Here is a 124,049-nt window from a genome sequence, read left to right on the forward strand (position 1 = left end):
AAAATAGCCACCTTTTGCCTTGATGACAACTTTGCACACTCTTGACATTCTCAACCAGCTTCATGTGGTAGTCACCTGGAATGCATTTCAATTTACAGGTGTGCCTTGTTATAAGTTAATTTGTGGAATTTCTTTCCTTAATGCGTTTGAGACAATCAGTTCTGTTGTGACAAGGTAGGGGTGGTATACAGAAGATAGCCCTATTTGGTAAAAGACCAAGTCCATATTATGGCAAGAACAGCTCAAATAAGCAAAGAGAAATGACAGTCCATCATTGCTTTAACCTCTCTGGCGCATGTGGGACGAACTCGTCCCACCTACGTAACAGCCACTGGATATCCAGTGGCGCGATTTTTGAATCGTTAGAAATACTATTACTTTAATTTCTCAAACATATGACTATTTTACAGCTATTTAAAGACAAGAATCTCGTTAATCTAACCACACTGTCCGATTTCAAAAAGGCTTTACAACGAAAGCAAGACATTAGATTATGTCAGCAGAGTGCCCAGCCAGAAATAATCAGACACCCATTTTTCAAACTAGCATATCATGTCACATAAACCCAAACCACAGCTAAATGCAGCACTAACCTTTTATGATCTTCATCAGATGACACACCTAGGACATTGTGTTATACAATACATGCATGTCTGTTCAATCAAGTTCATATTTATATCAAAAAACAGCTTTTCACATTAGCATGTGACGTTCAGAAAAAGCATAACCCCCGCAAACTTCCGGGGAATTTACTAACAGTTTGCTAAATTACTCACGATAAACGTTCACAAAAAGCATAACAATTATTTTAAGAATTATAGATACATTACTCCTCTATGCACTCGATATGTCCGATTTTAAAATAGCTTTTCGGATGAAGCACATTTTGCAATAATCTAAGTACATAGCCCGGCATCACAGGGCTAGTTATTTAGACACCCACCCAGGTCAGCCTCCACCAAAATCACATTTCCTATAAGAAAAATGTTCTTACCTTGCTTGTTCTTCGTCAGAATACACTGCCAGGACTTCTACTTCAATAACAAATGTTGGTTTGGTCCCAAATAATCCATCGTTATATCCAAACAGCGACGTTTTGTTCGTGAGTTCTAGACACTATCAGAATGCTACATCACGGTCTCGAGCATGGCGCATTGGCGTGACAAAAAATGTCTAAATATTCCATTACCGTACTTCGAAGCATGTCAACCGCTGTTTAAAACCAATTTTTATGCCATTTATCTCGTAGAAAAGTGATAATATTCCGACCGGGAATATGCATTGAGCCTAAACAGCCGAATAAAATTTCTCCTCAGGAGCGAATCTTGCACGCGCCTCATTCAAAGGTCCTCTGAGCCGCCACTTGCCAAAGGCGATAATGTGTTTCAGCCTGAGGCTGCCTCGTAAACCTTCAGGTATTTCCTGGGTTCTGAGAGCCTATCGGAGCCCTGGGAATTGTCACGTTACAGCTAAGATCCTTACTTTTCAATAAACAGATGCAAGACGCACGACTCCTTGTCAGACAGGGTACTTCCTGCTTGAAACCTTGTCAGGTTTTTGCCTGCCATAGGAGTTCTGTTATACTCACAGACACCATTCAAACAGTTTTAGAAAATTCAGAGTGTTTTCTATCCAAACCTGAACAATAATATGCATATTCTAGCTTCTGAGTTGGTGTAGGAGGCAGTTAAAAATGGGCACATATTTTTTCCAAAATTCTCAATACTGCCCCCTAGGCCAAACAGGTTAAGACATGAAGGTCAGTTAATGCGGGAAATGTCAAGAACTTTGAACGTTTCTTCAAGTGCAGTCTCAAAAACCATCAAGCGCTATGATGAAACTGGCTCTCATGAGGACCACCACAGGAAAGGAAGACCCAGAGTTACCTCTGCTGCAGAGGATAAGTTCATTAGAGTTACCAGCCTCAGAAATTGCAGCCCAAATAAATGCTTCAAGTAACAGACATCTCTCAACATCACTGTTCAGAGGAGACTGCGTGAATTAGGCCTTCATGGTTGAATTGCTGCAAAGAAACCACCACTAAAGGACACCAATAAGAAGAGGAGACTTGCTTGGGCCAAGAAACACGAGCAATGGACATTAGACTGGAGGAAATCTGTCCTTTGGTCTGATGAGTCCAAATTTGAGATTTTTGGTTGCAATTGTCGTGTCTTTGTGATACGCAGCGTAGGTGAACGGATGATCTTCGCATGTGTGATTCCCACCGTGAAGCATGGAGGAGGTGTGATGGTGTGGGGGTGCTTTACTGGTGACACTGTCAGTGATTTATTTAGAATTCAAGGCACACTTAACCAGCATGGCTACCACAGCATTCTGCAGCGATACTGACCCAACCCAACCTGATTGTGGACTTGACCTCCACAACCTCACCCAACCTCAACCAAATTGAGATGGTTTGGGATGAGTTGAACAGCAGAGTGAAGAAAAAGCAGCCAACAAGTCCTCATCTTATGTGGAAACTCCTTCAAGACTGTTGGAAAAGCATTCCAGTTGAAGCTGGTTGAGCGATTGCCAAGAGTGTGCAAATCTGTTGTCAGGGGTTCACCTTGGGGTCATGATAGGGGTTGTACCAAATGTTTGATGTATTATAATAATTGATTATGCTTATGTTGTATTAATAGAAGGGGAGGGGTTATAAGACCCCTCCCTCCTTACATTTATAGGGTCCTAAACTACAGAGTAACAACATATATATTCATTATAAAGGTTTAATATTGTTCCACAGTCTTTTCTAATCTCTGCCTCTTATAAAGAAGCTGTCTTAGAAATGTGTGACTGTGAGACAGAAGTCTGCAGGGAGTGTAAGAGATAAGAGGTTAGTCAGACATTCCACTATAAATCAACTTGGGGAGTGGACATTTACTCCTAAGATTTTAGATAACACAAAAACTCTGTGTCGGCATGGTTTTGGTCTCATGAGTAGAAGGTAATGACGTAGGCAGTGACATCACTAAGATATATGACTGTAGGAATAATAAAACAACTCGGACCCTTTTCTATTTTGCAGAACTTACTCGGAAACATGCGTGCTATGTTCCTGTTGTCAACTTCTGTCTGCAATTGCATTAATAAATGAATGATTGATTTCCTTAAAGATATTATATCTGCAATATTAAAGCTGATATACCCCTCCCCCAAAAATAAGGCCAAAAATAAATAACAATTCCATATGTCAGCTTAGAAGCCCCCTCCTCCCAACAGCTTAGACTTTTAATAATTAAATTAAATAATTAAGTTGAGAGATGGAGCATTAAGAGTGTGGAGCATTTGGCTCGGATGGTTGACTGTATTACACTCTTGAGGAGTGGCATAAGAGGACATCAGAAGTTACCTCTTTGTTAGGCAAGTTGCGTCTGGCTGTCCATCAGCCTTATTTACTGGATTAATTTCCATTGGTCTGCAGCAGACATGTTCCAGTAGGAACAGATCTCTGTGCACTCACTACACAACAACCTCGGTGCTAGAGGTTTGTCTGTAGCAGAAGATTTCCACAAAGGGGACACTGTCCTCCCATGACAGTCTCTGGATCTGTTTAGGCATCAGACATGGAACAGGCCCTGAGGTCATGCAAATTTTATTGATGTAATGTAGCAATATCCCACTAGGAAGTACAGCTACTGTACTATATATCCCACCAATATCTGGTATTTAAACTTTATGGGTAGTTTGCATTTACTAATATATTTTGAGTCATAGCTATTTAGTTCTGGTACGTACTTCATTCAGATCTGATATTTATATGGGGACTTTCCATAGAAATTGCCTTAATACTGATACATCCTTGAGTCCCAGCTGTTTCATCTGGATAACACAGATGTCTTCACATTCACTGGATAAATAGGTCTGTCATAAACCAGGAAGGAATAGGAGGATGTTACAGTTTCCTGTTTACATCAAGTTGAGTGCTTCTGGCTGCTGGCTCTTGTCCTCTAGGAAAACAGGATGTTTAGAGGGCATAAGACATGGATAGGCCCATTATTATAATGTAGTCCCTACAGGATTCAGTTGGTTGAAGAACTTCAGTCTGCTACAACGGAGTGCTTCAGTATGCTAAGAAGAAGATGAAATGATTACACTATTTCTCTGTGTTTACATTATTGAAAAGGCTAAACAATTAAATGTCTCTTGCAAATAAACATAAACCCTCTCACCTAATCCATGAAACATTCCAAAGTACAGGCGCACTCCGTTCATGCTTAGCACAGTATAATCTTCTAACACTGGGCCCTGCTCATATCCTTTCTTTGAAAGAGGTGAAGGAGTGCATTTGGCACAGCCTGCTGGTATGCTGCCATAACACATTAAAATCGTGACTAGCTCCGGTGCAGATATGAGGAGATAAACTGAGTCAGAGGAATGGGGAGGCAGGCTATATCAGATCAGTGGAAATGTATGTTAACAGTGAGAGAAAGTCATACCATAGGCTACATCTCAGACCATAGAAGGAGGAAAGGCAGGAAATGTATGGATGGAAGAATGCTGGCAGAATAGTTGTATTGTTTCTACACTGAGTGTGCAAAACACAAGGAACACCTGCTCTTTCCATGACATCCAGGTGAATGCTGTGATCACTTATTGATGTCACTTGTTAAATCCACTTCAATAAGTGTAGATGAAGGGGAGGAGACAGGTTAAAGAAGGATTTTTAAGCCTTGGTAGTAGGTGCCAGGCGCACCGCTTTGAGTGTGTCAAGAAGTGCAAAAAGGCTGGGTTTTTCACACAACGGTTTTCCGTGTGTGTCAAGAATGGTCCACCACCCAAAGAATATCCAGCCAACTTGACACAACTGTGGGGTGTTTTGGAGTCAGCATGGGCCAGAATCCCCGTGGAACGCTTTCAACACCTTGTAGAGTCCACGCCCCGATTAATTGAGGCTGTTCTGAGGGCTAAAGGGGGTGCAACTCAATTGTAGGAAGGTGTTCCTAATGTTTTGCACACTCAGTGTATATCATATTTTACATTTGTGTGACTATTCTTGTCTATCAGTGTTTTGTTACTTGTTGTGTTTTATGTTTTTGTGTGGACCCCAGAAAGAATAGTTGCTGCTTCTGCTAAAGTTAATGGGGATCCGAATAAACCAATAATCATATCAGGCTTCCTAAAACAAAGTCTGAGTCATTCAGTTGAGTTGAAGTCAGGACACAACCTGAGATCAACTGCCTTGCCATTCATCATGCAGTAGTCAACACACACTCAGTGCCAACTCAAATGGCTGAGCAGTTTGTTTGCTATAACAGTGAGTCATCGTTGATGCTGTTGGGATACTTCACATGGGTGTATATAGAATAATTGTCAGCATTCATTATTAATTGGCCATCCTAAAATATGTTCCTAATAGTTATCCCTTTCATTTCTCCATTTGTCTCATTCACCCACTAAAAAGTTGCATACATGGATTTTACAAGGATTGTAGATTAGATTAGGGACTGTTGTGTTACTACATTCAATGTTAGTAGTTTAGTTGGTGTCCCTGTATGAATATATTGTAGCAGCTGCTGAACTATTTCTTCCATTTCTGACTTTCTTGTCTTATCATTCCAGCAAGGCAGAGTGAGTCATCACAGACACCATCACCATTACATAGACATTACGTTTTGTCTTGGTTTTGTCCATCAGTGCTTCCACACTGATTCTCCAAAAAGAACAGGATCAAAATAAGTAAGAATTTAATGATTTTAGACCAAATAAAAACCCTGAATAAATTAAATCCATTGGTATGTTATTACACATAGTCAACTTGTCCTTGAGTTTTACACTCTTCAGGTACAGTGCAGCCAGCCAGTGTCCTCTTGTCTTACAACGAGCAACCAATAGAGAGCAAACCCTGGCCATCTGACTCCACTTGGTGGTGACAAGTGTTACTACAGAAACAATATATAATCAATATCATGAAACCCACTAACATTGACAACATTTTAGACATATTGAATGTATTTATTGACAAGGATGAATTTCCAGTTCAACTACTGTACAGTGTGGGCTACTCATTATTCATTATTCTAATTGATGACGACCCCCCCCCCCCCCCCCCCCCGAAATATTCAGTATTAATGTGCAAAAAAATGTTGGGGTCCAGCAGCAAAGTTTCCAACAGTACAGAAGTGCTTACAGTAAACACACCTGACCTGACAATACAGTAACATAATAACCCAGGCTGCGTCACAAATGACACTCTATCCCCAGTGTAATACTTTTCACCAGGGTCCATAAGGGTCTGTTTAAAAGTAGTGCACTATGCAGGGAATAGGGTGCCATTTCAGATGCAAACTTCCTGTCCACATGGGAGCTCAAGATGTATGAGTGAAACACTATGTTTTAATACTGCATATTGTATAATAATAACGCAAGTCAAATCAATTTGGAGGCAAATGCATAGTAAAACATGATTGATCTAAGACCTCACTGTGCAGTGATCGCTACACAATCCGGTCTCATCCGGATTACAATAATTGAGTACAATTGTACTCAGTAGCTACAGTATATCTCGCCCACTCAGGAGTACTGTGGGCCCAGATCTGTTTGTGCTGTATAGCCTATGGTCGTTGTGGAGTTGGCTATACAGAACAAATATATCTGGGACCAGGCTTACTCAAAAGCGCCTAAAGCTTAAATGCTCTTGTTTAAATGAAGATACTGTACAGGATTACTGGTGTCGGTGTGGTCCAAAAGACAGCAGAGAACACTGGCACAAAAACTTTGAAAAGTGTCCTTTTTGTCCTCTTAAAGGGGTTTCCATGCATTATCTAACACATACTGTACATACACAGAGCAGTACTCCAATGTGGGGTTGGTTACTGGTGTAGAGAACAGCCAGTGTATTCTACACAGCCCTCGCTGTTGTATTTCACAAGTTCATTTTTTTTCTTTACAGAAATCAGGCTTTTCTTTACATGTTTTCTGTTGGTGAGAGATTGTGGCATTGTTTCTGCGGTGGTGGTTGCGTTTCTGTCAGGTCACGTCTCGACCTTGGTCCGGGGAGTATGGATCGTCTTCACCACCTTGGCGCTGCTCCTTACGTCATGCTCTATGATCTCTGACAGCAGCATGTCTTTAGATCCGTGCTTCTTCTAGAAAACAATACATCGTTTGAATATCAATTAATTAACCAGAGTTTGTGGTAATAAAAGCTGGTATTGTATTTAATACGTGTAGCACTGCCATTCAAATGAAATAATCACCCTACTATGCACTTGCAAAGTATCACTTTTATTAATCGCGAACATTTCTGCCTCACAGCTTTTGGCACAGCTTGTACGTGTGGCATTGATCAATAAGTGGCAGGAAAAAGGTTTGTGACTGACCTGAGAGGGGGTGGAGCTGGAACCTGGGATGTCTGCTGTGCGTGTCACAGGTAAGGGGGGAACAAGGTCTGTCCGGGTGCTTCCATTATCATGTCTCAAGGTGCTGAACAATACAGGAACGAACCATCAGCATCAAGCAACCGTACAATAACTAGCCTAGAGCCGGGATTTAATTTGACAGACGTTGCAGCGCCCTTGGCATTTAAAGGTAATATGCGATTGGGCAGACATTTGCTGAGTTTACCGTGAATGTGATCTCTGCGAACATCAGGATCATTGCCTTTACACATCTACAACGCGCCTCAGATTGTATCCCGGTCTAGAGACATTAATAAGAGCTCCACCACACTACTGTCACCATTTAAATGTGAAGTTTCGGGTGAGACTCTGAAGAGTGAAAAACCATAAGATCTGTCCTGAGACCAGTTTACACTCACTTGACCTCAGAGAGCACGGACCTCTCCCCTTCGGAACACTGGGAGCGTCGGTACTGATGGAAACTCCGTGGGGAATGAGAGTGCCGGATTTTGATTGGGTCTCCTTGGGTTCTGGAAGGAAGGATGAACATAGAATCCTTCACTTTATCTCATGTGTAGGAGAGTAGGCCTACCTCTCATTTAGCCCAGTGGGATATAAGCCCACGCCATACTGAATCCATCAGCTTCAGAGGCGGTAAGATAGAATTAAATAGAGAATAATGTATCTCTACAGGGAGCAGTATGAAAAGGCCAGACTCAATCATTCAAGTTATGTGAGGGAAACACTTCAGTCTGGTGGGGAATCTGTTATCTTCTTATCCAAGTGCAGGTCAACAGACCCTACCCCAATGTGCTGACTGAGCACGCTCCATTCATTATAGACCTGTCTGATTATCACATAGACCTGTCTGATTATTATATTGACCTGTCTGATTATCATATTATCATACCTGTCTGGTTATCATATTATCATACCTACAGTTGAAGTCGGAAGTTTACATACACATTAAAACTCGTTTTCGCTCCACAAATTTCTTGTTAACAAACTATAGTTTTGGCAAGACCGTTAGGACATCTACTTTATGCTTGACACAAGTAATCTTTCCAAAAATTGTTTACAGACAGATTATTTCACTTATAATTCACTGTGTCACAATTCCAGTGGGTCAGAAGTTTACATACACTAAGTTGACTGTGCCTTTAAACAGCTTGGAAAATTCCAGAAAATTATGTAATGGCTTTAGAAGCTTCTGATAGGCTAATTGACATCATTTCAGTCAATTGGAGGTGTACCTGTGGATGTATTTCAAGGCCTACCTTCAAACTCAGTGCCTCTTTGCTTGACATCAGTGGAGAATCAAAAGGAATCAGCCAAGACCTCAGAAAAAAATTGTAGACCTCCACAAGTCTGGTTCATCCTTGGGAGCAATTTCCAAACGCCTGAAAAAACCTAGTTCATCTGTACAAACAATAATACCCAAGTATAAACACCATGGGACCACGCAGCCGTCATATCGCTCAGGAAGGTGACGCGTTCTGTCTCCTAGAGATGAACGTACTTTGTTGCGAAAAGTGCAAATCAATCCCAGAACAACAGCAAAGGACCTTGTGAAGATGCTGGAGGAAACAGGTACAAAAGTATCTATATCCACAGTAAAACGAGTCCAATATCGACATAACCTGAAAGGCCGCTCAGCAAGGAAGAAGCCACTGCTCCAAAACCGCCATAAAAAAGCCAGACTACGGTTTGCAACTGCACATGGGGACAAAGATCATACTTTTTGGAGAAATGTCCTCTGGTCTGATGAAACAAAAATAGAACTGTTTGGCCTTAAATAGAACTGTTTGGCCCTCATGTTTGGAGGAAAAAGGGGGAGGCTTGCAAGCCGAAGAACACCATCCCAACCGTGAAGCACGGAGGTGGCAGCATCATGTTGTGGGGGTGGTTTTCTGCAGGAGGGACTGGTGCACTTCACAAAATAGATGGCATCCTGAAGAAGGAAAATTATGTGGATATATTAAAGCAACATTTCAAGACATCAGTCAGGAAGTTAAAGCTTGGTCGCAAATGGGTCTTCCAAATGGACAATGACACCAAGCATACTTCCAAAGTTGTGGCAAAATGGCTTAAGGACAACAAAGTCAAGGTATTGGAGTGGCCATCACAAAGCCCTGACCTCAATCCTATAGAAAATCTGTGGGCAGAACTGAAAAAGCGTGTGCGAGCAAGGAGGCCTACAAACCTGACTCAGTTACACCAGCTCTGTCAGGAGGAATGGGCCAAAATTCACCCAACTTATTGTGGGAAGCTTGTGGAAGGCTTCCCGAACCGTTTGACCCAAGTTAAACATTTCAAGGCAATGCTACCAAATACTAATTTAGTGTATGTAATCTTCTGACCCACTGGGAATGTGATGAAAGAAATAAAAGCTGAAAGAAATAATTCTCTCTACTATTATTCTGACATTTCACATTCTTAAAATAAAGTGGTGATCCTAACTGACCCAAGACAGGGAAGTTTTACTAGGATTAAATGTCAGGAATTGTGAAAAACTGAGTTGAAATGTATTTGGCTAAGGTGCATGTAAACTTCCGACTTCAACTGTATCTGATTGTCACATTATCATACCTGTCTGATTATCATATTATCATTGTCTGATTGTCATATAGACCTGTCTGATTATTATATTGACCTGCCTGATTATCATAACTGTCTGATTACCATATATACCTGTCTGATTATCATATTGACCTGTCTGATTGTCATATAGTCCTGTCTGATTATCATATCATAACTGTCTGATTATCATATTGACCTGTCTGATTGTCATATCGACCTGTCTGATTATCACATAGACCTGTCTGATTATCATATTGACCGGTGTGATTAGCATATATACCTGTCTGATTAGCATATATACCTGTCTGATTACCATATAGACCTGTCTGATAATCATATATACCTGTCTGATTATCATAACTGTCTGATTATGGGGCCCGCGGTTCGATCCCAGGCTGTGTTGCAGCCGACCGGGAGACCCATGAGGCAGTGCACAATTGTCCCAGCGCTGTCTGGGTTAGGGGAGGGTTTGGTCGGCCGGGATGTCCTTGTCCCATCGCGCTCTAGCGACTCTTTGTGGCGGTTCGGGCGCATGCACGCTGACTTTGGTCACCAACTGTACGGTGTTTCCTCCGACAGATTGGTGCGGCTGGCTTCCGGGTTATGCAAGCAGTGCGGCTTCGTAGGGTCATGTTTCGGAGGACACATGGCTCTCAACCTTCGCCTATCCTGAGTCCGTACGGGAGTTGCAGCAATGGCACAAGACTGTAACTACCAATTGGATATCACAAAATTGTGGAGAAAAAGGCGTAAAAATACAACAAAAACCTGTCTGGTTATCATATTGACCTGTCCGATTATCATATCGACAAGTTTTCATCCTAAAAAATTTACAGACTATCTAATCTAATGAGGAAGGGAGGAGCAGTCACACACTCCACTTTCTTGTAGGGGATCTCCTTCAGCTGATCCTCTGTTAGATCAGGAGCAGGGTCCACCAGCTCCTTCCTGTAGGAACACAACCACCAGGGTATGTTACCATTCATGTTACCATTCACTGGAGAAAAGGCTGTGCACACTGGTTTCAATAACCTCTGAAGGCTGTGTTAGTACATACTGTTCAATAGTATACACTCTTTATGAATAGTTATCAACTATTAGTCATAGTTAGTCAAGTCATTATAGTGCTACACCTTTAACTTTTCATAATACAGGAAAAAAGGCCTATTGGTCATACTTTATTTGGATAGTCCATCTGTAGGTCACACTATCAACTACCTATCTGTTGATAAGCAACTGCTTGCTAGGGTTAGGGTAAAGTTTAGAATAAGGTTTAGTTAGGTTAAGGGTTAGGGCTAGGTTAAGGATTAAGTTTAGGGTTATGATTAACCATATTACATCTACATAAAAGACCTGGAAGTCTGGAACATACAGTCCAACCATGGAGCGGGTCGAGAACTTCAAGTTCCTCGGTGTCCACAACACTAAGGATTTAAAATGGTCCACAGACACACACACAGTCATGAAGAAGGCCCGACAGTGCCTCTTCCCCCTTAGGAGGTTGAAAAGGTTTGGCATGTGCCCTCAAATCCTCAAAAAGTTCAACAGCTGTACCAGTGAGAGCATCTTGACTCGCTGCATCACTGCTTGGCATGGCAATAGCACCGCCCTCAATCGCATGGCGCTACAGAGGGTGGTGAGGACAGCCCAGTACATCACTGGGGCCAAGCTCCCTGCTATCCAGGACCTCTATATCAGGCAGTTTGAAAGGAAGGCCTGAAAAAAAATCACCCAAGCCATAGACTACTCTCTCCTCTTCCGCACAGCAGCCAGTGTCGGAGCATCAAGTCTGACACCAACAGACTCCTGAACAGCTTCTATCCCCAAACCATAAGACTGATAAATAGCTAACTAAATGGCTACATGGATTATCTGATTATTGTCTCTATGCGGATTATTGTCGCTATGCACACTCACAGGGCCATACACACTCACGCACACTGACACGCCAACACACACACAAACACTCACTCCATGATTTGCTCACACACACATAATATGCACATACAGTGCATTCGGAAAGTATTTTGACCCCTTGACTTTTTACACATTTTGTTAGGTTATAGCCTTATTCTAAAATGGATTAAAAGTGGGGGTTTTTTCTCATCAATCTACACACAATACCTCAAATGACAAAGCAAAAACAGGTTTATAGAAATTTTTACGAATGTATATATATATGAAAAAAAATGAAATATCAAATTTACATAAGTATTCAGACCCTTTACTCAGTACTTTGTTGAAGCACCTTTGGCAGCGATTACAGCCTCGAGTCTTCTTGGGTATGACGCTACAAGCTTGGCATACCTGTATTTGTGGAGCTTCTCCCATTCTTCTCTGAAGAGCCTCTCAAGCTCTGTCAGGTTTGGACGGGGAGCGTCGCTGCACAGCTATTTTCAGGTCTCTCCAGATGTTTGATCAAGCCCAAGCTCTGGCTGGACCCCTCAAGGACAGTAAGAGTCTTGTCCCGAAGCCACTCCTGCGTTGTCTTGGCTGTGTGCTTAAGGTCGTTGTCCTGTTGGAAGGTGAACCTTTGCCCCAGTCTGAGGTCCTGAGCGCTCTGGTTTTCATCAAGGATCTCTCTGTACTTTGCTCTGTTCATCTTTCCCTCGATGCTGACTGGTCTCCCAGTCCCTACTGCTGAAAAACATCCCCACAGCATGATGCTGCCACCACCATGCTTCACCATAAGGATGGTGCCAGGTTTCCTCCAGACGTGACGCTTGGCAAAGATTTCAATCTTGGTTTCATCAGACCAGAGACTCTTGTTTCTCATGGTCTGAGAGTCCTTTAGGTGCCTTTTGGCAAACTCTAAGCGGGCTGTCATGTGCCTTTTACTGAGGAGTGGCTTCCCTCTGGCCACTTTACCATAAAAGACTGATTGCTGGAGTGCTGCAGAGATAGTTGTCCTTCTGGAAGGTTCTCCCATCTCCACAGAAAAACTCTGGAGCTCTGTCAGAGTGACCATCGGGTTCTTGGTCACCTCCCTGACCAAGGCCCTTCTCCCCCGATTGATCAGTATGTCCGGGCGGCCAGCTCTAGGAAGAGTATTGGTGGTTCCAAACTTCTTCCATTTAAGAATGATGGAGGCCTCTGTGTTCTCCGGGACCTTGAAAGCTGCAGACATTTTTTGGTACCCTTCCCCAGATCTGTGCCTCGATCCAATCCTGTCTCGGAGCTCTGCGGAAAATTCCTTCGACCTCATGGCTTGGTTTTTGTTCTAACATGCCCTTGTCAACTGTGGGACCTTATATAGACAGGTGTGTGCCTTTCCAAATCATGTCCAATCAATTGAATTTACCACAGGATGACTCCAATCAAGTTGTAAAAACATCTCAAGGATGATCAATGGAAACAGAGCTCAATTTGAAGTCTCATAGCAAAGAGTCTGAATACTTATGTAAATAAGGTATTTCTGTTTTTTATTTTTAATACATTTGCAAACATTTCTAAAAACCTGTTTTCACTTTGTCATTATGGGGTATTGTGTGTAGATTGATGAGGAAAACATGTAATTGAAACTATTTTAGAATAAGGCTGTAATGTAACACAATTATGAAAAAGTCAAGGGGTCTAAAAAACTTTCTGAATGCAGTGTACATTTATACTGACTCTACACACCCACGCACCCACTCACATACAATTATCATATACGCTGCTGCTACTCTGTTTATCATATATCCTGATGCCAAGTTACCTTTCCCAAATAAAGTGGTACCTGCTTATTTCTAAAAGAGCAGTTGAACCTGTTGAACCTCATAAATAGAGTCATTACTTACTGGATGTGCTTCCACAGCTGCTCTTTAGCCTGCACATCTGGACTCCGCCTGGAACACATCACAGAATTACAGGGGTTAATAGTTAAAGGGTTATTTATAAAACGGACCATCTGATGTGGAGAGTTATTGTAATGAATGGACATTTTTCCCTCTGTGTATCTGGAAATTGAGGAGATGAAATTGACCGTAGCTTAAGGCCTTGTTCCAGGTCAGGTCAGAGGTGGGGGTCTTTAGCACAGGGAGGAGAGGGAAGAAGGGTGTGTGTGGTTGTGGTTGTCTTACGATCGTGAACGGTGCCGTGAGCGGCGATGGTTTGGGTCGTTCTGAGACCTCTCTTTTTGACGGCAGAGCACAGCTTCCCACTGAGGACCAGAGTCCACCATCTCATTCTCCTGACGAGACCTGGAATATAATATTATTTTAGTATTGTAATATAATATAGGAGTACTATACGCCAGTATGTTATAAATATACAGCATAAGCATATTACTTCTACATAAAAGACCTGGAAGGCTGGAACATACAATCCAACCATGTTACATCTACACAGACATGTACAGAGATGACAGTATGGTTGCAACTTGCAACTAACTGACACATGATACATCCACATTCAAAGGACCTTGCGTTCTCAGAACATGCACAGAACAGCTGGCAGGCATATTCACTGTAATTTTCAATCTCTCCTTGTCCCAGTCTGTAATCGCCACATGTTTTAAGATAACCACCATCATTCCTGTTCCCAAGAACTCTAAGGCTTCATGCTACAATGACTACCACCCTGTAGCACTCACATCTGTAATCATGAAGTGCTTTGAGAGGCTGGTTATGGCACACATCAACTCCATCATCCCAGACACCCTAGACACACTCCGATTTACATACCGCCCCAAAAGATCCATAGACGACACAATTTCAATTGCACTCCACACTGCTAGATAAGAGGAACACCTATGTGAGAATGCTTTTAATTGACTGCAGATCAGCGTTCAACAGCATGTTGCCTTCCAAGCTCATCACTAAGCTTAGGTTCTTGGGACTGAACACCTCCCTCTGCAACTGGATCCTGGACTTCCTGACGGGCCGACCCCAGGTGATGAGGGTCGGCAACATCCCCTCCGCCACGTAGACCCTCAACACGGGGGCCCTCCCTGTAATCCCTGCTCACCCACAACTGCGTGGCCACGTACGACTCCAACACCATCACCAAGTTTGCTGACGACAACAGTTTTAGGCCTGATCACCAGTGACGATGAAACTCTTCACAAAAAGTTCTACAGCTGTACCATTGAGAGCATCTTGACTGGCTGCATCACTGCTTGGTATGACAGTAGCACCAGTACATCACTGGGGCCGAGCTCCCTGCCATTCAGGACCTCTATATCAGGCGATATGAAAGGTAGGCCTGAAAAATCGCTAAGACTATTCTCTCCTCTTCTGCACGGCAGGTAGTATCGGTGCATCAAGTCTGACAGCAACAGTCTCCTGAACAGCTTCTATCCCCAAACCATAAGACTGATAAATAGCTAACTAAATGGCTACACGGATTATCTGATTATTGTCTCTATGCAGATTATTGTTTCTATGCACACTCACAGGGCCATACACACACACGCAAACTGTAACTCCAACACACACACAAACAGTCACTCCATCATTTGCTCACACACACATAATATCCACATACAATTATACTGACTCTACACACCCACTCACATACAATCATCATATACGGTACACTGCTGCTACTCTGTTTATCATATATCCTGATGCCTATTCACCTTACCTCTATACATATCTACCTCTATGACTCCAGTATCCCTGCACATTGTAAATATAGTACTAGAACTGACTGACCCTGTACACTGAGTATACAAAACATTAAGACACCTGCTTTTTCCATGACATAGACTGACCAGGTGAATACAGGTGAAAGCTATGATCCCTTATTGATGTCACCTGTTAAATCCACTTCAATCAGTGTAGATGAAGGGGAGGAGACAGGTTAAAGAAGGCTTTTTAAGCCTTGAGACAAGTGAGACATGGATTGTGTATGTGTGCCATTGAGGGTGAATGGGAAAGACAAAAACTGTAAGTGCCTTTGAACGGGGTATGGCAACATGTGCCAGGCGCACTGGTTTATGTCAAGAACTGCAACGCTGCTGGGTTTTTCACACTTAACAGTTTCCCATGTGTATCAAGAATGGTCCACCACACATAGGACATCCAGCCAACTTGACACAACTGTGGGAAGCCTTGGAGTCCACATGTGCCAGCATCCTTGTGGAACACTTTCAAAACCTGGTACAGTCCATGCCCTGATGAATTGAGACTGTTCTGAAGGAAAAAAGGGTTCCTAATGTTTGGTATACTCAGTGTATATAGTATGCTTACTTACTTTCTCATGTTCTTATTTTTATTTATTTAGTTTTTTTCTACCTTGTGTTATTTTTTGTAATACATTTTGATTACTGCAGTGTTGGGTTTAGAGCTGTCAAGAAAGGCATTTCACTGTACTTGTGCATGTCATATTAAAACTAGAAACTTGAAAAAACAATATTATACATACAGTACATCACTATTTTTCACAACAGATAGCAACACAATTTCCATGAAATATACTCTCTCGTTTCCTCCCTAATTACTTTCGCTCCATCATGAGATATTCAGACACTTGAGGCTGTCTATAGTGTATCGTATGACACAGCTTGGGAACCATTGTGGGTCCCAATAACATATAGTATCATTCAGAGGACAATAGCAGCCTGATGATATGCTGTATTTCTTCAATACATACTTCCCTTACAGATACTGGCTTAGAGAAATAGTAGTCTTGGGAGCTATACCCCCATATGAAACAGTTGTAGTTTACTATGGAATGGCTGTCACCTTTGAGAAATATTACTATGTACTTTTAGTGGTACTACTATGTACAAAATAGGAGGTAGTAGTAGTGGTTTACAATATATATTTATTCTGTATATTTAATGGCTATATCTACAGATATGTCTCCTTGTAGGGAAAGCAGAGTGACATCACTCACCGGTTCCTCTTTTTACGATGCTCCCGGGTGGAGTTCTCGGACTCGCTGCCACTACTGGTGTTGCCACGGGAGCGTGACCTGCGGGTGGGCAGCGGTGAATAAAACGAGGTTAAAAGTTGACGAGGGGAAAATAAATGAGATGGAATGTTGTTTGTGTATGACCTGTCAGAGAGAGAGGACAAATGTTAACTTTGACTTTTAGAGAAATGACTCCAGAACTTGGCTAATGTAACTACTGAAAAACAGAACCCCACTCTGAGTAGATCGTTATCCCTGTAGAGCTCCAACGGTGGACTGGTGCTGCTGCCACATTACAACACAGCACATCAATGACAATCTTGGCAAGTCACTGGGTTTATCCGACTTGTCTAAGTCTGTGTGGAACGTAGGGATGTAAAGATGTGACCCTTTAGTTGCAGAGAGGACAGAGGTTCCGAATTGAAGAATTTAGCATGCAGTACTGTAAGCTAACTGTACCTTCTTTGTTGATCGTTCTGGTTCGGGGGATCTGTTGGATCACTGGCCTGGCCTTTCCTGAGGGATCATATCACAGAAGTCATTACTGTCATGTTATTATCAGAGACTGTCACTGTCATGTTGTTACTATTAGACATCAGAGGAATGCCACTGTCATGTTACAACTACTCTTACACAGAGAGGGTTGATGAGTTTGACATGTTTTAATCATCAACATAAACATTCATGACTGACTGAAAAGTGAGAGCATCTGTCCAACCATGATTTATGATAATTGGTATCTATTCAAAGAGAGTGCTTCATTGGCCACAAACCCTAGGGGTAATCTGATTCACGGTTTCTACCCAGAAATTCTGCATCTCTGCCCCACAACAGACACAGCCCAGACTAACCTTTATGACTCATTCATATAAAAATAACATGAAGTACAAATCTTGTATTTGATTACTAGAATTGTCTACTTCATACAAACATACTGCAAACATGTTACCTTTGCAGTAGCTTCAGTACAGTATAGACACATTTATAAGGCAATTTAAGGGGGGTGTCTTCACCATACATTTTTGGTAAAAAACTGCTTGTATAGGAACAATTACCAGCTATTATAAGGTAAACATGTTTTGTTATACATGTACCCACAATATTGTGCTTAATGCTAATGGAGGAGCAAGAACTGGACAGGCTCTACAGTTAGTTCCACATGACACCACTAGAAGGCAACATTATCCCATATATGTACTTTCAAAGGGGAAATTACTGAAGGAGCAACAGCAGTAGATGTATTCTCCTGTCCTCTCCTCTTCTGCCGCCTCCTGAGTCCTGTCCCCTCCTCTCCTCTTCTGCCACTACCCGAGTCATGTCCCCTCCTCTCCTCTTCTTCCACTACCCGAGTCCTGTCCCCTTCTCACCTATTCTGCCACTACCCGAGTCCTGCCCCCTCCTCTTCTGCCACTACCCGAGTCCTGCCCCCTCCTCTTCTGCCACTACCCGAGTCCTGCCCCCTCCTCTGTCACTTTTGTCACTACCTAAGTCCTGTCCCCTCCTCTCTACTTCTGCCACTACCTGAGTCCTGTCCCCTCCTCTTCTGCCACTACCCGAGTCCTGTCCCCTCCTCTGTCTCTTTGTCACTACCTGAGTCCTGTCCCCTCCTCTCTACTTCTGCCACTACCTGAGTCCTGTCCCCTCCTCTCCTCTTCTGCCACTACCTGAGTCCTGTCCCCTCCTCTCCACTTCTGCCACTACCTGAGTCCTGTCCCCTCCTCTCCTCTTCTGCCACTACCCGAGTCCTGTCCCCTCCTCTGTCTCTTTTGTCACTACCTGAGTCCTGTCCCCTCCTCTCTACTTCTGCCACTACCTGAGTCCTGTCCCCTCCTCTCCTCTTCTGCCACTACCCGAGTCCTGTCCCCTCCTCTGTCTCTTTTGCCACTACCTGAGTCCTGTCCCCTCCTCTCCACTTCTGCCACTACCTGAGTCCTGTCCCCTCCTCTCCTCTTCTGCCACTACCCGAGTCCTGTCCCCTCCTCTCCTCTTCTGCCACTACCTGAGTCCTGTCCCCTCCTCTCCTCTTCTGCCACTACCTGAGTCCTGTCCCCTCCTCCCCTCTTCTGCCACTACCTGAGTCCTGTCCCCTCCTCTCCTCTTCTGCCACTACCTGAGTCCTGTCCCCTCCTCTCCACTTCTGCCACTACATGAGTCCTGTCCCCTCCTCTCCTCTTCTGCCACTACATGAGTCCTGTCCCCTCCTCTCCACTTCTGCCACTACCTGAGTCCTGTCCCCTCCTCTCCTCTTCTGCCACTACCCGAGTCCTGTCCCCTCCTCTCCTCTTCTGCCACTACTTGAGTCCTGTCCCCTCCTCTTCTGCCACTACCTGAGCTCTGTCCCCTCTTCTCCTCTTCCGCCACTACCTGAGTCCTGTTCCCTCTTCTCCACTTCTGCCACTACCTGAGTCCTGTCCCCTCCTCTCCTCTTCTGCCACTACCCGAGTCCTGTCCCCTCCTCTCCTCTTCTCCCACTACTCGAGTCCTGTCCCCTCCTCTTTTGCAACTACTCGAGTCCTGTCCCCTCCTCTTTTGCAACTACTCGAGTCCTGTCCCCTTCTCTCCCACGACCCGAGTCCTGTCCCCTCCTCTCCACTTCTGCCACTACCCGAGTCCTGTCCCCTCCTCTCCTCTTCTGCCACTACTTGAGTCCTGTCCCCTCCTCTTCTGCCACAACCTGAGCTCTGTCCCCTCCTCTCCTCTTCCGCCACTACCTGAGTAGTGTTCTCTCCTCTCCTCTTCCGCCAATACCCGAGTCCTGTCCCCTCCTCTCCTCTTCTGCCACTACTTGAGTCCTGTCCCCGCCTCTCCTCTTCTGCCACTACCTGAGTCATGTCCCCTCCTCTCCTCTTCTGCCACTACCTGAGTCCTGTCCCCTCCTCTCCTCTTCTGCCACTACCTGAGTCCTGTCCCCTCCTCTCCTCTTCTGCCACTACCTGAGTCCTGTCCCCTCCTCTCCTCTTCTGCCACTACCTGAGTCCTGTCACCTCCTCTCCTCTTCTGCCACTACCTGAGTCCTGTCCCCTCCTCTCCTCTTCTGCCACTACCCGAGGTTCACTTTCTACCTGCACAAGAAGCACAGCTGGTCAGGCTATGAACAGTCCATATAACTGTAAATTATTGGCAGCACAGGTGAAACGTCATAGGTTAGCTAGGTGAAGGGGACACATCTCTACCAGCACAGGCGTCATGCCTATAGAGGGCACATGGGCACGTGCCCCCTCAGATTTGTCCTGTTGGTGTTTCTCTGTAATATTACTATTCACCTAGCAATTTTATGAAGTTGGCTTTAGCTAACCTAGATAGGTTACCAATCTCCCAACCTGATAACTAGCTACCAAGAAGCCATTTCAGGCTATCAATCAAGTTAGAGTAGCTAGCTTGTCTAACTATCTAACTAGCTGGCATGCCTGCTGGCAAGGTTGGTAGACATTAGAAAAGCAAGTAATTACAAAATGTGCTGAATAAGACTCACATTCCTTTCAATATTTTACCCAAATTTTAGCAGCAATGCAGAGAAGCATATTTAGTTTCTTTAAAAAAATTACCACCAGAAAATAAACATATTTTTTACATAGAATTAAGCATAATGATTATGGCTCTAGATTACAGGAAAAAGTTGTTTCAGGTGTTTTGAAATGCAAAAATCTCCAACTTCTGAAAGGGGGGCTACCATCCAGACCAGCCCCCCAGGCATCCTCACGTACTTTGGGCTCCCTCTGATTTTTGGGATGCATGACATCCCTGAGCACAGGGTACACCTGGACAGTTGATGGACAGTACATACTAGTGTCAGCTGAGCTATTGGGAGGAGAGGTGAGGTGGGTTGACATGTCATAGGTGAAAGATCATAGGAGAAGGCTACACACCAGCGTGGGTTCTGGGACGTTTCCTTCACGTTGCCTCCTGAAGGGGTGCGACCACGTGCCTTGGGGAATTTGGGCGACTTGGTTCGCTGGTTGGCCGTGTTGTACAGTCCACTGGGGATGAAAACAAGGAAACTTGATCAGAATTACCATCAGGACAGGCAGCTAGCTGTCAATAATACATACATTGATCTATATAGTGAATGATCTGTTGGCAAAAAAAAACCTCCTAAGTATAGTCCTTAGTCATCATGCTGATACAAATGACAACATTCCTCTTCACCTAGTCATAACCACATTGACACAGATACGTCAGTAAATGGCAGGATGATGACATCATAGTCTCAGAGGATACATCTAAATGCCAAGGCAACAGGTCATACCAATGGCTGCTGGTTAGTGATCCCAGGCCTCACACACATCCTGTCGCTCTGCATTCATTGGCTTCAGATAAGGCCCCTCTGACACACACACACGCACACACGTACACACACACACAAACACACGTACACTCACGTACACGCACTCACAGCCCCCGGAGAGGGAAAGAGGGAGCACATCGCAGCCCCAAGATAACACAAATCAGTATGGAGATGAAATAACGTTGAAACCAGCTCATTGATATGCAAATAGCCTCGGATAATACTAAATTATCATCAGAAGACAGTGGCTGTGTCTGAAATGGCAACCTATTCCCTATGTAGTGCACTACTTTTCACCGGGGCTTTGGTCAAAAGTACTGCACCATGTAGGGAGTAGGGTGCAATTTCGTACGAAGACCGGCTCTGCAGGTTAACAAGATGAATGGGCAGTTCTGTTACATTTTTGTCATTTAGCAGAAGCTCTTATCCAGAGCAACTTCCAGGCGTATTTCTAAGTAGTGGTCGCCCGTGAGAATCAAACCCACAACCCTGCGTTGGAAATGCCACGCTCTACCAACTGAGCCACACAGTCCCATCTCTAGATAGTTTGTGTGTATGCATTGATATGTAGGCTACGTGTGCCTTTTCATTTTTTTTATGTAGTTCTGTCCTTGAGCTGTTCATGTCTATTGATGTTCTGTATTATGTCATTCTGTATTATTGTTTCATGTTTTGTGTGGACCGCAGGAAGAGTAGCTGCTGCTTTGCAACAGCTAATGGGGATCCTAATAAAATACCAAATACCAATACCAATCTCTTTGTGTCTGTCTCCATGCTACTGTGCAAACACTATGAACTTAGCCTGGTCCCAGATCTGTTTGTAATGTGTTGCCAACTCCTTTGGTCATTGTTTGGCATGACTGTATTAACAGATCTGGGACCAGGCTACTGTGAACGAGGGAGACGTATAGACACAAACTGTCTGTCACTGTGCTCTCACACATACAGCTTCCAGCAGTGTATTTGATGAAGCCGCTGGGAGGGTTTTCTATGTTCAGCCTCCTACATTGATGGAGGGCTTTGCTCTGTTCCTCAGCTGTTGTCGTGAGTAAGGTCAACAAGGAAACCTACTTAACCCTAGCTGCAATCCCTCTCCTGCCTGTCTCACTATTTTCTCCAGATGTGCGTGTGTGTGTGCTGACGTTTAATCCACCAAATATTAATGATATAACCAATGCAAATGTAACCGATGTGAAATGGCCAGCTAGTTAGCGGTGGTGTGCGCTAATAGCGTTTCAATCGGTGACGTCACTCGCTCTGAGACCTGAAGTGGTTGTTCCCCTTGCTCTGCAAGGGCCGTGGCTTTTGTGGCACGATGCTTCGTGGGTGTCAGTTGTTGATGTGTGCAGAGGGTCCCTGGTTCAAGCCCAGGTTGGGGCGAGGAGTGGGACAGAAGCTATACTGTTACACAAACACATACCAGGAGCTATTGTAATGGTTACATGTCAGACATGACCAATACCCTCCATCCTAGAGCAAAGACAGCACTGTACCATTGTGGGGCGTTCTCATCCCATGGTGCACTGGGCTTCCCTCGCTGTTCCTCTGGATCACCATTCTCTGTCTTGGTTACTATGGGGCTAAAGGTCAACAAACAAATAAACAACAGGTAAACAAATACAACCATGGCTGTATTTGGTCTGGGCTAAGCAGTTGTACGAAGAGCTGTCAAGGATATTATCTGATGTTGGAAAAGCATTCTCTCAATCCATCTCAATTTATCCTTCTTTCCTTCTTTTATTCTTTCCTTCTGTCTTTGTCCCCTTTTACATTTGTTTCAAACTGAACACCTCTCTAATTCGTACACTATTTTCTACATTTTCCTCTCACATCACTTGCCCATGTCTGATACCTCTTCACAGGTGACTGTGCTGTAATCTTAGTCGTTCCCTCTTTCTCTGCATTCTCCGTCTTTGTGTTGGATCGATTCACATTGTTCAGTCCTATAAGGAAAAATATATTCTGTAAGGTTGAATGCTGAACCAACCTCCCTCTTTCTTTCCATTGTTTCAAATCCAATTTTATTTGTCACATGCGCCGAATACAACAAGTGTAGACTTTACCGTGAAATGCCTACTTAACCCTTTTAACCAACAGTGCAGTTCAAGACGAAGATAATATTTACCATGTAGACTAAAATAAAAAGTAAAAATAAAAGTAACACAATAACAATAACGAGGCTATATACAGGGGGCACCGGTACCGAGTCAGTGTGCGGGGGTACAGGCTAGTTGAAGTAATCTGTACAGGTGAGGGCGAAGTGACTATGCATAGGTAACAAACAAACAGCGAGTGTACAAAAAGGGGGGTCAATGTAAATTGTCCAGTGGCGATTTTATGAATTGTTCAGCAGTCTTATGGCTTGGGGGTAGAAGCTGTTGAGGAACCTTTTGGTCCTAGACTTGGCGCACCGGTACCGCTTGCCGTGTGGTAGCAGAGAAAACAGTCTATAGCTTGGGTGACTGGAGTCTCTGACAATTTTATGGGCTTTCCTCTGACACCGCCTATTATATACAGTGCCTTGCGAAAGTATTCGGCCCCCTTGAACTTTTCGACCTTTTGCCACATTTCAGGCTTCAAACATAAAGATATAAAACTGTAATTTTTTGTGAAGAATCAACAACAAGTGGGACACAATCATGAAGTGGAACGAAATTTAGTGGATATTTCAAACTTTTTTAACAAATAAAAAACTGAAAAATTGGGCGTGCAAAATTATTCAGCCCCCTTAAGTTAATACTTTGTAGCGCCACCTTTTGCTGCGATTACAGCTGTAAGTCGCTTGGGGTATGTCTCTATCAGTTTTGCACATCGAAAGACTGACATTTTTGCCCATTCCTCCTTGCAAAACAGCTCGAGGTCAGTGAGGTTGGATGGAGAGCATTTGTGAACAGCAGTTTTCAGTTCTTTCCACAGATTCTAACACCTGGATATGTTTATTTGTGAACCATTCCATTGTAGATTTTGCTTTATGTTTTGGATCATTGTCTTGTTGGAAGACAAATCTCCGTCCCAGTCTCAGGTCTTTTGCAGACTCCATCAGGTTTTCTTCCAGAATGGTCCTGTATTTGGCTCCATCCATCTTCCCATCAATTTTAACCATCTTCCCTGCCCCTGCTGAAGAAAAGCAGGCCCAAACCATGATGCTGCCACCACCATGTTTGACAGTGGGGATGGTGTGTTCAGGGTGATGAGCTGTGTTGCTTTTACGCCAAACATAACGTTTTGCATTGTTGCCAAAAAGTTCGATTTTGGTTTCATCTGACCAGAGCACCTTCTTCCACATGTTTGGTGTGTCTCCCAGGTGGCTAGTAGCAAACTTTAAACGACACTTTTTATGGATATCTTTAAGAAATGGCTTTCTTCTTGCCACTCTTCCATAAAGGTCAGATTTGTGCAGTATACGACTGATTGTTGTCCTATGGACAGAGTCTCCCACCTCAGCTGTAGATCTCTGCAGTTCATCCAGAGTGATCATGGGCCTCTTGGCTGCATCTCTGATCAGTCTTCTCCTTGTATGAGCTGAAAGTTTAGAGGGACGGCCGGGTCTTCGTAGATTTGCAGTGGTCTGATACTCCTTCCATTTCAATATTATCGCTTGCACAGTGCTCCTTGGGATGTTTAAAGCTTGGGAAATCTTTTTGTATCCAAATCCGGCTTTAAACTTCTCCACAACAGTATCTCGGACCTGCCTGGTGTGTTCCTTGTTCTTCATGATGCTCTCTGCGCTTTAAACGGACCTCTGAGACTATCACAGAGCAGGTGCATTTATACGGAGACTTGATTACACACAGGTGGATTCTATTTATCATCATTAGTCATTTAGGTCAACATTGGATCATTCAGAGATCCTCACTGAATTTCTGGAGAGAGTTTGCTGCACTGAAAGTAAAGGGGCTGAATAATTTTTCACGGCCAATTTTTCAGTTTTTTATTTGTTAAAAAAGTTTGAAATATCCAATAAATTTCATTCCACTTCATAATTGTGTCCCACTTGTTGTTGATTCTTCACAAAAAAATTACAGTTTTATATCTTTATGTCTGAAGCGTGAAATGTGGCAAAAGGTCGAAAAGTTCAAGGGGGCCGAATACTTTCGCAAGGCACTGTAGGTCCTGGATGGCAGGAAGCTTGGCCCTAGTGATGTATTGGGCCGTTCACACAACCCTCTGTAGCGCCTTACGGTCAGATGCCGAGCAGCTGCCATGCCAGGCGGTGATGCAACCGGTGAGGATGCTCTCAATGGTGCAGCTGTAGAAACTTTTGAGGATCTGGGGAACCATGCCGAATCTTTTCAGTCTCCTGAAGGGGAAAAGGTTTTGTTGTGCCCTCTTCACGACTGTCTTGTTATGTTTGGACCATGATAGTTTGTTGGTGATGTGGACACCAAGGAACTTGAAACTCTCGACCCGCTCCACTACAGCCCCGCCGATGTTAATGGGGGCCTGTTTGTCCCGCCTTTTCCTGTAGTCCATGATCAGCTCCTTAGTCTTGCTCACATTGAGGAAGAGATTGTTGTCCTGGCATCACACTGCCAGTTCTCTGATATCTCTATAGGCCGCCTCATCGCTGTCGATGATCAGGCCTACCACTGATGTGTCGTCAGCAAACTTAATGATGATGTTGGAGTCGTGCCTAGCCATGCAGTCATGAGTGAACAGGGAGTACAGGAGGGGACTAAGTACACACCCCTGGATCAGCGTGGCAGACGTGTTGTTGCCTACTCTTACCACCTGGGGGCGGCCCGTCAGGAAGTCCAGGATCCAGTTGCAGAGGGAGGTGTTTAGTCCCAGAGTCCTTAGCTTAGTGATGAGCTTCGTGGGCACTATGGTGTTGAACTCTGAACTATAGTCAATCAACAGTATTCTCACATAGGTGTTAATTTTGTCCAGATGAGAAAGGGCAGTGTGGAGTGAGATTGAGATTGCGTCATCTGTGGATCTGTTGGGCGGTATGTGAATTGGAGTGGGTCTAGGGTGTCCGGGAGGATGCTGTTGATGTGAGCCATGACCAGCCTGTCAAAGCACTTCATGGCTACCGACGTGAGTGCCACGGGGCGGTAATCATTTAGGCAGGTTACCTTCGCTTCCTTGGGCACAGGGACTATGTTGGTCTGCTTGAAACATGAAGGTATTACAGACTCAGTCAGGGAAAGGTTGAAAATGTCAGCGAAGACACTTGACAGTTGGTCCGCGCATGCTGGTAATCCATCTGGCCCAGCGGCTTTGTGAATGTTGACCTGTTTAAAGGTTTTGTTCACATCGGCTACCGAGAGCATTATCACACAGTCATCCAGAACAGCTGGTGCTCTCGTGCATGCTTCAGTGTTGCTTGCCTCGAAGCGAGCATAAAAGGCATTTAGCTCGTCTGGTAGACTCGCGTCACTGGGCAGCTCGCGTCTGGGTTTCCCTTTCTAGTCTGTAATAGTTTTCAAGCCCTGCCACATCCGACGAGCGTCATCGATGCACTTATTGATAAAGCCGATGACTGAGGTGGTGTATTCCTGAATGCCATTGTATGAATCCCGGAATATATTCCAGTCTGTGCTAGCAAAACAGTCCTGTAGTGTAGCATCCGCGTCATCTGACCACTTCCATATTGAGCGAGTCCCTGGTACTTCCTGTTTTAGTTTTTGCTTGTAAGCAGCAATGAGGAGGATATAATTATGGTCAGATTTGCCAAATGGAGGGCGGGGGAGAGCTTTGTGTGCATCTCTGTGTGTGGAATAAAGGTGGTCTAGGATTTTTTTCCCCCTGGTTGCATATGTGACATGCTGGTAAAAATTGGGTAAAAATGATTTAAGTTTGCCTGCATTAAAGCCCCTGGCCACTAGGAGCGCCGCTTCTGGGTGAGCGTTTTCTTCTTTGCTTATGACCTTATAGAGTTGGTTGACAGCGGTCTTAGTTCCAGCTTTGTTTTGTGGTGGTAAATAAACGGCTATGAATAATACAGATGAGAACTCTCTTGGTAGATAGTGCGGTCTACATCTTATTATAAGGTACTCTACCTCAGGCGAGCAATACCTCGAGACTTCTTTAAAATTAGACATCGCGCACCAGCTGTTATTGACAAAAAGACACAAACCCCCGCCCCTCGTCTTACCAGAGGTAGCGTCTCTGTTCTTCGGTGCATGGAAAATCCCGCTAGCTCTATGCTGTCCGTATCTTCGTTCAGCCACGTCTCGGTGAAAAATAAGATGTTACAGTTCTTAATGTCCCCTTGGTAGGATAATCTTAATCGTAGGTCATCCATTTTATTGTCCAATGATTGCACGTTAGTGAGAAGAATGGGAGGCAGTGGGAGTTTACTCGCTCGCCTCTGGATTTTCAGAAGGATGCCCGATCTGCAGCCCCTTTTCCGGCGTCTTTTCTTCACGTGAAAGGCGTTGATCTGGGCCTGTTCCAGTGAAAGCAGGATATCCTTTTCGTCAGACTCGTTAAAGGAAAAGGTTTCTTCCAGTCCGCGGTGAGTAATCGCTGTTCTGATGTCCAGAAGTTCTTTTTGGTCATAAAAAATATGCTACACAAAATGCAAAAAAAATAACAAAATAGCACAATTGGTTGGGAGAATGTAAAACGTCAGCCATGTTCTTCGGCGCCATCTTCAAATAATCAGTTGACAGTTTCAATGGTAGAACAGTCTCTGCCAGTAACTAGGTGAGGAAATGTTAAGTATAATGGTGGCATTTAGAACCTAAAAGGGTTCTTCAGCTGTCCATAGGAGAAACCTTTGAAAAAACTTTCTTGGCTCCAGGTAGAACTGTCCCGGATTGTGAACCAATCCAGCTAAACATGGAGAGGACAGTTGCTTCTGACTAAGAGCTACAAAAGTAAGTAAATAGCCTTATTAGACTGAAAGATAGGTGGTTTCATCAAACTTGTGAGGCTCTCCATGCTCATTAAACATGTGTGCTGCTACTTCCCACCGGGCAAAAACCGATTGAATCAACATTGTTTCCACATTATTTCAACCCAAAAAATCAATGTGAAGACTTTGTAAAACGTGAAAACTGATTGGATTTGAAAAAAGTAATCAATGTAAGGGCATTTCATCTTTTTTTCACCCAACTTTTAACCTAAATCCAATGACATGGTGAACTTATTTGTTGATTTTACGTTGAATTTAGTTTAAAACTCAACCAAATGTAAAAACTAGACGTTGAACAGGCGTCTGTGCCCAGTGGGTTCACTCAATCTGGTTTTAAAAGTCTCCCTTCCTAACTGGTTTACATTCCCTGAGACAAACCAGAAATGTTTCCTTGGCCAAATATTCTCAGATTTTCATAAAACAGCACATTTGGTCTTGTTTCTGCATCAACAAATTTAGCGCGAGGCAAAAGAGTAGCCCATAGGCGCGCTTCAATTAGCTTGTTCTGTACAGCAGGAGGCCACATTTGCAGGCTACACTGTCCCGTGAATGTCCTGCAAAATCCTCCCTTTGTCCCACATTTTAGTATTTTAAATGTGGTCGCCCTAGGTAGAACCCTTCTGGTTTCAGGTAAAACCCTTTTGGGTTCCATGTAGAACCCTTTCCACAGAGGGTTCTACATGGAATCCAAAAGGCTTACCTGAAACCAAAAAGGGTTCTACCTGGAACCAAAAAGGGTTCTCCTATGGGAACAGCCAGAGAACCCTTTCGGAACCCTTTTTTTTAAAGAGTGTACTGTATGTTTGTCGGTGTGAACTGTCGAAGTGAATATAATATGATTAGATAATTGAAGCCCTGTGTTGTTCCTGATGGGGGAACAGGAGGAGGAAGTGAATACTAAACTTACTGAGACTCAACTAAGGTGCTTTTCACCTGACAGTGTTGTCAATAGCAACGTGAGAGGTTCTACTGGGAAACGGTAGAGGTGAAAGGTGAGAATATGTTTTTGGGTATGCATTAGGTACCATTGATACGTTACCCTTAGTGACATTGTGTTTGTCACGTGTTGTGTAGTGCGTCTGTGGATGTTATGTAGGTCTTAGGTAGGCTTTAAGTATGCTGTATGTCCATCTGACCTGTGGTCTGTGATGGTCTCTTGGGGTAGGTCTTGCTGCGGGTCCTGACCACCTGCAGGTCTGGTCGAGGCAGGCTGACAGATGGATCCCTGCCCATCTGCATAGCAGTCTTTCCACTGTAGGGAAAGAGAGACACATTCATGCACACACACACACTGTTTAATCATCTATCTTTTCAGGGTGTCCTGTCTGTCTAGGTACATTTCAGGTACATTTCTAAGTATGCAACAGGTCAAACATGTATTATAAGTGTGAGATACTGTAAGCAGACAGAGAGTAAAATTCCACTAGAAGGGTTTCAGAGGGCAGATGTTTCTGGTCTGTCAGGTTCTTATGAGATACAGAGATGATCTGCTCTTAACCTTTCATATGTCAAAACCTTTTGTCACGCACACAGTGACAGTGATACACAGTGACAGTGATACACAGTGATAGTGACATGCATTGACAATGACATACATATGAAATACAGTACACATACATTGATGTGCATCAGCGGGAAGCTAGTCTGATGGATCAACGAGGTGTTGAAGAGCAACATAAACATGGAAAACACAGCCACAGTTGTGACTGCAGTGACCCTACAACTAGCAGAGGTCGCTAATGTATAAATAAATATTGCAGAAGAAAACTGCAACTATTCTTCTCAGAATAGATACAGGAAGTAGACAACAGAATGAAGACAAAGGAGAGACGGATGTTGTGTGAACCCTGAATTATTCAGGTCTTCCTCTTCTCTGTGGTGACCCACACACGTACACGCGCTCTAACACTCACAGAAACACACACACACACACACACACACACACACACACACACACACACGGTGTGTTTGTCTAACACTGAACCCCCCTTTTAGCTCCTTTGTAAAACAGACTGCATTATTCACAAGGTTGTAGATTTCAGCATGAATACATGCTGGGAGACTTCCTCATGGATTGACCTTCTTTATCTCAGGACATGTTATAGTGTTAAGTTTCTACCTCAGGGGATGACAGAGAAGGGGATAAGATAATAGGCAGAGAATAATGCTATACTATTTCTATGTATTATGTATGAGGAGTTCCATCTTACACACCATAGAAATGCATTATATTCTAAATATTCAACACAGTTTCTACAATATTGTTTCATACACATAACGACATTTAAAGCAAGAATACTTAGTTGCTACACTTTTGGAGTTATAAATTAATTATATATATACATTGATTCTTGAATAATATAACTTATAAATGCCTCATGAGCTTAGTTTAACTCTTGTACCCCATCAGTACCTTAAATATAAGCTTATTTTACTCCAATGTTTGTAAACAATGTAAATGTAAACAAACGCTGTATAGCCTCAAAATGTATATCATGGATGGTTACTCTTTGCATCCATGGCTCTCTATATGAATTTGAGACTGGTTAAATTTCTCCAGGCCCATCCCTCAGCTTTTTACCAAAGTAGAGGCGGGCTGATTGTTTTGTTATTGTTTCAATTAAGGATGCTAGCTTTGAAGCGGATATAGAATGGAGGTTTGCTCACCTGTACCGATGCTTAGATCCCAGGGAACCAAATTTGGATAGTTTTCTTGTCAGTGTGTTGCCATCATTTTCTGGCATTCTAAGAAAAAGCAACAACCATGGAGAAAAGGCCTAGATGAAGAATGTGAAAATACTGTACTTCCATTAAAGTCTCCTAGAATATTGTGGGGAAGTTTCTACAGTACATTATTACACAAGTAGTAAATGCATTATTTTTCTCTTCATGAATTTCCAAAGTGACTAACCCATGTTAAGGAGGATTAAACACTTAGGCTGAAATGAAAATGTTGCATCTTTCACAAAGGTAACCGGCGATGCATGTTTGAATGCTGAATCCACTTTGTAGTTTTTATTCTTTTATAGGGAGAGAAGAGAACTGAATTGCTGCCCTATTTCACTTTCTCTCCCGGCTACAGAGCAGCAGGTCTCTTGTTCTGATCTCTGCTTTAATGACAGAATTACTGCTGGAACACCACTAGGAGCTTCATTAAAATTCTAAGCTCTGAGTCTGAGAGAGTGCGTGTGTGTCTGTGTGTGTGAACAATAGAGAGAGAGAGAGTTATTATTTATTTCACTTTTGTTTATCCATTTCTCTTGCTTTGACAATGTAAACATATGTTTCCCATGCCAATAAAGCCCATTGAATTTAACTGAGAGAGAGAGAGACAGAGAGAGCAACTGTAAGTGTGTGAGTGTGAATGATAGAGCAAGACACAGATAATTATTATTTGTAATTTTATTTAACCTTTATTAAACGAGGCAAGTCAGTTAAGAACAAATTGTTATTTACAATGACGGCCTACCCCGGCCAAACCCGGACGACGCTGGGCCAATTTTGCGCCGCCCTATGGGACTCCCAATCATGGCCGGATGTGATATAGCCTGGATTCGAACCAGGGACTGTAGTGATGCCTCTTGCACTGAGATGCAGTGCCTTAGACCGCTGCGCCACTCAGGAGCAAGAGAAAAAGAGAAAGAGAGAGAGATAGATATATAGAGAGAGTGTGAGTACTGAGTGTGTGTACTGATGGTACTAGCGGTACATTAGTCCATTACTGTACAGAAGTGAAGTAGAAGCTCTGGCTGTTGCTCATTATAAAAGCCTCTAGCAGTCTCTCACCCAGCCATGTTTTATTAACACAACCAACACCACTACAGCGTTGAGCTAAGGCCTCTCTCAAAACCAACACCACTACCGCTAGGGCCTATCCCACAGGGCTCAGACACTGCAGAGAACTCAAATCACTGTTGAAAAACACCCAGATGGAAAGATAGATGGGGAAAAGGTAGTGTAGGTAAATGGATGTAGTCAGTACACACAACGAGGCTAAAACTGCCTCTTCTCCTTCTTTCTCCCGTTGTCTGTAAGGACTTGTATAGTAGATCCACTCACCTAATATTTCTATATTTCTTAATTCCATTATTTACTCTTAGATGTGTGTGTATTGTTAGATATTACTGCACTGTTGGAGCTAGGAACACAAGCATTTCGCTACACCCGCAATAACATCTGATAAATATGTGTATGTGACCAATAACATTTGATTAGATTAAAGCTGCAGCATATACCTGCCTATTTTCATCCAATGGATTATGCCCACTTCACCCACCTCCATTCCATAGTCTCGTCACAGCATAAGACTCTCTCATTCTCTCACCCAAACCACCACCACACCCCACCCTTCCACCCCTCTCCCTCCCAGATGCACACACACACACAGAGACCGCACTGCACTGTGCTGCCAGACAGAGGCCTTGTTCACTTTAATTAAGGACTGCGGGACTCTAGGGGCTTTGACTTGTAAGGAATTGAGCTTTTCTGGGATCTTTATGTTAAGAGGTATGTGATAGTGTTACTACCTGAGGGGATGACAGAGGAGGGGATGACAGAGGAGGGGATGACAGAGGAGGGGATGACAGAGGAGAGGATGACAGAGGAGAGGATGACAGAGGAGAGGATGACAGAGGAGGGGATTGACAGAGGGGGGGATTGACAGAGGAGAGGATGACAGAGGAGAGGATGACAGAGGGGGGATTGACAGAGGGGGGGATTGACAGAGTAGGGGATTGACAGAGTAGGGGATTGACAGAGGAGGGGATGACAGAGGAGGGGATGACAGAGGAGGGGATGACAGAGTAAGGGATGACACAGGAGAGGGTTGACAGAGGGGGGTTTACATAGGGGGGTTGACAGAGTAGGGGATTGACAGAGGAGGGGATGACAGAGTAAGGGATGACACAGGAGAGGGTTGACAGAGGGGGTTTACATAGGGGGGTTGACAGAGGAGGGGATCACAGAGGGGGGTGACAGAGAAGGGCTTTGGTTGGAATAGTGTGGGTAATGGTGTTGTAGATAGAAGGAGGGAGGATAATTTTTCACTGAACGTGAGATAGTTTAGGTTCTTACCTGTGGAAGGTGGTAGAGATTCTAACTGAGAAGCTATAATAGTGTTGGTATAGTAGTATTTACCTATGACAGTTTGTGTGTGTGTGTGTGTGTGTGTGTGTGTGTGTGTGTGTGTGTGTGGGTGTGTGTGTGTGCGTAAGTATGTCGTTTTGTTACCTGAAGAAAGTGTGGTGTTCTATGCAGCACTTCCACAGATGTTTACAGGCTGTCTTATTGGGTGCCTTGAAGAAGAACGACGTCTCTGTGCACTGTAAATAAACAACAACAATCTCTTATACCAAAAACAAACACACAAACAAACAAATAATGCAAATCACATTCAGCAGCTAAATCAATAAGATACAGTGGCAAGAAAAAGTATGTGAACCCTTTGGAAATACCTGGATTTCTGCATAAATTGGTCAAATTGATCTGATCTTCATCTAGGTCAAAACAATAGACAAACACAGTCTGCTTAAACTAATAACACACAAACAATTATATGTTTTCATATCTTTATTGAACACACTGTGTAAACATTCACAGTGCAGGGTGGAAAAAGTATGTGATCCCTTGGTTTTAATAACTGGTTGACCCTCCTTTGGCAGCAATAACCTCAACCAAACGTTTTCTGTAGTTGCGGATCAGACCTGCACAACGGTCAGGAGGAATGTTGGACCATTCCTCTTTACAAAACTGTTTCAGTTCAGTAACATTATTGGGATGTCTGGAGTGAACTGCTCTCTTGAGGTCATGGCACAGCATCTCAATCGGGTTGAGGTCAGGACTCTGACTGGGCCACTCCAGAAGGCATATTTTCTTCTGTTGAAGACATTCCGTTGTTAATTTACTTCTGTGTTTTGGGTTGTTGTCCTGTTGCATCACACAACTTCTGTTGAGCTTCAATTGGTGGACAGATAGCCTTACATTCTCCTGCAAAATGTCCTGATAAACTTGGGAATTCCTTTTTCCGTCGATGATATCAAGCTGTCCAGGCCCTGAGGCAGCAATGGAGCCCCAAACCATGATGCTCCCTCCAACATACTTTACAGTTGGGATGAGGTTTTGATGTTGGTGTGCTGTGCCTTTTTTTCTCCAAAATAGTGTTGTGTGTTCCTTCCAAACAACTCAACTGTAGTTTCATCTGTCCACAGAATATTTTGCCAGTAGCGCTGTGGAACATCCAGGTGCACTTTTGCAAACTTCAGATGTGCAGCAATGTTTTTTTTTGGACAGCTGTGGCTTCTTCCGTGAAGTCCTCCCATGAACACCGTTCTTTGTTTAGTGTTTTACGTATTGTAGACTCGTCAACAGAGACGTTAGCATGTTCCAGAGATTTCTGTAAGTCTTTAGCACTCCTATCTTGTCTCATTGGTTGGACTCAAGGTTAGCTGACTCCTGACTCCAATTAGCATTTGGAGAAGTCATTAGCCTAGGTGTTCAAATACTTTTCCCAACCTATACTGTGAATGTTTAAATTATGTATTCAATATAGACAAGAAAAATACAATAATTTGTGTGTTATTAGTTTAAGCACACGATGTTTGTCTGTTGTTGTGACTTAGATGAAGGTCAGATCAAATTTGATGACCAATTTATGCTGAAATCCAGGAAATTCCAAAGGGTTCACATACTTTTTCTTGCCATTGTATATTAAAGCAATAAGGCCGAGGGGGTGTGGCATATGGCCAATATACCACAGCTAAAGGGTGTTCTTATGCACAACCCAACGTGGAGTGCCTGGATACAGCCCTTAGCCATGGTATATTGGCCATATACCACAAACCCCTGAGATGCCTTACTGCTATTATAAACCGGTTAGCAACATAAATATATAAAATATATACATAATTATAGACTGGTGGTTTGAGCCCTGAATTCTGATTGGCTGAAAGCCATGGTACAGTGCCATCGTAAAAGTATTCAGACCCCTTTACTTTTTCCACATTTTGTTAAGTTACAGGCTTATTCTAAAATTGATTAACTAACTGTTTTTCCTCATCAATCTACACACAATACCCCATAATGACAAAGCGAAAACAGGTTTTTGAAATTTTGGCAAATTAGTGAAAAATAAAAAACATAAATACTTTATTTACGTAAGTATTCAGACCCTTTGCTACGAGACTCGAAATTGAGCTCAGGTGCATCCTGTTTCTATTGATCATCCTTGATATGTTTCTACAACTTGACTGGAGTCCACTTGTGGTATATTCAATTGATTGGACATGATTTGGAAAGGCACACGCCATGAGGTCAAAGGAATTGTCCATAGACCTCCGGGACAGGATTGTCAAGGCACAGATCTGGGGAAGGGTACCAAAAAAATTCTGCCCAATTGAAGGTCCTCAAGAACACAGTGGCCTCCATCATTCTTAAATGGAAGAAGTTTGGAACCACCAAGACTCTTCTTAGAGCTGGCCGTCCGGCCAAACTGAGCAATCCAGGGAGAAGGGCCTTGGTCAGGAAGGTGACCAAGAACCCGATGGTCACTCTGACAGAGCTCCAGAGTTCCTCTGTGGAGATGGGAGAAATTTCCAGAAGGACAACCATCTCTGCACCACTCCACCAATCAGGCCTTTATGGTAGAGTGGCCAAACAGAAGCCACTCCTCAGTAAAAGGCACATGACAGCCTGCTTGGAGTTTGCCAAAAGGCACCTAAAGACTCTCAGACCATGAGAAACAAGATTCTTTGGTCTGATGAAACCAAGATTGAACTCTTTGGCCTGAATGCCAAACATCACATCTGGTGGAAACCTGGCACCATCCCTACGATGAGGCATGGTGGTGGCAGAATCATGCTGTAGGGATGTTTTTCAGCGGCAGGGAATGGGAGACTAGTCAGGATCGAGGGAAAGATGAATGGAGAAAAGTACAGCGATATACCTGATGAAAACCTGCTCCAGAGCGCTCAGGACCTTAGACTGGGACAAAGGTTCACCTTCCAACAGGACAACAACCCTAAGCACACAGCCAAGACAACGCAAGAGTGGCTTCCGGACAAGTCTCTGAATGTCCTTAAGTGGCCCAGCCAGACTTGAACCCGATCTGGAGAGACCTGAAAATAGCTGTGCAGCGACGCTACCCATCCAACCTGACAGAGCTTGAGAGGATCTGCAGAGAAGAATGTTAGGAACTCCCCAAATACAGGTGTGCCAAGCTTGTCACTTCATACCCAAGAAGACTCGAGGCTGTAATCGCTGCCAAAGATGCTTCAACAAAGTACTGAGTAAAGGGTCTGAATACTTTTGTAAATGTGATATTTCAGTTTTTTTGTATACATTTGCAAACATTTCTAAAAACCTGTTTTTGCTTTGTCATGATAGGGTATTGAATGTAGATTGATGATTTTTTATTTATTTTTAATCCATTTTAGAATAAGGCTGTAACCTAACAAAATGTGGAAAAAGTCAAGGGGTCTGAATATTTACCGAAGGCACTGTATATCAGACTGTATACCCCGGGTATGACAGAACATTTATTTTTACTGCTCTAATTATGTTGGTAACCAGTTTATAATAGTGATATGGCACCTCTGGGGTTTGTGATATATGGCCAATATACCACAGCTAAGGGCTGTTCTTATGTACGTCGCAACGCGGAGGGCCTGGATACAGCCCTTAGCCGTGGTATATTGGCCATATATTACAAACCCCAGAGGTATGCATTTTATTTATTTCATTATTTATAGGGGACAATGCACATTAATCAACATCCATGTAAATGTGCCGGGGTTAGCCAAAAGCTAATTTGCACCCGTTGTCCCAGCTAATGACAATTACACAGTCACAATACACATACTCACTGAAACAATACAAAATACAAATACATTACATCCAATAATATATCATTCTAACAACAACACCACCATCATCAACTGTCGTCTTACATATGAGGAAGCACAGATAACTCATGTGTACAGGTTTGGATAGACTTGAGCCATGTTTCAATTTAAATGTAAAAGTACAATAATCAGTGCATCTTCTCAAGTCCATGGGCATTGAATTCCAGGACATTGTAGCTCTAACAGAGAAGGCCAATAGACCAATTTTACTGTGTCGAAAAGGGACGCAATCCCCACACCTCCTCCTTATTGCTTAAATATACTGTCTGATAGACACACGACTGGAATGCTGTTTCAGCCAATCAGCATCCAGAACCCAAACTACACGGTTTATAATTCTAACATATACCATAACAAAGGACATTTGCTTCATCATTCATTGTGAAAACAATCGGCTACATAATTAGGTGGTGTTCGGTGGTGGTGGATAGGCCTCTGCATCTCCCTCCTGACAAATGTACCATTACATGTACAGAAAATGAACAGGTAGTGTGTAATCTTTCACCCATATGGGATGTCTGTGTTTGGTCATTAGGATAAGAGATATCAGACTTTAGAGAGAGGACGACTCACACTCTAACCTCTACAGCTAGTCTCAAAGAGGAGGTAGCTACTGTTGATCCATGGCTCTCTATTTTATTTCAATTAAGCTCTGATCTTCTGAGCTGCTCGGATAGTGTATTGTCAATAATGGGCTTCTCATGGGTCTCTGGCTGCCTCGGCTTAATGAGACTCTCAGGTCGCTAGCTGGAGCACGCACGCACGTACACACACACACACACGCACGTACACACACACACACACACACACACACACACACACACACACACACACACACACACACACACACACACACACACACACACACACACACACACACACACACACACACACCAGTGAAAATGAATCGACTGAATAAACCAAATTCAATATTTCATTCAGCAAGACACACAGGTTTCAATGAGTCACACTATCTCAACAGAGAGAGGAGAAAAGTTGTTCTGCTTCAGTGATATCTGAAGGTGTGGGCCCAGACACTTTTTCCATCACTTCCAAAGTGATCAAGAAATCCTCCCCAAAAGCGTAAGTTTGAAAATTCCCCGAAAACCCAAAGGTTCATCATTAAGCTGGATATGTTTTGAGGAAGTGAAGTTTGTGTGAAGTGTTTCTCTTCCCATTTGCACCTGTGAAATGAACATCAGTGAAAATGGGAGAGAACTTTCAAGACTGCACCCACGTCCCGTAGTCCTGCTCTGTCATGTTTCTTTCATTTCTCTCATTAAACATTAGGCGGATGTCAAAATCTTTCAAGATCAAACACACGATTGACCTTTCAAGGTTTCACATGGGAGTACTGCAAATACTCCTTGGAACATTCAGTCAGTTTTATTTTATGCCTTGTTATGAAGTCTGAAATGGGGGGAAATTATAATGAGGTTTTCTACACCTGCGATATCCAAACAAATTGACTCTGATTCAGTCATACCAAGTTAGCTAGTGTGAATGATCTCAAATTATTGAGTTTATGAAACATGCTAAAATTAACAGAATAATCACAAACAAACAAAGCGAAGGTTGAAAATTCAGTCCATAACTTCACAAAACATTCCTTATGCAGATAATACTGAAAGATAATAACTGACAACTTACATCTTTTCCAACGACTTGAAGCTCAAACTGTGTTTCCTTAAAATGCACTTTTGTTATCCTTGGCCTAAAATGATCAAAATTAACAAACAGATAATGAGATGTTTATTAACAGGTATGATAGCTTATCAGTCACAGTTGATTTTCTCATAAATACTGCAGCAAGTTATCTAACTCATTTGAAGGGCTCTATTTTTGGCTGGTGTTAGTTTGCAATTTCGTCATGTAAAAACTGGCGCACTGGCATTTTCCAGCTGTAACGCCAAGTTCGGCAATTTACCTGTCTTATATCAGCTTGTTTGTGCTCAGATGGGCGCTACAAAGGGTAGTGCGTATGGCCCAGTACATCACTGTGGCCAAGCTTCCTGCCATCCAGGATCTCTAAACCAGGCCGTGTCAGAGGAAGGCCCTAAAAATGGTCAAAGACTCCAGCCACCCTAGTCATAGACTGTTCTCTCCGCTCCTGCACTGCAAGTGGTACTGGAGCGCCAAGTCTAGGTCCAAAAGGCTTCTTAACAGCTTCTACCCCCAAGCCATAAGACTGCTGAACAGTTAATCACATGGCTACCCAGACTATTAGCATTGACCCCGTTTTCTATGCTGCTGCTACTCACTGTTTATAATCTATGCATAGTCACTTTACCTCTACCTACATGTACATATTACCTCAATTACCTCGACTAACCTGTACCCCCACACCGGTACTCCATGTATATAGCCTTGTTATTGTTATTTTATTGTGTAACTTTTTTTAACTTCAGTTTACTTAGAAAATATTTTCTTATTTTTCTTTACTGCAGGTTAATTAGGGATAGTCCCCTTTTTTTCAATTTTCGCCTAAAATGACATGCCCAAATCTAACTGCCTGTAGCTCAGGCCCTGAAGCAAGCATATGCATATTCTTGGTACCATTTGAAAGGAAACATCTGATAGAAGAAAATACAAAGAAAAAAACGACTGTTTTTTTTTCTTTTTTCTACCACCATCCTTGAAATGCAACAGAAAGGTCCCACATCTAGCCATCACTCTGGTTGTAATTCCGATGGTGTCCACAAGATAGCAGCAGTGTATGTGCAAAGCTTCAGACGGATAACTTGAAGTATGAGCAAACTAAATTACATTTAGTGTAAAGTCACCCAGGTACGTTTGGGCAAATCGTGAAGGAGACATTTACATTCACATTACATTTTTCTGCAAGAATATTGTCAAATCTGTATACTTGGACTTGGATTTAGCTTTTCCAGTATGATTTGCCATATTGTAAATTCAACATTTGCAAAACAACCAGTTTTCATAACTCTCCATATTCTTGTCATTTTTGCCCAAAAGGAAAAGGCTTGCTGTCGCACAAGGTTAGCAGCTACATTTTGCGACAGATACGGGGTTTGACAAAGTTACAGTCGATCAAGTGAAGATCGGCGTGCCATGAAAGCGTCGCTCTCTGACCAAATTTGGTGTCCTATAGGATATACTACACCCCTAATGATATAGTGAAGTGTGGTTACGTTCTAGGATCTCTGAGGAATAAATATGAACGTGATTTGACTGGTTGAAACAACGTTTAGGGTTAGATTTTCACAGATTCCTTTCTTTGCAAATTGAACGAGTGGAAATACAAAATCGATCGTGCATGCAATATGGACCTTTTTAGGATATGAAAAATGATTTTATCTAACAAAACGACACTTCATGTTATCTCTGGGACCCTTTGGATGATAAATCAGAGCAAGATTTCAGAATGTAAGTACACATTTCACCTTCAGAGGTGAATTTATCAAACCTATCGCGGTAACCTATTGTTAGGAGCTCTCCTCAAACAATAGCATGGCATTTTTTCACAGTAATAGCTACTGTAAATTGGACAGTGCAGTTATATTAACAAGAATGTAAGCTTTCAGCCGATATAAGACACTTATATGCACCGACATTTGTTGTTTCTCTAAAATCTGCAATCGTGACACAAGGCGCTGCATGATTTACAACTGTCCCGTTGACGGGACGCCTATCCCTAATTAAGGGGTAGTAACTTGTTGGTTAAGGGCTTGTAAGTAAGCATTTCACTGTAAGGTCTACACCTGTTGTATTCGGTGCATGTGACAAATAAAACTGGATTTGCTTTGATTTGAGTGGAAATATTTGAGGTGTGTCCTTAAAAAGATGCTGCTAATTTCAAACTGCTAATTTCAGGCAGCGATAGTAGAGATATTTAAGACCAACCAAAAGCTATTTTTAGCGGTAATGCAGGTTGGTTATGCCATTAATTTAGACAGTGGAAACACAACCTATCGAGCCGTGATGCACAATGCCCATATGTGCATGGAACAAGAGTAGCCTAATGTGCTTTCGGTGCCTGTATACTTTGTATTTAGAAACATAAAAAACAAATGCTTTTATTTTGTTTTATTTGATTAACAACCAAGCATTGCCTCCGCTCCTCTCAATTAATTTTTTTTTTTCTGCTCAATGCAATCGCGAAGTAGTTTTAAGACTGGCTCCTGAGACCACTTGTAAATAAATCTTAATCCCCAAAGATGTATTAAAATATCATGTTTGAGAAGATTAAAACAGTGACATTCCCTTTTTATATATGCATTGTAGGCAGGCACACATTATTTTAGCCATGCAGGTCCCGTTTTGGACATGCATAAAAAAACCCTCCATGATGTAGGCTACGTGTCCATGCCCATCCTGAAACGAGAGATGAGAACCTCTGAATACCAGGGCCAGGTCACCCAGTCATCCCAGCCAGCACCGATGAACCTCGTATTTTGAAGTTATCTGTAACCTGTAAAAATGGCTTGTTTTCAGTTTCATTTGTTCAAAACCCAAGCAATCCTTTAGGTCTACTATAACAAAGGCTGGTTCAACAGCAATGCCTTTCTTTTTTATCCTGGCGATTTCATGATATCATTACATTTCACATTTATTTATTGTTATTGTTGTTTTAAAAAAAACGGATTGGTTGTTTTTCGTTACATTTTATTACAACCAAAGTTATTAGAATGATTTACCTTTCCTGGTTTAACGGTGGTAACGTCCGTGGCGCGCTTGCAATGCAGATGCTGGAGATGGGTGAATGTGATCTGATCTGTAAGATGGTTCCATGCATATTCATATTTGGGAGCAGTATAATGGTGAGTGGACGTTCTCCCTTTCTATTTTAATTGGATCTTTGTCCAGCTACTGTGAAAAATTGCGATGTGAGTAAAACCCTCTATAGTCTGCGTTGTTTTAATATTATATGCCCACGGGGAGAAATGATGGTGCCTGTACGTGTACTTAACACAGCCTATTTAAAACAAGTTGTCGCTTCATTTAGAATTTGAATCAAATTATTTGCTCTCTTTTTAGGCCTTATCAATAATTTATTGAATCTTGTTTATTGACCATGTTTGGCATGTCGATGCTCAGCCATAATACAATTTACAGTAGACCTAGCCCCTATATCAGTGTGAATGCTATTGAAGCCATGCAATTACTTAGAACAATGTGGACTGCAAATGGGTTCAAGTTAACGTATTTAGCAAAGATAATCTACATTTTGTTATTTTGTTTCTGTAAGCCATTTAACAAACTATAAAGGACAAACATTGGAAATTGAGTTGATTCCAAGGCAATAAATAAAAGACTGTAAATACACAACTTAAAGCAACCACTTATTTAGCCATGGAGCACATTCTGATTGGCCAGTGAGGGGCCAAGCCTCGACACACCCACAACTTGTTAATTCATCAAAACCCAGCCCTTTCGCACCAACACCAGCAAGTCCGTTGATAATTGTGATAGTGAAAATAGCACAAATATTTCTGACACACCCCTGAACCTATAGCACTAACGCTACTGCGTTAGGTTTGTTAAAATAGAGTCCGAAGTTAGAGTAACAGGTCAAACTATCATAGTCCTTATTTACTCCTACAATGTATACAAATCATCCAAAAACAATACCTACCAGAAATACTTCCCAACTTGGGTTTTGTTCTTGTAAACAACAACTCCAATAGGTGTTAACCCCAGGAAGTATTCAGATTGATTCTCTCCCTGAAACACACCACAATAATAGGTATTATTCCAAGCACAATTTACATACTATGTCCCAACCAGAAATAACACACAGTAAAGATATTAACGTATGTGTCAAAGGATAAGAAAATAGGAACAAGCATCTCATTGACTCTGTACCGGTACACCCCTGTATATAGTCTGTATATAGTCTCACTACTGTTATTTTCATTTTTTGCTACTTTTATTTCTTATTCTCATCTGTATTTTTTAAAACTGCATTGTTGGTTAGGGGCTCGTAAGTAAGCATTTCACTGTAAGGTTGCATTCGGCGCATGTGACTACTTACAAACACAGGGTGAAGATCGACTCCGTACATATCCAGTGTTTTGGCGATTCCTAAATAATTGAGTTCAGCCTTGGAGGGAACCTGGCCCCTGAAACACAGAGAGGTTATCTTGTTAACATTATCAAGTATACATCTTACTGTATACAGTTGAAGTCAAATGTTTACATACACCTTAGCCAAATACATTTAAACTCCGTTTTTCACAATTCCTGACATTTAATCCTAGTAAAATGTTGTGTCTTAGGTCAGTTAGGATCACCACTTTATTTTAAGAATGTGAAATGTTAGAATAATAGTATAGAGAATGATTTATTTCAGATTTTATTTCTTTCATCCCAGTGGGTCAGAAGTTTACATACACTGAATTAGTATTTGGTAACATTGCCTTTAAATTGTTTAACTTGGGTCAAACATTTTGGGTAGCCTTCCACAAGCTTCCCACAATAAGTTGGGTCAATTCTGGCCCACTCCTCCTGACAGAGATGGTGTAACTGAGTCAGGTTTGTAGGCCTCCTTGCTCGCACACACTTTTTCAGTTCTGCCCACACATTTTCTATAGGATTGAGGTCAAGGCTTTGTGATGGCCACTCTAAAATCTTGACTTTGTTGTCCTTAAGCCATTTTGTCATAACTTTGGAAGTATGCTTGGGGTAATTGTCCATTTGGAAGACTCATTTGCGACCAAGCTCTAACTTCCTGACTGATGTCTTGAGATGTTGCTTCAATATATCCACATAATTTTCCTACCTCATGATGCCATCTATTTTGTGAAGTGCACCAGTCCCTCCTGCAGCAAAGCACCCCCACAACATGATGCTGCCACCCCCGTGCTTCACGGTTGGGATGGTGTTCTTCAGCTTGCAAGCCTCCCCCTTTTTCCTCCAAACATAATGATGGTCATTATGGCCAAACAGTTCTATTTTTGTTTCATCAGACCAGAGGACATTTTTCCAAAAAGTATGATCTTTGTCCCCATGTGCAGTTGCAAACCGTAGTCTGGCTTTTTTAGAGAGGTTTTGAGGCAGTGGCTTCTTCCTTGCTGAGCGGCCTTTCAGGTTATGTCGATATAGGACTTGTTTAACGGTGGATATAGATACTTTTGTACCTGTTTCCTCCAGCATCTTCACAAGGTCCTTTGCTGTTGTTCTGGGATTGATTTGCACTTTTCGCACCAAAGTACGTTCATCTCTAGGAGACAGAACGCGTCTCCTTCCTGAGCGGTATGCCGGCTGCGTGGTCCCATGGTGTTTATACCTGCGTACTATTGTTTGTACAGATGAACTAGGTACCTTCAGGTGTTTGGAAATTGCTCCCAAGGATGAACCCTGAGGTCTTGGCTGATTTCTTTTGATTTTCCCATGATGTCAAGCAAAGAGGCACTGAGTTTGAAGGACAGTCTTGAAATACATCCACAGGTACACATCCAATTGACTCAAATAATGTCAATTAGCCTATCAGAAGCTTCTGAAGCCATGACATAATTTTCTGGAATTTTCCAAGCTGTTTAAAGGCACAGTCAACTTAGTGTATGTAAACTTCTGACCCACTGGAATTGTGATACAGTGAATTATAATTGAAATAATCTGTCTGTAAACAATTGTTGGAAAAATTACTTGTGTCGTGCACAAAGTAGATGTCCTAACCGACATGCCAAAACTATGTTAACAAGAAATTTGTGGTGGTGTTGAAAAATGAGTTTTAATGACTCCAACCTCAGTGTATGTAAACTTCCGACTTCAACTGTACGTGGTGTAACATGAGCTAGTATACACCTACAAGTATACATACCGTAGTGTAACATTATATTGTACAGACTACTTAGTACATCTAGATATCTTTATCTATTCTAAAGCTACGGGTTCAGAAACATCTAAAGCTAAAGGTTTAGAAACATCTAAAGCTAAGGGTTTAGAAACATCTAAAGCTAAAGGTTTAGAAACATCTAAAGCTAAAGGTTTAGAAACATCTAAAGCTAAGGGTTTAGAAACATCTAAAACTAAAGGTTTAGAAACATCTAAAGCTAAGGGTTTAGAAACATCTAAAGCTAAAGGTTTAGAAACATCTAAAGCTAAAGGTTTAGAAACATCTAAAGCTAAGGGTTTAGAAACATCTAAAACTAAAGGTTTAGAAACATCTAAAGCTAAGGGTTTAGAAACATCTAAAACTAAAGGTTTAGAAACATCTAAAACTAAAGGTTTAGAAACATCTAAAGCTAAGGGTTTAGAAACATCTAAAACTAAAGGTTTAGAAACATCTAAAGCTAAAGGTTTAGAAACATCTAAAGCTAAGAGTTTAGAAACATCTAAACGCTAAGGGTTTAGAAACATCTAAAGCGAAGGGTTTAGAAACATCTAAAGCTAAAGGTTTAGAAACATCTAAAGCTAAGAGTTTATAAACAGCCATGTAACAAATCACTAAGTGACTGTTGGGGGAATGCAGTACAACAAGAGAACACTCTAAATACATGGAAAGTTGATATTTATTGTGTCGTACTTCACCCCTGATGACAGTATTACAACAGTGATGGAGAGTTGTTTAACTGTCATGAATCCCCCAGTCTAATAAACAGTAAATCTAACATGATGATCTGCCTGGTCAACAACAGAGGTAATTATAGGTAGTGAGATTATAGCTAGAGTGTTTTAGAGTACTGTATGCAGTCTGGACAGACACAAGACAATGGATTCACTCTGAAGTGGCAACACTGAGATAAATATGCTACATATAATAATAACAATAATAAGAAGAAGAAGGAACTACAATACAAGTCATCTTACATGCCAGACTTAATGTTCAGCGACAGACTTGTCTGGTCCCACGAGACTACAATAAAATATACTCAAATGAAACTAATACACTTTTCAAAAACGTACTTAATAACATACTTTCCCCCCTCCTCATCTAGTCAGTAATGCTTTTTCTACGTTCCTATTTCTTAATTAACATTCCATGTGAGAAAATGTTCAACTAGGTTGTGGACTGGGTTATGTATCTCCTATTAATCATTAACTACAATGTCATACAGAGAGAATCATGTTTAAAAAGCAAACACATGCAGTCTAGGAGACCACAGGTATGGACCAACTCCCTGTGCTTTGCTGTGTACATACAATATGTTTATCGAGTGTGAATCGTGTAACAACTAACAACTGAGTCTACAATATGGTGAGAATATCTATGAATGTGGATAAAGGGTGATGGTATTACTGTATGTATCGTGCAACCATACTGTAATCTCTGGACTATAAACAGTGTGTCTGCAGTGTAAACTCTGGCTTTGGTAAGCGTCATATACTGTGCCAACATCCCTCCTAATGTTAGAGGTTGGAGGAGTCCCCTCCCTTCCCTCCTCCTCCTCTCCCCTCTCCGCTCTCGAGCCGTATCATTGATCTCCTGATCACACACATTAGTAACACAGAGACTCAGACTCATTCAGCCTGCTCAAGTATGACCCCTAGAGCTCCTCACACCTCTCCTTCTCCTCCTCTTCTTCCACTCTTCCTCCTCCATCCATACCCTGTAGACACAATCTCATCCTTCGCTCCCTCACTTCTTTCCGAGTCCATTATGGATTCTGTTCACATGTTCTTTATAGACGGCTGGGCCAGGGCTGAGATGATTGTCGGTATAAATGCGGTTAGGTGGTGAGTGGCTTGGAAGGGGGAGTTATTAACGGACACTTCGGGGTGGGCAGGCTGAGGCAGGAGCTCCATGGAGCCGTGACACAACGGACAGGGACACTTATCCCTCCGTTTGGCCCCCCCCTCTGTCAATCCCCTCCTCTGTCATCCCCTCCTCTGTCATCCCCTCCTCTGTCATCCTCTCCTCTGTCATCCTCTCCTCTGTCATCCCCTCCTCTGTCATCCTCTCCTCTGTCATCCCCTCCTCTGTCATCCCCTCCTCTGTCATCCCCTCCTCTGTCATCCTCTCCTCTGTCATCCTCTCCTCTGTCATCCCCTCCTCTGTCATCCTCTCCTGTGTCATCCTCTCCTCTGTCATCCTCTCCTCTGTCAATCCCCTCCTCTGTCATCCTCTCCTCTGTCATCCCCTCCTCTGTCATCCCCTCCTCTGTCATCCCCTCCTCTGTCATCCCCTCCTCTGTCATCCCCTCCTCTGTCATCCTCTCCTCTGTCATCCTCTCAGGTAGTAACACTATCACATACCTCTTAACATAAAGATCCCAGAAAAGCTCAATTCCTTACAAGTCAAAGCCCCCAGAGTCCCGCAGTCCTTAATTAAAGTGAACAAGGCCTCTGTCTGGCAGCACAGTGCAGTGCGGTCTCTGTGTGTGTGTGTGTGTGTGTGTGTGTGTGTGTGTGTGTGTGTGTGTGTGTGTGTGTGTGTGTGTGTGTGTGTGTGTGTGTGTGTGTGTGTGTGTGTGTTTGATTGGCCTCATGTCTTCCTGCCTGGCCTGCGTGCCTGCTGCCTGTGGGAATGAGGCCACCTGGACGGACGAGGCAGGAATAGGAAGTGGAAGAGAGTCGGAGAGCAACAGATATGTGACAAGGGGTGTGGTGCTGGGTGCTCACTCTACATAGCAGATCACAGCGAGGTTGACATCCACAGGCTCTTGAGAAAACTACATCTGTCTCTCTGTATCTACCTCTCCTTCCCCCCTTCCCCCCCCTCCCTACCACTCCTTCTATCTCTCTTTTCCTCCCTCTACCTTTCCTCTTTTCATATTGCAGTGTCGCTCTCTCCTTAATTTTGGGCCAGTCACAGTGGTCAGGTATTCTGCCACTGTGTACTCTGAAATCGCATTCTAGTTGGCTCAGTTTTTTTGTTAATTCTTTCCAATTTGTTAAGTTATTCTCTTTTTGATTCTCATGATTCGGTTGGGTCTAATTGCATTGCTGTCGAGGGGCTCTGTTGGATCTGTTTGTGTTTGTGAACAGAACCCCAGGACCAGCTTGCTTCTCCAGGTTCATCTCTCTGTAGATGATAGCTATGTTATGGAAGGTTTGAGAATCGCTTCCTTTTAGGTGGTTGTAGAAATTAATGGCTCTTTTCTGGATTTTGATAATTAGCGGGTATCAGCCTAATTCTGCTCTGCATGCATTATTTGGTGTTTTATGTTCCTTTTTATGGCATAGAAGGCCCTTCTTGCCTTGTCTCTCAGATCGTTCACAGCTTTGTGGAAGTTACCTGTGATGCTGATGTATAGGCCGAGGTATGCATAGTTATCTGTGTGCTCTAGGACAACAGTGTCTAGATGGTATTCGTATTCGTGGTCCTGGCAACTGGACCTTTTTTGTAATACCATTATTTTTGTCATATTGAGATTTACTGTCTGGGCCCAGGTCTCTCTCTTTTTCTGAGTCCCGCTCCCTCTGTCTGTCTTCCTCTCTCTACCTTCTCTCCTCTCTCTCTTTTCCCCTCTTCCTCTCCTCTGTCCCATACCCCAGCCTCTCTCTGATCATCAGTCAGACAGACAGCGGTGGGAAGAAAGGAGGATGCATGCATGAACCCCCTAGTGACCTCCACAGGACACTTAGCTCACTGGGTAAATAATGACCCACGCTCGAGCCTCATCAGCAGGCCACGGAGCTGAGGGCTGAGCATTCCCCTCCAGTGTTACAGTCAGTCACAGCAGCACTGATAGAGAGAGAGAGAGAGAGAGAGAGAGAAGGGAAGCTAAGAGGCCCCAGAGGGAATAGAGCAAAATCAGATGATGATCACTGTCTCTTGGTCATTGATAGCTGCCTGACATATTGAACCATTTCACTTCTTACTGCGGACAGTGTTGTCTTTCTCAGCAACATTAAGGGGATGCATGGACATAGACTAACACCTTTCAGCACTTATGGGGTTGACACTGTAAGAAGAACTGTAATGTGCATTATATGTAATAATAGGACTGTCTCAGTCTGAGAAGAGAAACACTATAGGTTTTTTTATTTAGATTTTTGATTTTAGTAAATCATTTTTACTCCTTTTCTCCCCAATTTTGTGATAGTTACAGTCTTGTCCCATCGCTGCAACTCCCGTACGGACTGGGGAGAGGCGAAGGTAGAGAGCCATATGTCCTCTGAAACACAACCCCGCCAAGCCACACTGCTTCTTGACACACTGCTCGTTTAATCCGGAAGACAGCCACAACAATGAGTTGGAGGAAACACCGTACAGCTAGCAACCGAAGCCAGCATGCATGTGCCCGGCTCGCCACAAGGAGTCGCTAGAGTGCGATGGGACAAGGACATCTGGGCTGGCCAAACCCTCCTCTAACCAGGACGACGTGGGCCAATTGTGCGCCGCCTCATGGGTCTCCCGGTCGCGGCCGGCTGCGACACAACCTGGGATGAAACCAAGGTCTGTAGTGACGCCTCTAGCACTGCGATGCATCCCTATATACCCCTACAGCTCTGTTGGTCATTCCTATACCCCTACAACTCTGTTGGTCAATCTATACCCCTACAACTCTGTTGGTCAATCTATACCACTACAGCTCTGTCGTACATCCCTATACCCCTACAGCTCTGTTGGTCAATCTATACCCCTACAGCTCTGTCAGTCATCCCTATACCCCTACAGCTCTGTCGGTCATCCCTATACCACTACAGCTCTGTCAGTCATCTCTATACCACTACAGCTCTGTCAGTCATCCCTATACCACTACAGCTCTGTCAGTCATCCCTATACCCCTACAGCTCTGTTGGTCACCCCTATACCCCTACAACTCTGTTGGTCATCCCTATACCCCTACAGCTCTGTCGGTCATCCCTATACCCCTACAGCTCTGTCAGTCATCCCTATACCCCTACAGCTCTGTTGGTCATCCCTATACCCCTACAGCTCTGTCAGTCATCCCTATACCACTACAGCTCTGTCAGTCATCCCTATACCCCTACAGCTCTGTCAGTCATCCCTATACCACTACAGCTCTGTCAGTCATCCCTATACCACTACAGCTCTGTCGGTCATCCCTATACCCCTACAGCTCTGTCAGTCATCCCTATACCCCTACAGCTCTGTCAGTCATCCCTATACCCCTACAGCTCTGTCAGTCATCCCTATACCACTACAGCTCTGTCAGTCATCCCTATACCACTACAGCTCTGTCGGTCATCCCTATACCCCTACAGCTCTGTTGGTCATCCCTATACCCCTACAGCTCTGTCGGTCACCCCTATACCCCTACAGCTCTGTCGGTCATCCCTATACCCCTACAGCTCTGTTGGTCATCTCTATACCCCTACAGCTCTGTCGGTCATCCCTATACCCCTACAGCTCTGTCGGTCACCCCTATACCCCTACAGCTCTATTGGTCACCCCTATACCCCTACAGCTCTGTCGGTCATCCCTATACCCCTACAGCTCTGTTGGTCATCTCTATACCCCTACAGCTCTGTCGGTCATCCCTATACCCCTACAGCTCTGTCGGTCATCCCTATACCCCTACAGCTCTGTCAGTCATCCCTATACCCCTACAGCTCTGTTGGTCATCCCTATACCCCTACAGCTCTGTCAGTCATCCCTATACCCCTACAGCTCTGTTGGTCATCCCTATACCCCTACAGCTCTGTCGGTCATCCCTATACCCCTACAGCTCTGTCAGTCATCCCTATACCCCTACAGCTCTGTTGGTCATCCCTATACCCCTACAGCTCTGTCAGTCATCCCTATACCACTACAGCTCTGTCAGTCATCCCTATACCCCTACAGCTCTGTCAGTCATCCCTATACCACTACAGCTCTGTCAGTCATCCCTATACCACTACAGCTCTGTCGGTCATCCCTATACCCCTACAGCTCTGTCGGTCATCCCTATACCCCTACAGCTCTGTCGGTCACCCCTATACCCCTACAGCTCTATTGGTCACCCCTATACCCCTAGAGCTCTGTTGGTCATCCCTATACCCCTACAGCTCTGTTGGTCATTCCTATACCCCTACAGCACTGTTGGTCATCCCTATACCCCTACAACTCTGTTGGTCATTCCTATACCCCTACAGCTCTGTTGGTCATCCCTATACCCCTACAGCTCTGTCGGTCACCCCTATACCCCTACAGCTCTGTTGGTCACCCCTATACCCCTACAGCTCTGTTGGTCATCCCTATACCCCTACAGCTCTGTTGGTCACCCCTATACCCCTACAGCTCTGTTGGTCACCCCTATACCCCTACAGCTCTGTCGGTCACCCCTATACCCCTACAGCTCTGTTGGTCACCCCTATACCCCTACAGCTCTGTTGGTCATCCCTATACCCCTACAGCTCTGTTGGTCATCCCTATATCCCTACAGCTCTGTTGGTCATCTCTATATCCCTACAGCTCTGTTGGTCATCTCTATACCCCTACAGCTCTGTCAGTCATCCCTATACCCCTACAGCTCTGTTGGTAATCTCTATACCCCTACAGCTCTGTTGGTCATCCCTATACCCCTACAGCTCTGTTGGTCATCTCTATACCCCTACAGCTCTGTTGGTCATCTCTATACCCCTACAGCTCTGTCAGTCATCCCTATACCCCTACAGCTCTGTTGGTCATCTCTATACCCCTACAGCTCTGTTGGTCACCCCTATACCCCTACAGCTCTGTTGGTCATCTCTATACACCTACAGCAGGAGAGGTAGTGAAACACACCACACACCTACACAGACACATACTGACACATACTGACTCCAAGCCACTTCAGCATGCCAGGCAGGTGAGTGAGACAAGGCCTGTCAGGACCGTAGGGCTCTTAGCTCCTATTTCAAAGAGTAGGGAACAGAGCCAGGAATTCTTATTATTACACAAAACATCCCACAGTTTAGGATTCCCAATGGTATTCCCAGGAACTGATATCCCATCCAGCCAAGGAACCATGGGATTACCACTGTAGTGGACCACTTTAAGTTGAAATCCAACAATAGCGGAGAAATTGTCAGATGTCTCCCACCTCATTTCCCTTAGCAAATAAATCGTAAATACATCAAAGAGACTACAGTAAGCCTTTGTCAACAGTCTTGTTTTTAGAGGAAAAAACCTCCTCAGAAAAGATAAATGAAGGACTCAACTAGGGTTCAGTATTACAGTACCAGAACTAGTAAACAGTTACAGATTAAGTAATCTCTGTAGTTGTATGTTATATCTCAGCAAGTTAAAAGTCATAACAGAGTAAAACGATTCCCTTGCTTTCTGACAAATGATTAGATCAGATACGGTAGATACTCCCTTATGAGACAGATGTTCCATTTGGTAGGTTATTAATACACCACCAGAGACTGACTACGTTATTAATACACCACCAGAGACTGACTAAGTTATTCATACACCACCAGAGAATGACTAAGTTATTAATACAGCGCCAGAGAATGACTAAGTTATTAATACACCACCAGAGACTAAGTTATTAATACACCACCAGAGACTGACTACGTTATTTGTCACGGTTGTCGTCGGTGAAGGAGGACCAAAACGCAGCAGGTATGTGTATGCTCATCTTGAGAATTTATTAACTTCAAAAAATGAACGTACAAAATAACAAAACAAAAGAACGAACGAACGAACAACTACAAACAGTCTGGCTAGCATAGGCTCAACACAGAACAATCACCCACAAATACCAAACACAAACACACCCTACTATATGGGACTCTCAATCAAAGGCAGATAGACAACACCTGCCTTCAACTGAGAGTCCCAACCCCAATTAACCAAACATAGACATACACTCACTAGACTCCACATAGAAATACTTAAATGTAGTAGAGTGATGTTGTTCCCCTAGATTATGCACCAAGTTGCACGCAAGGACAGTTCAAGTAGGCCAGGGCAAGAGGGGATGTTAATAAGTTAATAACAATAATAATAATTCAATGTGTTTCCTTTATTTAATTACAGCAGCATAGTTAATGTTATTTTTCGGTGTACAAACATTTTTTTGATATCTATATTGTAAATACACCTAATTGTAAAAGTTTGTATATTTTGGTTTGGTCCATCGCGGGTTATCCGTACTTACGGACCCTTTTATCGTTCTCTTTTGCCGGACCTTCAGCTAGCAAGGTATGTTGTCCTTGGCGCCGTAATTTGGCAATATAAAACTGGGGTAAAGTTACATAAAGTGCTGTTACGCAATTATAGGGTTTGTTACAATGTGAACAATTATAAAGATTTATGTTAACTTTCACCAAGCTCGCTAATTAGGGTACCTATTGTAACTCGGGAGTATTTGGGACCGTGTTTGAGTGAGTTGCTATGTGGTCACGCAGGTGCCCGAGAGCTGTGACTGCACCGAGGGCTAACCTATTGTGTGTTGTCTCTTCGTGTGCAGGTATGTCTTTTATTTTGTTCCGAATATGTTGTATATAATTTTAACTGTATTGTATAGTGTGCTGATGGGCACTGAATGTATGTATGCAGTTCCCGCTCTTTTGCCGGACCTTCAGCTAGCAAGGTGCCCGAGAGCTGTGACTGCACCGAGGGCTAACCTATTGTGTGTTGTCTCTTCGTGTGCAGGACCAATAAACATGATTCAACCATCATAATTCCAGTTGTGGCAGTGTCCTGATTAAAAGTACACAACGCAGAACGAACCACGCTACATAAACATAAACCAAAACCCGGAATTACTAAATCAACCACCCTTTTAACAAAACACACCACCCTGAACCACATAAAACAAATACCCTCTGCCATGCCCTGACCAAACTACAAAAACAATTAACCTTATACTGGCCAGGACGTGACAGTTATTAATACAGCGCCAGAGACTGACTACGTTATTAATACACCACCAGACTGACTACGCTATTAATACACCACCAGAGACTGACTACATTATTAATACACCACCAGAGACTGACTACATTATTAATACACCACCAGAGACTGACTAAGTTATTAATACACCACCAGAGACTGACTAAGTTATTCATACACCACCAGAGACTGACTACGTTATTAATACAGCGCCAGACTGACTACGTTATTAATACACCACCAGACTGACTACATTATTAATACACCACCAGAGACTGACTACGTTATTAATACACCACCAGAGACTGACTACATTATTAATACACCACCAGAGACTGACTACATTATTAATACACCACCAGAGACTGACTAAGTTATTAATACAGCGCCAGAGACTGACTACATTATTAATACACCACCAGACTGACTACGTTATTAATACACCACCAGAGACTGACTAAGTTATTAATACACCACCAGAGACTGACTAAATATTAATACAGCGCCAGAGACTGACTACATTATTAATACACCACCAGACTGACTACGTTATTAATACACCACCAGAGACTGACTAAGTTATTAATACACCACCAGAGACTGACTAAGTTATTAATATAGCGCCAGACTGACTACGTTATTAATACACCACCAGACTGACTACGTTATTAATACACCACCAGAGACTGACTACGTTATTAATACAGCGCCAGACTGACTACGTTATTAATACACCACCAGACTGACTACATTATTAATACACCACCAGAGACTGACTACGTTATTAATACACCACCAGAGACTGACTAGATTATTAATACACCACCAGAGACTGACTACATTATTAATACACCACCAGAGACTGACTAAGTTATTAATACAGCGCCAGAGACTGATTACATTATTAATACACCACCAGACTGACTACGTTATTAATACACCACCAGAGACTGACTAAGTTATTAATACAGCGCCAGAGACTGACTACGTTATTAATACACCGCCAGACTGACTACGTTATTAATACACCACCAGAGACTGACTACGTTATTAATACACCACCAGAGACTGGTACTAAAGTTATTAATACACCACCAGAGACTGACTACTTTATTAATACACCACCAGAGACTGACTACGTTATTAATACACCACCAGAGACTGACTACGTTATTAATACAGCGCCAGAGACTGACTACGTTATTAATACACCACCAGAGACTGACTACGTTATTAATACACCACCAGAGACTGACTACGTTATTAATACACCACCAGAGACTGACTACGTTATTAATACACCACCAGAGACTGGTACTAAAGTTATTAATACAACACCAGAGACTGACTACATTATTAATACACCACCAGAGACTGACTACGTTATTAATACACCACCAGAGACTGACTACGTTATTAATAAACCACCAAAGACTGACTAAGTATTTAATACACCACAGGGACTGACTGCACAACCCAGACACTGTAAAACTGTTAAGACACTGTAACACTGTACAGTAACAGTGTTACAGTGTCTGGGTTGTCCAACAGTTGGATTATATCTGACGTATAGTACAGTGGAGACAGGGGAACCTGTTATGAGGGGATTAGACTGGGATTAGGGATTGGGCTGGTTGTCAGAGAGGTCGCAGAGAGGAAAGAAGGGGAGAGCAGAGGAGGAGAGCAGAGGAGGAGAGGAGAGAGGAGAGGGCTTCCTTACATTACAGTTTTGTGGATTGTCTCGATGGCGTGCTCCAGTTCCTCTTTCTGGTCCGGGACGAAGCGGTACTCTGACACGTATCCCGACACATGTTTGTACGGGTCGTAGTCGCCAAGCTCGGCTGGAGAGAAATAGTGAAAGAAAGACACATGAGCAAAGGCATACACACATGCACACACACAAACACACACGCACACACATGCACACACACAATCACACACACACACACACACACACACACACACACACACACACACGCACACATTTTGACTGTGTGAGAGATCACATAATACAAGGAACAGTGGCATCACATAATACTAATCTCTATTTCTATTCACTATTTATACCTCTGCCTCTCTCTCTCTGCCTCTCTCTCTCTGCCTCTCTCTCTCTGCCTCTCTCTTTCTCTGCCTCTCTCTTTCTCTGCCTCTCTCTCTCTGCCTCTCTCTCTCTGCCTCTCTCTTTCTCTGCCTCTCTCTTTCTCTGCCTCTCTCTCTCTGCCTCTCTCTCTCTGCCTCTCTCTCTCATCCTCTCTCTCTCATCCTCTCTCTCTACCTCTCTCTCTGCCTCTCTCTTTCTCTGCCTCTCTCTCTCTGCCTCTCTCTCTCATCCTCTCTCTCTCATCCTCTCTCTCTACCTCTCTCTCTGCCTCTCTCTCTCTGCCTCTCTCTCTCTGCCTCTCTCTCTCTGCCTCTTTCTCTGCCTTTCTCTTTCTCTGCCTCTCTCTCTCTGCCTCTGTCTCTCTCATCCTCTCTCTCATCCTCTCTTTCTCTGCCTCTCTCTTTCTCTGCCTCTCTCTTTCTCTGCCTCTCTCTTTCTCTGCCTCTCTCTCTCTGCCTCTCTCTCTCATCCTCTCTCTCATCCTCTCTCTCTACCTCTCACTCTGCCTCTCTCTCTCTGCCTCTCTCTCTCTGCCTCTTTCTCTGCCTTTCTCTTTCTCTGCCTCTCTCTCTCTGCCTCTGTCTCTCTCATCCTCTCTCTCATCCTCTCTTTCTCTGCCTCTCTCTTTCTCTGCCTCTCTCTTTCTCTGCCTCTCTCTTTCTCTGCCTCTCTCTGCCTCTGCCTCTCTCTTTCTCTGCCTCTCTCTGCCTCTCTCTCTCTACCTCTCTCTCTGCCTCTCTCTCTGCCTCTCTTTCCCTGCCTCTCTCTTTCTTTGCCTCTCTCTGCCTCCCTCTCTCTGCCTCCCTCTCTCTGCCTCTCTCTCTCTGCCTCTCTCTTTCTGCCTCTGTGTGTACTCACACTGTATGGCCAGAGCAGCCAGCTGGGCGCTGATGTCGATGGGACAGGGGATTCTGCCCTGTAGTACGTCCTGCTTCACCTGCAGGAAGAACTGATACCTACAGTACCCAGAGACACACACAGACACACATCGATATAGCACATGAAACACAGTACAAGCTATTTCATATTGTCATAGATAAGTACATAACCTGTAGTCTGCATGTAAGCTTTTATATTGTATGTGTGGCTGTGCTAGCCAATTCAATAAAAAGTAGGGAGATGATAACACTGTTGTGTGACTGGATGATTGGTCAATGATATACTGTTTAGCAGGGGTCGGCAACCCTGGTCCTGGAGTGCTGCAGAAACTTCATGTTTTTGTTTTAACGGACCTGGAAGACCAGGTGTGTTGAATTTAGGCGATCACTGAACTGATCAATTAGCTCAGTTGGTCAGGTGTGGTGCCTAGTTGGAACAAAATCCTGCTGTACCTGCGGCACTCCAGGAACAGCGTTGACTACCTCTGATATATAGCATAGCAGCCACAATGATATTATCTGGAGAAATCTAGTACTGTACCAAAAATACATACCTTGTTATTTCTTCTTTTAGCTTGCAGGGATTCTCAGCGTAAAACTTGACCCCAAAATAGAGTGTGTATGGAGGCCCTTCTGAGAGAGACAGAGAGAGAGAGAGAGAGAGAGAGAGAGAGAGAGAGAGAGAGAGAGAGAGAGAGAGAGAGAGAAAGAAAGAAAGAAAGAGACAGAGAGAGATTTCAGCAGCAGCAAACTCTCCGTATCCAAACAGCTGAGAGGCTTTCAACTCAACTGAATGCAGAGAAAGGACGAGACACTTACTTGTTATTAAATCTTTGTGTTCTGAAAGGGTTTTCGAGGGGTCTAGCCAATACTGCAAACAAAAAAGACAGAGAAGACATTCAAATGACATACAAAAATGACAGCCATAATGATTATTTGTTTACATAAGTAGTATCATAGGTAATATACAATATGTAACTAGTAGCCTATGTGTACATTAACAAATACAGAATGTACTGTAACAAGCTATCTTGAGCATGAGTATTCAGTAATCTCGGTTAACCCAGAACTAAAATATTGAGTAATGGGTCAGATGCTTGATTAAGTTCTGGGTCCATAAGAGTTAAGAGAAGAGGTAAAATGAGGATCAGAACTACAACGAAGCGATCCACCCTTTCTCTTTGCAAGTCTGTGTGCCAAATGTCTCATCCCCTTCCAAAATTCGAAAGATGCTAATACCTGTGAAATTGTGATTTGTCCAAATAACCAGTGACGAAAAACACAAGCACAGGAACTAATGCTGCTGATCTCACACATCCCGTTGTATCATGACAGATATACCGTACCCTTTATGTTTACCTAGTCTGTCCACGAGAGATTAAGTATTCAGTAATTGGCTGGAAGAAATTGAGAAATGCACTTTGTTATGTAAAGTCATGGCCGTGTGGTCTATGCAGTGTGTGTGTGTGTGTGCGTGTGCGTGTGTGTGTGTGTGTGTGTGTGCGTGTAGTGTAGTGTAGTGTGCAGTCAGTGTATTGGACAGGACTCAGGCAGCTCCAGAGCGGGACGTTTAGTCATGCTAACTCTGGCATAATACTGAAGCCGCATTAAAACCAACTTTAATAAATGGTCTCGTTAAAAAGGAGTGTGAGTCATTCAAATCTGCATCAGTAAAACATGCATTTAAAACAGGTCACAGCATGCTGCCACAGAGGCAAAAATCAAACACATGAAGCTTCTTTTTTATTGGCTTTTATTCATTATCTTATACTGTACTGGCATTTTGGAATTGCAATCTATTTTTTATCTCGTTGGACCTCTGGCTCTCACGTCAATGAACATCTGATTTGGGAACATTCCTGCAAGACTGCCTGGCTTACTGTGCACAATTTCCTTATGTCACGTTGATGATGGACATTAAATGATCATATATACAGTACCAGTCAAAAGTTTGGACACACCTACTCATCCTAGGGTTTTTCTTTATTTTTACAATTTGCTACATTGTAGAATAATAGTGAAGACATCAAAACTATGAAATAACACATTTGGAATCACGTTTTAACCAAAAAAGTGTTAAACAAAATATATTTTATATTTGAGAATCTTCAAAGTAGCCACCCTTTGCCTTAATGACAGCTGTGCACACTCTAGGCAAGTCAGTTAAGAACAAATTCTTATTTACAATGACGGCCAAACCCTAATCTGGCCAATTGCGCACTGACCTATGGGACTCCCGATCGGTTGTGATACAGCCTGGGATCGAACCAGGGTCTGTAGTGCCACCTCTAGCACTGTGATACAGTACCTTAGACCGCTGTGCCACTCGGGAGCCCACAAAAGCTCTGAAGACATGTACATTACATACAATGACCCTATGTGACAATAAACATAAACAGCGTGTAGGTCTCCATACATTATATTCATGTGTTTATCACTGGTTACAGCAGCTACTGCGCTGTGGTGTCTATTTGTGGGATGTTGTCGAGATTCTTATGATCATGAATGCAAACTGCAATTTTCAAATCATTGATGTGGAGCTCGTTGTGAACGCTAACTGCTATTTTCAAATCATTGATGTGGAGCTCGTTGTGAACGCTAACTGCTATTTTCAAATCTTTACTGGCAGTGTTGTCACAGTGAGGCCCTGCTTTGCTGTGATATTGTATCAGAGCTCACAATGTCATTGCAGCTCATGCTTCTCCTGGGAGCCATCGGTACAGACAGATCGACAACGTTTCTCTTCCTCTGTTCTTTTAATAACTTAACACAGTGATAAAACACAGTGATAAACAACGGTCTGTTCACTTCACATCGGCATCAGACACCGGCAGCAAACATTCAAAACAAACGCGAGTGCCTTTGTTCACACAGTTCACACGGACCAGCATAAGGACTCAGCTCTTTTAGAAATGAGACTGAAAGAAATATTATTATTATTATCCGCTCAATGTTTTCTGCTTTAGCTTGACTGTAGGGCATGGTAGCTGATATCGCGTTACGAAACTGCTTTCATTTCTACTATAAATTAATAGCACCGCACCCCTTGCATGAAGAAACAGCTTCAAGTCCTGTTCTATATGCATTCCATATATTTGTATGCGGATTTCTGGTGATGTTGTTACTAGCCAAACTGAAGATGGAAATTGTTAGAGGAGGGGAAGAGTCTGTGGACTGAATATTTGGATTCTGGGGCATTCTGGGGCATGGAGATGAATAAATGTTAGCGTAATGAGGTAGGCTAGACTAGGATAACCTATTTCAGACTAAAGTATGTCACTGAAAGATGCTGTGTGGTGCACCCTCGCCATTCCCTCCCACCTAAATCCTCACCCCACCACACTACAGATGGGCACCAGGGCAGTGTTCATTAGGGCTCATCATAGCAAAATGTAGGAAAAAGTTTTTAATGGAAAATAGAAAACAAGTGTTTCTCATTGGACAAGTTCAAGTAGTCCCTCCCTGTTTCAAAGCAATTCAAATGTTATTTGTCACATGCTACGATTACCTTACAGTGAAATGCTTAATTACAAGCCCTTAACCAACGCAGTTTTAAGAAAAATACTACAAAAAAATTAATAAAAGTAACAAATTATTAAAAAGCAGCAGTAAAATAACAATAGCGAGGCTATATACAGGGGGTACCGGTACAAAGTCAATTTGCGGGGGCACCGGTTAGTGGAGGTAATTGAGGTAATATGTATATGTACATATAGGTAGAGTTATTAAAGTGACTATGCATAGATAATAAACAGAGAGTAGCAGCAGCGTAAAAGAGAGGTGGGGGGGAAATGCAATTAGTCTGGGTAGCCATTTGATTAGATGTTCAGGAGTCTTATGGCTTGGGGGTAGAAGCTGTTTAGAAGCCTCTTGGACCTAGACTTGGTGCTCCGGTACCGCTTGCCGTGCGGTAGCAGAGAGAACAGTATATGACTAGGGTGGCTGGAGACTTTGACAATTTTTAGGGCCTTCCTCTGACACAGCCTGGTATAGAGGTCCTGGATGGCAGGAAGCTTGGCCCCGGTGATGTACTGGGTTGTACGCACTACCCACTTTAGTGCCTTGCGGTCGGAGGCCGAACAGTTGCCATACCAGGCAGTGATGCAACCAATCAGGATGCTCTCGATGGTGCAGCTGTAGAACGTTTTGAGGATCTGAGGACCCATGCCAAATCTTTTCAGTCTCCTGAGGGGGAATAGGTTTTGTCGTGCCCTCTTCATGACTGTCTTGGGGTGCTTGGACCATGTTAGTTTGTTGGTGATATGGACACCAAGGAACTTGGAAGTTCTCAACCTGCTCCACTACTGCCCCGTCGATGAGAATGGGGCTGTGCTCGGTCCTCCTTTTCCTGTAGTCCACAATCATATCCTTTGTTTTGATCACGTTGAGGGAGAGGTTGTTGTCTTGGCACCACACGACCAGGTCTCTGACCTCCTCCCTATAGGCTGTCTCGTCGTTGTCGGCGATCAGGCCTACCACTGTTGTTTCATCGGCAAACTTAATGATGGTGTTGGAGTCGTGCCTGGCCATGCAGTCATGAGTGAACAGGGAGTATAGGAGGGGACTGAGCACGCACCCCCTTGGTCAGCGCATGCTCGGAGTACACGTCCTGGTAATCAGTCTGGCCCTGCGGCCTTGTAAATGTTGACCTGTTTAAAGGTCTTACTTACATCGGCTACAAAAAGCGTTATCACACAGTTGTCCGGAACAGCTGATGCTCTCATGAATCCAGTGACTGATGTGGTGTACTCCTCAATGCCATTGGAAGAATCCCGGAACATATTCCAGTCTGTGCTAGCAAAACAGTCCTGTAGCTTAGCATCTGCTTTATCTGACCACTTTTTATTGACCGAGTCACTGGTGCTTCCTGCTTTAGTTTTGCTTGTAAGCAGGAATCAGGGGGATATAATTATAGTCAGATTTGCCAAATGGTGGGTGAGGGAGAGCTTTGTACATGTCTCTGTGTGTGGAGTAAAGGTGGTCTAGATTTATTTCCCTCTGGTTTCACATTTTACATGCTGGTAGAAATTAGGTATTTTCTTTCGTTTTGTGCCTAATGAATACAACCCAGAACACACCGGAACGGATATTGGTGTCCAGGGGAACGTGATTAGATCTATGTCTGTGTGATTGAATTAGAATAAGTTAATTGAATTGGTTAATCTTATCTAATTTGCAATAATCACATCAGTGCAGCTGTTGTGTTCCAGTGCATGCTAATTTATGCAAATGAGGGGGTTGAGGATTAGAACAGTGGCTGACAGTGACAGGACGTCAGCCATCATCCATGGACAACCAGACAAAGACAGAAGGGTCCCACTCAGAAAGACAACCTGAGAAACAATCTACTTATTTCTCTAACTGGAAGTCATCTTCCAATGAACAGTGACTGACTGGAGGAGAACAAAGTAAGACATCCTTTGGTAACACATTACTTAGAAAATAACCTTACACTCTTAGAAAAAAAGGGTACTAAAAGGGTTCTGTGTATTGTAGACAGTTAACCTCTCTTGGGTATTGGAAACAGTTTATTCCGTCTTAAATTTTATCGAATATTTACATTTTAGGGTACCTGAGGTTCGAATTAGGAACGTTGTTTGAAATGTTTGGACCAAGTTTACAGGTAATTTATTAGATACTTTGTAGGCATGTTGGGCGAGTTGAAACCGGTGTATTTCTGAATCAAACGTGCCAAATATATGGACATTTTTGGGACATAAAGAAGGACATTATCGAACAAAAGGACCATTTGTGATGTTTCTGAGATATTTTGGAGTGCCAACAGAAGAAGATCTTCAAAGGTAAGGCATGAATTATATCGCTATTTCTGACTTTTGTGGCGCACCTGCCTGGTTGAAATATGATTTTAATCTGTTTGTATGCGGGGCGCTGTCCTCAGATAATCGCATGGTTTGCTTTCGCCGTAAAGCCTTTTTCAAATCTGACACAGTGGCTGGATTAACAAGAAGCTAAGCTTTATTTTGATGTATAACACATATATTTTCAAGAATGTTAAATATTAGAATTTGGTATTTTTGAATTTCGTGCTCTGCAATTTCACCGGATGTTGGCCAGGTGGGATGGTAGAAGTTAATGGGTTACATCTATGTGCATTCATGGCACCTGCACAAAGCCCCTCCAGATCTATTTACATTTGTATATCTGCAATACTTATTGAACACCTCAAGGTGTTTATTTTTATTACATGGGATTAGAGTGTGTTCTATCTATCAGTATGAGAAAGGCATGTCTTTCTGCCCTCCAACAGCTCAGTTGCCAAGTGACTAGAACTGATAAATAATAGAATGATGGATAATAAATTAAAAGGCTCTGTCATCATGAGGCAGACAGTTTGATTGACAGGTCGGACTGAGAGTCCCGGGCTCTGTTCTAATATCTCTACTAGTTCTAAAATGAAGAATGATCCACAAGAATGAACTAAACAATGTATTGGGAGTGCATTCTAAGCGGTGTGCTGGTGTAGATATTAGAGCATTCTGGAACCTCAGTCATCTTACTACAACTTCAGCCTCAATATTATGGAGGGTTACACCAGGAGAGGGCATTGATATTGTAATGAAGGGTGTAGCTAGCAGGCAGGCAGGCAGCCCCATATAAATGACAGAGAAGTCTCTCTAAATTGATAGGTTTTGATTATGGGCCTGCTGCTCCATGCACAGACACTAAAAGTGTCACTGCTCTCTGACACACAGTAACAGTGTGTGTATCTATCAGTCCTAAAGCAGCTCCAATATGTTGGTACATGTATGTCGTTTACGACTCCAGAGGGTGGGAATGATGTGGAGGTGCATGCTGACGCTAGCACGCTCTTGGGTCTAATATTACCCAAGCACAGCGGGGATAACCTGCCATAAACAACATAGCTATGTGTATGCATTGGTATGATAGCATGATTCTATAAACGTTTATGCAAAAGTGTAAAGGCATTTCTTTTTAAATCTAATACGACTCTTTTCTCCAGAAGGATTCAGTAGCTTAGATGCATCCTCTGTGCGCATCTCCAAAAAAACAAGGTTGGCTAACCTTATAAATCACAACCCTCGGTCAAACATAGTTCAACATCAAACCAGTGTTACAGCTGTTGTCAGGCATGCCTACAGCATGGAGATGAACTGGAACAACACACCACTGAGAAAAACAAGGGTGAAGGTAGAAAACATTTGCCATGGATACAGTTACTGTTAGAAGTTATAGCATTAGAATCATCGACAGCGAGAATGAATGGTGTTAGTCAAGGAACAATTGAGGCCTGAACAAATATGCTTGACTCAAAATAATAATCTCAGCTAAAGCTAAACTTTCTTTGCTTTCAGGTCCATGGGGAAGGGGTGGTATGGGGAGGGTTTTCTCTGGTCGCCGGGAGGAGGGCGGGGCAGTGGGGGGTAGTGGGTGACTGACGAGCAACCCTAGTTGCTAGGGGGGGTAGGAAGGGGTGGGAAATGGTTTCCGGGAGTGGGGGCAGTAATGTAAAGTATTCAAGTAAAAATACTTGAAAGTATTTGTACTTTACTTTACTATTTATTGTGGCAGCCGGCAGGGAGAGGTGAGGGGAGTGGCAATTGAGGAGAGATATCTTTCAGGTAGCTGGCTCCACCCCCAAATCTTATATGGACTTCCTGCCCCAACAAGGAAAGGCTGTGGTTCGTTAATAAGACAGGGGGTGCTTGGGGATAAAGGAGCCTGCACAAAGGAGGTGAGAGACAAGAGATGATTGAAGTGTGAGGGAAACGAGAGCAAAATCTCGATCTGGCGGTCTAACATGCTTTGTTAATAAATTATGTCTGAGTGCTGGAGTGTGCCCCTGGCTATCAGTACATTTTAAAATAAAGAAAATGGTGCCTCTGGTTTAATATAAGGAATTTGAAATGATTTATACTTTGACTTTCAATACTTATGTAAGGATGTATGATGAGAGTTGGGATGCAAGTTCAGGGAGTGAATACATTTAATAAATAAACAAAACACGAACAGCGCACTGACATGAAACAGATACAGGAACAATGATGACTGGGGAAGAAACCAAAGGGAATCACATATAAAGGGCAGGTAATCAAGGAGGTGATGGAGTCCAGGTGAGTGTCATTATACGCGTAACGCTGGTGACAGGTGTGCACCCTAACGAGCAGCCTGGTGACCTAGAGGCCAGAGAGGGACCACATGTGACAACTTAAGTATATTTTAGCAATTACATTTACTTTTGATACTTAAGTATATTTAAAACCAAATACTTTTAGACTTTTACTCATGTAGTATTTTGCTGGGTGACTTTCACTTTTACTTTTACTAATTTTCTAAGATATCTTTACTTTTACTCAAGTATGACAATTGGGTACTTTTTCCACAACTGGGTACTTCCACAACTGGGTACTTTTTCCACAACTGGGGGTTTGGATGGAGTGGGGTTGGGGGAACAGGATGGGAGGAAGGATGGAGACATGGTGGCTGGGTGGGGTTGGGGGAACAGGATGGGAGGAAGGATGGAGACATGGTGGCTGGGTGGGGTTGGGGGAACAGGATGGGAGGAAGGATGGAGACATGGTGGCTGGGTGGGGTTGGGGGAACAGGATGGGAGGAAGGATGGAGACATGGTGGCTGGGTGGGGTTGGGAGAACAGGATGGGAGGAAGGATGGAGACATGGTGGCTGGGTGGGGTTGGGGGAACAGGATGGGAGGAAGGATGGAGACATGGTGGCTGGGTGGGGTTGGGAGAACGGGATAAGGGGTTGAGAGAGAGAGAGAGAGAGAGAGAGAGAGAGAGAGAGAGAGAGAGAGAGAGAGAGAGAGAGAGAGACGGAAAGACGGAGAGAGAGAGATGGAAAGACGGATAGAGACAGACGGAAAGACGGAGAGAGAGAGATGGAAAGACGGAGAGACGGAGAGAGAGAGATGGAAAGACGGAGAGAGAGAGACGGAAAGACGGAGAGAGAGAGATGGAAAGACGGATAGAGAGAGATGGAAAGACGGAGAGAGAGAGATGGAAAGACGGAAAGACGCAGAGAGAGAGATGGAAAGACGGAGAGAGAGAGATGGAAAGACGGAGAGAGAGAGATGGAAAGACAGAGAGAGAGCGAGATGCATGACTTTCTTAAGCATGACGCAACGCGAAGTGCCTGGTTACAGCCCTTAGCCGTGAGGTGCCTTATTGCTATTATAAACTGGTTACCAACTTAATTAGAGCAGTAAATACATGTTTTGTCATACCCGTGGTATACGGTCTGATATACCACAGCTGTCAGCCAATCAGCATTCAGGGCTCAAACCACCCAGTTTATAATAGTGCATAGTACATGTTAGGGCATAGGCTAACAGACAGTGATGCTGGCATTCCAACATTTTCAGTCTCCTTTCACTGTTTTTCTTTCATCCTATGCTGGTCTGACGATAAATCAGGGCTTGGCCGACAGCCCCCTGAAGGCATTGCACAGGATACCGCCCATCCATGTGAGAGAGCGATGGGGACATTGGGAGAGTATGTATGTGTCCTAAATGGCACACTATTCCCTTAATAGTACACTACTTTTGACCAGAGCACTATAGTGCACTACATAAGGAATAGGGTGCCATTTGGGACATATTTATCATTGTGTTCTTTTATGGCTCTGTACTCTGACTAACTCTGAGTGTGTGTAGCCCTGGGGCCCTGCATGGGTTATTACTACTCCTCCCCAGCCCTACTCTACCCTATCATGGGCTGGGCCTGCGTGGGACGCTCTGTGATGGCACCTTCTGTAGGAATGACAGGACAGAGAATGACCCCCGGCCAATATTCACAGAGCTGTTGTCTTTACAGGATAATAATGCTTACTATTTTTACTTTGACTGGGGCAAGCTGAAGCTACCCTCTTAGATATCTAAGCCAGACATCTGACTTGAGGCAAAATAACCTTTCTAATCTCACCAGACACTTTGATTAGTGTATATGAAGGAAGGAAATAATCTCTCCGGTGCGCCATTCATAATGTAATGTCATAAGCATGTCATAATGCATAATGCCTTCCCTGGTCTACTGTGAGATTATCAGTGGTGTGCTGAGATACTGTCACTCACATGGACACACATTCATATACACATTCACTTATAAATGTAGAAATGATTTGTATAAATATGTTTATAGAAATCACTGGTGACTCACCGTCTGGTGGCTGCGGTCACAGTAGCGCAGCCCGAAGTAGTCTGTCTCTGCCAGCTTCACATGGTCCAACACAAAGTCCAGCACCACCGAACCCTTAGTAGACTTCTGTGGAACACAAAGTGTTTTGGAACTCAGTGTCTGAGTCACAGGCAAACGTGTTCCCCTGCAAAGACATCAAGTTGATGTCAGTGTTTTTACTTATGGAATAGAAACTGGGTGGATTTCACATTATAGCTATTAATGCATTCTGAGGCAACAGGCAAAGTATTCTGAAATACCATGGTGGGCTTCTGTACTGACAGTCATGTTTTGAAGAATAAATAGCTTCAACCATACATGGCATATACAGTATAGCTCATATTTTATTCTGAGGAGAGATAGTCTCTCTTTCAGCTCTCGGTGTCTGGATTCAGAAATGGCATAAAGAGACTTTGTAAGAGAGTAGACCTATGTCTTCAGGGAAATAACAATTAGATATAAATGATTACTTTGCTAAGCAGTGAAAACTGCCTTCCACTGCAATTTACAACCTCATGGTGCCTCCCATTACCATTTCTAAGGCTTACAAAAGCAATCTGCTAAAAGAAACAATATTAGGACTCTGATTTTAGGATCAACCAGACAAACCCTGGTTCCAGGAGTTTTTCCAGAACACCTACACCACTGTTGCAAGATAATCACATCTATTTCTCCTTTGTAGGGTGAAGAAACATCGTTGACCGTATCTTATCTGTCAGCACTTCAGCTTTCTCTTGTAGATACAGCATCAATCCAAATGTATCCACTGACGATATAAATATTTATTCCGATGGAAAACCAATTATGGATCACACCAACCAATCCACATTTGCCTCAGCGCGGACGACAACCCAAGCAAACCTTCCTCTCTCTCATCTACATTTTAAAATGTTTCTTTACATTTATCCTGAGGGCTATCTGATTGGCTACATCTCAAGAGAGGAAATTAATATCTAGTATGGAGGCATCGATGCCTGTAATGAAAGATGGGGCTTTACTCACAGCTAACATCATCTCAAGGTGAGGCTGAAACACAAACACCGACCACACTCACATTCCAAAACAACCCAGGGATTCCTACCCTCCTCTCTTTCCTTTCCATATGAAAGTCAACACACACATGGATACACGCTCATTTCCTTGGTGTATGATGGAGATCGTATCAGGTGGATCATTGACAGACCAGTGGTGTACCTGCATTGGGATTGTGTTCTTTAACAAGACACCAGCATCCGTCTTGGCTTGAGGACATCTCTCTCTTTACCTAATTATCTCTGTTTGCTCTTGACACAGAGGAGGAAACTGTGTGTGTGTGTGTGTGTGTGTGTGTTTCTCTCTGACTGCTCCTCTTAACCACAAAGCACATGTTTGATGAATCACAAGGTGTACACTGACAAACAGTCAGTATGATTTATGCCATCAAAGCATGTGAACACAGACAAACAGACCATGCTCAGCTGGATAGAGACCAAATGTGACTTCTTGGCGCAGACTATGCCATCTTTCAGCAGTAGAACAATAAGCAGCAGTGTGGGACACCTAGTGAATCTATATGTTGTCTCATGACAACTTAAACTCCTATTAAGAATTCAAGAAGACCAAGGATATCAAGTCCAAGAAGACCAAGGAACCACATAGGATGAGATGAGTGGGTCTAAGTTCATTCCTATGGCACCTAAATTAGTGCACTTCCTCATGTTAATAGTTCATTACTTCCTCCTGTGGGATTCAGGGCTCATCTGCATGTTTTCATGATCTACTCCAATCTGCAGGTGCACTCCAAGGGAATCACAAGCGGGCTGCCTGTGTCTGACACAGGAGACAGGCTCTCTCTCTGTCTCTCTCATCTTCTTTTCTCTCTCTTCCTCTCTCCCCTTTCTCTTAAGTTACTCTCTCTCTCCTTCTGCTGTTGTCTCATCTCTGATTAAACCACAGGAAGGCAACTCACTGCCTTCCTGAAGACAAACAATGTATACGAAACGCTTCAGTCTGGTTTTAGACCCCATCATAGCACTGAGACTGCACTTGTGAAGGTGGTAAATGACCTTTTAATGACGTCAGACCGAGGCTCTGCATCTGTCCTCGTGCTCCTAGATCGTAGTGCCGCTTTTGATACCATCAATCACCACATTCTTTTGGAGAGATTGGAAACCCAAATTGGTCTACATGGACAAGTAGACCATGTAGACCATGGTTTAGATCTTATCTGTCGGAAAGATATCAGTTTGTCTCTGTGAATGGTTTGTCCTCTGACAAATCAATTGTAAATTTCGGTGTTCCTCAAGGTTCCGTTTTAGGACCACTATTGTTTTCACTATATATTTTACCTCTTGGGGATGTCATTCGAAAACATAATGTTAAATTTCACTGCTATGCGGACGACACACAGCTGTACATTTCAATGAAACATGGTGAAGCCCCAAAATTGCCCTCGCTAGAAGCCTGTGTTTCAGACATAAGGAAGTGGATGGCTGCAAACTTTCTACTTTTAAACTCGGACAAAACAGAGATGCTTGTTCTAGGTCCCAAGAAACAAAGAGATCTTCTGTTGAATCTGACAATTAATCTGGATGGTTGTACAGTCGTCTCAAATAAAACTGTGAAGGACCTCGGCGTTACTCTGGACCCTGATCTCTCTTTTGAAGAACATATCAAGACTGTTTCAAGGACAGCTTTTTTCCATCTATGTAACATTGCAAAAATCAGAAACTTTCTGTCCAAAAATGACACAGAAAAATGTATCCATGCTTTTGTTACTTCTAGCCTGGACTACTGCAATGCTCTACTTTCCGGCTACCCGGATAAAGCAGTAAACAAACTTCAGTTAGTGCTAAATACGGCTGCTAGAATCTTGACTAGAACCCCAAAATTTGATCATATTACTCCAGTGCTAGCCTCCCTACACTGGCTTCCTGTTAAGGCAAGGGCTGATTTCAAGGTTTTACTGCTAACCTACAAAGCATTACATGGGCTTGCTCCTACCTATCTTTCCGATTTGGTCCTGCCGTACATACCTACACGTACGCTACGGTCACAAGACGCAGGCCTCCTAATTGTCCCTAGAATTTCTAAGCAAACGGCTGGAGGTAGGGCTTTCTCCTATAGAGCTCCATTTTGATGGAATGGTCTGCCTACCCATGTGAGAGACGCAGACTCAGTCTCAACCTTTAAGTCTTTACTGAAGACTTATCTCTTCAGTAGGTCCTATGATTAAGTATAGTCTGGCCCAGGAGTGTGAAGGTGAACGGAAAGGCTGGAGCAACGAACCGCCCTTGCTGTCTCTGCCTTGCCGGTTCCCCTCTTTCCACTGGGATTCTCTGCCTCTAACCCTATTACAGGGGCTGAGTCACTGGCTTACTGGTGTTCTTCCATGTCGTCCATGGGAGGGGTGCGTCACTTGAGTGGGTTGAGTCACTGACGTGGTCTTCCTGTCTGGGTTGGCGCCCCCCCTTGGGTTGTGCCATGGCGGAGATCTTTGTGGGCTATACTCGGCCTTGTCTTAGGACGGTAAGTTGGTGGTTGTAGACATCCCTCTAGTGGTGTGGGGCTGTGCTTTGGCAAAGTGGGTGGGGTTATATCCTGCCTGTTTGGCCCTGTCCGGTGGTATCATCGGATGGGGCCACAGTGTCTTCTGACCCCTCCTGTCTCAGCCTCCAGTATTTATGCTGCAGTAGTTTATGTGTCGGGGGGCTAGGGTCTGTTACATCTGGAGTATTTCTCTTGTCTTATCCGGTGTCCTGTGTGAATTTAAATATGCTCTCTCTAATTCTCTCTTTCTCTCTTTCTTTCTTTCTCTCGGAGGACCTGAGCCCTAGGACCATGCCTCAGGACTACCTGGCATGATGACTCCTTGCTGTCCCCAGTCCACCTGGCCATGCTGCTGCTCCAGTTTCAACTGTTCTGCCTGCGGCTACGGAACCCTGACCTGTTCACCGGACGTGCTTGTTGCACCCTCGACAACTACTATGATTATTATTATTTGACCATGCTGGTCATTTATGAACATTTTAACATCTTGGCCATGTTCTGTTATAATATCCACCCGGCACAGCCAAGAGAGGACTGGCCACCCCTCATAGCCTGGTTCCTCTCTAGGTTTCTTCCTAGGTTTTTGGCCTTTCTAGGGAGTTTTTCCTAGGGGGTTTTTCCTAGCCACCGTGCTTCTTTCACATGCATTGCTTGCTGTTTGGGGTTTTAGGCTGGGTTTCTGTACAGCACTTTGAGATTTCAGCTGATGTACGGAGGGCTATATAAATAAATTAGATTTGATTTGATTTATGCCTGTCACCTGCTAGACAGAAAGACAGCTGTTTCACAGTGGCTCTGTGCTTCCTTCTGTTTGACTCCCTGTGGGGACATCCTCTACAGTTCCTCCCTCTGATACATCCTGACGTCCTGACATCCTGACTTCCTGACAACCTCACATCCTCACATCCTGACATCCCCATATCCTCACAACCTCACACCCTGACATCCTGACAACCTCACATCCTGAAATCCTGACTTCCTGACAACCTCACACCCTGACAACCTCACATCCTCACATCCTGACATCCCCATATCCTCACAACCTCACACCCTGACATCCTGACAACCTCACATCCTGAAATCCTGACTTCCTGACAACCTCACACCCTGACAACCTCACATCCTCACATCCTAACAACCTCACATCCTGACAACCTCACATCCTCACATCCTGACATCCCCATATCCTCACATCCTGACAACCTCACACCCTGACATCCTGACATCCTCACATCCTGAAATCCTGACTTCCTCACATCCTGACAACCTCACATTCTGACATCCTCACATCCTAACAACCTCACATCCTGACAACCTCACATCCTCACATCCTAACAACCTCACATCCTCACATCCTAACAACCTCACATCCTCACAACCTCACATCCTGACATCCTCACATCCTGACAACTTCACATCCTGACAACCTCACATCTTCACATCCTGACAACCTCACATCCTAACATCCTGACAACCTCACATCCTGAAATCCTGACATCCTCACATCCTGACAACCTGACAACCTCACATCCTCACATCCTGACATCCTCACATCCTGACATCCTCACATCTTCACATCCTGACAACCTCACATCCTCACATCCTTACAACCTCACATCCTGACAACCTCACATCCTAACATCCTGACAACCTCACATCCTCACATCCTAACAACCTCACATCCTGACAACCTCACATCCTGACAACCTCACATCCTCACAACCTCACATTCTGTCATCCTCACATCCTGACAACCTCACATCTTCACATCCTGACAACCTCACATCCTAACATCCTGACATCCTCACATCCTGAAATCCTCACATCCTGACAACCTCACATCTTCACATCCTGACAACCTCACATCCTAACATCCTGACATCCTGACAACCTCACATCCTGAAATCCTGACTTCCTCACATCCTGACATCCTCACATCCTGACAACCTCACATCCTGACAACCTCACATCCTAACAACCTCACCTCCTGACATCCTCACATCCTAACAACCTCACATCCTAACAACCTCACATCCTGACAACCTCACATCCTAACAACCTCACATCCTAACATCCTGACATCCTCACATCCTGACAAACTCACATCCTGAAATCCTGACTTCCTCACATCCTGACAACCTCACATCCTAACAGCCTCACATCCTGACATCCTCACATCCTAACAACCTCACATCCTGACAACCTCACATCCTGACATCCTCACATCCTGACAACCTCACATCCTGACATCCTGACAAACCTTTAACAACATCATAAACAAGCAGTGAAATTTAAACTCCAACATCATATAAACTCGAACATCATATAAACTCCTGGGTGGTTAATTACCACCTGTGAAGGCCTACTGTGTCTTTCCTGGTATTCACAGTTCTGCCAAGACTGAGCTGAGTGACTGTAGTACAGTTCTGTTAATTATTCTCAAAGCATGAATACAACATTGTCTTATCGTGTCCTCCTTCCTTCCTTCCACCCCTCCTTCTGTCACATTTAATGACGCTGGAGAGACGAAGCAGGTACGGGTAGTAAAACATTTAATAAATAACGAACATGGAACAAGACAGGAACAGCGTCAGCAAACAGGTAACAAAAACAAAAGACAATTAATGCAACAGCAGGGAACAGAGCAGGGAACTGACAAATATAGGGGAGGAAATAAACAGATGAGTGAGTGAGTGAGTCCAGGTGAGTCCAATATTGCTGATGCACGTGACAAGGGAAGGCAGGTGTGCGTAATTGATGACAGGAGTGCGTGATGCAGGGCAGCCTGGCGCCCTCTTGGGGTGCCACCCGGCGTCCCACCTGGGCGAAATGGCCGAGACTTGGGTGCTGGGCAAGCCGGTTGGGGCGTGGGAGCCCAACGAACCGGCAGGAGCGTGAGAACCTGGTGAGCCGGCTGAGGCATGGGAGCCTAACATCTGGCTGAGGCAAGACGCCTGTCGATCCCGCTGCAGAGAGAGAGCCCGATGATCCGGTGGAAAGTGACATGGGATGGGAAGCCGCCGAGCCAACCGAAGCAAGGAAACCTCTCGAGCCAACCAGGACGTGAAAGCCTAACGGGCTGGCTTAGGCACCCCTGGTTCCATCGGTGGCGGAATCCACCCTGACGTCACCAACAAAACAAAAAACAAACAAAAAAACTCCTGGACCGGCTGGGCGAACAAAAACTGACGAAAGCCTTGGCCAGGTCAATGAATACGGCAGCCCAGTATTGTCTCTTGTCGATGGCGGTTAAGATATCGTTTAGAACCTTGAGCGTGGCTGAGGTGCACCCATGACCAGCTCTGAAACCAGATTACATAGCGGAGAAGGTGCGGTGGGATTCAAAATGGTCAGTAATCTGTTTGTTGACTTGGCTTTCGAAGACCTTAGAAAGGCAGGATAGGATAGATATAGGTCTGTAGCAGTTTGGGTCAAGAGTGTGTCCCCCTTTGAAGAGGGGGATGACCGCAGCTGCTTTCCGATCTTTGGGAATCTCAGACGACACGAAAGCGAGGTTGAACAGGCTAGTAATAGGGTTGCAACCATTTCGGCCGATAATTTTAGAAAGAAAGGGTCCAGATTGTCTAGCCCGGCTGATTTGTAGGGGTCCAGATTTTGCAGCTCTTTCAGAACATCAGCTGACTGGATTTGGTTAAATAAAGGTTAATTAAAAAATAAACACCAATGGTATTGACTAAGTTGATTGTTTATATTTGGATAATGTTTCACAGCTTTGACACCATTTTTTGGGTTATCATATTATTTGATTATTTTATATATTTTACATGTGATAAGGCAACACAGAGTGCTAGAAATAATTACAGACACCTGTGATAATCGGAATTACCCAAAAGGACCACTAGATGTCTTGTGATAGATTACATAAAATCCTTGAAAGTTAGCAAAATTCTGGTAGTTTACTGGTCAACTTTGAAAGATTCCAGTACTAAACCCTCCCTTTGCAACCCTACTATTGCTTGAGTAGCTTTGGAGAAAAATGCATCCAACTCCTTTTCGGGCTGGCCAGTCAAATAATTGAGATTGCCGCTGCTTTCTCTGTCCATGTGTACCCAAAGGGGACAACCCACTGAGTGAGCTACACATTTATCATCCATTCTTACTGCAATGTTTTATCCTCGTTTTACATTTTACCTCCTGCTTTTTGACTTGCCCCTTCTCTGACCGGTTTGGGAATCACATTGAAACATGCAACTCTGTTTTTCTGTGTTGGGCTAGACTAGGCAGCCCCCAGCTGTCAGTCCAACTCCAGAATCACAACGAATCACATTTTCTGTTTTAAGCCAAATGACTGGAAATAAGGAAGTTAGTGAGTGGCTGTTACAACTTACAACATATCTTTCCATTAGGAACTTCTTAGTACATGGTCTCAGTGAACGTATGTACACTACATGCTATGTACATGGTCTCAGTACAATATGTATGGTTGGTGTCAGTGGGTCTCAGCACATCAACCAGGCAGGGAATCCATGCTCACAGTGCCTCCCAAAGCAGAGGAACGGGCATTGTTGCAGAGCTCCTCCTGACTACAGTAACTAACAGTAACTGAGAACCATGACCCCCGGCAGGAAAGAACTGAGGTGTGACTGACTATACTATGACATCATCCAGGGCCAACCGGACCAACACCCCCAGGGTCTGCAGAGGATCCAGGGCCAGGCAGCAGCTAGCACTGTCATGTTTCCCATAGGGGCCCTTCCCTACCAACCCTGCATCCATCCCTCCCTCCCTCCCTACCAACTCTCTCATTCACACTCCCCTCCATCCCCTCCCTTCCAACCCTCCCATAAATCCTCCGTAGCCTCCATCCCTCCCCTGCCATACTGTCTCCCTGCCTGCATTCCTCCTCCACTGATAAGGTAGCTCTGGTAGTCAGGGTGGGATTGCTAAAATAACAATCTTAGAAAAAAGGGTTCCAAAAGGGTTCTCCGGCTGTCCCCATAGGAAAAGCCTTTTTGTTTCCAGGTTGAACCATTTTGGGTTCCATGTAGAACCCTCTGTGGAAAGGGTTCTACATGGAGCCTAAAACGGTTCTACTTGGAACCAAAGGATTATCCTATGGGGACAGCCGAAGAACCCTTTTGGGTTCTAGATAGCACCTTTTCTTTCTAAGAGAGTAGACTAGTTTTGTTTTGGACAGAATCTTTGTCTCAGGGTTATCTTTGTATATTTGTATTTGTATTTATTATGGATCCCATTAGCTGCTGCCAATGCAACAGCTACTCTTCCTGGGGTTCAGCAAAATTAAGGCAGTTTATACAATTTGAAATACATCACAATACATTGACTGTGTGCCCTCAGACCCCTACTACACCACTCCCACATATTTACAGTATAAAATCCATGTGTACGTGTGTAATAGTGCATATGCTGTCGTGTGTGTGTGTGTGTATGCACCTATGTTTGTGTTGCTTCACAGTCCCCACTGTTCCATAAGGTGTTTTCTTTATCTGTTTTTAAATCTAATTTCACTGCTTGCATGAGTTACATGATGTGGAATAGAGTTCCATGTAGTCATGGCTCTATTTAGTACTTTGTGCCTTCCATAGTCTGTTCTGGACTCGGGGACCTTGAAGAGACCTCTTGTGGCATGTCTTGTAGGGTATGCATGGGTGTCCGAGCTGTGTGCCAGTAGTTCAAAGAGACAACTCGGTGCATTCAAACTCTCATAAATAAAGCAGTGATGAAGTCAAACTCTTCTCCACTTTGAACCAGGAGAGATTGACATGCATATTATTAATATTTATCAGGGATTAAAGTAAGCCCCAAGTGCAGACTGTGTGAAGTAGCAATGTTTATTGTAACAACAGGGGCAGGCAAACGACAGGTCAAGGCAGGCATGGGTCGGTAATCCAGAGTAGGAGCAAAGGTACAGGACAGCAGGCAGGCTCAGGGACAGGCACAGTTGAGTAATCCAGGGGTGGAGCAAAGGTACAGGACGGCAGGCAGGCTCAGAGTCAGAGACAGGCAGAGTGGTCAGGCAGGCGGGCTCGGAGTCAGGACAGGCAAGGGTCTAAACCAGGAGGGCGAGAAAAGAGAAACTGGAAAAAGAATGAGCTGAAACACAAACCGCTGGTAGGCTTGAACAAACAAGACGAACAGAAAATACGGGTATAGATACCCAGAGAATAAGTGGGGAAGATGGGCAACACCTGGAGGGGGTGGAGACAAGCACAAGGGCAGGTGAAACAGATCAATATTAGTTTGCTGTGTACATCCAAGGACCAGCTGTGCTGCCCTGTTCTGAACCAATTGCAATTTTCACAAGTCGTTTTTTTGTGGGACCTGACCACACAACTGAACAGTAGTCCAGGTGCGACAGAACTAGGGCCTGTAGGACCTGCCTTGTTGACAGTGCTGTCAAAAAGGTAGAGCAGCACCTTATCATAGACATACTTCTCATCTTAGCTACTGTTGTATCAATATGTTTTCACCATGATAGTTTACAATCCAGGGTAACTCCAAGCAGTTTGGTCACCTCAACTTGCTCAATTTCCACATTATTTATTACAAGATTTAGTTGAGGTTTAGTGAATGATTTGTACCAAATACAATGCTTTTAGTTTTAGAAATATTAAGGAATAACTTACTCCTTCCCACCCACTCTGAAACTAAATGCAGCTCTTTGTTAAGTGTAGCAGTCATTTCAGTCGCTGACATGTATAGTGTTTTTTTATTTAAAACATTTTTTTAGGGGTGGATCAGCTTAATATTGCGGAAAGATTGTTCCATCCATGTAATTGTCTGCATCATTTCCAATCACCCATATCTTTTTTTGGTAAATATATATATCCACATACATACACATATGCATACATATACACATATATACATACACATACCTATATAAACTCAGCAAAAAATAAACATCCTTTTTCAGGACCCTGTCTTTCAAAGATAATTCGTAAAAATCCAAATAACTTCACAGATCTTCATTGTAAAGGATTTAAACACTGTTTCCCATGCCTGTTCAATGAAACATAAACAATGAAAGAACATGCACCTGTGGAACGGTCATTAAGCCACTAACAGCTTACAGACGGTAGGCAATTAAGGTCACAGTGATGAAAACTTAGGACACTAAAGAGGCCTTACTACTGACTCTGAAAAACACCAAAAGAAAGATGCCCAGTGTCCCTGCTCATCTGTGTGAACGTGCCTTAGGCATGCTGCAAGGAGGCATGAGGACTGCAGATGTGGCCAGGGCAATAAATTGCAATGTCCGTACTGTTTTACATTTGTATTTTTTATTTTACCTTTATTTAACTAGGCAAGTCAGTTAAAAACGAATTCTTATTTTCAATGACGGCCTAGGAACAGTGGGTTAACTGCCTTGTTCAGGGGCAGAACGACGATTTTTACCTTGTCAGCTCAGGGATTCGATCTTGCAACCTTTCGGTTACAAGTCCAGCGCTCTAACCACTAGGCAACCTGCCTCCTAAGTGAGACGCCTAAGACAGCGATACAGGGAGACAGGACATACAGCTGATCGTCCACGCAGTGGCAGACCACGTGTAACAACACCTGCACAGGATTGGTACATCCGAACATCACACCTGCAGGACAGGTACAGGATGGCAACTGCCCGTATTACACCAGGAACACACAATCCCTCCATCAGTGCTCAGACTGTCCACAATAGGCTGAGAGAGGCTGCACTGAGGGCTTGTAGGCATGCTGTAAGTCAGGTCCTCACCAGACATCACCGGCAACAACGTCGCCTATGGGCACCGTTAGTGTTGGTCGGATTCGCGTTTATCGTCAAAGGAATGAGCGTTACACCGCGGCCTGTACTCTGGAGGGGGATCAATTTGGAAGTGGAGGGTACGTCATGGTCTGGGGCGGTGTGTCACAGCATCATCGGACTGAGCTTGTTGACATTGCAGGCAATCTCAACGCTGTGCGTTACAGGGAAGACATCCTCCTCCCTCATGTGGTATCCTTCCTGCAAGCTCATCCTGACATGACCCTCCAGCATGATAATGCCACCAGCCAGACTGCTCGTTCTGTCCGTGATTTCCTGCAAGACAGGAATGTCAGTGTTCTGCCATGGCCAGCGAAGAGCCCGGATCTCCATCCCATTGAACACATTTGGGACCTGTTGGATCGGAGGGTGAGGGCTAGGGACCTTCCCCCCAGAAATCTCCAGCAACTTGCAGGTGGCTTGGTGGAAGAGTAGGGTAACATCTCACACCAAGAACTGGCACATCTGGTGCAGTCGATGAGGAGGAGATGCACTGCAGTACTTAATGCAGCTGGTGGCCACACCAGATACTGAGTGTTACTTTTGATTTTGACCCCCCCCCCTTTGTTCAGGGACACATTATTCCATTTCTGTTAGTCACTTGTCTGTGGAACTTGTTCAGTTTATGTCTCAGTTGTTGAATCTTGTTATGTTCATACAAATATTTAAACATGTTAAGTTTGCTGAAAATAAACGCAGTTGACAGTGAGAGGACGTTTCTTTTTTGCTGAGTTTAGATATACATACTTTTTTAGAATATACCTTTATTATTCCCCGCAAACCCTACCACCCTTCCCTCAATTGGAGTAAACTAATAAACAATAACACTTATGCTTCTACCTTCAGTTTATACATATTATAGTCACAAGCTATTTTACAATAGTTATATTTTGTTTGTTTTTAGTCCTTCCTCTATTTCTGATGTCCATCCAGTTTGATTTCTATTTGTAACTGTGCTATTTCACAACATTTCTGAACCTATATACATTTTACAGACCCCGTATGTTTTAAATTGGTTATCTTGTTATTAGTCCCACCCTTCAGCTCCATTCAACCCCTCCCATCTATCTCTTAACACCATCCATTTTGGATTTCTAATTGCCATATATTTTTCAACTGTGCTGTGATGCTTCACAAAAGTACTGAAACCTTTCTATTCTCATAGCTTCCACAGATAGTACATTTTTGCTAAAATAATTATTATATTATTGGTTGATTGACTATGGCTTTTCAAATCACCCAGTATTGCTATCTGCAGCGTTAGTTCTAGGCAAATGTTGCAATTCTTCAGCCATTCCTGGACCTGTGACCAAAAATGAGCTACATATGGACAATACCAAAATAAATTATCTAATGACCCTGCCTCCTCACAGCAAAAAATATACACTGCTCAAAAAAATAAAGGGAACACTTAAACAACACAATGTAACTCCAAGTCAATCACACTTCTGTGAAATCAAACTGTCCACTTAGGAAGCAACACTGATTGACAATAAATTTCACATGCTGTTGTGCAAATGGAATAGACAACAGGTGGAAATTATAGGCAATTAGCAAGACACCCCCAATATAGGAGTGGTTCTGCAGGTGGGGACCACAGACCACTTCTCAGTTCCTATGCTTCCTGGCAGAGTCTGGAGACGCCATGGAGAACGTTCTGCTGCCTGCAACATCCTCCAGCATGACCGGTTTGGCGGTGGGTCAGTCATGGTGTGGGGTGGCGTTTCTTTGGGGGGCCACACAGCCCTCCATGTGCTCGGCCAGAGGTAGTCTGACTGCCATTAGGTACCGAGATGAGATCCTCAGACCCCTTGTGAGACCATATGCTGGTGCGGTTGGCCCTGGGTTCGTCCTAATGCAAGACAATGCTAGACCTCATGTGGCTGGAGTGTGTCAGCAGTTCCTGCAAGAGGAAGGCATTGATGCTATGGACTGGCCCGCCCGTTCCCCAGACCTGAATCCAATTGAGCACATCTGGGACATCATGTCTCGCTCCATCCACCAACGCCACGTTGCACCACAGACTGTCCAGGAGTTGGCGGATGCTTTAGTCCAGGTCTGGGAGGAGATCCCTCAGGAGACCATCCGCCACCTCATCAGGAGCATGCCCGGGCATTGTAGGGAGGTCATACAGGCACGTGGAGGCCACACACACTACTGAGCCTCATTTTGACTTGTTTTAAGGACATTACATCAAAGTTGGATCCGCCTGTAGTGTGGTTTTCCACTTTAATTTTGAGTGTGACTCCAAATCCAGACCTCCATGGGTTGATAAATTCGATTTCCATTGATTATTTTTGTGTGATTTTGTTGTCAGCACATTCAACTATGTAAAGAAAAAAGTATTTAATAAGATTATTTATTTCATTCAGATCGAGGATGTGTTGTTTAAGTGTTCCCTTTATTTTTTTGAGCAGTATATATAACATTCTATTGGTTGCAAGAATTTTGTATAGTAATTTAAATGGAAAAATGTGAATCCGGCGTTGTTTTGCGTATCAATTCATAAACCATGTGCCATGGAATGGGTACATCGAAAATCTTCCTAACTATTTTGCAATTTATATGGCACAGCTGTCAGTTTTTTGGTTCTTAAATGAAATTGTTATGTGTTTTTATTTATCACACATTTCTTTAACCATTTATGTTCCTTAATGCAGGGCCGACATACACGTTTTTTAAAACTTTTTTCCCCTTCTACTTGCCTCTTCCATTTTTTGTGGTAATGATGCAATTAGTTGGTTGTAATTTTGGGTAGAGCAGACATTTCCATATGTCTATGTTAGCTGCATGTGTGACAACTCCACCAGTCCTATTTATGATATCATTCACTAAAAGTATACCTTTTTTAAACATTTCTTCGAAAAATATGTTTTTTTAATCAATTAGTATATTTGAGTATAACCACAATATTTGTTGTATTATTTGTTCTGTCTTTTCAGGTGGATTAAACTGAAATTGCAACCAACTTTCTAAGGCTTGTTTAAAAAAGAACGCTATTTTGGAGATTATTTCCTTTTCAAACAACCGAAAGTGGGCAGTTGTAATCTGAATAAAGGGAAAAAGGCAATTCTTGAAAATAGGATGAGACATTCCTACCAATTTACTAGAGAACCCGTTTGGATTAAGTATAACTTTTGTATGACTGATGCCTTTAGTGAGAGGTCGATTGCTTTAATACTTAATCATTTCTACCCTCCGAATTCATATTCGTTATATAAATAGGCCCTTTTAATTTTGTCTGGCTTGCCATTCCTAGGTGTAGGCAAAACCATAAGCAAATAGCTAAACTGTGATATGACTAAAGAGTTAATCAGGGTGAGTTTTTCACAAATAGACAGGTATTTTCCTTTCCATTGTAACAAGATCTTGTCTATTTTTGTTAACTTTATATAAAAATGTATTGGAGTGAGATAATTTCTTTCTTTTGGGATTTGTATGTCCACATCTCAGTCAGACCATTTAATTGGTAAACTACACGGTAATGTAAAATTTGCATTTTTTTGTGATCCAATACGTAATATAGTACACTTTAATCCAGAGAGGATAGCAAAAGTATCTAGATCCTCTATAAGGCTGTGGAGAGATTCAAATTGTGGTTTTAAAAGAAAACATGAATCATCAACGTACAATGACACCTTAGTTTTTAAGCCACGGATTTCTAATCCCTTAATATTATTGTTGGATCTAATTTTAACAGCTAACATTTCGATGGCAATAATAAATAGATATGCCGATAGTGGACAACCTTGTTTTACTCCTCTAGATAGTTTAAAACTTTCTGAGATGTAGCCATTATTTACTATTTTACACCTAGGGTTACTATGCATAACTTTAACCCATTTTATAAGAGATTCCCCAAAATTGAAATATTCTAGGCATTTATATATAAACTCCAGTCGTACTTTATCAAAAGCCTTTTCAAAATCTGCTATGAAAATCAGGCCTGGTGTCCCCGATATTTCATAGTATTCTATTGTTTCCAGTACTTGTCTTATATTATCTCCAATGTATCCTCAATGTAAAAAAAACTGTCTGATTAGGATGAATAATATCTGACAATACTTTTTCAATTCAATTTTATTTTAGATTTATTTTAGTTCACCTTTATTTAACCAGGTAGGCAAGTTGAGAACAAGTTCTCATTTACAATTGCGACCTGGCCAAGATAAAGCAAAGCAGTTCGACACATACACAGAGTTACACATGGAGTAAAACAAACATACAGTCAATAATACAGTAGAAAAAAAAGTCTATATACAATGTGAGCAAATGAGGTGAGATAAGGGAGGTAAAGCCAAAAAAGGCCATGGTAGCAAAGTAAATACAATATAGCAAGTAAAACAATGGAATGGTAGATTTGTAGTGGAAGAAAGTGCAAAGTAGAAATAGAAATAATGGGGTGCAAAGGAGTAAAATAAATAAATAAATACAGTAGGGGAAGGGGTAGTTGTTTAGGCTAAATTATAGATGGGCTATGTACAGGTGCAGTGATCAGTGAGCTGCTCTGACAGCTGGTGCTTAAAGCTAGTGAGGGAGATAAGTTAGGTAGCTAAGATAAGGTAGGCTAGTTGAGAACAAGTTGTCATTTACAATTGCGACCTGGCCAAGATAAAGCAAAGCAGTTCGACACATACAACAACACAGAGTTACACATGGAATAAACAAACATACAGTCAATAACGATAGTCTAGAAACTAAAGCTTTGGTTGTCGTCCTCTCAGGCTTCCATGTCTTCTCCCTGGACCTCCTCAATGTCCACCTCTTGAACATCAGACTCTGAGACCTCATCTTAACTGTCACTGTCCAACCTTGTTGAGGATGGCTTGTTGTCAGGCTCAAAAAGCCTCACATTTGCCCGGATGGCCACCAATTTTTCAACCCTTGTATTGGTCAGCCTGTTAAGTGCTTTGGTGTGTGTGTTCCCAAACAAGACCAGTTGCACAGCGGCTGATTGTTGGTGGGATTTGGAGGATGATGGAGGCAACAGGGGAAAGAGCCTCAGATCCACAAAGTCCCTTCCGACAGGTAGCTGATGAGATATGTTGGCACGACTGCCATATTGCATCTTCATCCCAAAGCCCTTGCTTGGAAGTGTACTTCGTCAGGCCAAGGTGTACATCTAGGCCAAGGTGGCGAGACACGGTAGTGATGACACCATAGGCCTTGTTGATCTCTACACCAGATAGGATGCACTTGCCAGCATACTTGGGCTCCAACGTGTACACTGTGGCATGTATGGGCTTCAGGCAGAAGTCGTCACGCATTTTGATGTATTTCAGAACTGCAGTTTCCTCTGCTTGGTGCAACAGTTAAGTGGGCAAGGCAGTACGGATTACTTCTCTTACATCTGCAAGCAGAGTCTGAACATCAACCAGGATGGCATTGTCTCCCTCAATCCGTGCAATGGCTACTGTTATAGGTTTCAGGAGTTTCAGGCTGCTTACCACTCTCTCCCAAAATACATCATCCAAGAGGATCCTCTTGATGGGGCTGTCCATTTTGGCAGACTGTGATATGGCTATTTCTTAGAGAGACTCCTTCCCCTCCAGGAGACAGTCAAACATGATGACAACACCACCCCCCCCAATGGGTGTTGCTGTGCAGCTTCAATGTGGTGCTCTTATTCTTCTCACTTTGCTTGGTGAGGTAGATTGCTGCTATAACTTGATGACCCTTCACATACCTAACCATTTCCTTGGCTCTCTTGTAGAGTGTATCCATTGTTTTCAGTGCCATGATGTCCTTGAGGAGCAGATTCAATGCATGAGCAGCACAGCCAATGTGTGTGATGTGAGGGTAGGACTCCTCCACTTTAGACCAAGCAGCCTTCATGTTCACAGCATTGTCTGTCACCAGTGCAAATACCTTCTGTGGTCCAAGGTCATTGATGACTGCCTTCAGCTCATCTGCAATGTAGAGACCGGTGTGTCTGTTGTCCCTTGTGTCTGTGCTCTTGTAGAATACTGGTTGAGGGGTGGAAATGTAGTTAATTATTCCTTGCCCATGAACATTCAACCACCCATTAGAGATGATTGCTATACATTCTGCTTTCTCAATGATTTGCTTGACCTTCAATTGAACTCTGCATCCAGCAAATGAGTATATAAATCATGTCTGGTTGGAGGGGTGTATGCTGGGCGAAAGAACATTCAGAAATCTCTTCCAATACACATTGCCTGTGAGCATCAGAGGTGAACCAGTTGCATACACAGCTCGAGAAAGACATTCATCAGCATTTCTCTGACTATGTTCCTCCATTGATTCATCATTTTCACCTCGAATAGAAGTAGAGGGACTTTTGTCAGAGGTTCCTTGTTGTGAGCGCTGAGGGAACTTTATGCACTTGGCCAGATGATTCTGCATCTTTGTTGCATTCTTCACATATGATTTGACACAGTATTTGCAAATGTACACAGGTTTTCCTTCTACATTAGCTGCAGTCTCCACACATCAGATAGTGCCCATGGCATTTTCCTGTAAAGATTAGAAAATAGTTAGAAAAAATCTCAAATACAATTCAATGTACAGATAAATAGTTAAGCAGTTAGATTAAACAACTCCTTTGCAAGATACATGTTTTAAAATGAAACATGTATGGGAACAGGTGAATTAACACTCCTCAGTTAGCATGCTAAAGCAAGCTAAAACCCACACGGTAGCAAAAACTAACTAGCAGAAATTATTAACAATTTAGAAATGATTTAAACACACTTTGCTGTAGGCTACTATTTACCAGTTAGCAAAAAATCATGTATGTCGTATAAAATATATTCATCCCACCCAGTATTGTAATCAAAACTTACCAGAAAGCATGTAGTCCTTGGCTCAGACAGTGTAGTAGTGTGGGCTTAATAGCATCTCATTAGTGTGCAAGATCTTGAGAATCAGCTGTACATTCGATGGAAGAATGCACTGTGTATGCAGAGGGTTGCAATTCCACTGAAGTGGGGATAGTTTAACCAAAATATGCCAGACCTAGAATTTTCTTATGTGTATCCCACAAAACGGTTCACTGTTATAAGCTAACTTTTTTGATGAATGTAAGCAAAATTCCCCAAATTCCAGGGCTTAGCTTCTCATGAAAAATCTCCGGAAAATTTTCCGGAAAGTTTTCGACCCTTTGCAACCTTACAAACACATCACTATCACTAAAAAAACACTATGCACATAATGAGATAGACATATAGATAGAAAAGGACTTTAAAAGCTCATCTTCTGTCATTTATTTATTTCCCTACTAACAAAGATCCAGCACCCAACCATTTTGGAAGTATAACCTGAGTGCAGCACATTGTCTATTATTCTGTCCAGTTATGTCATTTAGATTTACATAAATATGAGGGGGAGGGGCTTTTGACCAGATTTAAAGCTACATGGAGGACACAAGCAATTACCAGTGTCATTTAACAGATCATTCTCAATCCAGAAATCATTAGTTATATTGTGGTGTGTGTGTGTGTCTGTCAAACATTACAGACGGAGACAAAGAAGTATTGCAGGTGCCCCCCTGACCTTCTGGGTAATGGAGTCCAATCAATGAGACAAATGGGCCACTTACACACACGCACATGCACGCACAAACACACACAGTGTGCCTGAATGAAGGTTACACCCTAGGGAGAGAGACAGAGACAGAGAGACAGAGACAGGGAGGTGAATGCTGGAGGCTGGGTTTCAGATCAGGCCCATCAACAGAACACAGAATGATGGATTAGTCTCATTTAGTCTTTAAATGGCAGCACCGAGATACTAATCATACTATACACCTGTCATATTAATGTTCAACTGGTATCTATAAAGACCATGGACAGGGGCATGATATAACTTGAAGGCCTTTAGAGGAGGAGGAAGTATTATATTAACAGGGTGAGAATTTTGTGTGTGTATATATATATATATATATATATATATATATATATATATGTGTGCGCGTACGTGCATTTCAAGTTAAGTTTTTATTGTCACGTGCACTAGTACAATGAAATGCCTTTCTTGCTCTTTCCCAACAATGCAGTAATCAATATCAGTAGTACTATAATATTTTTTTAAAGTCAAGTAGAACAAAAACACAAGAGAAATAGAAATAAGAAGAACACGAGAAAGTAAGTAAGCTTTATATAAGGTCAGTTCCAGGGTCAGTTCCAGGGTCAGTTCCAGTACCATATTTACAATGTGCAGCGATACTGGAGTGGTAGGGTCAGATATCTATAGAGGTAAGGTGACTAGGCATCAGGATATATGATAAACAGAAGTAGCAGCAGAGTATATTATAATTGTATGTGATTGTGTGTGCATGCATGTGTGTAAAGTCAGTATGAATGTGTGTGCGTGCATGTGTGTGTGTATGTGAGGTGTGTGTAGAATGTGCGTGTTGGAGTGTCACTGTGAGTGCGTGTGTGTGCATAGAGACAGTGCAAAAAAAAAAATATATATAAATATAGAAGGGTCAGTGCTGATAGTCCATGTAGCCATTTTGTTAGCTATTTAGCAGTCTTATTGCTTGGGGATAGAAGCTGTTGGTGTCAGACTTGTAGCTCCAGTACCGCTAGCCGTGCGTAAGCAGAGAGAACAGTCTATGGCTTGGGTGGCTGAAGTCTTTAACAATTTTCCGGGCCTTCCTTTCACACTGCCTGATATAGAGGTCCTGGATGGCAGGGAGCTCAGCCCCGGTGATGTACTGGGCTGTCTGCACCACCCTCTGTAGCACCATGCGATCGAGGGCGGTGCAGTTGCCATACCAAGCAGTGATGCAGCCAGTCAAGATGCTCTCAATGGTGCAGCTGTAGAACTTTTTGAGAACAATGGGTCGAGACTTCTACTGCGCTAGTCAGCACATTTTTTGCTGTTGATGAAGAGGCAAACCCCTCCCCCTCTCGCTATACCTGACTCCAATGTCCTGTCTGCTTGGTGAATGGAGAATTAATCGAGTTGGATAGCCATGGGGGTATCTTGTTCCAAAAGCCATGTTTCAGAAAAGTGGAGAATATTGCAGTTATGAGTGCTACTGAGTGCTATTGGTTATGGCAGTGCATATGGGGGGGTTAGATGAGGGCCACTGAATCAACTCTATGGGGGGGAGGGCTAAGTGGTAGGGGGAGGTCGTGAGCAGATGTTCTCTTCTCCCACTGGGACCTCCACAGAGCCTCTGTAGGACAGAGTATTTGAGCGGTCGAAAATCCCGCTCATGGCTCATGGAGCGGTGCTTGCTTCCTTTCCAACCACTGCGCTCACAGCAACAACAAAAAACTGTGGCTCCAAATTTGCGCCCTTCATTAAAATCCCAATTTAACCAACACCCATCTATTTTTGTGACTACCTGGAACTACCATTTGGTTTTGAAGTATTGAAACCAAACAGTATGATTTGAAAGAAAAGTATTTTAATAAACATGAAAAGGTGAATGTTAGAAATGCACATAATTTCATATGTCATATTAAACAGCATGTAAACACTCAGGAGCCAGACAGGGAGCCTAAGAAGGAACGAAAATGTATTATTTAAACTATATTATTTCAATTATTTCAAGGTTATACCCTACAAAGAAATACATTGTGAAGCATTTGCGAGTGTGACACAATAGGCTGGAAAGGACATAAAACGCTCAGCATTTAATTAAACATTTTGTTGCATTAAATCCTTATAGGCTGTTTCTTACTTATTCTATTATCTATACAATAGGCCTGGCATATTTTCTATAGGTAGGCCTAAAGGTTTTTAGGCAAAATAGCCCAATAAAAATGGAAAGCTCTTTGAAAGTGGGAATATGCCAGGCCTATTGGGCCAAAATCAATTATGGCCTTTTGTATAGATAATAAAACAAAAATGAACGAAACTTTTAAAACATCAGATTTTTAGTTTATAAATACTTTGCTACAATGACACACTTTGTTATCTACCCACCTTGTTCCTTTCTTTTAGCATGTGCATGTAGTAAGTACACCATCATGCTTTCGGGATACGTGTCTTTTCAGATTCCACAATGATTCTTTAGTTGTGGACACTACATCACCACACTCCCTCTATTGCGCTTGGTCCTCATCTTTGTAAGTCATCTTGATTTTGCACCTGTGTGTTTTATCAGTTTCTTTACAAAAATATTTAGTGAACTCCATGACAGTAGCTAAAGCAAGGGGCAATAGCAGCACACAAGTAGACTACAAATGCATGCTGGGCCAGGCATGCCCTGAGCTCGTGAAGTGAGCGCTACTGGAGTGAAATTGGAGCAGGCGAGAGGGCCGATGCTCCAGCCTTAGGGAATCTCGCTCTGTCTTCCATTAAAATTGGGCACGCTCCTCGCTCCGCACCTCGCTCCGCTCTGCTCACATACTCTACTGTAGAACCACTTTCCCTCTCAATTCCCTGTAACTGAGAGGAGTGTGCTCACTGCTCTGGGTGGTGGGAGAGAGAGAGAGAGAGAGAGAGAGAGAGAGAGAGAGAGAGAGAGAGAGAGAGAGAGAGAGAGAGAGAGAGAGAGAGAGAGAGAGAGCATATGGGTCTGTTAAAGCAAAACCTATTGCTTAGCTGGCAGGGTGTCCCTGTCTCTACCCCTATAGCTGGCAGGGTGTCCCTGTCTCTACCCCTATAGCTGGCAGGGTGTCCCTGTCTCTACCCCTATAGCTGGCAGGGTGTCCCTGTCTCTACCCCTATAGCTGGCAGGGTGTCCCTGTCTCTACCCCTATAGCTGGCAGGCTGTCTCCTCTCTACCCCTATAGCTGGCAGGCTATCTCCTCTCGACCCCTATAGCTGGCAGGCGGTCTCCTCTCGACTAGAGGTTGACCGATTAATCGGAATGGGCGATTAATTAGGGCCGATTTCAAGTTTTCATAACAATCGGTAATCAGCATTTTTGGACACCGATCATGGCCAATTACATTGCACTCCACGAGGAGACTGCGTGGCAGGCTGACTACCTGTTATGCGAGTGCAGCAAGGAGCCAAGGTAAGGTGCTAGCTAGCATTAAACGTATCTTATAAAAAACAATCAATCTTAACATGATCACTAGTTAACTACACATGGTTGATGATATTACTAGTTTATCTAGCTTGTCCTGCGTTGCATATAATCGATGCGGTGCCTGTTAGTTTATCATTGAATCATAGCCTACTTTGCCAAACGGGTGATTTAACAAGAGCATTCGCGAAAAACGCACTGTCGTTGCAGCAATGTGTACTTAACCATAAACATCAACACCTTTCTTAAAATCAATACACAAGTATATATTTTTAAACCTGCATATTTAGTTAATATTGCCTGCTAACATGAATTTCTTTTAACTAGGTAAATTTTTTCACTTCTCTTGCATTCTGTGCAACAGAGTCAGGGTATATGCAGCAGTTTGGGCCGCCTGGCTCGTTGCGAACTGTGTGAAGACTATTTCTTCCTAACAAAGACAGCCAACTTCGCCATACGGGGGATGATTTAACAAAAGCGCATTTGCGAATAAAGCACTATCGTTGCGCGAATGTACCTGACCATAAACATCAATGCCTTTCTTAAAATCAATACACAGAAGTACATTTTTTTAAACCTGCATATTTAGTTAAAAGAAATCCAGGTTAGCAGGCAATATTAAACTAGGGAAATTGTGTCACTTCTCTTGCGTTCATTGCACGCAGAGTCAGGGTATATGCAACAGTTTGGGCCGCCTGGCTCGTTGCGAACTAATTTGCCAGAATTTTACGTAATTATGAAATAACATTGAAGGTTGTGCAATGTAACAGGAATATTTAGACTTATGGATGCCACCCGTTAGATAAAATACGTAACGGTTCCGTATTTCACTGAAAGAATAAACGTTTTGTTTTCGAAATGATAGTGTCCGGATTTGACCATATTAATGACCTAAGGCTCGTATTTCTGTGTGTTATTATGTTAGAATTAAGTCTATGATTTGATAGAGCAGTCTGACTGAGCAGTGGTAGGCAGCAGCAGGCTCGTAAGCATTCATTCAAACAGCACTTTCGTGCGTTTGCCAGCAGCTCTTCGCTGTGCTTCAAGCATTGAGCTGTTTATGACTTCAAGCCTATCAACTCCCGAGATTAGGCTGGTGTAACCGATGTGAAATGGCAGGCTAGTTAGCGGGGTGCGCGCTAATAGCATTTCAATTAGTGACGTCACTCGCTCTGAGACCTTGAAGTAGTTGTTCCCCTTGCTCTGCAAGGGCCCCGGCCTTTGCGGAGCAATGGGTAACAATACTTTGAGGGTGGCTGTTGCCGATGTGTTCCTGATTCGAGCCCAGGTAGGGGCGATGAGAGGGACGGAAGGTATACTGTTACACTGGCAATACTAAAGTGCCTATAAGAACATCCAATAGTCAAATGTATATGAAATACAAATGGTATAGAGAGAAATAGTCCTATAATTCCTATAATAACTACAACCTAAAACTTCTTACCTGGGAATATTGAAGACTCATGTTAAAAAGGAACCACCAGCTTTCATATGTTCTCATATTCTGAGCATGACTTATTTGAGGCTACATTTATTTTATTGATGTATTATATTAAGTTAAAATAAAAGTGTTCATTCAATATTGCTGTAATTGTCATTATTTCAAATAAATGTAATAAAAAATAAAAAATAAATTTAATCGGCGGATTAATCGGTATCGGCTTTTTTTGGTGCTCCAATAATTGGTATCGGTGTTGAAAAATCATAATTGGTCAACCTTTACTCTCTACCCCTATAGCTGGCAGGGTGTCTCCTCTCTACCCCTATAGCTGGCAGGCAGACTCCTCTCTACCCCTATAGCTGGCAGGCAGACTCCTCTCTACCCCTATAGCTTGCAGGGTGTCTCCTCTCGACCCCTATAGCTTGCAGGGTGTCTCCTCTCTACCCCTATAGCTGGCAGGCAGACTCCTCTCTACCCCTATAGCTGGCAGGGTGTCTCCTCTCTACCCCTATAGCTGGCAGGGTGTCTCCTCTCTACCCCTATAGCTGGCAGGGTGCCTCCTCTCTACCCCTATAGCTGGCAGGGTGTCTCCTCTCTACCCCGATAGCTGGCAGGGTGTCTCCTCTCTACCCCTATAGCTGGCAGGGTGTCTCCTCTCTACCCCTATAGCTGGCAGGGTGTCTCCTCTCTACCCCTATAGCTTGCAGGGTGTCTCCTCTCTACCCCTATAGCTTGCAGGGTGTCTCCTCTCTACCCCTATAGCTGGCAGGGTGTCTCCCCTCCACCCCTATAGCTGGCAGGGTGTCTCCTCTCTACCCCTATAGCTGGCAGGCTGTCTCCTCTCTACCCCTATAGCTGGCAGGGTGTCTCCTCTCCACCCCTATAGCTTGCAGGGTGTCTCCTCTCCACCCCTATAGCTGGCAGGCTGACTCCTCTCTACCCCTATAGCTGGCAGGCTGTCTCCTCTCTACCCCTATAGCTTGCAGGGTGTCTCCTCTCCACCCCTATAGCTGGCAGGCTGACTCCTCTCTACCCCTATAGCTGGCAGGCTGTCTCCTCTCTACCCCTATAGCTGGCAGGCTGTCTCCTCTCCACCCCTATAACTGGCAGGCTGTCTCCTCTCTACCCCTATAGCTGGCAGGCGGTCTCCTTTCCACCCCTATAGCTGGCAGGCTGACTCCTCTCTACCCCTATAGCTTGCAGGGTGTCTCCTCTCCACCCCTATAACTGGCAGGGTGTCTCCTCTCTACCCCTATAGCTGGCAGGCTGTCTCCTCTCTACCCCTATAGCTGGCAGGGTGTCTCCTCTCCACCCCTATAACTGGCAGGGTGTCTCCTCTCCACCCCTATAACTGGCAGGGTGTCTCCTCTCTACCCCTATAGCTGGCAGGCTGTCTCCTCTCTACCCCTATAGCTGGCAGGGTGTCTCCTCTCCACCCCTATAGCTGGCAGGGTGTCTCCTCTCCACCCCTATAACTGGCAGGGTGTCTCCTCTCTACCCCTATAGCTGGCAGGCTGTCTCCTCTCTACCCCTATAGCTGGCAGGGTGTCTCCTCTCCACCCCTATAGCTGGCAGGCTGTCTCCTCTCTACCCCTATAACTGGCAGGGTGTCTCCTCTCCACCCCTATAGCTTGCAGGGTGTCTCCTCTCCACCCCTATAGCTGGCAGGCTGACTCCTCTCTACCCCTATAGCTGGCAGGCTGTCTCCTCTCTACCCCTATAGCTTGCAGGGTGTCTCCTCTCCACCCCTATAACTGGCAGGCCTTCTCCTCTCTACCCCTATAGCTGGCAGGCTGTCTCCTCTCCACCCCTATAACTGGCAGGCTGTCTCCTCTCTACCCCTATAGCTGGCAGGCGGTCTCCTCTCCACCCCTATAGCTGGCAGGCTGACTCCTCTCTACCCCTATAGCTTGCAGGGTGTCTCCTCTCCACCCCTATAACTGGCAGGGTGTCTCCTCTCTACCCCTATAGCTGGCAGGCTGTCTCCTCTCTACCCCTATAGCTGGCAGGGTGTCTCCTCTCCACCCCTATAACTGGCAGGGTGTCTCCTCTCCACCCCTATAACTGGCAGGGTGTCTCCTCTCTACCCCTATAGCTGGCAGGCTGTCTCCTCTCTACCCCTATAGCTGGCAGGGTGTCTCCTCTCCACCCCTATAGCTGGCAGGGTGTCTCCTCTCCACCCCTATAACTGGCAGGGTGTCTCCTCTCTACCCCTATAGCTGGCAGGGTGTCTCCTCTCCACCCCTATAACTGGCAGGGTGTCTCCTCTCTACCCCTATAACTGGCAGGGTGTCTCCTCTCTACCCCTATAACTGGCAGGCTGTCTCCTCTCTACCCCTATAGCTGGCAGGGTGTCTCCTCTCCACCCCTATAACTGGCAGGGTGTCTCTGTCTCTATTCCAGGGACTGGAGCATGGTGGACAGCAACAGACTACTTACTCAACCATGTAAACATGTTTCATTGGCAGGGTGTCTCTTGTCTAGCTGTAGCTCTGGAACAGTGGCCTACTGCCTGTAACTGCCTTGAAGCCAAACAGTTAGTAGTTCCTCCTCCTCCTCCTCCTCCTTCCTAGTTCCTATTCCTGTCTAGTTGCCATTGGAAACCCTCCAGTTGTCCATAGAGATCCTATTAAAATCGAATTCCTAATTCTATGCCTGTGCCATCGGTCAGATGCCAGAGCAGACCCCTCTCCATTGCCATGGCTACCCTGCTGTAAACACAAGCCGTTGTTGCCGTGGTATGAGTTGGCCACAGATTATACTGGTTTCTAGGTTCGGCATGTTTCTGTGAGACTGTTAAAGATATTACCAAAATATGTTTAGACAACAGCTTTGTGTGTTTTGTATGTTTGGGTCCAAGGTTCCGATGTTCTTTAGGCTAGACGGTGTCTCTCTTTGTAACAGTCGAGTGGGTTTGTTTGTATATAAATTACTATGCTACTCTTTGGTTGTCTTCAATATGCACCCGGGCTGGATTTGAATAGCTTTCTCTGATCTCTCAGTTTATCCTTCCCTTATCATTATCCTGAACGCCCAAGAAAACCAAGGTAACCTGCCAAAATGTCCATCACCCCCTAGCACTCCCATCTGTAGCCATGAAATACTTTGAAAGGCTGATCATGGCTCACATTAACACCATCATCCCAGACACCTTGGACCCACTCCAAATCGCATACGGCCAAACAGATCCACAGATGACGCAATCTCTATCGCACTCCACACTGCCCTCACCCACCTAGATAAAAGGAATTCCTATGTAAAAATGCTGTTCATTGACTACAGCTCAGCATTCAACACCATAGTCCCCTCCAGGCTCATCACTAAGCTAAGGACCCAGGGACGAAACACTTCCCTCTGCAACTCGATCCTGGACTTCCTGACGGGCCGCCCACAGGTGGTAAGGGTAGGGAACAACACATCTGCCACGCTGATCCTCAACACAAGTGCCCCTCAGGGGTGCGTGCTCAGTCCCCTCCTGTACTCCCTGTTCACCCATGAATGTATGGCCAGGCATGACTGCAACACCATCATTAAGTTTGCCGACGACACAACAGTGGTAGACCTGATCACCAACAACGATGAGACAGCCTATAGGGGGGAGGTCAGAGACCTGGCCGTGTGGTGCCAAGATAACGACCTCTCCCTCAACGTGATCAAGACAAAGGAGATGATTGTGGACTACAGGGAAAAGGAGGACCGAGCACGCCCCCATTCTCATCGACGGGGCTGTAGTGGAGCAGGTTGAGAGCTTCAAGTTTGTTGGTGTCCACATCACCAACAAACGTTCATGGTCCAAACACACCAAGACAGTCATGAAGAGGGCATGACAAAACCTATTCCCCTTCTGGAGACTGAAAAGATTTGGCATGGATCCTCAGATCCTCAACAAGTTCTACAGCTGCACCATCGAGAGCATCCTGACTAGTTGCATCACTGCCTGGTATGGAAGCTGCTCGGCATCGACCGCAAGGCATTACAGAAGGTAGTGCATATGGCCCAGTACATCACTGGGGCCAAGCTTCTGGCCATCCATGACCTCTATACCAGGCGGTGTCAGAGGAAGGCTCTAAAAATTGTCAAAGACTCCAGCCACCCTAGTCTTAGACTGTTCTCTCTGCTACCGCACGGCAAGCGGTACCGGAGCTCCAAGTTTAGGTTCAAAAGGCTTCTTAACAGCTTCTACCCACAAGCCATAAGACTCCTGAACAGCTAATCAAATGGCTACCCAGACTATTTGCATTGCCCCCCCCCCCCCACCCCCCCACCATAGTCACTTTAAGTCTACCTACATGTACATATTACCTCAATTACCTCGACTAACCTGTGCCACCGCACATTGACACTGTACCGGTACCCCCTGTATATAGCCTCGCTACTGTTATTTTACTGCTGCTCGTTAACTATTTGTTATTTAAATTTTACTTTTCCATTTTTTTATTAACACTTAATTTTCTTACAACTGCATTGTTGGTTAAGGATTGTAAATAAGCATGTCACTGTTAAGTCTACACCTGTTGTATTCGGCGCATGTGACAAATAACATTTGATTTGATATGCTTTGTAAACAACATGTGTGCAGGGGTATGAGGTAATTGAGGTAGCTATGTACAAAAGTTTTAGAACACCAACTCATTCAAGGGTTTTTATTTTTACTATTTTCTACATTATAGAATAATAGTGAAGACATCAAAACTATGAAATAACACATATGATATCATGTAGTAACCAAAAAAGTGTTTAACAAATGTAAATATATTTTATTTTTGAGATACTTCAAATAGCCACCCTTTGTCTTGATGACAGATTTGCACACTCTTGGCATTCTCTCAACCAGCTTCATGAGGTAGTCACCTGGAATATATTTCAATTAACAGGTGTGCCTTCTTAAAAGTTAATTTGGGGATTTTATTTCCTTCTTAATGCATTTGAGCCAATCAGTTGTGTTGTGAAAAGGTAGGGGTGGTATAAAGAAGATAGCCCTATTTGGTAAAAGACCAAGTCCATATTATGGCAAAACAGCTCAAATAATCAAAGAGAAACGACAGTCCATCATTACTTTAGACATGAGAAGGTCAGTCAATACGGAATATTTTAGTTTCTTCAAGTGCAGTCGATAAAACCATCAAGCGTTATGATGAAACTGGCTCCCATGAGAACCGCCACAGGAAAGGAAGACCCAGAGTTACCTCTGCTGCAGAGGATAAGTTCATTAAAGTTAACTGCACCTCATAAATTGCAGCCCAAATAAATGCTTCACAGAGTTCAAGTAACAGACATATCAGAGACTTGCTCAGGTCAAGAAACACGAGCAATGGACATTAGACTGGTGGAAACTTGTCCTTTGGTCTGGAGTCCAAATTTGAGACTTTTGGTTCCAACCGCTGTGAGACGTGGTGTGGGTGAACGGATGATCTCCGTATGTGTATTTCCCACCGTGAAGCATGGTGGAGGAGGTGTTATGGTGTGGGGGTGCTTCGCTGGTGACACTGTCTGTGATTTATTTAGAATTCAAGGCACACTTAACCAGTATGGCTACCACAGCACTCTGCAGCGATACGCCATCCCATCTGGTTTGGGCAAATTGGGATTATCATTTGTTTTTCAACAGGACAATGGCCCAACACCTCCTGGCTGTGTAAGGGCTATTTGACCAAGAAGGAGAGTGATGGAGTGCTGCATCAGATGACCTGGCCTCCACAATCTCCCGAACTCAACCAAATTGAAATGGTTTGGGATGAGTCGAACCGCAGAGTGAAGGAAAAGCAGCCAACAAGTGCTCAGCATATGTGGGAACTCCTTCAAGACTGTTGGAAAAGCATTTCAGGTGAAGCTGGTTGAGAGAATTCCAAGAGTGTGCAAAGCTGTCATCGAGGCAAAGGGTGGCTATTTGAAGAATCTCAAATGTATTTTGATTTGTTTAACACTTGTTTGGTTACTACATGATTCCATATGTGTTATTTCATAGTTCTGATGTCTTCACTATTATTCCACAATGTAGAAAATAGTTAAAATAAAGAAAACCCCTTGAATAAGTAGGTGTTCTAAAACTTTTGACCAGTAGTGTTTGTGGAGCAGTTGCAGCAGCGTATGTGGTGTGTGTGTGTGTGTATGTGTATGTGTATGTGTGCGTGTGTGTGTGTTTGTTAGGGTGTCAGTGTAAGTATGTGTGAGAATGTGGGTAGAGACCAGTGTGTGTGCATAGAGTCAGTGCAAGAGACTTAGTGCAAAAAAGGATCAATGCAGGTAGTCCAGGTAGCCATTTGATTAGCTATTTAGTAGCCTTGTTTAGCAGTCTTATGGCTTGGGGGTAGAAGCTGTTAAGGGTCCTGTTGGTTCCAGACTTGGTGCACTGGTACCACTTGCCATGCAGAAGCAGAGAGAACGGTCTATGGCTTGGGTGGCTGGAATCTTTGGGCCTTCCTCTGACACCGCCTGGTATAGAGGTCCTGGATAGCAGGGAGCTCGGCCCCAGTGATGTACTGGGCCATACTCACCACCCTCTGTAGTGCCTTGCGGTCGGGTGACTTGCGGTTGCCGTACCAACCAGTGATGCAGCGAGTCAAGATGCTCTCAATGGTGCAGCTGTAGAACATTTTAAAGATCTGAGGATCCATGCCAAATATTCAGCCTCCTGAGGGGGAAGAGGCGCTGTCATGCCCTCTTCACAACTGTGTGGGTGTGTGTTGACCATGTCAATAACTTAAAGCTCTCGACCCACTCCACTACAGCCCCATCGATGTGGATGGGGGCATGCTTGCCCCTCTGTTTCCTGTAGTCCATGATCAGCTCCTTTGTCTTGCTGACGTTGAAGGAGAAATTGTTATCCTGGCAACACACTGCCAGGTCCCGGACCTCCTCCCTGTACGCTGTCTCATCGTTGTCGGTAATCAGTCCTACCACCGTCGTGTGATCAGCAAACTCGATGATAGTGTTGGAATCGTGTGCGGCCACACAGTCGTGAGTAAACAGAGAGTGCAGGAGGGATCCACGTGGCAGATGTGTTGTTCACTACCCTCACTGCCTGGGGACGGCCTGCCAGGAAGTCCAGGATTCAGTTGCAGAGAGAGGTGTTCAGTCCCCCTGAGGTTGGTGATGAGCTTGGAGGGGACCATTGTGTTGAATGCAGACCTGTAGTCAATGAAAAGCATTTTTAGGTATTCCTTTTATACATAGGTATTCCTTTTATCTAGGTGGGGGAGGGCAGTGTCGAGTACAACAGAGATTGTGTAATCTGTGAACTCAGGATAAGGATAAGGGAAGGATAAACTGAGAGATCAGAGAAAAGCTACTCAAATCCGGCCTGGGTGCATATTGAAGACAACCAAAGGGAAGCATAGTAATTTATATACAAACAAACTCAATCGACTGTTACAAAGAGAGACACCGTCTAGCCTAAAGAACAACAGAATCTTGGACCCAAACATACAGAACACACAACGCTATACACACTCGCAAATTACACAACAACAACAAGCAGAGGTTTGTGATCACAAGCCACATACATTCACCAAAGCCAAGCAAGATAACTAAAATATCTGCCTACTGACTGCAGAGTAAAAAGCAAAGCACATATTCTGTTTAAGGTTCAGGGGTGATCCATACTGTTCCGGAACGGAACCATTATTTTAAAAGCATGGGAACTGGTTAATAACTATATTTTACATACCGGGCATTTCTTTCCAATCCCCCCCCAAAAAAACAAAAAAACGCCTCTGCAAAGCCCTCTCTGTCACTCAGAAACTTATTCCAGTGCCTGCCAGCCAGCTGGAAATCTTTACCTGTGTGTGTTTAAGCTACCTGCCCTTCCCCCTCTGAAGCATAGGCTACTATACTGACGTTACAAGAGTGATTAAGAAATTAGGGAGAGGGATTTTTTATTAGAGAAGAATAGATCAACTTTTTCAATGCTAGTTAAGGATATAGCTATCACGTTTCACGTTGGATTTATTAACTAATAAAAGGTCAAATGTGTTTTATTTTAATTCTGGTACTGTTCTGCACACACAAACTTGTTAACTAGCTGTCCAACTTTAAACCAACTCTTGGAAGTTCAAAGACATAAATTCCTTCATAGAAGACGCCCCTCCGTAGGTATAATTCTGTGGGCCTAATTCAGATAATGCATAAATAACAAGATGCCCAGCGCTTCAAGGCAAGCCTCCTCCTCCAAAAGTTCTGTGGCATCTTGTGCCCTACACTTGTCTGTCCAATGGATTTAAACAACTATAGCTTGCCCACTCCATAGCAAGCTGCTCTATCTGCACTGATTGGAGAAGTTGTTTAATGTTGAGCTAAATGTAAAAAAAAAAAATAATAATAATAATTCAGAGGTTTAAAAAAGAACAGAATGGAAAGTTATATAAACCGGTACTTTTTTTCAGAACTTTATTTTGCTGGTCAGACAGTGAAACAGAACGGGAAAAATGGTTTGGTTCAGAACGAAATGATTGGAATATCATTTTGGTCCCAACCCCTGATAAGGAGTGACCTTGGCTCGCTGAGATTTCAAATGTTCCAAAACACACACACACACACACACGCACACACACGCACGCACACACACACACGCACACACACGCACACACACACACACACAGACTCAAAATAACAAGTGTACTCTGTGGTCACATTGTGCCGTGTCCTAAATGCTGAGTCCTGCCTGGTCAACAAGGAGACTAAAGTCAAAGATAAAACTAGAGCAGAGGAAATCACAACATAATGGAGTTTTAATGGATATAGGCTACATTATGAAGATGATAATGACTACTCTAATCACCAGGCAAGTTAGTAAAGCTAAATACATGATAACAACTGTGACATTACCATTGTATGATCTGGGGAATACGTACGTGTAAAGAAGTTAAATTGATCATTGAGATGCTTTAATAGCAATTACAGTATTGTAATGTGAATAGACATTACATGGCACAGTAGGACAGATAAGGAGACTGTTTAGCTCCAAAAACATCTCAGATGTGAGTATTTGGATCTGAAGCAACAAACATGAGACCTCACAGCCAGACTGTAAGTGAAAGTTTATCTGCAACCCTACAGGCAGAGAGAGAGAGAGAGAGAGAGAGAGAGACCGAGGGGGGGGGAGAACGAGAGCGAGAGACTGAGCTATCTGACTGTCTGACTGGGGTGAAGTCTGCAGTGCAGAGGTTTTAAAATTAGATTTTCAAACAACAGTAATAATTCATGTTGAAAGTTATTTAATAATGTATCTGACACTAGTATTGCTTGTCGTTTTAATATCACATTCTGAAAATGTAAATCAGGTGAAAAATTAGGCAACTCTCAGTGCTCCCATTTGTAATACAGAGTATCTCAATCTCTGCCTAAGGAGAAGAAAGCACTTGCAGCAAGTGGCCAGTGTCGATGACTTCACAGAGTTGGGTTAGAGCACAGTGTCGATGACTTCAGCAGAGTTGGGTTAGAGCACAGTGTCGATGACTTCACAGAGTTGGGTTAGAGCACAGTGTCGATGACTTCACAGAGTTGGGTTAGAGCACAGTGTCGATGACTTCACAGAGTTGGGTTAGAGCACAGTGTCGATGACTTCACAGAGTTGGGTTAGAGCACAGTGTCGATGACTTCACAGAGTTGGGTTAGAGCACAGTGTCGATGACTTCACAGAGTTGGGTTAGAGCACAGTGTCGATGACTTCACAGAGTTGGGTTAGAGCAGTGTTGATGACTTCAGCAGAGTTGGGTTAGAGCACAGTGTCGATGACTTCACAGAGTTGGGTTAGAGCACAGTGTCGATGACTTCACAGAGTTGGGTTAGAGCACAGTGTCGATGACTTCACAGAGTTGGGTTAGAGCACAGTGTCGATGACTTCACAGAGTTGGGTTAGAGCACAGTGTCGATGACTTCAGCAGGGTTGGGCTAGAGCACAGTGTCGATGACTTCAGCAGAGTTGGGCTAGAGCACAGTGTCGATGACTTCACAGAGCTGGGTTAGAGCACAGTGTCGATGACTTCAGCAGAGTTGGGTTAGAGCACAGTGTCGATGACTTCACAGAGTTGGGTTAGAGCACAGTGTCGATGACTTCACAGAGTTGGGTTAGAGCACAGTGTTGATGACTTCAGCAGAGTTGGGCTAGAGCACAGTGTTGATGACTTCACAGAGCTGGGTTAGAGCACAGTGTTGATGACTTCAGCAGAGTTGGGTTAGAGCACAGTGTTGATGACTTCACAGAGTTGGGTTAGAGCACAGTGTCGATGACTTCACAGAGTTGGGTTAGAGCACAGTGTCGATGACTTCACAGAGTTGGGTTAGAGCACAGTATTGATGACTTCACAGAGTTGGGATAGAGCATCATTTTTCCTGTCAGTTATAACCATAGGGATAGAGCACTCTTTCTTATGCTAGAAATCAGAGAGCTTGTGATGATTAAACTAAAGATGCAAGCGAATGTGTGTGTGTGTGTGTGTGTAAGAGCGAGAGTTTGAACGGTATTTGCTGATCCATGCCTAAAAGGACAAGTGGTGCAGAAAACAACTTTAACAAGCATCAACAACGTCCTCCTATTTTGCAAATTCACAAATAACTTCTCAAAAAATAATACTTCTCAAAATCCCCAAGGCTATAGCTCAATCAGAATGGAATTCCATTATAAAGCTGAGTTAAAACCCTGTCATGTGTAGGTGTTTAAAGAAGGTATGTGAATGACAACAATTTAATCTGATTTAATCCCAACCTGTCAGAGGAGAGATTACACTGCTCAGGGTGACTAACGACAGGCAGCCATGCAGAGTTTATCGCACTGTTCTTCTCCAGTCCCCCTGAAATCCCACTAAATCTTCCCTCTCTCTTTCTCCCCTCAGCTCACACCCTCCTGTTTGGCTGATTGAGCAAGGACGTGCTCACTCACACCTCAGTACGTCTGGTTCTCCCCACTACAGATCCCCTCCCCTGCCCTGTCGCTATCTGTTGCTCACACTTGTTTATCGACTGATAACATATCAGGGTCAGAGATCAGATTACACCACTGTCTGCAGGTATCTGCTACTTAAAAATTAGAATTTGTATTTACCGCAATCAGAATTTAGCACAGCGTGCGTTTATTCTCCTGTTATAATGAGAAAGGAATGGTTTGCGATTGTGACAAGCAAGCCTTGCAAATCATGTTTGGCTCCTTTCAAAAATAGATATATCAGAGGGCTTGTGATAATTAAATTAAAGATACATTTGAATGTGTGTTTGTATGTGTGTGTTTGTATGTGTGTGTGTGTGTGTTTGTTTGTTTGTTTGTTTGTATGCGTGAGTGTGGGCGCACACACACAGATCTAATCATCCAGGGCCCAGAATCTACCATCGCTCATTATCACTTTAAACCTGTGCCGACAGCAGTTGAAGGTAAGTAGACACTGCGGCTGTTGCTAAGTAGTTATCATATCTATTTCATTAGTTATGTGCTAATAATAAGCTAACACCGCCAGACACTGTCAACCTCAAAGACTAACCTGGAAAGCTGTACCCTCCCTCTGGCTTTTGAACATTCACATTCTTGAAATCTGTCTTCAAAGACTCCATTGAATGTTGTTGGGGTTTTTTCCAGGCTAACCACTTAACATAATCTGATTATGTGGGTGGTTTTTCATCAGGCGTACTGCCTACAATGGGTCATCTCAAATCTGAGAGGACAACAGTGAGAGTATCCTACTGAATCAATAAACAGATCACTTCCATTTATTAGATCCACACTTACATGCCAGTCCCAGAGTTGAGAATCTGAGCATCCCAAATTAGACTATTATTGCTCCCTGCGCCATTAGCAGAAACACGTTAGTAAATAATTCACACCAGAGGCTGTGAGTGTGTGTGTGTGTTTAGTAACACCAGCATTAGGAGCTAATAAGTGGATCAATACTCAGTCCCAATTACATAATGAGCTGCTACCTGGTCTGTCTGACCAACAGGTAGATACAGTATGAGGCAGGACAGGTTCTGATATGTTATCAATATACTGTTATAAAGTTGAATGTTCTCTACTGGGACTTATGTCCTCTCTCCCTTACATACACACAATGTTTGATATTGTCACAAACATATGTGTGTTTGTGAGTTTGTGTGCGTGTGTTTACATACACCCCAGACGTGGCGTGTTCATCTGCCACTCCCTCTTTGATCCAGATGGAGTCTGTGTGTATTTATCTCCCCAGTGCTCTACCCTAATGAGAAGCCAAGCCCGGGGAAGTCTGTGTTTGTCTCCAAGAGAGGGAGAGAGACAGAGCGAGAGACAGAGCGAGAGAGAGAGAGCGCGCGAGAGAGAGAGACAGAGAGACAGAGACAGAGAGAGACAGACAGAGATATGGCACCAACACACATCCTTTTAGTGGTTTTCCAGTACTGTAGTGCCTCTGAGCATTTGTTGTTTGTTGTTGTGCGATGTCAGCTAACAGAGGAACATGTTTTGGGCATTTCCCGCCCACCTGGTACAGTAAATATACTGTATGTGATGGAACTGAGATGTGTCATCTCAACCTTCCCAAGTTCTCCTATGTCACCTCGCTCCTCCGTACACTCCACTGGCTTACAGTCGAAGCTTGAAGAACATGGTGCTTGACTACGGAGCCCTGCCTCTTAAAGAGTATCTTAAATAAGACATCTAAGTCTTATCTCCCCCCCAAATTAAATGTAAAAAGAAATAATAATAACCTTGCACTACTAGCACTGACTTTGATGATAACTTCTATAGAGGGGATAAAAATATCTCTACAACTGTGATATGAGGTTGTCTCACCTAGCTATCTTAAGATGAATGCACCAACTGTCACTGTCGCTCTGACTAACAGCATCTGCTAAATTACTAACATGTAAATGTGTTAGTTATCATTTACCGACCTAAAGACATACCGATTGTGTCTAGGGAAAAAACAAACACAAATTTCACACAGTCTTGGGTAGAGTGCATCCACATCATGCAGAAATTCTTCACGGTTTCAAAGAGTGAAATGGGAATGTCTCTTCACCACACAAAAACAGCCCTGAGTCAAATTGGAGTAAAACAGAGCAAGCCAATAATGATTGAACAGGGAGGTATTCGTTTATTTTCCCTCCGGTGACGTGTCAGCAGCAGATCCCACATGATCCTCCAGTAGCCATCAGGTGCATTAGAAAGTAATGAGTTTCCATAGCAACCAGCTCTTGACTTTCACTTTCAGGAATTCACTGATTTTACATATCAATCTAATGTCTGAGGATATTTAGGCGAGAAATGTATTTTGAACACTGTCAAAAACTACTATTTTATGTCTAAATAGGTTAACGTGATTCAAATGGTATTTTGTTTAACTTCCCTAAGTCCCAAATACCAATCTAGATCTCTAAAGACACAATGCAATTGACACATTCCGCACACGCAGGAATTTGTATGTATTCCTAATTACAAAATGTAAAAACTTTGCCTTAAGCCAAGCCTATGAATGTCTGTCCCACACATGCATCATTCTCCTGGTGTATGCAATCCGCCTCTCCTGTACAGGGCTCTATGCTGACCTTTTTTACAAGGAGCACAAGTTGAAAAATGTAGGAATACAATTACAAATATTTGAAGTAACCAGCCATTTTCTTTATAGTAATGGTGAAACATGACGGTCATGAATCTGCGCTCAGTGTATTCTCCATGGCACTCAGTGTATTCTCCATGGCACTCAGTGTATTCTCCATGGATTCTCCATGGCACTCAGTGTATTCTCCATGGCACTCAGTGTATTCTCCATGGCACTCAGTGTATTCTCCATGGCACTCAGTGTATTCTCCATGGCACTCAGTGTATTCTCCATGGCACTCAGTGTATTCTCCATGACACTCAGGGGCTGCAGTACAGTGAAGTAATCATTGCAACCATTATCATCTGGGTGATTTTTTTCTAGCCGCACTGGTGCTCCTAAATTATAATTCTAGGTCGCACAGCAAAATACTTAGACGCATATGTGAGTAAAATGGTCACACTGTAGAGCCCTGCTCTCCTGACACCGGCATGAAATGATGCATATTCTTTGTGACAACCTTAGGAGGTGACCCGTCGTACAAAAAAACACCATGCTAATTGTATTTAGTGGAAGTTGGAGAACAAAGACATTCTGAATGACAACAAGGAAGGAAGCAGCTGCGGCTAGCTGCTCCCAAAAAGCAGCATTGTTTTCGTTAATTATTATCCAGAAAGCTAAGAGGCCAGTGCCTCTCTATCCAAGGCCACAGAAAACAGATGGGTCTTGAGGGTCAGCGGCCGCTGTCTTTGCGATTGTTCTGCACTGATTTGATGTGGTAGCAACACGTGAGCAGTTCTGTACCTTACTAAATCGAACACAGCCCACGGGCCATAATCAATGGAGCCTTTGTGTAAGAGGCTCAGTGCTGCTAGCTGAAATACAGCTACGGCACAGACTCTGGGTTTATCTCAGCCCACCTCAGACTCTTACTGTATGTGTTCCCAGCAGCCAAGCATAAAAGCTTTGACAAACGTCAGAAATAATGAATAATATCAATCTATCATTGCACAGCACCAGCAGTAAATCAAGGACCTAACTTCTGTTCATATTTGAACCCTTTCAAGTCTAAAATAAAATAAAAAGCATAAAATAAAAAGCATAGATGAAGATCTAGAGGTGGGTGACAGGACACCAGCGTGAAAGCTGGAGTGGTGTTGCGCAACCCCTTGGGGACACGCGTGTGGAGGTCAACCCCTTGGGGACACGCGTGTGGAGGTCAACCCCTTGGGGACACGCGTGTGGAGGTCAACCCCTTGGGGACACGCGTGTGGAGGTCAACCCCTTGGGGACACGCGTGTGGAGGTCAACCCCTTGGGGACACGCGTGTGGAGGTCAACCCCTTGGGGACACGCGTGTGGAGGTCAACCCCTTGGGGACACGCGTGTGGAGGTCAACCCCTTGGGGACACGCGTGTGGAGGTCAACTAACCAGCTTGTTGGTTGGTTGGTTGTTTGATTAGTTAGTTAGTTAGTTAGTTAGTTAGTTAGTTAGTTAGTTAGTTAGTTAGTTAGTTAGTTAGTTAGTTAGTTAGTTAGTCTCGTTGTCTGACAGGAAGAGAAAAATAAGAAATCTGACTGACAGACCGAGTGCCTCACTCTGTGATTGACGCTCCGGGAAAAAGAATGTGTTACCCGAATGCACGCTTTGTTCAGCCCCACATTCCATCTCTTTCTTTTGGCCCAAAGCCTTTTAACTCAAACCCTTTCATTGTCTCTGTCTGGTCTCTCATTCATGTGGTTTTCAGTAGCAGTAGTGTCACTAGGTGCAGGGGCCAGGGAAATATGTCACGCCACACTGCTGAACGTTAAGCTAATCTTCGACAGCAACAGAGAGCAGTATCAATAGGATTAGATCCACTTTCACTTCAAGAGTCTGTCACTTGTTTACAACACATATTTGTGTGTAATAAAAAAAAAGTTGTACTACAAACCCCCCCCCAACAAACTCAAACGTTCTTAGAAATTGTTATGCTGGGATCTGGTGAATCATAGAGCCCAATACATTATTCTCTGAATGTAGCTAGTAACATCCATAGGACCAACCCAGAGGTAAACTCCACTGAGGTGAGCCAGTGTTTTTAATCTAACCACTGACAAAACCAGGATTATAATCCTACTCTGCTGGATCAGTACAGTGAGAATGCATTCATTCGAAACCTCCCCACAACAGCCTTACACCAGAGCCATACACAGAGAATATGCAGCCTATACATATTGCTCTGCCTTACATATAAGTGCATAATATACAGCTGATACTGTGTATTAGACCTGATACTGCACCATGGCTGCCAATGAGCCCACCCTCTCATGCTCAGCCTCTCACATTAACAATTAAAAGAGGATGAGTAACCTGATGTCTCCAATGGACTAGTGGAACACACCCAGGGAGAGTAAAGACAAGACAAGAGAGTGTCAGAGGGCAAGGCGAGGCAAAGCAACCAGATGCTGTTTAGCCCTAGCAGTCATCATGCATTACTACATCCCTCTCTGCCTCAGGCCTTCCGACATGCAGCCAGAACTGAGTTTCTTCAGAGATTATAGCCGACCCATAAACTAAACCCATATTCATAGCTTCTAATGAACTCCCAGTCCGGCCATGTGAGTTGGGATTCTCTAGTCAAGAGAAAAATGGAACATAAAACCAATAGCAACATAACAGTCTTTGATTAGCAGTCATAGAGTGGTTCTGTTTGACGTTTAGAACCCTGGTAAAATGACAGACAGTTAGCTCTCCTAAAAGACTTTAGTGAAACTGAAGTTAAGTTGCACCAGTATTGTGTCTATCATCATGAAGTCTGGGTTTACACTAAGCTCCAAGGTGAAGAAGCCAGAGAACAACACTGATATTGATACATTTAAGTCTTTGTTTTCCACTTAGACAAAAAATGTAAGGCATGCTCTGGGTTTTTCTTTCTCAATGCAGTATTTGACTGTGTGTGGTAGCAGACTTGTGGATTTAACATACCATCTGTTAATATAACATTATGAGGATCAAAAGGAGCATTAATGTACTGAGAAACTGTGGCCTATACAGTAGGCTGCTATAAGTCACATACTGTACAGAGACACGACCAAGTTAAACAACAAAACTGGCCCTGGTTGGTTCTCATCCAGTTTCAGGCATCCAATGATGTCATTCTTATGCTTTTGTTAAGATGAAAATCACCTATAGTATCATTTCAGATGTAATTCACAACCAGAAATAAATCATGGAGACTATCAAAGCCACTTAAATAGCCAAGTCATGTTTCTTTACAGCCCTTGGGTCCTGTATTTTGTTTCACAGAGTCAGAGAGTTCACAGCAAATTACACTAAGACTACAGGCTACTTTAATGGCTCCTGTTGGACAGTAAGGCCACCTTTCTTTCGTAATAATGTCCCTCAAAAGACAACATACATAGCATATATCATCTGTAACCTATCGTGTTGGGCTTTCAAACGCCATCTCAAACGGTGAGTAGAAGAAGTGAGTCAAAAATACAGACTCCAACAACCGCATGCATCAGTCAAAATAGCAGCACTCATTCTTGACAAGCGTCATCGCGCGCACGGTGATGACAGAACCCTCATTAAAGCATGGCTACCTGTCAACCGCCTCACCTGACAGACAGGTGAGGGCGTGTAAAGGGATCGTCTCTTACCTTTATTCCTTGTTGTTGAGTAGTTAACGTCAATTTGGTTTCATCCAACAGTAGAACTTCACAATAAAACTCCTCCTGAGCAGTGCAGAAGCAACTCATGTCTTTTCTTTTGAGGGGATACAAGGAGAGCACTGATTTAGCTGACTTCTGACAGTTCAATGATAAAGGAGTGTTTGTTCATAAGAAATGATGGACTAATGTTGGGAGTAAATAAAAGTCAAATTCATCAGGGGTTTTCTTCAATGGACCACTCCTTCGTCAATCCTTTTGTGATTATCACTGATCTGCAAAAGAAAAGACACCAAACATTTCAATTATTATTGAATTATCAGTAGACATTAATGCATTGTAACGAAACTGCACCTGCTAAAACAAGGATTAAAGAAGCTTTTATAAAATAGTCACAATACTGTAAACAAATGCTTATAATAATATTGTTGTTGTAAGGGTCTCAATAGGCTACACACCTTTATGCTCTCTCCCAAATATTCCCAAAACTTTTGTTTAGGATTGTAGGTCGGTCTTTCAGCAAATCAGCCTTCTTTCAATTTTACTCCAAACCGCAGCGCTCATTCCTTGTCTTGTAAGTCCAATAAGCACATGGGTTCTGCGCTCTTCAGTGTCACCCAGGTCCAATGTTCAGGGATGTCCAAGAAAAATATGAATTCCTTTAAAAGTGATCCGCTTTTGACCTCCAAGTCTTTCGTTTTAATTTGTTTTATATCCAGCAATACTAAACGTGAAGGTAGAAGCGTAGCCTGCACTTGTCGGCTTAGAAAAATGAGCCAAAACCTCGCCACTCTTCAGCATTTCAGACAGCAGGTTGCTAAGGAGCGGTGACCATCTCTCAAGACAAAGCTCCCCGACATAAATGACTCCGCCCATCTGGACTTTCCACCCATTGAAGCCATACAGCCAAAATGCATTCATAGATGATACAATTATGCCACCTGTCGGGGATTTGCAAAGTGGTCGCTCTCTCGCTCTCTCTCTCTTTCTGTGTATGTGTGGACATTGGTATGCCTGTACATCAATTCAAAATACCTATTTTAAAACCCACTGTAGGCTGCAGTAGATAGGCTACAGGATATTTTTTTGTTGATTTGTGCTCACATATTTTCAGAGCTATAAGTGCTACCTTGCTTTGTACTAATATCTGGTGGTCGGTCTTTGCCAATGTCTCCCCACAAAACAAACAGATGGGAAACAAAAAGTTATCATCCCCTCCATTACAATAATCAATTCAGTTCAACCAATACTCAACTATTGCTGTTATGTTATGTTATGTTGTTCTTATGTTATGTTATGTTATGTTGGTCCGTGTGGAATGCACATGATGACCTTATTTCCTTTGTTTCCAGATAAGGGTAGCCCAATATATGTCTATATGTGAAGCCTACGTCTGTGTGTTATAGCCTCTGAATACATAAATTAATAAGGTGTAATTGCCAGTTAAAGGTGGGATACTTATGTCTACTGTAGAAAAAGTGGGTCAGTAGGCTAATCAACCTTCCATAAGTAGGCTGGCCTAGGCTAGGCTACACACTTTTTCACATAGAAATAGGATTCTAGTTCTATGCTCACCCCGCTAATATTAGGGTAGCTGTAAGAAAGCCTGTCCCTTTAAGAACTCAGGGATGACATCATAGCTATCGCACACTTGCAAAGTCTTCAGTTCGTTAGCTAAAGATATTTTTGCAAGAAAAGACTTGGGTCATGGAAGTAGATGGGAATTTACTTCAGAGTGGTAGCCATTAAACGCGCCAAAGAGCTGATGCACTTAAAGAACCTTAGAGAAAAAGAGATGATGAGCAAGCTTGACAGTTTTCTAAAGAAAGATAATCTATCTGAAGAAGAGGAGTCTGTATTCAAGTCTTTACAACTAGAATTAGAACAGCTTTACACGGATCTGGCAAAGGGTGCCTTTGTAAGGTCAAGAGCAAAATGGATTGAGGAGGGGGAAAGAAACACGAGTTACTTTTTTGCACTTGAAAAGAGAAACTACAAAATAAATTCTATAACTGCACTCAAAATGAACAATGTTTTATGCAAAGATCCCATTACAATATCATCATTTGTCAATTCCTTTTATGAAAAAGCTCTCAATTTCAGGAAGATGGATGTGAAAGCTACATTTGCCACATTCAGAATTATGTCCCTGTTATTGAGGATGATTTCCACTCAGTTTGCAATTCACCTGTGTCAGTTGAAGAAATTAGAGATGCTCTGAATTCAATGAAAAAAGGGAAATCACCTGGCCCTGATGGCCTGTCAGTTCAATTATATAGACAGTTTGGGGAGTTACTAGAAGACCCGGTTTTTAATATGTTGTTTCAAGATTGCATTAAAAATGGGGAAATGGTTTCCACCATGAAACAGGGCCTTATTTCATTGATTCTGAAGCCCAATAAAGACCCTTGTCTCATTGACAATTGGAGACCAATTACTCTATTAAATATTGATTACAAATTGATTGCTCTGGTTTATGCCAAAAGATTAAAGAAAGAAATAGATACCATTATAAATGAGACTCAAACAGGATTTATGAAGTGATGTCACATAAGCTCTAACATTCGTTTAGTCTTGGACCTTATAGATTATTCAGATGCAATTGACTCAGATGCGGTTGTCTTATTTTTGGACTTCTGTAAAGCCTTTGACACAACTGAACATGAATTTCGCTTTAGGTCTGAAACTTTTAGGATTCGGTGAAAATGTTATCAAAGTCATTCGGATGTTTTACAAAGATATAAATAGTTCTGTATAAATAGTTATGTGTTACTAAACCTTAATACATCCAAAAGATTCAGTATCAACAGAAGTGTACGTCAGGGATGCCCGATTTCGCCATGTTTATTCATTTTGGTTGTGGAACTTTTATCTCTAAATATTCTGAATAATGCAAATATGTATGGCTTAACCATTTTTAACAAAGAAATCAAGATTTTCCAACTGGCTGATGATACTAGTCTTTTCTTAAGAGACAAAGACCAGGTCGCCCATGCCCTTAATGCTATAAATGCATTTTCTATTGCATCAGGTTTAAAACTGAATGTTTCTAAATGTGAAATCTTATGTTTATATGACTCTGATGATAAAGAAATAGAAAATATTCCTGTAAAGGACTGTGTTAAATATTTAGGAATACATCTGTCAAAAAACCACTCAGTCAGACAACATTTGAATTTCTCTCCTAAAATTAAGAAAACCAAAAATATATTTAATAATTGGCTACAAAGAGATCTTTCTATACTTGGGAGAGTACTTCTGTCCAAGGCAGCGAGACTGTCTCGTTTTGTGTACCCCTCATTATCTTTATGTGTAAATCCTGCTACTGTCACGACACCAACGGATGGTGGCGCCCCTACTCGGCCGGGCGGAGCTCGGCGGTCGTCGTCGCCGGCCTACTAGCTGCCATCGATCCTTTTTTGTTTCACTTTCTGTTGGTTAGGTCTAGGTAGGCACGCACCTGTTTTGGGTTAGTCATTAGTAGGGGGGGGGGGGTTATTTAGTTTAGCGTAGGATGTCTGTGTTTGTGCATGATTATGTTTCTTGTCCGTTTTGTGTGCTTGAGGAACGTGTGCTGGTTTTCCTCTGCCTGTGGTTGGTTTCGTTGTGTTCACCACCGCAGAAGTATTTAAGGGCTGCGTCCCTATTTTTTGGCGACCACATCATTTTTTTGGAATAAAGAAGTGTGGTCAAGAATTCTCTGTCTCCTGCGCCTGACTCTACCTCTCCTGCTTTCTTGAGCCAGACCGTGACAGCTACTTGTAAAGAGATCAATAAGTCCTTTCTTGACTTCATCTGGAAAAATAAGTCTCACAAACTAAAAAAGTCAGTCATTTCTAATTAAAGAGCTGAAGGCGGTCTAGAAGTGTTGGATTTTGTTGACATAAATAACACTTTCAAGATCAATTGGTTGAAAAGATGTTTGAGCAATACTGATTCAATATGGTATTTCATTCCAAATAATGTATTTAATACATTGCGAGGTCTTCAATTTTTACTGAAATGTAATTATATTCCTGAAAGATTACCTGCTAAATTGGCTAGGTTTCACCAACAAGCTTTAATGGCCTGGAAAATATGTTTCCTACACAATTTTTCCCCACATAAAGCTCTTTTGTGGAATAATTCAGACATAACTCTAAGGAATAAGTCATTGTTCTACCCCAGCTGGCACGAAAGGAATATTGACTTTGTTCTTGATGTTTTCAATAACAAGGGTAATATTCTCACATATGAACAATTTATAACATTGAAAGAGTTTCCAATACCTTTCAGAGAGTTTATTTCTGTGATCAAAGCCATTCCCAGCGGTCTAACTACACTAATGAAAACTCATCTTAGCTTTGGTAATGATTACAACATTTATCCAGAACTCAGATTGGAAGGTGTGGGCTTACTTGAGAAATCTTGTTGTAATAAATATTTAAGACAAATTCTTCATTCACAAAACCAATTTACACCGAGAGGAACATTTTTCTGGAACATGCTTATTCCTGACATTGTCTGGAAAAATGCATGGTTAAGGCCTTACAAATATTGTATACCAAACAAAGTTAAGGAAGTGCACTTTAAAATTTTACATAAGATATATTCATGTAATTCTATGATATCCAAATTTGTGGATATTGATGATATCTACGTTTTCTGTGAAAAAGAAAGTGAGAATCTGTCTCACTTGTTCTTTGAATGTAGATTTGTGTCAGAATTTTGGGAAAATCTTGCAAAATACTTATTTACCATTATGAACACTACTCATGTTTTTGACATGAAAGATATAATATGTTACTATTGCAATGATAACAAGACCATTGAAATTATTGTGAATTTTGTTTATTCTTGTTGCCAAATACTTTATACACAAACAACATTTCCAAAATTCTATACCAAAATTACATTTTTTTTGATTGAATTTAATTATCTTGTTTAGACATTATCCCTAGTAAATAACAACAAGAATAACATCTTCCTGAATCATTATAATTCGATTTTTTCAGAGTGAATTCTATTGTAGTAAAATTGTTTATTTTTTTATTTATATTTTTTGTATGTTTGAGTATTTTCTTGTTAATACCTGTGTTTTGTTTTGTTAGACATGTTTGATGTGGCAAGGTAAGTTGATTTTTGTATTATGAATAATAAAAAATAATAAAACAATCTTCAGTTCATTACCAATTGCAACTCGCCACCTACCGTCTGAAACACAAATCTCAGTTTTTGGATATTATTGCTTTCTAACCAATTTATGAATCACTGTGCGTAAATACTAAGTAAGGTATTTGTTTTCCCCATGTTTTACTGACGAAGTTGTCAAAAGTTTAAGAATATTGATGTCATTGGAGTATTATGTATCTCGTTCTTTATGCTAGCTATCTAACATTGTTAGCTACATTTCCGCCTGTATTGTTAGCTGGCTAGTTTGATGTTGCTAGCTACTTGTATTTTCATTTCAGTTATTGGATTATTATAATAGATGAGCTCTGTATATCTTGTTTGTTATTGCTAAATGAATATGTGCCTTATCTGCGTCTTTCTTTTTCTCAATGCAGTTAAGCCCAAACCATTCCCCATTATTCAGAGAGGCGTTCTACAACGCTTTGAGCGCTCTCCAAGTCCGGAAGTGAATATCACGTAGCGCAAAATTTCAGTCACTGATTAATAACATTTGCCCATGTATTTCAAGATTGAAAAATATAATGACATAATCTAGCAATTAACGTCCCTTAATGCTCAAAGATAGATTCAATGGCTGTAGCATAGCATATTCGACTGAATGATTAGCAAATACATATTTGAGAAATTATGAATAATAAGTGTATGCTTTTACCTGATAATATACTACTAATGATAATATAACAATTTCAAATACCGAGCTAGTAACGTTAAGTAGCCTAGGTTAGCTGACCTTCAATTGAGGGAATTCAGCAGAATTCGTAGACATTTTTACAACTCATTAAAACTCTAAAAATAAATACATGGGCAAATGTTATCAAACATGATAATAATAGGCCTGCATTACGATAGGCAGCTAATTATTAAATTACACTCTCCATCCTTACCTTGGAGGGTCACTGTCTCTGAGCTGATCGCCTGTGAGTGAGACAACGCTAGCAAGCCAATGGGAGTGTAGTATAACGTCCCTCTGAATTTTTTATATTTTTTATTTATTTCACCTTTATTTAACCAGGTAGGCTAGTTGAGAACAAGTTGTCATTTGCAACTGCGATCTGGCCAAGATAAAGCAAAGCAGTTAGACACATACAAAAACACAGAGTTACACATGGAATAAACAAACATACAATCAATAATAAAGTAGAAAAATATACAGCATGTGCAAATTAGGTAGGATAAGAGAGGTAAGGCAATAAATAGGCCATGGTGGCGAAGTAATTACAGTATAGCAATTAAACACTGGAATGGTAGGATGTGCAGAAGATAAAAGTGCAAGTAGAGATACCGGGGTGCAAAGGAGCAAGATAAATAAATAAATACCGTTTGGGGATGAGGTAGATTGGACGGGCTATTTACAGATGAGCTATGTACAGGTGCAGTGATCTGAGAGCTGGTGCTTAAAGTTAGTGAGGGATGTAAGAGTCTCCAACTTCAGATATTTTTGCAGTTTGTTCCAGTCATTGGCAGCAGAGAACTGGAAGGAAAGACGACCAAAGGAGGAATTGACTTTGGGGGTGACCAGTGAGATATACCTGCTGGAGCGCGTGCTACGAGTGGGTGCTGCTATGGTGACCAGTGAGCTGAGATAAGGCGGGGCTTTACCTAGAAGAGACATGTAGATGACCTGGAGCCAGTGGGTTTGGCCATGAGTATGAAGCGAGGGCCAGCCAACGAGAGCATACAGGTTGCAGTGGTGGGTAGTATATGGGGTTTTGGTGACAAAACGGATGGCACTGTGATAGACTGCATCCAATTTGTTGAGTAGAGTGTTGGAGGCTATTTTGTAAATGACATCGCCGAAGTCGAGGATCGGTAGGATGGTCAGTTTTACGAGGGTATGTTTGGCAGCATGAGTGAAGGATGCTTTGTTGTGAAATAGGAAGCCAATTCTAGATGTAATTTTGGATTGGAGATGTTTAATGTAGAATGGTGTCGTCTGCGTATAGGTGGATCAAAGAATCACCAGCAGCGAGAGCGACATCATTGATGTATACAGAGAAGAGAGTCGGCCCGAGAATTGAAACCTGTGGCACCCCCATAGAGACTGCCAGAAGTCCGGACAACAGGCCCTCCGATTTGACATACTGAACTCTATTGGAGAAGTAGTTGGTGAACCAAGCGAAGCAATCATTTGAGAAACCAAGGCTGTTGAGTCTGCCAATAAGAATGTTGTGATTGACAAAGTCGAAAGCCTTAGCCAGGTCGATGAATACGGCTGCACAGTAATATCTCTTATCGATGGCGGTTATGATATCGTTTAGGACCTTGAGCGTGGCTGAGGTGCACCCATGACCAGCTCTGAAACCGGATTGCATAGCGGAGAAGGTACGTTGAGATTCAAAATGGTCAGTAATCTGTTTGTTAACTTGGCTTTCAAAGACCTTAGAAAGGCAGGGTAGAATAGATATAGGTCTGTAGCAGTTTGGGTCTAGAGTGTCTCCCCCTTTGAAGAGGGGGATGACCGCGGCAGCTTTCCAATCTATGGGAATCTCAGACGATATGAAAGAGAGGTTGAACAGGCTAGTAATAGGGGTTGCAACAATTTCGACAGATAATTTTAGAAAGAGAGGGTCCAGATTGTCTAGCCCGGCTGATTTGTAGGGGTTCAGATTTTGTAGCTCTTTCAGAACATCAGCTATCTGGATTTGGGTGAAGGAGAAGTGGGGGAGGTTTGGGTGAGTAGCTGTGGGGAGCGCAGGGCTGTTGACCGGGGTAGGGGCAGCCAGGTGGAAAGCATGGCCAGCCGTAGAAAAATGCTTATTGAAATTCTCAATTATTGTGGATTTATCGGTAGTGACAGTGTTTCCTAGCCTCAGTGCAGTGGGCAGCTGGGAGGAGGTGCTGTTATTCTCCATGGACTTTACAGTGTCCCAGAACCTTTTTGAGTTTGTACTACAGGACGCAAATTTCTGTTTGAAAAAAGCTAGCCTTAGCTTTCCTAACTGCCTGTGTATAATGGTTCCTAACTTCCCTGAAAAGTTGCATATCACCGGGCTATTCGATGCTAATGCAGAACGCCACAGGATGTTTTTGTGCTGGTCAAGGGCAGACAGGTCTGGAGTGAACCAAGGGCTATATCTATTCCTGGTTCTACATTTTTTGAATGGAGCATGCTTATTTAAGATGGTGAGGAAGGCACTTTTAAAGAAAAACCAGGCATCCTCTACTGACGGGATGAGGTCAATGTCATTCCAGGATACCCCCTTCAGGTCGATTAGAAAGGCCTGTTCGCTGAAGTGTTTTAGGGAGCGTTTGACAGTGATGAGGGGTGGTCATTTGACCGCAGACCCATTACGGATGCAGGCAATGAGGCAGTGATTGCTGAGATCTTAGTTGAAAACAGCATAGGTGTATTTGGAGGGCGAGTTAGTTAGGATGATATCTATGAAGGTGCCCGTGTTTACGGATTTGGGGTTGTACCTGGTAGGTTCATTGATAATTTGTGTGAGATTGAGGGCATCAAGCTTAGATTGTAGGATGGCCGGGGTGTTAAGCATGTCCCAGTTTAGGTCACCTAGCAGCACGAGCTCGGAAGATAGATGGGGGGCAATCAATTCACATATAGTATCCAGGGCACAGCTGGGGGCAGAGGGTGGTCTATAGCAAGCGGCAACGGTGAGAGACTTGTTTCTGGAAGGTGAATTTTTAGAAGTAGAAGCTCAAATAGTTTTTTAACCGACCTGGATAGTAATACAGAACTCTGCAGGCTATCTCTGCAGTAGATTGCAACACTGCCCCCTTTGGCAGTTCAATCTTGGTGGAAAATGTTATAGTTAGGGATGGAAATTTCAGGGTTTTTGGTGGTTTTCCTAAGCCAGGTTTCAGACACGGCTAAGACATCCGGGTTGGCAGAATGTGCTAAAGCAGTGAATAAAGCAAACATAGGGAGTAGGCTTCTAATGTTAACATGCATGAAACCAAGGCTTTTACAGTTACAGAAGTCAACAAATGAGAGGACCTGGGGAGTAGGAGTGGAGCTAGGCACTGCAGGTCCTGGATTAACCTCTACATCACCAGAGGAACAGAGGAGAAGTAGGATAAGGGTACGGCTAAAGGCTATAAGAACTGGCCGTCTAGCACGTTCGGAACAGAGAGTAAAGGGAGCAGGTTTCTGGGCACGATAGCATAGATTCAAGGCATAATGTACAGACAAAGGTATGGTAGGAAGAGAGTACATTGGAGGTAAACCTAGGCATTGAGTAATGATGAGAGAGATATAGTCTCTAGAGACGTTTAAACTAGGTGATGTCATCGCATATGTGGGAGGTGGAACAACATGGTTGGTTAAGGCATATTGAGCAGGGCTAGAGGCTCTACAGTGAAATAAGACAGTAATCACTAACCAGGACAGTAATGGACAAGGCATGTTGATATTAGGGAGAGGCATGCGTAGCCAAGTGATCGTATGGGTCCAGTGAGTGGTTGGGCTGGCTGGGGACATGGCAATTCAGACAGTTAGCAGGCCGGGGCTAGCAAGCTAGCAGTTAGCAGGCCGAGGCTAGCAAGTTAGCATAAGCGCCTTAGAAGGATGTCGTGATGGGGGAAAGTCTGGACCCCTCCTCATGCGGTGACGTCGATAGACCAGTCATGGAATTAGTAGGGTTCCAAGTAGCAGAGGGGTCCAAGTCCAATTGGCAAAATGGGTATAGTGGTCCAAGAAAGTGGCCGATGGATCAGCTAACAGCTAACAGTCCAATATGCTCTAGAATAACGGGGCGTGGTTTTGGCTTAACTGCATTGGGAAAAAGACGCGCCTTATCTTAGCATTGACGCCATTGCATTCATGTTTATTATTTCTAGACCACATCTTGCAAGGATAAATGGACAGTTAATTGAATAATCAAAGCTGAGTGACATGGCACAGATTTGCAAAAATTATTAATTTCCAATCAACATTAAAGAACCCTTGAACTGAGGAACTGTCTCTCTCACCATCTCTCTAATAGGAGTGCAATCTCCATAACTTCACCAACTCAATCAGTGTTTAATTTCCAGAGGCACCGCCCTCCACTTCATGATCCTTCACAGTCGGATTGAGTAAACAACCCGAAGATATGGATCCAACACATCCGGACACACCCGACCCATCCGTGTGGCCCCATTCACAGAGAGAGACATCCCCCCCAGCTCACCTGGGTGATTTTGCTGTTGAATATCTCCCTCACCAGGAACAATGCCTAGCCACAACTCAGGCACCCCCCTCATTAGGACGAAGGAGAAGTCGAGCAGACATCCGATCAGAGGAGAGCTACCAGCTCCAGATATAGTGCCCGCTCATCGATGAGCCGCTTCCCAGATCTATCAGACCTTCAAGAAGTGATGTTGGAGGAAAGAATGAAGCTCACGGAGTTCAATGACCTACAACATCAGCTAGAGCAAGATCACAATGTCGACATAGAGTGTTAACGCCTAGCAATTGAAGCCAGAGTGGCTCAGCGGCAACAGGAAGAAGCTCACCGTCGACAGGAGGAAGCTCACCAGGCCCAAGAAGCAATACCTACACAACTGAACAGGCAGCGGCATCTACAGAAGGTAGCTAATGAGCTAGCAAAGCTTGTCACATGCTGTCTTAAAGTAAAAGATGAAGGTGTTGATGCAGCCAGAACCCAGATGACTCAGCCAGAGCAGAGGTGCCCCTCACCAGCACCGTCTGATGAATCATGAGACAGCTCTGTCCTACCGACACAGCCACAACACACCAACCGAGGCAGAGCCAATGAAGACTCAAATCCTCTTCTCCCTGCTTACCTGAGGCACTCATCACCCAGCTCACGTAGTTCCGCACCCGTCTCCAGCGCCCATGGTTCCACGCCCTGCTCCAGCGCCCATACTTCCATACCCTTGACCAGCACCTGCCCCGGACCAGCATCTGCAGTTCCATACCTCGGACCAGCATCAGCAGCTCCTGTTCCAGGATTTACACAGTACCTTTTTCCAACTGAACCCTACTTACCTCTGGGACAAGGCATGCTTTATCCAGCTCCAGCAGCACCAGGCTTCCATCCAGGCTTAGGCATGCCCTATCCCAATCCAGCAGTACCATATCTGGGACAGATGGCACCAACTGAGGCCTTCTCCACCACCTGGCATGGATGGTGAGTGCCCCGGCGGCCAAGGTGTACCTGGACAGACCTAACTGATTGGCGAAAGTAATGAAGGTCGTGAAAGTCCTATTTTACAATGGACACCGAGCCCTGGAGCTATGCGCCGTGCTCAACGATGGCTTGGAGCATAGCATCATCCTGCCACAGGCTGTTCAACAACTAAACCTTACTTCAGAGCCTAAGACCCTCAGGAGAGTTCGACAAGGCACCTTAGTTACCTTTGATGTGTCCCCCAAAGGCAATACAACACCCTCTGTAAGCTGCCTTTGCCACCAGTGGACCACCCTCAACCGTTGCTGCTGATTGGTACTGACATGCCCCACCTCCCTATACCCATACAGCCAGTGTGTACAAGCCCACCTGGTGAACACATCTCTGTCCACACTGAACTCGGCTGGTCCCTGCAAGGCCCTACTTGCTTTGTCCACAGAGCACCAGCTGAACAACAGTGCCTGCTCACTACTACCATTTCTCCTTCTGCCAAGCTCTTCAGAAACGTGGAGCAACTTTGGCTGATCAATACCTTTCCTTATGTGAGTGAGAAGCTGGTGATTATCAAAATAAGACCAGCAAGCACCGTACTCCTTGGGCTACAAGCACTGCACTGTTGAGCGCTCCGAACGTACAATGAGGAATATCTACAGTGTGCTCACCTGTCAATACGTCCTGCTAGGCTACATTGTGCCTTTTGCAACCCGAACAAAGGTACTAGTCCAGGACCTGTGGAAAGAAGAGATAGGTTGGGACAACGTCATTCAGCCTTAGAGCCTGCTGAACAGATGGCTTGGCTGGGAACAAGAGATTCCTGACCTGGTGCAGATGGAACTCCCCAGAAGTTATGCACCACAATATGCTGACACACAAAAGTTGACCAGAGACCTCCACATATTCTGTGATGCATCAGAGAGAGCATATGGCTCTGTTGCCTACATGCGGACTGTGGATGACCAGAAGCAGGTACACATCTCCTTCGTTCTGGCCAGGTCTCGCGTTGTTCCAAAGAAGCAGCTGTTGATGCCACGCTTGGAGCAGAGTGCCACACTCACTAGAACTCAGCTGGCCAGCGTCCTCCAAGCAGAACTCACTCTGCCCATCGGACAAGTCATCCTGTGCTCCGATTCCACCACAGTCCTTCATTGGCTCAAGTCAGAATCTTGTAGATACAAGGTATTTTTAGGAACGTGTGTTGCAGAGATTCAGAACCTTACGGATGTAGGTAACTGGAGGTATGTGGATCCCGCGAATAACCCGGCGGATGACATCACTCAGGACAAGGCCTTGAAAGAGCTGGCCCAACCGCATCGATGGCACCGAGGCCCTGAGATCCTCCAACACTCAGAAGATCAGTGGCATTCGATGCCTTCTGCTGACCCAGAGCCTGACGACAGCGAACCGAAGAAATCCGCCTTCTGCAGACATGCGTCTGTCAGTTACAGTCCTCAGCTCCTATATATCACCAAGTTCAATACATGGAAAGACCTCATGAAGGCAACAACTAGATCCCTATATGGGGTGGCCGATCCACTCTCTATTTCCCCCAGTGAAGCAGCAGAATACATAGCCGCAGAGAATCTCATCCTGAAGCAAGCTCAGATGGAATTGTTTCCTGAAGAGGTCAGGGCCCTCAGGTCTATACCTTCTAACAGTCATCTGGGTCCCTTGTTTCCTGAGTATGATTCAGGACTCCTCGGAGTTGGCAGTAGACTGTGCAGAGCAGTGCACCTGGAGATGTATGCTATGAACCTTGCAATGCACCTTCCACCTCATCCGCTGACCAAGCTGCTCATTCAAGATTTCGATGAGATTCTCCTTCATCCCGGTCCAGTGAGGGTTCTGTCAGAACTGCATCGTAGATACTGGATTCTGCGTGGAAGGCCATCTGGAATTTTCAGCACGCCTGTTTTCAATGCCAAACATGTCGAGTCAAACCTGAAGTTCCTAAGATGGCAGACTTTCATCCTGCTCTTCTGTGACTCTACAAACCACCCTTCTACTCTACCGTAGTGGATTGTTTCAGATTATTCAACATAAAAATCATAGATCGCAACAAAAAGAGATGGGGAGTAGTCTACAAATGCAAGACCAGCCGCTGCATCCACCTGGACCTCCTGGAGAGTCTGGATGCCGATGCCTTCCTAAAGTCTCTAAGATGCTTTGCGCATCGAGGGAAGCCTTTCAAGCTCCATTCAGATAATAGTTGGAGAACGATAACTGCGATAGGCCTTCAAAGCCATGCCCCCCCCCCCCCACCTGAAGGAACAGTTGGCCAAACAGAGGATAGCATTCCGGTTCAACCCGCCAAGCGCACCTGACAGAGCAGTGAAGACTGCTCTCAAGATCATATTTAACTAACAGACCGTCACTGAAACTGTGCTCCGCACTGTGCTTACGAAAGTGGAGGGACTCTTGAACACAAAACCCCTCGGGTAAATCTGCTCTGATATCGTGGAGCCAGATCCCGTCACAGTGAGCTTCCTACTCATTGGACACTCCAATGCATCTCTTCCTCAGGCTTTGTATGACTCCAGTAACATCCAAGGAAAACGCCATTGGAGGCATAGCCAAGTATTTGCCCATAACTTTTAGTCCCAGCTTGTCCGTCACTACCTGCCAAGTCTACAGGAAAGATAGAAGTGGAGGAAGGGTGGAAAGGAACTTATTGTGGATCAAGTGGTTCTCATCGTGGACCCTCAGCTCCCACAAGCTCTCTGGCCTGTTGGGAAAGTGACTCATACTTACCCTGGAGCTGATGGACGCATTAGGGCTGCTGCTATTCAAGTCAAGGGTTGGACTTACCTACAACCAGTAGCCTGGCTGGTGCAGCTCCCAGCCATCCTTGATAAGGATGCAGAAGTACCTGCTACCTATAACAGACTTTCTCTCTGGTTAGAATGTCTTAGCAGACATTCGGGGAGGCTGCGTATGAAAGCCTGCCCCTTTAAGAACTCAGGGATGATGTCACAGCTATCACACGCTTGCAGAGTGTTCGGTTCATTACCAAGTGCAGCTCGCCACCTACTGCTGTGAACACAAATCTCAGTTTTTGGACATTATTCCTGTCTAACCAAAGTATTCACCACTGTGCGTAAATACCACAACTGTAAGTATGGTATTTGTTTCCCCAATGTTTTACTGATGAAGTTGTCAATAGTTTAAGAATATTTTTGTAATTATTACAGCATTATGTATCTCGTTTTTTATGCTAGCTATCTAACATTGTTTGCTGGCTAGTTTGATGTTGCTAGCTACTTGTACTTTCGTTTCAGTTATTGGATTATTATAGATGAGAGCTGTATTATTATAGATGAGAGCTGTATATCTTGTTTTGTTATTGCTAAATGAATGTGCCTTATTTTAGTATTGATGCCATTGTATTAATGTTTATTACTTCCAGACCACATTTACATTTTACATTTACATTTACGTAATTTAGCAGATGCTCTTATCCAGAGCGACTTACAAATTATGATATCCAGTGGAACAACCACATACAATAGTACATCTATATCTTTTTTTTTTGGGGGGGGGGGGGGGGGGTTAGAAGGATTACTATATCCTATCCCAGGTATTCCTTAAAGAGGTGGGGTTTCAGGTGTCTACGGAAGGTGGTGATTGACTCCGCTGTCCTGGCGTCGTGAGGGAGCTTGTTCCACCATTGGGGTGCCAGAGCAGCGAACAGTTTTGACTGGGCTGAGCGGGAACTGTGCTTCCGCAGAGGTAGGGGGGCCAGCAGGCCAGAGGTGGATGAACGCAGTGCCCTTGTTTGGGTGTAGGGTGTAGAGCCTGAAGGTACGGAGGTGCCGTTCCCCTCACAGCTCCGTAGGCAAGCACCATGGTCTTGTAGCAGATGCGAGCTTCAACTGGAAGCCAGTGGAGTGTGCGGAGGAGCGGGGTGACGTGAGAGAACTTGGGAAGGTTGAACACCAGACGGGCTGCGGCGTTCTGGATGAGTTGTAGGGGTTTAATGGCACAGGCAGGGAGCCCCGCCAACAGGGAGTTGCAGTAATCCAGACGGGAGATGACAAGTGCCTGGATTAGGACCTGCGCCGCTTCCTGTGTAAGGCAGGGTCGTATTCTGCAAATGTTGTATAGCATGAACCTACAGGATCGGGTCACCGCCTTGATGTTAGCGGAGAACGACAGGGTGTTGTCCAGGGTCACGCCGAGGCTCTTAGCACTCTGGGAGGAGGACACAATGGAGTTGTCCACCGTGATGGCGAGATCTTGGAAAGGGCAGTCCTTCCCCGGGAGGAAGAGCAGCTCCGTCTTGCCGAGGTTCAGCTTGAGGTGGTGATCCGTCATCCACACTGATATGTCTGCCAGACATGCAGAGATGCGATTCGCCACCTGGTTATCAGAAGGGGGAAAGGAGAAGATTAATTGTGTGTCGTCTGCGTAGCAATGATAGGAGAGCCAAGTGATGACAGAGCCAAGTGACTTGGTGTATAGCGAGAATAGGAGAGGGCCTAGAACTGAGCCCTGGGGGACACCAGTGGTGAGAGCACGTGGTGCGGAGACGGATTCTTGCCACGCCACCTGGTAGGAGCGACCTGTCAGGTAGGACGCAATCCAAGAGTGAGCCGCGCCGGAGATACCCAACTCGGAGAGGGTGGAGAGGAGGATCTGATGGTTCACAGTATCAAAGGCAGCAGATAGGTCTAGAAGGATGAGAGCAGAGGAGAGAGAGTTAGCTTTAGCAGTGCGGAGAGCCTCCGTGACACAGAGAAGAGCAGTCTCAGTTGAATGACCAGCCTTGAAACCTGACTGATTTGGATCGAGAAGGTCATTCTGAGAGAGATAGCAGGAGAGCTGGCCAAGGACGGCACGTTCAAGAGTTTTGGAGAGAAAAGAAAGAAGGGATACTGGTCTGTAGTTGTTGACATCGGAGGGATCGAGTGTAGGTTTTTTGAGAAGGGGTGCAACTCTCGCTCTCTTGAAGACGGAAGGGACGTAGCCAGCGGTCAAGGATGAGTTGATGAGCGAGGTGAGGTAAGGGAGAAGGTCTCCGGAAATGGTCTGGAGAAGAGAGGAGGGGATAGGGTCAAGCGGGCAGGTTGTTGGGCGGCCGGCCGTCACAAGACGCAAAATTTCATCTGGAGAGAGAGGGGAGAAAGAGGTCAAAGCATAGGGTAGGGCAATGTGAGCAGGACCAGCGGTGTCGTTTGACTTAACAAACGAGGATCGGATGTCGTCGACCTTCTTTTCAAAATGGTTGACGAAGTCATCCGCAGAGAGGGAGGAGGGGGGGAGGGGGAGGAGGATTCAGGAGGGAGGTAAGGTGGCAAAGAGCTTCCTAGGGTTAGA

At 43.6% G+C, this 124,049-nt stretch overlaps 1 protein-coding gene across 2 annotated transcripts; it reads right to left on the bottom strand.

Moving 5' to 3' along the window:
- Positions 1-5,934: 5,934 nt before the first annotated feature.
- Positions 5,935-109,113, bottom strand: LOC115149366 (band 4.1-like protein 4). Of its 2 annotated transcripts, none has more exons than XM_029692174.1 (24): positions 107,931-109,113; positions 107,464-107,747; positions 66,621-66,725; positions 57,287-57,338; positions 57,022-57,100; positions 56,448-56,545; positions 55,209-55,329; positions 42,803-42,890; positions 42,404-42,492; positions 38,458-38,521; positions 33,140-33,231; positions 30,578-30,655; positions 29,047-29,162; positions 22,898-22,988; positions 22,539-22,625; positions 20,627-20,737; positions 17,220-17,276; positions 16,743-16,820; positions 13,982-14,101; positions 13,700-13,747; positions 10,797-10,868; positions 7,760-7,870; positions 7,323-7,425; positions 5,935-7,085 (listed from the first exon to the last, which is right to left on the bottom strand). In XM_029692174.1, exons 2-24 carry the CDS (start codon positions 107,560-107,562, stop codon positions 6,975-6,977), a joined length of 2,070 nt encoding a protein of 689 aa, XP_029548034.1. In that variant the 5' UTR covers positions 107,563-107,747; positions 107,931-109,113; the 3' UTR covers positions 5,935-6,974. The 2 variants fall into 2 exon arrangements, with proteins under 2 accessions (XP_029548034.1, XP_029548032.1); XM_029692172.1 differs by having other exon boundaries at positions 5,935-7,088; positions 107,931-109,108.
- Positions 109,114-124,049: the final 14,936 nt, after the last annotated feature.

The sequence above is a fragment of the Salmo trutta genome, chromosome 15 (genome assembly GCF_901001165.1).
Source record: "Salmo trutta chromosome 15, fSalTru1.1, whole genome shotgun sequence".
Classification (NCBI taxonomy): domain Eukaryota; kingdom Metazoa; phylum Chordata; class Actinopteri; order Salmoniformes; family Salmonidae; genus Salmo; species Salmo trutta.

Bases quoted from the DNA above. Each gene is read 5' to 3' on its own strand.
- LOC115149366 (XM_029692172.1), bottom strand. From the start codon at position 107,562: ATGAGTTGCTTCTGCACTGCTCAGGAGGAGTTTTATTGTGAAGTTCTA. The intron at 57,339-66,620 runs GTGAGTCACCAG...TTTTGTTTGCAG, and splicing joins GTGACCGCAGCCACCAGACG to TATTGGCTAGACCCCTCGAA. The intron at 16,821-17,219 runs GTACAGTTAGCT...GCCCACCCGCAG, and splicing joins CAGAACGATCAACAAAGAAG to GTCACGCTCCCGTGGCAACA.